At 37.8% G+C, this 121,660-nt stretch overlaps 3 protein-coding genes across 9 annotated transcripts; 2 read left to right on the plus strand and 1 right to left on the minus strand.

Annotated features, from left to right (window-relative positions):
- Positions 1-373: 373 nt before the first annotated feature.
- MIOS (meiosis regulator for oocyte development) lies at positions 374-13,182 on the plus strand. 2 transcript variants are annotated; one of them, XM_058831943.1, is made up of 11 exons: positions 374-512; positions 1,464-2,830; positions 3,027-3,125; positions 4,027-4,284; positions 5,125-5,294; positions 6,891-6,956; positions 7,566-7,724; positions 8,482-8,634; positions 9,812-10,016; positions 11,014-11,143; positions 11,365-13,182. In XM_058831943.1, the coding sequence occupies exons 2-11, from the start codon at positions 1,534-1,536 to the stop codon at positions 11,459-11,461; spliced, it is 2,634 nt and encodes an 877-aa protein (XP_058687926.1). In that variant the 5' UTR covers positions 374-512; positions 1,464-1,533; the 3' UTR covers positions 11,462-13,182. The 2 variants fall into 2 exon arrangements, with proteins under 2 accessions (XP_058687926.1, XP_058687927.1); XM_058831944.1 differs by lacking the exons at positions 374-512; positions 8,482-8,634.
- Positions 13,183-15,536: 2,354 nt separating this feature from the next.
- On the minus strand, positions 15,537-19,080 carry RPA3 (replication protein A3). The gene is made up of 4 exons (XM_058832758.1): positions 18,919-19,080; positions 18,638-18,712; positions 16,619-16,727; positions 15,537-16,147 (listed from the first exon to the last, which is right to left on the minus strand). The coding sequence occupies exons 1-4, from the start codon at positions 19,015-19,017 to the stop codon at positions 16,065-16,067; spliced, it is 366 nt and encodes a 121-aa protein (XP_058688741.1). The 5' UTR covers positions 19,018-19,080; the 3' UTR covers positions 15,537-16,064.
- A 7-nt stretch (positions 19,081-19,087) lies between these two features.
- UMAD1 (UBAP1-MVB12-associated (UMA) domain containing 1) lies at positions 19,088-98,963 on the plus strand. Of its 6 annotated transcripts, none has more exons than XM_058832754.1 (5): positions 19,106-19,127; positions 21,952-22,003; positions 26,500-26,618; positions 80,516-80,601; positions 97,190-98,963. In XM_058832754.1, exons 3-5 carry the CDS (start codon positions 26,537-26,539, stop codon positions 97,445-97,447), a joined length of 426 nt encoding a protein of 141 aa, XP_058688737.1. In that variant the 5' UTR covers positions 19,106-19,127; positions 21,952-22,003; positions 26,500-26,536; the 3' UTR covers positions 97,448-98,963. The 6 variants fall into 6 exon arrangements, with proteins under 6 accessions (XP_058688736.1, XP_058688737.1, XP_058688738.1 ...); XM_058832752.1 differs by lacking the exon at positions 19,106-19,127 and adding an exon at positions 19,145-19,163; XM_058832753.1 differs by lacking the exon at positions 21,952-22,003 and having other exon boundaries at positions 19,088-19,127.
- Positions 98,964-121,660: the final 22,697 nt, after the last annotated feature.

The raw sequence follows: 121,660 nt of genomic DNA on the forward strand, positions 1-121,660 counted from the left end.
AATGTACCTGGAGGACCTTCAATAAATATAACCGCTTTTTATGCTCTTTATTTTGTCTGGCCTCTGTTTTTAGGTAGCGTCGAAAGGCTTCAGAATTAGATGTCCTTTGTGATCACAGAATGTTTCGGGCTGGAAGGGGCCGCAGTGGGTGCTGTGGTCCAGCCCCCCTGCTCCGGCAGGGCCATCCTGGAGCCCATTGCCTGGAGCGCGTCCCGAGGGCTCCCGGCTCTCTCCAGCCCGGCCTCTCCCCGCCCCGGGCCCGGCCCGCTCGGGGACGCTGAGGCGCCGGGGGCGCGCGCCGCCCGGGCCATGTGACCGTCCCGCGCGCCAATGGGAGGGAGGAGCGCGGGTCGGGGCCGGAAGCGCGCGCGCTGCCTCGCCCAGCGGAAGCGCCGCGCGCGGACGGTGCTTCCGCTTCCCCGGCGCGCCGGAAACCCTCGTGCGCTTCCCGTTCCCCTGCCCGGGCGGCGCGGCCGCTGGCGGCGGGCGGGCTGGAGCCTCCCGCGGGCTGGGTGAGCGGCTGCCGCGCCCGGGAACGGAGGGAGGGAGGGAGGGTGGCCGTCTCTCGGCTCCGGTCCGCTCTTGCGGCCGCCTCCGCGCTCCGCGTCTCCTGCCGGGAACGGACTGCGGCCGGGGCCCCTGCGCCCCTTGGGAGGCGGGCGGGGGAGGGGGTGATGTGCAGGCACACAGAGGCGGCCCAAGTGGAGTAAATAATGCTGTTTTTTCGTACCTCCCGATCTTGCATGTCCCTTTTCACAGTAATATCAGAGCGATATAGGATCTGTGGGGTCTCCTTGCCTGTAGGCACGTGTAGCGATTCTGGGCATGCAGGTACCGAAAGTGTGAAGGGAATTTTGAATATGAATTTTGAATTCGAATATGCCTATTCGAATGTTGCTGGAGCAGATACGAACGGAGACAAGGTAGCATTGGGGCAGGTGGTGGGATTAGGAGCTGTACAGTAAGATGACAATTTGAATTTCTGTTGAAGTCTTCCAAGAGAGAAAGCCTTTCTAGCCTATGGAGCGGGCTTTAGACAAAATGGACAGACTCCAGTTTTTGTCGCTTGATGTTTTTTAATTAAGCAGGGAAATGGTCTTCTAGATGTTTGAGGGAGTGGCTTTTTCTCAGCGGCACACCCACGTATCCTGCCACAGCGCATCTCGGGTAATGACTTCTTGCTTAATCCTGGTGTGGAGTTTGTAAACACAGCAAATGCTGTTGTCATCAGTTTGTAGGTGGTCATGTTGGTTCTGTCTCACTACATACATACCAGCAAAAAACACATTCTGTGAGGAGAATGCTTAATTTTAATTAATTTTAATTAATTAATTTGGCTTGAAATGTGTTATGAGTTAAACTCTTGGGCTAAAAGTAATTTGGTTTTGTTTGTGTAATGATGATTTCAGATTGAAAAAGAACATTGGTTTCAATAACGTTCCTACAAATTATTTTCTCAACAGTTTCCGTATGCATGGATATCACCTGAATCTTCTTAGCAGAGCTTAAATTGTGTGTCAATTTACCCTAGCCATGAGTGGCTCCAAACCTGATATCCTGTGGGCACCACACCATGTTGACAGATTTGTTGTGTGTGATTCAGAGCTGAGCCTGTACCACATTGACTCTGCTGTAAGTTCAGAACTCAAGGCAGGGTCCTTGCGGTTGTCAGAGGAAACTACGGCTACACTGCTGTCAATAAATTCGGATACACCGTACATGAAATGTGTGGCTTGGTATCCCAAGTATGATCCTGAATGTCTCCTTGCTGTTGGACAGGCCAATGGCCGAGTGGTGCTTACCAGCCTTGGGCAAGATCACAACTCAAAATCTAAAGATTTGATAGGCAAAGAGTTTGTTCCCAAACACGCTCGGCAATGCAACACCCTGGCATGGAACCCACTGGATAGCAATTGGCTTGCTGCTGGGTTAGATAAACATCGGGCTGACTTTTCAGTACTGATCTGGGATATCAGCAGCAAATATGCCCCAGAGACTGCAGTTGCTACAGAGAAAGTAAGGCTTTCAGCAGGAGATGCGGAAGCAGGCCTGGTAGTAACAAAACCACTATATGAATTAGGACAGAATGATGCTTGTCTCTCTCTCTGTTGGCTTCCACGGGATCAGAAGCTGCTGTTAGCTGGAATGCATCGAAATCTGGCTATCTTTGATCTTAGGAACACAAGCCAAAAAATATTCGTTAACACCAAGGCTGTCCAAGGAGTGACTGTTGATCCCTATTTCCACGATCGTGTCGCTTCCTTCTATGAAGGCCAGGTTGCCATATGGGATTTAAGAAAGTTTGAAAAGCCTGTTTTGACCCTGACAGAGCAACCAAAACCCTTAACAAAAGTTGCATGGTGTCCAACAAGGACTGGACTGTTGGCTACTTTAACAAGGGATAGTAATATTATTAGACTGTATGATATGCAGCATACTCCCACCCCTATTGGAGATGAAACTGAGCCGACAATAATTGAACGAAGTGTCCAACCATGTGAAAATTACATTGCTTCATTTGCCTGGCATCCCACAAGTCAAAATCGAATGGTGGTAGTGACTCCAAACAGGACTATGTCTGACTTCACTGTTTTTGAAAGAATTTCTCTCGCATGGAGCCCGGTGACATCCTTAATGTGGGCTTGTGGACGACATTTGTATGAGTGCACAGAAGAAGGAAAGGCTAGTTCCTTGGAAAAAGACATAGCAACCAAAATGCGCCTCAGAGCTCTGTCAAGGTATGGTCTTGATACTGAACAAGTTTGGAGAAATCACCTCCTAGCTGGAAATGAAGATCCTCAGCTGAAATCGCTTTGGTACACTCTGCATTATATCCTTTATTTTATTTTAGGTTTTGTCCTAAGGAAGTAATATACCTTTATATGTAAATCACTTACATAAAATGCATTAAAGTCTTTAAATACAATGCAGCATCCTGTAAATACTTTGTATATGTAACAAGATGTGACTTTAATTTTTTTAAAACATTTAGTGGGAAAAATTAAGCTTCCTATACATGAAAATACTTATGAAGCAGTATACTGAAGATATGGATCAAAAACTTACAGGAAACAAAGGTCCCTTAGTTTATGCTGGCATTAAATCAATTGTGAAGTCATCTTTGGGTAAGAATGCTCCAACTTTGCTAAGTATTGTAGTACTTTTGCAGAATGATGCGCTCATGGGTATGTCTTTGGCAATTGTTCAAAGAGGCTATTTAAAAATATCAAAACAAAATATTTCTGGTTGTTTTTTAATAATGTAAGTTTACAGTAATTTCCAGAGTTTTCAGTTTTCTTGGAAAGTCAGTAATTGTATAAGCATAGTATCCTCAGAAGTAAACTTTTGAACTGTTTCAAATGTTTGAGTTTTGACTATGGCTCTAAGAATTCTTGCTCCCTGCGTAACTATTATATTTTTCAAAGCTCCACATCAGGGTGTAGTTCTAGAAAGGTGACTTTGCTGTAGTCGCTGCTAATGTATTAAGTACATTTGTACAATTAAATTTAAATAAGCTGACCTGTTCTGAGGTGGTGATCGCCCCTGGTTTGTCACATCCTGCCTCTCATGCTCGCCTAAATTTTTCTTACTATAATTTATTATTTGAATATTTATTTCTCTCTTCAATATATGTCTTATTAATAACTATGCTTCTTGGAGCAAAAAATTAGTCTTCAGTGGTGGGAAAGCTTCTAACACATTGATGCTGGCTGAGAACTGGTAGAGCAGGTGCTTGACCGTGCATTATATATTTTCAATTTGAACATACTTAGAGCTATCAAACGGAACAAGCGGTAGAAGAAAGAAAAAAGACTGAGGAATATGTGACAAGCTTAGGTGCATAATTTTTAGCAGATCAAAATAATTTTGATGCATGCTGCTCCTTACTGTGCAGTTGTAAGCAATGTTAAAATTCTAAAATGCAATACTCAGCTTCTGTGCCCTGTTTTATGATTGAAGTCAAAGCTTTGTTTTGAGATTGCAATTGAAACTGTGATTGAAGCATAATTTATTTCCCATTTCTAGGAACTACAGAGAACCTCAGGCACAGCAGGAGTGGATCTGATAGACAAGCAGATATTATTCAATATCTGAGTGAGGAGAGATCTTTGGCTTTGCAGCTCTGTGGGTGGATAAAGAAGGGAACAGACTTAGATGTGGAACCTTTCCTAAATTCATTGGAACAGGAAGGAGATTGGGAGCGAGCTGCTGCTGTAGCACTTTTCAACTTGGACATAAGGCGAGCAATACAAATTCTGAATAAAGGGGCTTCCTCAGGAAAAGGTGTGTATTGTGTTTAGTCTTTTATTTTGGCACTCTTATCATGTTAGTAGATTTTTTCTGTTAATGGAATTATGGAAGATAGTATGGAAAAGATGCCTGTTGTATTGTAAAATTGTTGCTTGAAACACTTGTATTGGAGGTTGACAAATCCTGATATTTCACTCATCAGACTACCATATGACATACTGTCTGTTTAAAATAGATCGTATATTTCAGAATTTCCTCCTCATAAAGCCACAGAAAGACATATGTTCAGAACTAGTGGGATTCTTTTTACTTTAACAAAATTGCTGGGGGAAAGAGTGTCTGTCTGTGCTTTCCACAAGGAGGGTTGAGTGAAGACATGCTATTTTCAAATTCAAGACTAAAATTGAACTTTCTGACAGAATGAATATTTAAATTAAACAGTTCTTGAGTTTTTAGGAAACTTCTGAGCTTGAAACTTCTGTATAAAATTGTCATCCTCCAGCTAGGTCTGTTGAATAATGTCTGGATATACAATACTGTCTTTGCACTCCTTGTGGATATGGCTAATGATAATGACAATCTTTTATGATAGCTATTTCAAAATACAAATAGCGTGATGTTGTTTAAAGAGGCTGTCATGCATGTAGATGCTAATTTACCTGAACAGATGCATTTAAAGCAAAATCAGTTAAACGTGATAGTGTATGCAAGTTAATTTAGTTAGTGTTAATTCTGCTGCATTTTGCATTGCATTTTGTGTTGCATCCTGACAAATCACTGTGTTTCAAGTGGATGCTTTCATTTACAGTTTTAACTGGATTTTTTTTAAGTCCTTGAATAATACTGTTTCATTGATTGCTTTTCATAAATCAGGTGATCTGAACCTTAATGTAGTAGCAATGGCTCTATCAGGCTACACAGATGAGAAGAACTCACTCTGGAGAGAAATGTGCAGTACTCTAAGACTGCAGTTGAACAATCCCTACTTGTGTGCTATGTTTGCTTTCCTGACGAGTGAGTCTGGTTCATATGATGGTGTTCTGGTGAGTAAATTTCTGTCTGCTAGGTTAAAATTTCTTTATGCAATGGGAGTGTATAGATACATGCACCTATGTAAGGGGAGTCCTGTATATGCCAAGAATTAATCAAATTAAAACCTATTTTTTAATCTTGATGCTGGCAAATAGCCTATCTTCCTGCAGAAGAGACGTATCAATGAATGTTATGTTAGTGACTAAGTCATGCATGAGCGGCCAAAATATTGATTATAGTTAACACATTTTTTAGAGGAATTTTATTTTTGGCATGGAGTTATTGAACCTCTAGAAATACGTTATAAAAATAATGTAAGCAGTGGGAAGGAACAGAGGACATTAATAATGGAATTGCAAAAAGTAGACTAAATGCAAGGGAGCTTGCAGAACTTTCAAGCTACATTTGCATTGAATTATATTTTATTTTCTCTGGCTTACTTGTTAAAATAATTTCACTTTGTTCAAACAGTAAATAGAGTAGTTCCAGGTCTTCAGAAACTGATACAGAAAAGCCGTTTAAAGGGCAAACTAAATCTTTAATCAAGACATACTTTGAGCCTTTGGAGGAGTTAATGGACTTGATTCTTGGTTAGAGAACAGTAGACATACTTGATTCAGTAGGAATTATTTAGCCTGTAATGCAGCAGAATAATTGGCCCAAAGCTGTTGAAAGTGAAGTTGTCATAATTTGATGCTCTTAGGGTAAGGAAAGATAGAAATGGGTGGAATCCCAAAGGAGAGAAACCTGAATATTTTTTTTGTCTGTCTTTGAGAGAGGGTATTGTTGCTCTCTGGATGTTGGGTAGTAATTTTATATTTTTTATTGATGAACTGGCAACTCACACATGACAAGGTGCTGTTTGTTAAGTTTTAATTTAATTTTTCTTCAGTGAGACCTGTTGAAGTCTGCATGAAAAATTTTGCCAAGCACATCGTGTTTTGGCAATGTCAGTCACAATTTCTAATCTGAGAATATCTGAGGGAAAAATACGGGTATAGTTAAGTGTGAGAATTAATGTAGAGAAGTATTTTTTTTATTCAGTGTTGCATCTAGTATAATGGTTAAAAAGCAGAAAGTAAATATTGATACACTGCTGGACCTCAAGTGTTAATATATCTCTGATAAATTAGTTTTGAATGTTTAGTTTTTGTGTGTTTGGGGTGTTTTCATTGCTTTCTTAACTCTTGTTTCCAATTTAAGGAAGGAATGGAGTGGTTAGGCTAGTTATTTTGTAAATATAGTAGATGGAACTTGGTTTGTTTTTCTCCTGCCTATGACTTGGGACTCCTGGCTATACATGCTGGAAGTACAAAGTCCTCTACAGGACTTGCATAGTTTATTTTGGCAGAGTTTCACAAACCATCTAGGATGTGTTGTACCACTAGATTGTTCCCCTATCTGCAGTCTTCCTCTGATACTTGTATCTGACTGCAAACAAGCAAGCTGATGTTTAGAGTCTGCCTTCTTCGCTGTCACATTTTCTTTGTACACAATCAATTTCATTGTATCAGTTAGACAGTAGTGCAAGTGTTCTGATTTTTACAATGTGTTGGAAAAATGGAAACATGTATCTGATGTTAGTATTCCCATTTTTCTCTCTAAAGTATGAAAATAATGTAGCTGTACGAGACAGAGTGGCATTTGCTTGCAAGTTCCTCAATGATGCTCAGGTAGGTTTGTGGTGGCACATTTAAGCAAACTTTTAAACTGTGCTTTATTCAGAGGCAGAAGAAAGTCTGGGGTAGAGGGGTGAACAGTGGAAATAGTGAGTCATTGGTGAGTGATTGGTTTTTCTTATCTCAGTAATATATAAGATATGGAATAATCTGGTTTTTACTTTGTGTTTTCAGCTTGATTTTTGATTTGGTTGGTGGTTGGTTTGGGGGCTTTATTGGTTTTGTTGTGGTTTTGTAGGTTTTTGTGAGTATTCATTAAATGGTAGTTCAAATGCAATTGCATTAACTGTACACCTGTTTTATTGGACACTATTTCTATTTATTCAGTATTTATTTCCAGGTGTTAATGTTCTCTCAAATCATGGTTTGGTTTTGCAGCAGAAATGTTCTATTTTAAATTCACCAAAGTGTTCTAAGAATACATAACCTCTCTCCTTGCATTTTCTATCAGGAAGCTTAAAGTTTGTTTATAAACACTTGATTTCATGCAGTGTCATATGATATAGTAATTTAACTTTTTCTGCATAACATCCAGCAAGCAATGCATTGTGTTAGCAACAGATGCTGTTTTTACATATATTTCTTCATATATATTTTTTATAGCTCAACAGGTTTATTGAAAAGCTGACAAATGAAATGAAAGAGGCTGGGAATTTGGAGGGAATACTATTAACAGGGCTGACAAAAGATGGAGTTGACTTGATGGAAAGTTATGTTGACAGAACTGGAGATGTCCAGACAGCAAGCTATTGCATGCTACAGGTTAGTGTTTCATTCCAAAATAAATTTTATGGAGGAAAACTAAACGTAGTTTCTTTATCAGGGTAGTGTTGAATCTTGTGAACTAAAAAGTATTTTCTATATTAAATTGGAACAATTGGTTGTTTGGGTTTTTTTTGTGGAGTTACCTGAAACTCAGTGTTAACTGGTAAGTATGTGTCTTCACACTCTCTGGTTGAGATAGCTTGAGGAGATGGTAGGGGAAAGAGACTAAAGAAAATCATAGTCCTTTTCATTAGCTGAACTGGGAATATCCATTTATCTGCTTATTGCTGGTGTGTTTCCTGATGTTTTCAGTATTTTTTTTGCTTTCAGAATTTCGGTAAAGAAGAAAAGTGAGGTTTTTTGTTTGTAGGCTTTGGGTTTAGTTTTTTTGTTTTTTTTTTAATAATGGACTTATCTTGGCCCTTACGAAGTAGCAGCTATTGCCAGTGGTGTATTGTTAACTGCATATGCAATCATGACAGTGATACAGATTGTGATACGTGACAGAACTTTCAAATCCTTCATCTCACAGACTTGAGTTCTTAAGAGGACATGGCAGCACAAGTATTTTCAACCAGAGAGAAACTGAAGAAAACATTTATCAAACTCACATTGCAATTTAATGGAAAATTCATCTTCAGGATAAATGACACTATTATTTCTTGTATCTTGTAGTACACTTTGTAAAGCCTTTTTAAAAATAAAAAAGTGTTGTCTTCAATGTATGGCTGACATCTTTTCCTGCCCACTTTAGGGTTCTCCATCAGATGTACTTAAGGATGAAAGGGTTCAGTACTGGATTGAGAACTACAGGAATCTTTTAGATGCTTGGAGGTTTTGGCATAAACGTGCAGAATTTGATATCCATAGGAGTAAGCTGGATCCTAGCTCAAAGCCTTTAGCCCAGGTAAATATAAATCTTGTATGAAATATGACCAGTCCAAAAAGGAACAAGGCATGTACTTGTATAAAAAAAATCTCTTGCTGTCATATCTTGGTTTTCATGAGGATTTATGTACAAAAGAAAGATTTAGCTTACTCTGCCCTAAAAGAAGGAGGTGTCACTTTTTTTTTTTTTCAAATAACAGGTCTTTCAGAAACTGTAACCTATCAACACTTTTCTTCTGGGGAAACTGGAAACTCATTTGATTTTTTTTTTTCTCACATACTGAAAAATGAAATCAGAGATGTATCACTCAGCTGAATTCAGCATCAGGGTGAGACTGATGCTGAAGCCATGGAACTAGTTCAAATTGCTCTTGTTTTAATTGAAAAAACCTCAAAGCTGTTTTGAAGCCCTTGAACCTGAAACTAAAGTGAACAGCAGCAACTGTTCATTATCAGTTCTGAGCATACACTGACCCAAAAACTAACGCCCTGTCCAAATGCTATCTTCTTAACATCTGGTGGCAGTTTCAGCCAACATAGGCTTACTGTGGCACCTTTTACTCTCTCATGTCTGCTAAATATGTTCATTACAAGCTTTAGGGCCTGGGAGTTTCTGAGGAAAATGGTTTTGAATTAATTTATCAGTCACAGCTGTTTAAGTAGAGTTGTTCTAAGTGGGAGGGTGTTTACTGCTCCTTCCTCTTTATGTTGTTAACATAAATAGCCCTACGGAATTTAAAATATGTGCTCCTTGGTATCAAGTCACAACTTGTGCAGTGAGTGGTGTAGATAAATAATACTAGGATAATCCTTATGTTGGGGATTGTAGTGTGAGTCATCTGACTATAAGGAGGGACAGACCGGACTTTATATAGTAAGTAGAATAAACCTAATTTCTTCCATTACTGAAGACACAGCTTTTATTATCTTAAATAATATCTTTCAAAGTTTTATCAGTTCTGCATGTTTTTATGTGCTTTTGAAGTTAGTGAGCATCATTAAGGCCTCCTTCTCAGAGCTGTGTGCCTCACCTATAAGCCAAGATGTTAAGAACTCCTTCACAAGTAGCCTTGGCTTTCCAGGGCACTCTTTAGAATATCTGGTAAATAAATGTTAATTAGCTTGAATGGATTCACTCACAGGTGTAGCAAAAGTGGAACCAAACCGAAAAATTAATGGGCATTTGTTCTCTTTAGGTGTTTGTGAGTTGCAATTTCTGTGGAAAATCAATCTCTTACAGCTGTTCAGCTATTCCTCATCAGGGGCGAGGTTTTAGCCAATACGGGGTCAGTGGTTCACCAACCAAGTCAAAAGTTACAAGCTGTCCTGGTTGCCGTAAGCCCCTTCCCCGCTGTGCACTTTGCTTGATAAACATGGGAACACCAGTTTCCAGCTGTCCAGGTATGACACAGTGGGTTTTAGTTATTCAGCTATAGTACTAATTAGAGGCCAAATAAGCAGTTCCTATTGAGAGATCTTCTGTTGCACTTTTTTTTCCCTATGTGCTTATACTGTAAATATTCATACTTATAATTTTGAAGGGAGAGGGACCATAATTGAGAACTTGTTTACATTCCATCTAATTTTTTGATTAAATCTTTGTTTCAGTTCTTAAGGGTCAGACAGTATGCATGGCTACTTGGTTCTGGCTGTTTTCCATGAGATTGTCAGTGAAATTCCATGGTTAGACTGATTTAAAGATCCAAGTATTGTGGGGATCAGTATTGTGACTGAAAGAAATGGGGAGTGCATTTTCTTGAGATGAATTGTAGGCATGCTACACAAATCTTTGAATATAAATGAATTTTTAGCTGGAAGAGGAAGAGAGGTGTGGTGTACTTTCTGTTACTAAATGCCTTTGGCTTGGCATTATATAATGTCTAAATTAAAAGGATTTTGACCATATTTTTAAGTCAGTCTTATTACAGAGCCATGAACAGCTGTAGAGTTGTCATGTTTATTTACCTCTTCTCATTCTCACTCATCTTTGTTATGACTTTTATATTGTACTTGTTCCAATTCATAACTTAGATTTTTGTTGATTTTTTTCTAAAGCAGAAGATTTCATGTGCATCAGAACAGGCCTATAATTCACTGGAATATAAATCAATTGATAAGCCATAAATCACCATTGAAGGAGATTCTGTTTGCAAAACTTGCTTAATATGCAAGTTTAGCATATCAATAAGATGTGAAGCAACAGATTTGCAGTCTAATTCTTTTTTGGCATTCTTCCAGGTCTTAATATTTTTACTAACTTCTATTTTAAAATCAGGATGTTTTTTAACATACTATTCTTAATTTCAAAATTATTTTAATGGTGTTGCTGGGACTGAAATATAAATGAAGCGTAATGATTTACAGTCATATTTGTGGGGGTGGGTTTGCCTCTGGACAGGAGGATCCAAGTCAGATGAAAAAGTGGATCTTAGCAAAGACAAGAAGTTAGCCCAGTTCAACAACTGGTTTACTTGGTGTCACAACTGTAGGCATGGTGGACATGCTGGTCATATGCTGAGCTGGTTCAGGTAAGTTGATGCTAAAATTTTGTTATGTCACATGTGTGTTCTGCACTGAGTAGAACATGTCTCCTTCCCTGTATCTATCATTATAAAGTGTAAATAATAAAACTGAACTATATACTGAGTTTTTCTGAAATACTACAACTCTGCACGTAGTTAAATGTATAACTGCAAAATAATTTTACCAGGTTTTTGGTTTTTTTTTTTTTTTTGCTGCTGCTATTTAGGGACCATACTGAGTGCCCAGTTTCTGCCTGCTCTTGTAAGTGTATGCAGCTGGATACAACAGGGAATCTCGTTCCAGCAGAGACTGTCCAGGCATAAATACTGTTAGAAAATGTGTGACTCTCTAATGGATGTCCATCATAGTCTAAACACATATTTTAGACAAAGGTAATTTGTGACTTACTGTGAAAAAATAAACTGCTATCGAAGTAGTAAAATGACGTGTGTATGAGTGTGCTTGGTAGAAACAGGTATTCCTGAAGAGAGCCTCTAGGTACAGTGCGTGGCCCTTACTCAAAGGACTGAAGAAAAGGACTCCTGGAATTGTGGATTCTTTGGATTTGCTAAAATCCAGAGAAGACCTTTATTAAAAAAGTTTTCAGGATAATGCTGATTGGTCCCAAAGCTGAGTCTATATGCTGTGAAAGCAGACCTTCAAAATAAATGCTTGAAGGAAAGATGGCAAAGTGATGCTGTGGATTCCTCTGTTCATTGTTTGATCACTCTTTTGTATGGAAATGATCATTTGTTTCCTTGTAAGTTTATACAAATGATCATTTGTTTCCTTGTAAGTTTATGCAAAGTGCCACTGCTAACTGTCTTCTTAAGAATTTATTTTAAAGAAAAATCAATTTCTCTCTGTTTCCAGGTTTTGTTGATAGTAAAGCAATGTCTTTGCAATTCAAGTTCTTACTTAACTAGGCTACATATCTAGCTGCTGCAAATTTTAATGCTAAAGAGTTTGGGGGCTTTCTCTGCTAGGGATGACTGTATCCTAGAGAAGAGTTCCCTGAGAAGTCATGTGACTGTTTCAGTGCAGAGAACAGGTAAACTACAGGAGGTTGTATCTGATAAATTTTAAACTTAGTACTGTGAAGATCTGAAATCTCAAGGACTGGAGATTGTAAATACATAAGTTTTAAACTATGTGCAGAGTTTTGACTAGAAAAATATTTGAAGACTTTGAGATAATCAGCATTTCCCTGTAATTCTGAAATATATTGGGCAGCGTGGAATCAAACTCTATAAATCCTGCTTCTGGTTACTAGTGGACACCCATCTGCTCCCAATTTTAAGTAATTGATCAGAGTACTTCTAGATGTGTTACCAGCTGGAATTAAGATTCTTTATTAACTTGAGAGAGCATCAATGATATTTTGCTAATACTGTGCTAGAAGCTAATTGGTATTGTTGTCCTTGACTTTGTAGGCAACAAAATTCACATAAATTAGGGAAAAAAACCAAACCTGTTTTAAGGTGATGTGATAATAACATCAGTTTACTTGGTGTGTGTTTATTTACCGTATATGAGTTACTCAACACTTATGTGCTATGAAATACTAAATGGAATGCTAGCAATAAACTGGTACTGTTTTTGCCAGGACTGTGAAAATTGGTGTTTTAAAGAGAATATATTGTAATATACCACTAGTTCTTATGTGCTCTAGTGTAGTTTCAAGAAGATAAAATGTGGAAATGTTTTCTGTGGATGTACAAGATTACATTCAGGACTTTGGGTTATATTTTCTGAGTTAGCATTAAAGTTGTAATACATCTGCTGCATTTATTTTGATCTAAAATTGGCAAAGAACTTTTTTTAAGTTAAAAATCTAAGAGGTACTTGATATTTCTAGGCATGGGAAAGTAGTTCCTTTTTTTTTTTCTTTTTAGACTATTTATTTCTCTTTCCAGTATTTTTGCACACTTTACATTGCTGTTGAAGAGCTCTTCAAAATGTTCTCCATTTATAAATGTAAACTGGGGCTTACTGTATGATACCCTATTTATATAAATACAGGCAATAAAGGTTTTGGTTTATGTAAATGAGGATTGGTAAGTGTCAAGTGTTTGTTTTTTATTCTTGTGTAGTAACATTTAGTAAATTTTCCTGATAATTTCCATGTGGAGGTGAATGCAACTATCAACATACAGTGCCTCCTTTTCTCATATAAAGAAAATTAATCTATAATGTTTTCACCTTGACTATAACTGTGTGTGTCAAATTCTATAGCTAAGTTAAATTACATGCTCACTTTAATACTCATATCTTTGCAATGTTTTAGATTATGAATGTGCATATTCTGGCACTGAATTTTGGCTGTTGCAATTATTATTCAGGCTTTCAGGTCAGTACACTATTTGCAAAATTTACAAAGCAAAAGCCGTAAGAGCTTTTTTAATTTCCAGACTTTTTTTACTTGTTTTGTTTTTAAATTAATAAAACTGTCATTTTTGGGGTGATTTCTTGGTTTCTAACAAAAAGTATAGCTACACCCATTTTATTAGATGCAGTTATTTTTATGTTTCCTCAATCTCAGCTCAACTCTGAAGGTGTCCTTGCATGCTAAAATGTTTTGATCCTGTGGCTCATGCTGATTACATTTCATTGTTGTCATTTTGTTAGATGCTCCAGCCTTGCAGCCCTTCCTTGATTAAGCACAAGCACTTTATTGTCACACACACACGGGCTCCTTGCTCACGAACACCACATGAGTTGTGCACATGTCCATGCCCAAGCTGGGACAGCAGAGCAGGCAAGGAGGGTCTGCCAAGAGCCCAGCAAAAAGGTACCAAGTATCAGAAGTCAGTCATGGGTGTAGTGGGAACAGTCTTGTTCCAAATAGTGTGAACTTCTAGAAGTCTGCTCCAATGACAACATTCACTTCACCTCTCCCAGGTTCCACCATTCATCACCCTCCTGTCTTCCCAAAGAAGCCACCAGCTCCTCTTCATGCCTTCCATTACTGGCTTTAGTGACATACTTCTCTGGTGTTTATGATTCAGTTGTCCTGGTGCCTCCCCTTTGGTCAGTGTCCCACAAAGCCCCTGCTTCCCATTTTATTATCTATGAGGTCTGGCAGTTTCTCACCTTTTGTTGTGTGTGGTGCCTGGGGCCCTGCTGACCACCAGGCCCTAGCTGACAGCAGGCCCCAGGGTTGTGTCTTTCCCTTGGAATCTGTGATGGCTGGCAATTTGCCACATGGAGATGTAGGAAATTACGCTGATAATTGCATATATGACCTGAGCACTACTCTTAAAATGAAGAATGTTTTATAGTTCCTTGCATTGCTGTCTGGTTTGTACAGACATGTAGCCAGTGTAGGCCATTTATTCACACAGCCTGGCAGGCTGTAGAGAAGCAGACGAATGAAAAGCGTGTAATGGAAGCTTTTAGTTGTATAAAGCTTGCCCAACCACCCCTCACTGCTGCAGGACTGCATGAACAAGAGTCTTGACTCTCAAAAGGAAACCAGCATTTCCCACTTGGTGTGTTCAAACTTTGCCTCACAAGACCTCATAGCTCAGGCTGGTCTCTGAAGTGCTAAAGCCACCTAGTGGCAGGCTGCTCCACTGGGCATGGGTAAGTAACGTTTTACGGAGTATATGTACACATACAAAACACCGATTTTCTAAAGCAGAATAGAGCAAAATAGTTTTAAATGTTAGGAAAATATGCATGCAATTATTAAGAATGACATTTGATTCTACTGAGCGCTTAAATAGTGGTGATAGACAGGGCATGGTATTGTGCCACATGGATCTTGTGTTCTGTTTGCTGTATGAGACTACTTCCTACTTCAGAAGGCCTCCTTCCCAGTGAGAGTAACTGTGTCACTGTCTTGTAGGTGGGGAGGGAGAAAAAGATAGATCCTCTGTTAACTTGATCATCCCTCCAGTATGTAGTAAGTTCAAAGTCTAAGTTTTTGAACCATATTCCTTGACTGAAAAGAGATGTCTATAAGTAAGCACAAAGCTAGCAGTCTTATTAAGGCACTAAATCTAACTACTAAACCTAAACTCTGTTTGTACAAAAGTTTAATGAACATGGCTATGGTTTACTTAAAATACTTTGAAATACTTTATTAATTCCCAGAGAATATTTCTAAGGTTCAATTTTACTTTAAATGTGTTATCTCAAGTGATGCAAAAATTTTGCTAAATGTTGTAAGTAGCCTGGATAGTAACAAAATTGGGGACTGATGGAAGTTCCTGTGGTTAGTCACCATGAAAAGCTGGCTGAATCCTGCTACTGCTGCTTAGACTCCAACCAAGAATAAAGGCTGTGATGGGACTTCAACTGTGCTTGAAGCCCCCAAGTGTAATTAGACATCTTGCAAGTGTTTAGAATCAGTGCAAAGGCAAGAACCTTGTACACCACTTTGTTAGATTTAACTGTCAGGTAAAATAGAACAGGAGTCACGACATATCACTGAAAATAGCACTCATATAATGCTGACACGAATGGTTAAATGCAGTGAATTTTTTTATTGGTGAAGATATCATTTTCAAGATGCAAAATACTCCCCATTCAATAATTTTATATCAAAGCAAATTAAATACAAAATCATTATATTGAAACCCCACCATTTTTTTTCCATACAAGTTTCCTGTAATATATCCTAGAACCTCTACCAACTAGAAAAGGATACTTACAGAATTTGAGTTTCTGACAAGTCTGATTTTGCAAGAAAGCACTCCTCATAGATGTGAAAGGGTTAAATATATACAGTGAGACACTCTCATTTGTTTTCCTTGCTGAATAAATACATTTTTGAAGAAAATACTCTCCATAGGCAATACTTAGCACATGTAACAGTGTCTTTTCAGAATATTTGTTGAAAATAAATGCAACTGTTACTATGCTGCCAGACAAGAAACCACTGTTGTCTGCTCTGAAGCCCTAAATATATGCTAAAAAAAATCAAGTGTTCCTGCCAGTACCAAACGGGAAGTATTCAGGGAATTCATGAATAATTTTTAGTGCTTCGTTGTAGAGTTCCAGATCTGAAAAAGGGCAAAGAAAATGGTTATAACGCATAAGCTCAAGTCACTGACAACATTCAAGTACTGCTTATTTTAAAGCAGTAGTGCTGAGTGATCCCAGTCTCCCTCCAGCTCTCTCCCGTTTTCCCACAGCAGAACACTCATTGCTTGTTTTCTGGAGGGTTACTTCTAAGCCTGCCAGCTGCACAACTACACAAGGTGCAGGGCAAGGTGAGAGCCATGCAGTCAGGAGTGGGAGAACAATCAGGCCACAGCAATGATCTAGACTCCAACATTGAGTCACTCCCTACAGTTAAACCACTAAATTTGGTACAGAACTTTTCTCATGACACTCTTCTACACCCTGCTCCTTATCTGGCAGTTTGAAGAAAGACCTTCACTGTAAAATGGTAACTAGGCTTTCCCTTCTTATTGACTGAAGACAAGTTCAGAACTCAAAATGAATCTGCCATAATGTATATTCTTACTTACCAAATGAACTTTTATCTTCTCTGAACTGGACATATGATGCACACATGATGGTTGCCTGATTTGTTACTCTTCCTACCACTTCAATAACTCCTGAAATCTCCTCATCCAGCTAGAAAACATACCAAAGATGAAATTAGTAACACTAAATTAGCTGCTGTCTTTACTGCACAGCTAGGAATTCTCCACAACTGATGGTTTGTTCATGACAGATTCTGTTCTATGTCAAACAATACAGTACTACTGAACAGCCCTGTCACCCTCCCCCACAAAAACCTTGATCCACTTAAAGATTTACAGGTTTTGTAATAGCTAATTTAATACCAACAAAAAAAAAAAAGATAACAAAGACACATCCAAGGAAAGATACTGGTTCATAAGTATATAAAACTGTGTCATTTAATCATTGAACAGAGACTAATCTAGGACACAGAGAGAGAAAATTCTGATTTTAATGCATTGCATTCAAACCAATTATAGAACTCTGTAAGAGTTAAGGAGATATCACACATTCCAGAGAGCAGTTCCAGTATTTCACATTCAGGGGTATATCTAGAAATAATTTCTTAAGTAATCTGTCAGTAAGTGTTCAGAATACAAAGATACTGTCACTAATAAGCCTTTGGTTGAACAAAGGAAAAAAAGGCTAAAAATTATATCTTACACCAAAATAATACAGCTTGAACGTTGTTTTTGTTTTTTAAGATACAAATTTTAACAGTGCAGTACTAATTTGGTAATGCTCTTCGATCTAAGTCTTATTTTTTACTTTCTAGTAAGTGTTCTGTAATAATTCCCTCCCCATAATTTTGGGGTCCTCTGTTGAAACAGGGAATTATGCATGCACAAATAGTAAAATATATTGAAAGGGAAAAAAGTTAGAAAGCATTTTGATTAACAAATCTATTAGTTTCCTCACTGACACTGGGTGAACTGGAGAGATGAACCTGGCCTACCTAGCCTCATTTTTTTTGCACACACCAGCTTCTCCCAAAGCAGTGGAACACAGACTGAAGTGCCCAGCACTACAGTTTCGCATTTATGGAATTCAACCACTTATACTGCTAGAGAAAATATTATAGAACCATTGGTCAGATGCTAACATCTGAATTTCTAACAACGCAAGGCAGGAAATGTTTTCACAAACTCAAGAAAGAGGTAAGAGACATTTTGTTGCAGTTTGACATCAGCAATCTTCACATTTATAAGATAAAACTCTGCCAGATTTAACTGCATTTTTCATCAACACGGACAGACTAGTCTTGAAAGACTGAGAGAGTACCATATACAATTATTTCCCAAGGAAATGGCAAGGTTTCTCAGCGTTTAACAACTCATTTGGAGAAAAAGATGTAAATATACACATGCATTGAGTCAAGCTAGAGCATTTGCCATCACAATTAAAATAATTGTTTAATTACAGCACTTCTTGGTGGAAAAAACAGAATCAGAAGAGAATGCTGAAATGTTATTCCTTTAGTGGTAGGTGATAACAAAAGAAGCAGGATTTTTGTTCAGTAGTTCTAACTATATCTTATACCCATTTCATTAATTGCTTGGGTTTTTTTTAAGAAAGAATGCTTCAAGCTAACTTTGGAGTTTACTGAAACACTATGACAAGTGTTCTAAGAAGATGTAGCAATGTTAAAAAAGCTCTTGAAAACACCATGTTCTTTTTGATAATAGAAACGATAAGGAAATGGGAAGAAAGACAGAAATTAAAATAAAGCTAATAAACGTAGTGGAATATATTATACTGTGAACAACTAATAGAGAGCCAAACAGGGATGTGTCTGACAAGGATTAAGTTGTCTCTTAACACTAGCTGAAAATTGATGAAGACCAAGGCAGCTCATGGGTAAGAAGACTGCAGGTTAGCTAAAAGATAAAAGAAAGAAAGGCAATGAAATACAGGTGGAAAAACTCAAAACATGGAAGGCATGTACAGGTTTCAGAAGAGACAAAATCTCGGGAATCCACAAGGGGCGACATCAAGTATTTCCAAAGCATTCCTTAACTTACAGGCTCGCTCAGCTCCACAGTCGTGTGCTTTCCGAGTCCGTCTGTAAGTACGAGAAGCTTCCCGCTAGGATGAATCTACAAAAGAACATTTAAATCTAGAAAAGACATTAGGCCTGTGCGCTCCCAAGGCACCTGGAAGCACCACAGCTTTGGCCGCCTCAGCAGTTCTTTCCCTCAAAGATCCGGCCGCCTCCCGCCCTGCTCCGGCCGCCTGGAGCTGCCGAGCTGCCCCAGGGACGGCGCCAGCCCCGCTCCCAGACCCCGCCGAGCGCCCCGCGGACCTTCTCGACGCGCCCCACGAAGCAGACGGGCTGCCCGATGTGCTGCGCCAGCTGCCCCGTGGCGATGCGCGGCCGCGGAACCTCGTGGATGTCACCCATGGCCGGCGCCGCTTCCCGCCTTCCGCCGGGGGAGGGACGGCGGCCCGGGAGCGGGGAGGCCGGGGCGGGACTTCCCCTCCGCCTGAGGCGACCCGGAAGCGGAGGCGGAGGTTGGTGAGAGCGGCGGCGGCGGCGGCAGCGGGAGGGTGGGTGACGGAGGGGCGGCTGTCGATGCTGCCGCGGCGGGGAGGGCGGCGGGGCCGAGCCCCGGGGAGGCTGGGGGAAGCGGCCGTCAGCTTCCAGCCTTGTCCTATCATTTAATCCTTTTAAATCGCCCCGTATTTCCCCTACCCGGAGTTTCCCTCTCCCTTCAGATACTGGTTCCGCTCAGGTGTAATTTGGCACCGTGACCTGGCAGCCAGGAGGGCGAAAGGCGTCCTGGGGTGCGTCACGCACAGTGCAAACAGAGGCGATTATCCCGCTGTAGTCAGCGCTGGGGTGGCCTCACCTGGAATATTGAGTAGTTCTGGGCTCCACAGCTACATCCAGAGGAGGGAATCAAAGCTGTTGAAGGCAGTGTCCTGTGAGAAACAGCTAAGGACTTCGGGTTTGCCTAGTTCGGAAAAAGGAGGCTGAGGGTTGTCCTCATCATCCTACGGCTTCCTGAGGAGGGGAAGTGGAGAGACGACATGCTGATCTCTTCTCCCTGGTATCCACTGGATATCCCAGGGTACGCGGGAATGATTCAAAGCTGCACCTGAAGAGGTTTAGGTTGAACATCAGGAAGCATTTATTTTCTGAGAGGGTGGTCAAACACTGGAAGAAGCTTTCTAGAGAGGTGGTCGGTGCCCCAAGCCTATCAGCATTTAAGAGGCATTTGGACAATGCCCTAATAACATGCTTTAGCTTCTGATCGTCCCTGAAGTGGTCAGGCAGTTGGACCAGAGAATCATTGTAGATTCTTTCCAACTGAGCTATTCTGTTAATTTAATTTTATTTCATTGTTGAAATTAAGCTGGTACTCAGTCTCCAGGTTTAGAGCAACTGATGGATGTAAGACAAATACAGCATCTGGACGTGGCACTTGCCATGCATCTTGCCTTTTTCCCAGTCGATCCCTGGCATGGAGAGGTTTCTCCCAATTGTTCTTGTGGCAAAGGCGACTCACATATCCCAATCTGCATGTGATGTGGTGTTGCCAGCAGATCGAGGGAGCTGCTGCTTCCTCTCTGCTGTGCACTGGTGGGGCACCCAGAGTGCGGGGTGTGAGGGCACGTGTGGATGTACTGGCGAGAGGCCAAAGAAGGGTCACAACAATGATTAAGAGACTGGACCATCTTATATATGAAAAAAGATTGAGAGAGCTGCAACTGTCTAGCCTAGAGAAGAGAAGGCTCAGAGGGCTCTTATTAATGAGCCCTGATGGAAGAGGGCAGTCAGGCTTTATTTACTCATGCCCAGTGAAAGGAACAGAGGCAAAAGGTACAAACTGAAACACAGGAGATTTATCAGGGAATGCTTGTGTCACTGTGAGAGTGACCAAGCAGTGCTACAGGTTGCCCAGAGAGGTTGCGGGGTCTCCATCTTTGGAGGTACTCAGAAGCCACCTGGATGTGGTCCTGAAGAACCAGCTCTAAGATGGTTCTCCTTAAGCAGGGGGTTGGACGAGGGAGCCTCTAAAGGTACATTCCAACTGCGGTCATTCTGTGGTTGTGATTTAATTTTCTTTTCCAGGACTGGTGTTTCAGGAAATACTTGGGAAAATCTAACTCTGCTCTGGCTTAAAAGGGCAATCGCAAAACCGCCCATGTACCGACTGTCTCTTCTAAGCAGGCACAGGCCAGTTCAGCTTGCTAACCAGTACCAAGTGGTTTTTGTTAGTTGGCTGGGGTGGTGTTGTTATACGGCAGTAGCTTGTGTCAGCTTGCCAAGGAAACAAACTACTGCCAGAAGCTGTGCAGAGCCATCATGTGACCAGAGAGTGCTCTGGAGTTAAATCTTGTATGAGATTTAGCTGCATGTCATCCCCCCAGTGTCACCATGACATTCGCCTGTCCAATATTTTATTTGCAAGAGAATATCCTCATCTCCACAGCGTATCTTCAGAGATTTGAAAGCACAGATCTCATCACTGTAGCTGTTGGAGCAAGGTGCACAGCAGGCCTTCTAGGTCTGAAGGGTTTGAAGGGTCAGCGGCCAGAAAAACATGTGCAAGTTCTTACAAATGCCTGTTTGTATCACACTTAGCAGCTGTTGAAGGTTTGCATTCAAAAGAAAATTGTTTGAAGAGAAAACAGTAGGCTTCAGCCTGTCGAGTATTGTGTTTCATTAACACCTAGCTTTCTTTTTTTGCATTTCCTGTCTTCAGGGTTTTGAATGTTTACATCAGTTTAAGTGCTGTTATTTCACTCCTGGCTTTGTTTTTGTCACCTGTGCTTTTATTGTCTGACTTGGTTGTGGCTGATTTTTAATGATTCGGTCTCTTCAAATGTTTTTATACTATGATAATTTGGGCTATATAGTTCTTGTATTTCTGCTTTCCTTAAATTTTATAAAAACATTAAAAATAAATCCTAACATTTTATGTAATACAGAAAAAAACATTGTTGTTTATGTTTCATTATACATATGTCCCTTTTTTAAAATGTGGGTTTCTTGTGATACTTTCCATTCTTCTGTTTTCAAGAAATACAAATTAAAGAACCATGACTAATGTTAATGCTAGAGAAAAGAAATTATATGCCTTTTTTTTCCTTCTTCACATAGTAACTTAGACTAGGCCAAAAGTTTAAACTGTTCTTTTGGTGTCACAGAGAAATATTTTCAACACGCACGTTCCTGACTCTTAGACTGGTTGTTTTCATGATGAGAGAGATTGTACAGGGCTGTAAGCATCTTGCTCTTTTTCTGATTGTTGCTTTCTTGGTGAATCACAGCAGATGGTAGTGTGGAAGTGAGAATTGCTCTGATGCTCTCTGTTTTCTTTTTCCATAGATTGTACATCTTAAGCTGCTAGATGTGAAATTATTCCAGTTCTTTCTTTAAGGTCAGTTTTGTGTCTTCTTCTGTCCTCATTTCATCATTTATGTAATTACTGGCAGTGCCACTGCAATTTTGCCTTGCTGTATTACTGGGCATTGTCTCTTCATCTTAGTCTGCATCTTTGGTGTTTTTAACATTAAATTATGATTCTCCTCAAGTGTTGTGAACATTCAGAAAAGGCTGAAAAGTAATGGTAAATATACTAAGATCTTCGTTGCATAGAAAAATTTTATTTGATTTAACATATTGGTTTGGCTCAAAGGTCGCCCATAGTTCTTGTCAAAGGAGACTGACAAAGTGCAGGAGGAATAAATTAACCCCTTTGTGCAGCTCTGTAACTCATCTTTGTCCAGTGCCACGTATGTTCTCAGAGCCTCACAGAAAGACAAAATATTTTTTGCAGCCTCACAGAATTGCTGTAGCTCAGAGCTTATTATTTACTAATGACTGAAGCTGTGCCAAAAGCATTATTCTTAACTATCAGCGATTGTGTTCACTTTTTTTTGTGAGAGAGAAACATGAGGAGGAAGGGAATTGCATATTCCTACCAAGGGAGATTTTTATCTTTAGGCAGTGAATTCAATTTCAGGTCTCCTATAGAAATAAAATTAATCCCATCTGGAAGGGAAAAGTGCTGTGCTATATAGGAGAAATGACTGCAAGAATGTGGTACTATCTCTGAATGGTGGGTGTATTTTCTGTGATTTTGTGCTGACAGCTTTTTTTAAAAAAAAACACAACTAACTGCTTTTTTTCCTCAAGTCTGTATGACCATGCATCCAAATCCCAAAACTTCAAATTTAATTTTTACTCTGAAATGAAACTTAGATGAAGCTGGTTGTTCTGAGCTTTCATTACCTGAAACCTCATCTTATCTACAAGTAGTAAAACTGCAGCCTGATTCTGCAAGTGCTTAAACTGCATCCTTATCTTCAAGAGCAAGAGTGTTTCCATTCAGCTGTGTGTTTCTTTGTTGGATAGGGGCTTTGTTCTGTTTTTAACATGTGATTCAAGAAATTTAGTGGTTGCATTTCCCGTTGCTGGGGAGATTTATGTTTACTTTTGAAGTAGCACAGTTGATAAGATTCTTAAAAGAGCATCACAAATGCATTGCCTGTCTACAGTCTTTCCCTTACCCATGCTCTACTGTATGTAGCTCTGTTTTTTGTTTCTGTGCCCCCTCTGGTTTTTTAGTCATTTGTTTTTCAGTTCTTACTTAATAGTGTGTTCAACAAAGCTACTGAAATGCTGAAAGTAGTAGTTGTTGAACTCTTCCTTCCACATACTTACAGAGACCCGAGATCTACAAGCACAACTTTTGTTTCTAAGAGGTTGCTAGAGAAGGAAACACTAAACATGTTAGTCTCTTTAATATGTGGTTTTGTACCACCTCCCCACATTCACAGTCACGAAATAGGGCAGATACTATTTCCTTAGGGCTGGGCTCGTGATTTTAACAGCATAAGGACTTGAAGCCTGAGCTTAGGATGTACTTTTGTAAATTTTGTTTGGTTTTCTGCTTCAAGCAAACCTATATGTGGGTTTTGATTTTGATTTGGTTTTGTTTTGTTTTCTGTTAGAGAAATACTGCTGGCAGTGGAATTAAGCTACATCAGAAACAGAAAATTCAAAAAAAAGATCAACACTTATATATGTAGATCAGATGAATTCTTTGGGTTTTAGAAAAAAATGGAATACTGTTAACAAAAATAAAAAAATCTAGTATATGAAAGTGCTTGTAACATTAATTTGGCTGGATCAAATTGTCCTGATTGCTAATTTACTCTGAATTTAGATGCCTATTGTCTTTAAAGCAGTGAAGTTTAGGTATGTTAAGTATGCAGGATTTAAAAGACTAAAAGTGCATGGTTCCCTATACAAGTCTTTTGTGCCATGTATATACTGATTAAGATGCTTTTCTTTGTGCAAGAAAGAAGGGAAGGGGGACATTATGTGATAGAGCTGAAAACTGTACAATAATGCAGATCTCAAAAGAGAAAAAGTGTGATTGGAGCAACTGCAGCTCTGGCACCTCAAGTGACTGGAATCTGAGCCTTTACCTAAACTATCTGTAAGATTTTGCACATCAAGTCGATTTTGCTTCTTGTTGTTGCACACTTAAGATGAAGGTAAAATTGCATTTTAAACTGTTCCACAACTGCCTCTCCTTCATACATCATTGGAGCAGAAACCTGACTCTTGAGCATTACAGCACAGGTTTTTACCACTTGAGCTATGGGACTGACAACCCTAATTGGTAGCAGGAGAAGACTTATTCCCTGAGGGCTGAAAAAGGAATATGCTGCTGGCGCCATGTGTTGAGCCTGGGTGTGGGGGGAGGTAAGGAATAAATGAGATAATTAGGAGTTTCTACTGTGTAATCTCCATGGAACTGGAAATATCAGTATTTCTCTTGCTAAGGTAGGAGAACAAGCGAAAAGGAATAACGTGCTGTTAACTAACATTTTTTAAAAATTACTGTATTCTGGGATTGGATCACAGAATGGTTTGTTCTGTTCTTGTGCACATTAATGTAGTTTATTTGGTGGCTAGAAGTTGCACTGTTTCAGCATAAGCAAGCAGTAGCTGGCCAGGCTGTGGGGTATTCAGTCTTCAAGTCTCAGGTATCAGGCCACAGTTTGAATAGTTGCTGGTTTTGCCATGATCTATTTATACACTGTTCCTGAAAGCCAGTGCTTGCACTTCCTACAGGACTTTCTGGAGTGTGTGATTGCTTGTAACAGCAGAATTTTAGGCAGTTTATATGAATAGTCAGTACTGAGCTGCTACAGGCTGCCTGGCCAGGGCAAAAAAAGGTCTTGTTTATTGTATCTTGTATGGTATATGAATATTTGGGTAGGGAATGAAGAAATCCAGCAAATAGATTCTGGGATTTTATTTTTTTTTCCTTAATCTGCACATTTCACAGTAGCACTCTTCACTCTTTCCCACATTCTAAAGATTCTTCTTTGTTAAATTTAGTGTGAAATGATGTTACTGAAACTTGACCCTGTATACATCTTTAATTCTTTATCCTGGAGTCCTTTCCTCTGTTGGAGGTGTATATTAGGGTTGCTATTGGGTTGTCAGTCCCTTCTCATTAACATGTTGATATCTGCAAAATAAATCAGGATTCTGCTCCTCAAATTCTGCTTCAAAATTGAAATTACATTATTCCACTTTTCCCACTTTTATATGGGTATTTTGGTAGAGCAGAGATTCATATGCCTTTATTAAGGCTTCCTCTTTGTGTCCAGCACATAATGTGTTTCAGCCAGACCACAGGCTGCTCCGTAGGTTGGTGTTGTCCAGGGGTCCAAGTTCAGCCTTCGAAGGACCCTCATGGGCCCCTTCATGGGTTTTTAGTATGACTTTGTCCTATTTAAGCTACTCAGAATTGCTTCTATGTAGTCTTCCAGTCCTAACAGAGAAGGGATAATGAGCATTTTCTTTTGCAGTCAATGTTTTTATGTCAATTGTTTCCTTGTTTTCTTCTAGCAAGGGAGTTCTTAGCTACCTTGGAAGAGTCTTTTAATGATTTATTGTTGCAAAAAATTTGATACAAATGATTTCGCTGCTTTTTCTTTTAAGGAAATCATTGGTAACTGTTAATCAAATATACTCAACTGTTAGGCAATATTTAACATTGCAGACTGGGAAACTGAAAATAGTTACCACTGTCTTTGAAGAGAAAGCTTGTCTAATAACAATACAAAGTAGCAGAAAAATATGAAAACATTCTGGATAAATGCTGAAAGGAGTTTCCATCTTTAATTTTCATTGAGGGCAGTTGAAATTTTGTTTGTTGTTTGTTTGTTTGTTTGTTTGGGTTTTTTTGATGATTCCACTCCATTCATAACTTTGTATAAAAGCCTGTACTTCACTGTCCTCTTGCCTGTTGAAGTAAATTGCTACCTCAACAAGGTAATCTGTCAAAATGCCTGATATTTCAAATTGAGTAATAAAGATTAGATATGTGGCCTCACTACATACGTGTGGTCTGTTATATGAATTTATTCAATAGTTCAGTTCAGTAGAATGACTAGATTGGAGGAGACCTCCAAGATCATCGAGTCCAGCCTCTGCCCTAACACCACAACTAAACCATGGCATATCCAGTCTTTTTTTAAACACATCCAGGGATGGTGACTCCACCACCTCCCTGGGCAGACCATTCCACTACTTTATTATTCTTTCCATGAAAAGCTTTTTCCTAATACCCAACCTATATTTCCCTTGATGCAGCTTAAGACTGTGTCCTCTCATTCTGTCAGTTGCTGCCTGGAGAAAGAGACCAGCCCCCACTTGACTACAACCACCTCTCAGGGAGTTGTAGAGAGTGATAAGATCACCTCTGAGTCTCCTTTTCTCCAGGCTAAACAACCCCAGCTCCCTCAGCTATTCCTCATAGGGCTTGTGTTCCAAACCCCTCACCATCCTTGTTCCCCTTATTGTAAGTTCTGTTATATATGTTATATAATATGTTTTGTCTTCACTTAGATAACACCTTAGAAGACAAAAAGAACCCAAAGAGACTATGTTCAGCTTCTTCCGGAAAAGTCAAGATTCGAAGAAGGTTACAGTGCCAGAGAGAGAAGCAGATGGATTTGTTATTGTGGGTAAGTGGGGCTTCTGTATAAAGTGATTCTTTCATCTTTGAAATTTTGATCTTGAAGTTTCTTTGAGATGTTTAGACTAAATGATATGTTAAGAGAAGCCCTGATAAAAATTGTTCAGTATCCTTACTTTTCCTGACAAAGTTAATATTCCTAGTCTGCTCATTTGGACTAAATAGCTGAAGTTTTATTTACATAGGTCTGAACTCATTCAGGAGCACTGAAAATGTAGTTTCATGTTTTCCTTTCAATCTGAGTGGGGAGAAGTTACATTCTTACAAAACAGGAAAGGTTAAAGCTCTGGCTTCTAGCTTTATGATTAGAGTTGTGGGAAGGGAGTATGTTACTGCAGTTGTTAAAGGACTGGCTTTTCTTCAGGTTTCTTCCTTTCCATTTTACTCATAGACTTTTTATATTAGAAGCCAAGAAGTGCCTGTGCATTTCTGGTCATGGTGAATGTAGATACATTGTCTCCGAACCTGACTTTTAGTTTGATAAAAATTAAGCAGTATAGGGTTTTCAAATTTTTCTTGTTATTCAAAAACTAATCTGAAGTATACACCTGTGAATTGGCTACATTTGGATCTTTGATCAAGCTCTTTCACAATTTTGCAGGTTGGCTTAAGTATGCAGAAGAGAAAAAAATTATTGCTGTTACACTGAAACTGATCTTTTTTTCTCTTTTGACAATTTGTTTTCCTTCTTGTGAATCTGTCATCAATAGTCAGCTTCTGCTGCTCTGATTTACTGACTGTTTCTTATCAGGAATCTTACAGTGTTTCTCTGTTTAAGTGTTACTTCTTGAGCATTTTCAAGTCACAAAAGCCTCTAGAATATTGAAGTCTAACAGTACAAGAGACTTGGAACCCTTTCTTAGAGAATTTAGATTTTTGGCAAAAGTTCTCCATTAAAACAAATCTGTTTCACATCTGTGACTGTGTTGTCATGCTTAATGGCTATCTTCCACTAGATTCTGTTCACCTGCAGCAGTTTTGATGACTACATCAAGTCACTCCAGCATTTGCATTGTGGAAAGGTCAAAGGAGGCACATCATCATCCCCAAAAAGTCTGGATATCATTTAGCGTTTCTGTAATAGGCAGAATTCTGCACCCAAATGTTGCTATGTCCCACAGTTGCTGGTCCTGATTCTGCATTCAGTTTAGCTTCATTCTTTTTTCCTGAAATGTTGTCAGTGACTATTTAAATTTTGTTCACATAATTCACATAAAATTAATCTGTTAAATATAAACTTAAGAATGATCAATTTTATTTGAGTCTTTTTAAAAATTTATTATTGTTATTATTTCTTTTTTGCTCAGACGGAAGTCAGTTTAGCTGTCTGCAATGAAATGGACTCTGGCACTGGGCAGAAGAACTGCCATCAACCTTATCAGTGAAGCATATCACTGTCTTGCAAGACACATGTAGTTGCAGAATTATGGGTTAGGACTTAAGTAGATATTTATCTGGAAGGGGTGTTTTTGTCTAGGAATAGTATCAGTGGAAAAAAAAAACCCAAACCACAACACTTAGCCATTCTGTTAGTTACTATTTTGTTACTCAGATGCAATATTCTGAAGCTTTTCTAAACTGGTGTAAAATATTCTGGAAATTCAATAGAAATATTTTAACATATCTCAGCAGCAGATTTCTAGGACCATTCGTGTGAATATTACTGTAGGCACAGTGAACACTCTTGGAGAGGGAGAAAATTTAATTTCTTATATTTTATGTTGATTCTTAAACCCAGTCTTTCATTCAGAGCATATAAGAACAAAAAGCTTAGTTGACCAATATCCTGTGGACATGGGAGGAATATTTCTGTATTGGTTGATATTTGAAAAAGCAGGAAGAAAAGTCAGTGCTTTACACAGCTATTGCCCTGTCAAATGGGAGAATGATTTTTTTCTTTTCTTTTCATAACTTCTCCAAATCCTGTTATAAATTGCTATATTTGAAATCTGCCTTTCCTTGTAAAGTAGCAATGCATTTGGGAATTCACTGTCTGACTAGAAAGGTGACTCATAAAAACAGAATCAACAAAACCAACTTTGCAGCCTAACAGCTGAAAGAAATACTCTATTTTAGCTTTTGGGGTAAATACTGCATGTGTGGGAGTCAAGCAAAAATAATTTGTAATTCCCTTTCTACAAAATAAATATAAAATATAGTTTCTTAGAAGAGACTAAAACATTTTCATGTCTAACTACCAGTTCACTTATTTTCTGGATACTGGTCATCTCATCTCTTAATGAAGTGGTAAAAATGGTGCTTGTTCTGTAACAAGCAGAACTATTACTCTGAAAAGGGAAATGATGCTTATGAAATAGGCATAACATGTGCAGTTGGTTTTGATGAGTGAATCAAATGCAGAAATATGGAAAAGTGTTTCAGAGGCTTTCCTGATCATCACTGATTGTTTTTAATGTTAACATTCTGAAAGCCAAAATTAAGAAAACAAGTAATTTTCAGTTAGCTTGGAAATCTTGGATAGTAGTAATTCTTTAGGAATTTCTCATGTTTTGTGACTTTTGTAATACAAAATAAATTCCAACCTACCATTCATTCCTATTGTTGCTAGCCATGGAGAAAAATACAGGTTTAATTCTAACATCTTGGTTTGGCACATAGCTAAAAGTCTCCCATCAGTCTCAAAGATCCAAATGTCTTGTAGTCTTAATCTCAGTCGAGGATCAGGACACTGAGACAGCAATGCTGCTTCCCATGTGTGTTTGGCGAGACAGTCAGAAACTCTGCAAAATCCCTATGGTGCTGATGGTGCAACTGGGTGAGTAGTGGGTGTTTTTGCTTGAAGCAACTGAAAGATCACAGAATCATAGAATGATTTGGGTTGGAAACATTTAGTACAACCTGCCTCCATGGGCATGAACATCTTTCAATAAATCTTGTTCAAAGCTCTGTTCCGACTTGGAACACAACTTTTCTGGGTAGCCTATTCCAGTGTCTCATCACCCTCTTCATTAAAAAAATCTTATAAATAACTAAAATCAGTTAGAATATTGTCCTGAATGTCCTCTTTCAAAAGGACCGAGAGAAGTTAATTTTGTTTTCACGTATAGTTTAAGAGCCCGGTGTGCAGGGTCTTGTTTACTTTTCCAGACAAAATTGCAGTAAGCCAGAGTGAGGGAGCAGCAAATGCTGGTGGTTCCCCCAGGCAGCTGAGCCTGCAGCTGAGCGAGGTGCCAAGAGTGCAGGGGCTCAGGCAGAGACCTCGCTGAGGAGCAGGGCAGTCCCACACTCCCTGAACAAGGACACCACAGCCTGGGGACAGTGACCGGGGGCAGGCGAGACCAGGACTGCCAGACACGTCTGCGGGGATTAGGCACATCTGAGGCCAGGCCAGGAATTTGGGTCAGGGGGTTGTGACCACCCAGATTCCCAAACATCCCTGCAGGGTACTTTTGGCAAGGACAAAGAAATGAGGCTTCTCCCACAGCTCTTGCCTGGCCCTGATGGATGTGCTCAGGCTGTGTCATGTCTGTGCTGGCCACAGGCACAGAGAGCCAAAGCCCTGGTGCTGGGAAGGTGCTGCTGACCCTGGTGGTGTGCTCAGGGCTGGACAACCAGGAGGGTTGTGTTGTCTCTCACTGTGTCTGGAGGCAGCACAGTTCTCTTAGGAACTCTTGGTCTGATCCTTTGACCATGCCTGAGTTCAAGGCTTTGTTTACTTTTGACTTGGATTTAAAGGGAAATCTGTTCCATGGATTTAAGAGTTGTTGGGTTTTGCTTGGTTTTCTCTCGGGGATCTTTTTATGTTGTGTGTTGGAATGGAGTAAATAGTTTGGAGAAGCAGCTCAGTTGCAGGTGCTGACACCTGATTTTTAAACATATTTAACTTCTGTTTCTTCCCTGAACTTAGGACAGCTTTCTCTTTCATTCATAAATTAACATGGGTTTTCAATGCTGGCCAAAGACTGTCATTTCAGAGCTCTGCTCCCAGCCTCAGGAGCAGACCTCTTAACAACTGGTAGGGAGTATTGGTACTTATTCAGAGCACTAAAGTGTCACCTAAAGGTTATTTTCTGAGATTCAGCAATTTTGTTATAAAGTTTTTCAATGAGTAAGTACCTAAAGAAAAGTGAGCAGGCACAGGATTCTCATCAGAGTAGATTGACTGTCACAGAGACAGGGAGGGTGTGGCCATGATAAGAAAGTTTGGCAGGAATTTTGTACTTAATATACACTGCTGCACTGTGAACCTCTATTCTTCCTACTGTGCTTTCCTAGATTCATCTAGGAAGGCCATCTAGAATTTGTGAGCAAATTTTGGATTAATGCTTATTTGATAATATTTATCACTGTTGGAGTAAGCATGATTTTTGCCTACCAAATTTCCTCTCGATAGAAAACAGTCATAAGAAATTAAGTGTTTTGAAATCTCTTCCAAATAAATAGAACAATCTGTGATATTTAAATTAGTCTTGGATTTGTTCAATTAACTAGTGTCCTTTCTGTTTCAATGATAATGTGTGAAGTAAAGAAACTCTACAGAACAAATGTGTTCAGGCTTGCACCAGCATCTAAAATATCACAGAAAAGGAGGTGGGAACTACTGTTTTTCATCCTGTGAGATGAAATACAGTATAAGCCAATTATTTCTTCTTTAGTAAAAGTATAGAAAAGAACTGGTACTAATACCAGTTGGCAGGTAGAAAATCTGTGAACTTTTTGTAAGAAGTGGGATGTTGTTGATTTCATCATTGCAACCTGCTGTCACAAAGTCAGGAACATAATGGGCTGCAAAAAGAATACACAGGGAATTGGATAAATTATGGTGGATGATAGCAGATATTCTTATCTTAAAACTTTGGTGGTCAGGTATGACTTACTCTTTTAAGTTAATCTCAGCAAGGCATTAAAACTTTGGCTTATTTCAAATGAGATACTTGAATGTTCCTCTGATGTATTCAGTATCTATATTGTTGAGTTAAATCAGTATTATAATTCCTTTGTACAGGATCATCCTCATCTGTAGGCAGGAGTATCCTCACTCATCTGTGAAACTGTGAAAAGTATGATTTACATCCAGATGAAAGCTTCCCTTTGTCAACTGCAGTTATATTGCAGAAGAACACCCTAACAAATGGGAAATCTTCTGTACTGAAGATAGAAAAAAGTAAAATAATCAACCCAAGTTAGCCTTTAGTTCTGGAAATCTGGACTGTTTTTCCAAAGAACAATTTTACATATAGTTGTTGAACTCCTTAAATGTTTTCCTCTGAGAGAAATGCATATATGTATACATTTTCTGGAGTGAAACTGTTATGAAAGGGAAATTTAATACACTGATGCTCCTGAAACAAAGGACTACCCCCATACTAATTCATTACTGCAAATCAAATACTTTTCTGCTTTCTTCCCTCTGCACACACACCTCAAAGATTAAATTCATCAAGAGATTTGTAAATCTTAGTGTTATTGCTGCTGTTTGTTTTCTAGGAGTTAGTAGTAATGTGTAGTAAGTCCCCGAAAATATCTACATTGCTTTTTCATTAATATTTAAGGAGCTTTTAGTGGTGCTAGTAAGTAAGGTTGGGCTGCTGCAGTGTTTTAAAATATACTGTTACATTAAAGAAATGTACAAGGCATTGTGCCAGTTAGAAAAAAGCAGTGTCTCAATGTGCTTTCATTTTCTGCATCAATGGACTCACATTACCTATTTTTTTATATAACAGGAAGTGCTTGTGTAGTTATTTCCAACCTTATAGTTTTCGAATAACCAAGCTATACTGTTTTTTATGGGTTTTGAGGTTAAAATATTTAATACTATATAGTAATCTGAGATTTGGGGATATCTGTTAATATTTTTATCTAAAGAATATTTTATACCTATCAGCCTGTGCCACTGTAAGTGAACACTTTTGATGCATACTAAGAATTTACTGAATTTAAAGTGACCTCTTTCCTGAAGTGCTGCTTTATGGTTTTTATGCTTAAAAACCATGGTAGCTCATCTGGGCATTGAATTTTGCAGTCAGAGTTGATTGAAAAGGGAGGAGGAGGAATTCAGAAGAAAGAGTGCTCTCCTGTTACCGATCCTTAGTTGCATAAGGAGGTAATGTCTCCATTCAGTGATGAAGTCAAACTAATCCTCTTTGGGACTAATTTTGCACAAAAACAACCTGCGGTTTTCAGTGGTGCCGCTAGATGGGGATTTCCCTCGGATTCAGGGCTCGGAGGGCTTTGCTCTCCCCCTTTCACACACAAAAGTGCAGTAATAGTAATTATCGGTGCACCATTTGATTAGACTGTAGGTTTTCAAGAGATTTATAAAAAGCTTTTTAAAGCCTAATATCAAATCTATAATGACATTCCAACCTAATAAAAATAATGAAGCTTGAAATGTTGACAGCATGTATCTAGATGTTGGCTTGTAATTCGTTCCAAACAGATCTGTTGAGGCCCATGTGGGACCTAAATAACACAAAGAAGTAAATTTGCATATTTTACAGCAGGGGGAAAAAACAGAATGCAAAAAACATGAATAATTAGGAGCACAAGCTTCATGCTATATTAATACTGTTGAAAAGCATGTGTTGATTGTATTCTGAAAGCCAGTAGTGATTTGGTTGAGTGAACTCAGTCAGCATCTCTTATGCAGATTAAAGGATCTGGGTTACAGAACAACTGAAATTCATTGTTTTGCTGTATGAGGAGGTATATTTCTTAAAGGAAATGCTTTTTTTTCCTGTTGGATTCTGCACAGCAGAAGGAATCTTTCTCTTTAATGCATTATCAGAGAATGTTTTTGTTGACAAATGACTGCATTTCTTCATTTACTTGTACACCTCTAGATTTTAAAAACAGTTCTCTCAGCCACAAATCAGATGTTAGTATATTTAGCACTTTAGTATACGTGACCTACTTACTTTTCATGCCACAAAATTTCTCTTCCTTTTGCTTTCTAGGGTTCAACCCCTAGAACATACTCATGATGCTTTCATGCTATGAATTTATTATTTCTAAATTTGCAGAAAATGCCCTTTTCAAAATATTAGCATACAGACTAGTTTTGAATCTGAATATTTTGAATGGTTGTGTTGGCTTCTGTTAATTGTAACATAAGATGTATAGCATACTTTTTATGAAAGAAAAGGTTATTTACTTAGAAATGGTAAATAGTATCAAAAGTGATTTATTGTTTGCTTTGGCTGAATATTGTCTTGGCCCCTTAACTCACAACTATCTTAAAAAGTTACCTGGGTTTGACCATGGACTCAAGGGAGGAGAAAAGAAAGAAGATGAAGACTTCTTGTTTAACTTGTTTTAATGCTGGCAAGAAGAATTATGTACTGCTGTATCAAACAGCTTTATTTTAGGGCTTTAAGAGACAAAAATGTACAGAACCAAACACTTCCATTCTGTCTATTATGCATAGCTTTTTAATTTACATAACCAAAGGAAGAAAATGGTAAAATGTAGCAGTCTTTTTAGAAGTTGATGTAATTGTAAGAGGTTAAAGAGGCATCTGGCAAAAGGTTGTTTTGAGGTCACACATGCATCTGGCAGTTTGCTGCCAGCCCTCTAAGAAAATATTGGTTGGAGTTGCACTCCTGTTTTTCATATTAACTGCCTTCAGACTTGATGTATAATGGTCACTTTCTACAATCCAGGTCTCCAAAGTGCTCCTCAGAGGTTTGGTCCTACTGATTTTAAATTTGGAAAAACCGATGGAAGTAGAATATGCTTAAGTAAGAAAATCCTCCTTTTGATAGAAAATTTTTCTTAGAAAAGATGAAGACATTTTTTTGGACATGACTGGTCTACAATGATGTGTTTACATAGCTGAGATTGTATTCTTTAACCTTTCTTATAGTAGGGTGATCACTTTTGACACCTGGCTTCTGACAGTTTTGCTCCCATATGTTGAAGTTCACTCTCTAGTAGCAGTGCCATAGTCTATTGGCCTATACAGCATTCTTAAAGCAATTTGAAGTTGAAATATATGATAGGAAAATACCTGCTGCTTATTGTAAAACAGAGTAAAACGAATAAAATATAGTATAAAATTAGGGATTTTCAAATGTTGGTTGTAAACTTTGTTTCCCAGAACATGCTGGTCATTAAACCACTTTAAGAATTAAAAGTTTGTTTGCTTTATGATGAAAAAAAACCAGTTCAGGGTATGAGAACATCTTTTTAGGCCTGATTTGCCTATATACAGTGGACTTACAGCTAGAGCTAACTGAAAAACAGGAGGTGGAAAATGTGTTGCAGGAGCACAAGTTGATATTTTGGCAAGTGATAAATTCAGGTTAAAGTCCCTCTTTCAGCAATGTACAGCATAGTTAGATGATCATTCCTTCAGAGAGCCCTAGTCATTAGCTCATGCAATGGAGTCATTCAGACTTCTACAGATGTTAATCAGTGTTAATTTTCTCAGAAGGAAATGTTATGTTGAACTGATTTTACACACACCCCTTGCTACCTCTGGCAAATAAATGTTTTTGTACTTTTTTTTTTTCAGTGGAAGAAGAAAAATTACTTTTACAAAGATACACTCTCTTGTTTATTTTTAATTAGATATTATAAAGAAACACAAGAAGGTTTTGTTCTGTGTTTTACAAGTGCTTCAAATCAGTCATGTCATAGGCCTCAATGTGAAATAGTAATGTAAGTGTAAGGCTTTTCCTCATAAAATGAAAGGTGGCTTGTCACCTTGTCCACAAAGTTGTTTTTTCCTTTAGCTGCTCCTTCTTGGTATACTAGCTGAGTACATTTCAGTCAGGACAAATAAATTAAAGGATATAGGGGATTTATCCAGTCAGTTGTTTTGAATTTCAGTGCTATTTCATCTGTTTTTGCTGTAACACCTCTGTGGAGGTTGCCAGAAATACAATGTGCTTTCTGCTCACAGAGCTGAGTGATGTTCAGATTTTACATAGTGTTTTTCTCCACAAATGAGGGTTGTGTGGACAATAATGAAATTTACTTTCTTCTTTCAGTCAAAAAGAAGCATTTGCTCACAGCATTGACCATGGCTTGCTGAGGAAATGATGCAGTAATCATTATGTTCTGACATGATCATTTAACTTCGTGCTTTTTATATATTTTAGGACATCTCCACTAATTTTAGTAAATTAGTGCTATTTCCATTGTCATGGGGATATCTTACATGACAGTAAAAAATAAAGAAGAATACGAATACCTCCTAGAACTAGTGGGTTGCTTCATTTGTGCAGTTTGTTTATCAGTTATCAGACACTCTGCTGTTAGTAGTTACCTATCTACACTACAGGATATAATCCCAGCCTTAATTCTGTATACTTTTCCCTCAATTTACACATGGTTATTTGCTATAAAAACTGTATAGGGCAAAAATGATAATGGACAGAAAATAATTTAAAAACTTAGGTTAACTCAGAATATTGGTACAGTGTGTTTCTCTCTCTTTCCTCTTCCCAGCAGTTAATATAAATGTGGGACTTCAAATTCATTCAGCAGATGAGTATAGTCTCTTAATTTCCTTCTAGTTTTTGCCAGGGTATCTAGTTGAAGTTAGGGGAACATGGATTAGGTGGATATGGATTTGGTATTTTGTCTATAAGAATACAAGTAGAAACTGTAGGGAAATCTTGCAGCTGGAAGTATTGAGTTGTCAATGGTGAGCTCGTTGTCAGTGGTGAGGCTCATTTGTTTTGGTGTTTTGGTTTGATGTGGGGTTTTTTGTGGTTTTTGTTTGTTTTTCTCTTTCAGTTAACCCAGATTAAAGATGAGCAGGTAACTGCCATGTGCAATATACATTTTTTTTCATTTAAATTGGGTAAGCTTCCTTAAAATGATCCATAGTCACGGACCTTTCCTGGAACAAAACAAAGCAAACCAAAAAAGATTCTTGCTGTTAGACTGTATCATTTAAAACCTCTTTTTGCTGAGATCTGTCTGGACCAGCAGTGTACCACAGTCTTCAGGATTTAACCTCATAGTTTTCATACTCCCAGATGAATAAGGAAGAGCAACAATTTAAAACCCATGACATTAATTTCTGTCCTTATTTCAGTTAGTATGAAACTTTAAGGTTTTTGAGTGGGACAGAATGGAACTTTATGGTTATTTCTTCATTTTTTTTCAATATGAACTTTCCTACCTGATGTCTTCTGAATTATTTCATCCATAAGTGTTGCAGAAGGACAGGAGTAGAGATCTGATTTACAAAAAACATTAGAAATCTTATTGTAGCAGAGGACAGCCAATATTATCTTTAAAAGATGGATATTACACATACCAATGCACCCTTCATTAGGAGGCAAACTTCTGGAGAGGATTTTTTTGGTTGGAACTGTTTTCTTTTACTAACCCACAAGTTATGTCAACACTCTTATAAAAAGATGTACAAAGAGCTTTCATTATGTCTAAATACTGACTTCAGTTGTATATAAATTTCAGTTGGATATACCAGCTCTTATGAAAATTTACTTCTACTTTACCATTGAGCAACCCAAAGGTGAGACCCAGTAAAGAACAAGTAGTGATTTTCAGCTCATGTATTGTGTTTTAAAAAATAGGAAAGAGTGATCAAGAAGTAGAATTAAGCATCTCTGAAATTTAGTTTGCAAAATCTGTTTAGAGCATATTTGCCTAAAATGACCTGCTGGAAAAAGCAGAGACCAGTAATAAGCTTGAATTCTTAGTATGCTCTGGAGCTGAAGTGTCTGAATCAAAGCACCATACCTTGAGCACATCTGTCCATTTGATTCAAAAACAAAAGCTGAAGTTAGCATGTTCTTCTTGAAATATGATTGGTGTGTATTTGTGCTTATTCAAGCAGTCATCTGAGAACTGGGAGACCTCAACTCAAGTTCTGCATGGGCTTAGTGCTGTCATATGCACATCTTCCAGCATCAAAGTCTAAAAGTCCAGTGAGAGGACTCCCAGTGTTTATATTGGCTGCAGAGTGGTTTTACTTCAATAATGCAAGACATAGGAGCTTCTCTTATACTGCATGAGTCATTGAACTTCAGTGGCCTGTGAGTAAGAAAATGGGAATATTGATCTCTGCTCCCTAGCCCATGTGTGTGGTGGATTTGTGCTTTTTTTATTTCTTAAAATGAAATGAATAAAGCTTTTAAAAAACAAAACAGCACAAAGAGACAGAATGTGTTGCCAGCTTCTAGGCATCAGGCTCAGGCTTGTTCTGATTTGTTTTACTTCTGTCCCAGGCAACCGTGAACAGGGTCCAGCTTCAAAAGGAAGGGGAGAAATGTTCCCAAGCAAATTAAAGTGTAGCTGACAGAGAGAGCTCCCTGTGGGAGCCAGGAGTCTGAATATTGTCAGACTCCAGGGACGAGATTTCAGATCCATTGTTTCTTGAGTGGGCTGGTTTAGAGGGTGAGGGTAAAAGCAGGCTCTGCTCTCCTTTCCCCTGGAAATTATAACAAGGGCAATGTGCCCATTACCCCTGAAACATGCAGTGGGAAATGTGAGGGGAGACATGAGTTAAGCTGCTTCCCAATCAGATCCAGGACACTGGTGCAAAAGTGACAGCTAATGAATTTAGATTCTTAATGCATTTTGTGGTTTCTAAGACAGCTGCTTTCTTAGATTATCCTTTCAAGTATTCCTTTGTAGGCCTCCTAGCAATTCTAAGCTTGTTGATAGCAAAATATGCGCACTGTGTGAAGATAATGAGTCGTGCTTTGTTATAATATGCTTTTCATTTAAAGTAGTATAAACAGCAGTCAAATTCTATACTTGCAAGTCCTTGCTCTTGCACTAAAGTACTTTTTTAGGAGTATTAAGAAACTTTAAAAACAAAGAAGAGAGCAAAATAATTGAGCATCATACTTTTGGGTGATATTCAACTTGTCACAGCCATGAATGCATTCATTAGCTGTCAAAATTTGATTTTAAAAAGCCCTACTTTGTTGCTGGACAGTGTGTTGCAAGCACAGCTGTTTGGCGGAAGAGGGTGCATTCTTCTTTGTGCACATTCCTTCTGCTGGCTTTGTGATCCAATGGGCAGGGGCTCCTGGCCCGCCCAGGGGGGTTGACAGTGCTGACTGGTAAAACAAATGGGATCTTGTTCTATGTGAAACAATAGTATCACAGGATATTCTGAGTTGGAAGAGAGCCACAAAGATCAAGTCAAACTCCTGGTCCTGCACAGGGTTGCACCATGTGGCTGACAGTGTTGTCCAAAAACTTCTTGAACTCTCTAAGCCATAGTGCTGTGGCCACTTACCTGGGGAACCTGTTCTAGAGCCCAGCCACCCTCTGGGTGAAGAACCTTTGTCTAATATCCAACCTAAACCTCCCCTGACACAACTTCAGGCCATTCCCTTGGATCCTGTCACTGGTCAGTACAGAGAAGAGATCAGTATCTGCCCCATCTTTTCCCCTGATGGGGAAGTTGTAACTGCAATGAGGTCTCCCCTCAGTCTCCTCTTCTCCAGGCTGAACAGATCAAGTGACCTCAGCCACTCCTCATACAGCTTCCCCTCAAGGCTCTATCCCATCATCTTTGTTGCCCTCCTTCGGACATCTCTAACAGTTGAATTTCTTATATTGTGGCACCCAAAACTGTCCCCAGCACTCGAGGTGAGGCTGCCCCAGCTCAGAGCAGAGCGGGACAATCCCCTCCTGGCGTGGCTGGTGATGCTGTGCCTGATGCACCCCAGGACAGGGTTGGCCCTCCTGGCTGCCAGGGCACTGCTGGTTCATGTTCATCCTGACATTGCCCAGGACCCCCAGGTCCTGTTCTGTGCCACTGCTCTCCAGCCTCTCTCTCATTCCCCAGTCTGTCTGTACTTCCAGGGTTGCCCCATCTCAGGTGCAGAATATGGCACGTTCCTTATTAAATTTCATACAGTTGGTGATTTCCCTGTCTGTAATTTGTTGAAGTCTTTCTGCAGGGCCTCCCTGCCTTTGAGGGGTCAACAGCTCCTCCCAGTTTCGGATCATCTGCAGACTTGCTTAGTATCCTTTCAAGTCTCATGTCTAAGTCTTGAGTAAAGATGTTGAAGAGCACAGGGCCAAGGATGGAGCCTGCAGAACCCCACTAGTGGCAGATCACCAGTCTCATGTCACCCTGTTCACTGTAACCCTTTGTGCCTGACCTCTGAGCCAGCTGCTCACTTGTTGCATGATGTGTTTATCCAGCTTAATATTGGACATTTTCTCCAGAAGGAACCTGTGAGATACAGTATTGAAAGCTTTTCCGAAATCCAAAAAGATTACATCAACTGGCTTCCCTTGATCAACTCAGTAAAGTAAAACTCTATAGGAAAAAGGTAAAACTTTATAGTACAGTAAAAGCTGTTCATCAGATTCTGATTTCAAGTTTAATTGTAAGAAGTCATAAAGAACTTCAGATTAAATGTTCTTAAAATTTTATTTACCTGCATATTGCTTTTTTTTTAAGCCTATATCACTCAATACTGCTGGGGAAGTTGGTTTAAATTTGTTCAGGGCCATAGTCCAATAGTGTTTGTCTTGTCTTTACTCCTAAGCTTATTTGTCTTCCAATGTTTGGGGATTTTTGCAGTCTTATGCTTTAAAACAAAAAGACAAAGCTTTTGTTTTGGGGTTTTCTTTTTCTTTTTGTTTTTTATTTCTTTTTTAGAGACTCTCCTCCCCCTTAACTTCTCATATCTTTTACTGGTTGAGCAGTACAGGCTCATACCTGCTTAATGTCAGCAGGTATCTTTCAGCTGCACATCTTGCATACTGACCTTTGTAATAGATACTCTTGAGCAAGAAGTGTTTTCTTTCCTATTTGATAAATCAGATGTAAATCAAAGGATGTTTGTGTTATTCTTTTGTGTTCTTATTTCAGAAGGTGTGATATCTGTAAGTGGTCTTGTCTACTACTTCCTTTCTCTCTTTTTTCCTGCCCTTTCCCTTGGGTCCAGTGAAACTTCTGAATCCTCTGGGTTTATATTTCTTTAAGTCTTCAGCACATTCCTGGCAGCATAAGCCATCTGTTTACTTACATTCTGTAGCTAAAGTCAATGAACTTCTTGTGCAGGGAATGAATTATGAAGTTAAGACATTTCTGGTGAGAACATGTCTAGGCACTTTTGATCTTGACTCTGGAGATCTGGCTTAACATGGGGTACAAATGAACAAACTCTCAAGAGGCTCTTGTTTTAAATCTTTTATTTCCATTCTATTCTTGCTATTTCCATTCTACTACTGATGACTCTCCTCAAGTAGACCCACTGTTACCTTTGCTAACTGGTGAATGACCAACACTTAATTTTGTTATCTATCTGTATGACTTTAAGTGGAATAAGTGCTCTGATGTGATACCTGCAGTGTTAAGGACCAGCTGATTGATGTAGTGTTTCAGGAGTCCAGTATATCCTGCCCTTTTGAGAGGACTGAACCGTGTACTACACTGACATGCTGCAAGCAGATGGTGATAGCTGATGTACAGTGAGGATATTCTTTGGCTTTTGCTTTTTATCAAACTTTCTGTTTGATAGACTTTTTATTACCATGAAACTACCCAAAAGAACAGAACCAGTGTTGAAAAAAGCTGACTGTTTCTGAGTTCAAGATTTTAAGTGTACTATTTAAGATAACTAAATAGGTAAATGCTATATAAACTGCCTCCAGAAATCATCTGAAGGTCAGAACGAAATGTTACAGGGTCCTTGTCCTTCTTTCTTCCCTTCAAAACAACAGCTTCCAACCAGAACTCATATTCTGAATTATAAATTGAATGATGTGTATGAAACCTAGTTATGAAGTACAACGTGCAGATAAACAGGATAAGTAATGTGACCTCACTTGCTTTAGAAGCATGCTGAAATGCTAGTCAAGCAGAAGCAGAAATACCCTGAAGTGTATTTACTTTGGCCATTTGTTAAAATCCTGTCTACCTTTAGATATTCCTTCCCTCTGACATATTTATTATCAAGACGGAAGAGTTTCAGCTTGTACACTTGATGGACAAAGAGCAAGAGCTTTCTATATTCTTACACTCCCCATACTCTAGTAAAAAGTTATTTTCGTTCTTAAATGAAAACATATTATTTGTACACATTACTACACACCCTGAAGATAACTATGGTGGAGTCTTTCTAAGAGATGTGGTGAAGCAGCTCAGTAACAGTTTGTAGATTCCCATTAAACCTTTAGGATGGATTTACTTGGGGCTGTGTCTGAGGCCTTCCTACTTTTTCAAGGTGGATTTATGTACAGTATTTTTGTTGGTAAACCTGAGATTCTCTTGATAGTGGGCATAATTCATGCTACAGTGAGGGTGGAAGTGTGTGGATGTTTTAGATGTAAATTTCTTAGATAGATCAAATAAATACAGTATGAAAGAGCAGCATTGCAGATGGGGGGGGCTTTGTTGTATTTTACCTTATTGTAAACTGAATGTCTGATTACCACTTTTTCCCTCGTAAGTTCCATCCGTATTTTAGCATGAGAATCAACTGTTGGCTTTTTCTCCCCTGCTTACACAATGGAGCATAAACACTAGACAGTGAAATTGATTCTTATGGAACACTACTAAAACTTTACTGCATGTACACCGCCTGCTTCTGAACAAAATATTTCTAGCAATCCATATGCATACTCTTGTCTATTGCAAATTAATTGCTTTCTGAACAGTGACCTGAATGAAGAGCATCAATTAAAATAAGCTTGTGCATTAGAAATAAATCCAGTGTAATATTAAAGTGGAAAAGATTCAAAGATAAATGTGGAGTTAATAAATTAAGCAGAGCTCCACAGTTCTTGACTTTCTCCTGTGATTATCTTCTAAGGGGAGGATTCTCAAGCAGTCAAATAACAGGAAAACAGTGAAAAGACTGAATAACTGGTTTGGTCTCATAGCACCATTTAACTCTTTTATCCTGCTATTCTTCTTCAGTGAGAAAATACCGATAGTGTCAGGTGTGTCAGCATCTTCCATGATCATGCCCTCTTGACAAAGGGGAATTTCAGGATGTTAAACATTGCTTATCATGGAACCATTGCAACTAAATCCGCTGTTAATGGCTTAGAACATGAGAGGAAATGGGAGAGGTACCAAATATGTCTTTGATTTACCTTTGAGCTAACTGATTTCAGGTGGCCTGTCTAGTAGGTTTGTTTGTCCATGTAAATTAGAGTGCCCTTTTGGCCCCAGAGGTAACAAATTTTAAAATTAAGAGGTAGACATAGAAAAAGCATGTCTTACCAAGACATGGTAAAAAGTATTAGCTATCCCTGTTCAAAATTCAACTTCTGTTGTTTGTAAGAGTTACATCTCATGGAAACCAATAGCTTTTGGCCAGTTTCCAGACACGTGGGGGAAACTTTAGGTTATAGTTATGCTTTACAGCTTCTTTTAATTAAAAAAAAATTGGAAACAACTTGATGTTGACCACAGTTTACTTGTGTCTAAGTGTATGAAAACAAATATTGTACCAACGTGAAAATTTAGTTCTTAAGAAAAGTGAGCCTAATCTTTAGTTCTTTTAAGTGGATGCATTTCACAGAGATATAAGATTATCTGTTCAGATTATTGGTTTCGAGATTTGACCGCCGTAAAGTTTTATTTTGGTGTGTAAACTGAAAGCAATGATATTCTACTTAGGAGTATGTTTACCTGTTGGTTTTTTTTCATTGAATGAAAGCTGAAAGTTGATGACATGTATTTTATATGCAGCTGTCTGTGCATTTTCAATATAGGAGGAAATACAATCAGTTCAGCATGACTGGGTTACTATAAATAGTTCTAGAGAATACCTTCATTTCCTCTCCACATTTATGTTTGTCATATGCCTTACTGACTGTAACACATGATGTAACCAAAAATGGAGTGTTATATTTTTATTTTAAAAATGCAATATTAAAACACAGAGTGGTGCCTGTATTTGAGAAACAGAACTGTAAAATAGAGCTCACCTTATAAAAACATCTGGGCATGTTTTGCTCTTTTGTTTTAGGGAGGTAAGGAATTTAATAATTGCAGATAATAGTGATGAAAGCAAGACCGCAATATATTTTTGAGCTAAAACCATAAAAAGTTATTTTGGGAATTAAGTGGTGGATTTCTGCATTAATAGGAAAAAATAAAGATTTCAGTCCTCATTTTCATCCTTCTAGTGGAAGCTAATTAGATAAAAATTATTTTACAGTAGTTATAACTGAATACTATTTTTTAGGTGAAAAGTGGAAACTTTAAAGAGGGTGGTTATACTTTCTATATATCATCGTCTGCTAAATTAGTGTGATTTGCTCTCTTCTAACTAGGTATGAAAATTATGCATTTTATTAGTCAGATAAGCTCAGGCTGCAATAACATGCCTTGCATAACATGTCTGAAAGGAAAAGACCTTCCAAAAGTACTCATCCCATTACTAGCAAACCCATAGAGCCTGCTCTCCCATGGCTTTGCTGCTCACTAGCCTTAGCCCTGCTCTCTTACCCTCCTTCAGTCCCATCCTTTCTCCCACAGATCTCTCCTTTCATGGTTTGGCAAGGAATGGCATTTCCTGCTGGTGCAGTGCACAGGACGGTGCCACCCCCAGATAAACCTAATGCAGCACTTGGCTCTGGCTCTGATGGGTAGCAGCTGACTCCAGAGGCTGCTCACAGCCCTCTAACCCTTGAGCTGATCTGACTTAGCAGCTCTGGTTTAGGGACCTGGTTGAAACCTAATTGATGCAGGCCAATGATCACAAAAGTTATTAATGAATAACAAAAGGAAACACATAGGCCATCCAACTAAAAAAAAAAAAACAACAACCCCCCCCCGAAATTTTAGTTGTATATTGCTTGGGTTTATAAACAATAGTGAAGTCTATAATTGCCTCTGTGTTACTAAGAAAGTAACTTTCAGGAGAACTGCAAAAAGGTTACTTTGTGGAAAACATTCACACCGATTTTGTGGAAAACATTAGCACTGATTGTTCCCAGGGACTTGATTCTCAGTGTTCTACATGGCAAGTAAGTTTTCCATCATTTGTGCCTGTGCCAGGGGAAGATGACAAGCCATCTAGCCATATAAAAGCTGGATGTTAAGGGGTGTGCCTTCCTGTTATGAAACTCGCTGCAATCCTGAAATTCAAAGTAGATGAGAATGTGTGCAAGACATTGAGAACAATGGAACAAGAGGGTAGGCACTGAAACAAATATGCTGGAATGTAGATTGAGCAGGTTGACTTTCTGCTGAAATAAAGCTGGGAACTTTGCTGTCCCTAAAATCATGTCATTAGGTGAGTTCAAAGCCTGTCACTAGTGAGCTTACTTATTTGAGTAGAAACAACTATAGTAAACCTGACTGAGGGCAACCATATGCCAGAAGCTGACCTAAGAGTATGATGAACCAATGATATTTCATAGATGCATCTTTCCATAAAAAAAAGACAAAAATAAAAACAGACCAAATAAACAAACAACAAAAAAACCCCACAAAACCCCCAAACAAACAAAAAAAAAACCCACAAAAAATCAAAGATAAAAAAAAAAAAAAAAAACCAATCAAAAAACCCACAAAGAACAACAAAAAACAGAGGGGGGAGAAAAAAGTTGTTTGCTTTTGTAAATATTTATGCTAGCTAGATACCTGAATGTTTTGATAGCTCAAATGGAGTCCTTTAAACAGGAGGAAGGGCAAATATACATGAGAAACATTTAAAAAGAAACAAAAACCAATCCAAAAAGCATGGTTTTTAAACATCCTATAAACTATGAGCAGGGTGCCACTGCATTGTTCCCAAGAACAGAAGTTCCCACCTAGGATTAAAGCGAAGGTGACTGAAAACAGATGGATGAAGTGTGATACAGAGAAGAATGAAGTCGAGTCTGCAGAGGTATTGCTTGATAGCTTTGGAGCCATCTAACTTTAAAGCTAAGTGTCATCTAAAGAAAGTAGATCCCTCAGTCCATGGGCACTGTTGGAGGAAATACTGACATAATGCCTTTAAATATACAGATGCATTTTTCCACAATTAATTTAGTACTGTGTCCCGCAGAGACAGGTGGAAGCTGGAAAACTTACTCCAATGCTAGCATGAAAATGTCTGATTATCAGCAGACTCAGGTGAAGTTAGAGCACTTTGTAAGTCTGCAAAAAAAAACTATTAGTCTCCAAAAAGAGTAGTCATCATCTGTATTTCTACTCCATGTGCAGACTCTTCTTTTTTCTCCTTCCTCCCTGTTGAAGAAGATAGCTTTCACTAAGAATTGCAATCTCAATATGATTAAGTGGTTTTTTAGAATGTGTAACAATTTTGTACACTTGACACATTGAGATAAGGTGGTTAATATTTCCTATAGATAGTACCTTCAAATTTATTTTAGTAAATGTAAGTATTTAAGAATTCTGAAGTGGTGAAGAAAGCAGTTGTCACCCTGAATGTTTACAGCGGAAAGTTTTAGCTTGTATGAACTGACTGGGGAGAAGACCTTCCTTTCAGTTTCTGTTCATAACAAGGACTTGTGAGAATGAAACAGTGCAGTCGGTAGAACTGGATTGATAACACAGTAGTTCATCCATGTACTTTGTCTCTATTGCTGTATTTCTTTTACTGTGTAAACTGTGTTAAATCTGGGGGACCTAGAAAATAACAGAACAGAGTAGTTGAGTAAGGGCAGAGCAGATGCCAAACAATTGCTCATTTCCTGAAATCTTTGTACAGAATTTGGAGGCAAAGCAATTCAAGGAAATGCTCAGTATAAAAATGAGGGAGCTGCAATAATTCATGAGATGGATTGTGTTGAGTAGGTCTAGAAGGTTGAGTGTAGGTCTGGCATTGAGAGCTTCTGTTGGCTTTGCTGACTGAAGCTTAATTTTGGTGTCACCTGAGGAAAGTTTGATTGACTTGTCTTTCCCTTTGGTTTTGCACTTGAGTTGGTACTAACATTTGCACAATGGTGATAGTATGGTGTTTGGTGTCTTTCAAGAATGTGAGAAAGTCTCTTAGGCATTCTGGGTCTGCACTCTCATGTGTTACTGATCTGGATTGCACATGATAGGTCTCTAAAAATGACAGATAGTCTTCATACCATTTCATTTCATGAAATGTTCAATTTCATCCAGTCTGAGTACAAAATGAACTCTCATTATGTTTTCTATTGCATAGCAGGTATAGAAGATGTCTATGTATATAAAATAAAATAATTTGAGTTCTTAAATTTTCAGTTAGTTGCAGAGCAAGGGAGCTATGCTTGCCTATTTGGCCACATACTGGCCACACTGGTGTCCCAGAACTCACTTTGGGCCGTCATGCTGGTTTTGTCTGCTGGTGCATCTCAGGAGAGGATTTCCTAATAACTGGAAGACAAATGGAGTTGTGTTGGTATCCTAGAGGGTGAAGTTCTAGGTGGAGAAGTTTGCCCTCTGTGTACACAGTCCACCAGAGGGAGATGAACACCAGAGTTTGGAGGAAGAGGAGCTGTTTGTGCTGGCAGATGTTTGCCTAGGCCAGCCTTTTGCACCTGAGAGTACAGTACCATGTCAACACCTTTGTGTGTCAGAATCAAGATTGGATTTGTGGGTGGTTTCTTCTACTCCTGAGTGGAGATCAAGGCCATCACTGTATTTTTGACTTTTTTTTGCTATACCATTGCCTTAGTAAAACTTTGTAAGGAAGAGAATGGTAGTGATATTCCTATGGGTTTTCATAAACCTTTCTGCCTGGCTGGCCTTTGGATTTTGCTATTGATTTAACTTTAGGTATATCCTCAGTGCGTCTGGTCTGTTTGTATGAGTCCAGACCTATTCCCCGTTCATTTAGCCTGAATTTGGCAGGCTGTCTGGATATGGGACTTTTGTACTTTTTAATATGCAGCAGTATTGAGCTGTGCCTGAGCTGGCTGGGAGGAAAGGTTTGGTTGCCTTGACGTGAGTGACACGGTAATGGAGCTCCATTGTCTGGGCTGGAGCTGCCGCGACTCCTGCCAGTGCAGAAGGGCTGGCAGAGGAGTTTGTTTGTCAGCATGGAGCTCTATCGGCACATCCTCAGTCTCAAGGGCAAGTGTGTTACTCATTCCTGTCTGGAAACTGATTGATTTAAAAGACTCTTGAGATGAGGTGGTTCTTTAGGTTCAAGAGCCAAATAGAAGTGAAAAAAAAATTATTTTCGACTAGTGTCTGCTACAAATATTGTACTGTAACTTTCTTTACAGTGTCAGTCCAGTAAAATGTAACACAGAGAGGCTGTATTTCAACTAAGATCATATGTCTTAAGTCTTTTGACCATGTTCATGATAAGGAAGTCCTATTAAATGCCTTTTTTGGGCATCAGTCTTGTTCCAAACCTGTTAGCTTAGTACGTTTTCTTAAATCTCTTGTCAACTGCTATAATTTCCTCAGAAATTATGATTTTTAGTCCATCCTTTTAACTGAAATTTGGAGTTTTCCTTAAAGTTTAGGATCTAATTCAAACAATTTTAAGAGTTTGTCTTAAGTGGTACGTGTCATGACAAACTTACTTTCTTCTGTTATGTGTTCCATCTTTAGAATTTGGAAACAGAGTTGTGCTTTTTAAAATTATTTTATTGCATCTTATAACTAGTCTAGTATTAGAACACAGAATTTGATTTTTAATGTTTATGATTTTTTCCTATGCATTAGTCAACAGATTAAATAGGAAAAAGCTACTTAAATGTAGACTTCAGCTCATTACAGATCTCTCCTTTTAATGGCAGATCCTGCACATTATCCAGACACACCACATTGTCTTGAACAGTAGAGTATCTGTGTCTTTTCCTGTTCTTATTTGTTTACCTGGAATCTTCTAGTTTTATATTAACAATGTCAACAGTTCTGGCCCAATCTTCACATCTATAGATGTCCAGAATAGAACAGAAATTAACATCTGATAAGGTACAGACTTGCCAACAAAATAAATTGTTGACTTTTCTTTGAGGATATATTCAGCACTTCCTTAAAAAAGAAATTTAATAAAAAAAAAAAAAAAAAAGAAAAATCACATATTTATAGCTGAATTTACTGGATATGAAAACTACCTTGATTGAGAAAACTGGAAAAGACTGGGCTTCTCCTGCTCTATGATTCTGATACCAGGGTACAACTATGCTCAGTTTAGACAGATGTGACCATGGTATTCAAAATAGTAATATATTGCCATAGATGCTGTCATGTTCTTTAAAATTTATTTTAACAGTGTTAACATTAAGACTAAGTAATTTCCATTTTATCTTGGTCTAAAAGTGTTTCATATTAATAACTAACAGGAAAAAAAAATCATTTTTAGTATGATTGTGTTTAGCATAGCACAGCAAAATTAGCCAGGTTGGCAGGGCTTGATGAAGAAGTCTTATGAGAAGTTTTCCATTAACTGGAAAGTCCTGTAGATATCAACTTTAAAGGTAGAATATTAAAGTGGTATATAACATGTTGTAAATAGTTGTCAGGTGTATTTACATTTGATTTTTGCCATGGCACTTCTGGTCAGCTGCTGACTTTAGGAGAACCACTAAAATTGCAGATGTGGAATATTTTGAAAGACTTATTTGAGGTTTGAATTTTTTTCCTTAGTTTGCCCAAGAGATATGTTCTTCAACAAATAGCACAGATCTGCTCTAGTTTATCTGTAATTATGAAACTTAGGTTTGCTAAATATCTTGATTCTTTACTATTTATTTGATATCAAGGACCACATTTATTAATTTGGAAGCTATGGGGGAATACAGGCTCTCACCATTATTTGTTTCTCTCTTAGACTTATATCCCAATTAGTGAGTTTTATGTTTGGGATTGTTTTTTAAATTATAAATTTATATGGTAAACCACGCTAGCTTTTATATCCTGTGATAAGTATGTTTAGCTAACAAAGATCCTCATCCTTGATCTTTCCCTTTCACTTTTGTGTTCAGCTGCTCCTGAATAACATACTAAAAATAAACTAACTTTACTGAGGTCGTTTGTTGACGTTTATATTCAGTGACTCATTGTAGTCTGTTGCTATATGATTAAGATCTGTTTTGGCTTTTTATCATACATCCATTGGTACACTCTTGAAAACAAGTAATTGAATGTTGAATGTTGAAAATTCTGATTTCTGTCATAGCAATTTAATGAAGTCCAAATCTCTGTAAAATACTACACTCAGTATCTGTTGTCTGAAGATATCAATAGTCAGCTACAGTGCATTTTTATTGCATTAGAAGCTCAACACTTACATTAGCAATAACACAGATAACTGAAGTGACCCAATGCAGACTCTGATAGACTAAACAGGAATTTTCCTTGTTTTGTGACAATAAGGGACATTTTAGCTGAGTGTTTAGTATAATATAGAGAATAGGACATCTAGAATCTAGACTTCAGCTAATTAATTTCAAATGAAGCAAATAAGACACCTATCATAAGATGTGTGAGTTTTTTTAGTAAGGTTTTTGTGCATGCAATATCAAACTTTCTGTAAAAGGCTTGTAGGGCTGATAGGTTATATAAAGAAAATCAATATAGCATTTCCTGAATAGCATATATGAAAATTTATATAAATTTATATATAGCATTTGATATTTTCTATGACATTTGCTGCCTTGCATGCTATTTTGGGATAAGCTGGCAGATAGTTTTTTTCAGTCCATAGTTCCATGGATGTCTATATGTGTATTCTCTGCAAAGTGGCAGCCACATGCATTTTCATGTGCCAACATTTCTGGTGTGGCTGCACACGTGTTGGATCTGGGAACTGATCAACTAATCAGGTACACACTGAGTATCTGGCCTGAGGGTGATGATGCAGCCTGGCTGGGATGGGATGCGAGTGGAGAGAGAGGGGATTTCAGCTGCAGCTTGCACTTAGTATTGGTTAAATTGATTGTGAAACCAGCCCTCAAGGTAAGCCTATAGACCATGTGTGTCCTTACTACATTTTTGTAAACAAGCAATGAAGGAAATCCAGTGCTTCTTATAAAATAATTATTAGAGTTGTATGAATTTTCACAGTACAAATTGCTCTTTTTCACAAGTGTGAATCAGAAAATGTGTGTAGGCAACAATGCAAGGGAGAGTTGTTTTCAGTAGTAGTCCTTTTTCTGTAGACGGATCACTTTTAAAAAACATTTAAAAAACTAATTAGTGACATATCATAGAATTAAGTGGACAATATACTTAAAATAAGTGAAAAATTTATTTAAGTTAGTATATCATGACTGTATTGATTCCACTAACATAGTTATTCAGTAGTTAGGTCTCTTATGTGGCTTGCTGCTCTTATTGAATTGCTTTGTTTTGGTATTACCCAGCTATATGTGTCAGGTTAAATCAGTGAGGAGGTGGAGATTTCAGAATTTCCAGTAGGTGTAAAATTCTGTCAAGGCATGGGTTAAGGCAAATATGAACTCTGGTTTCTTAGTAAGGAACATATTTTAAGCAGCTGCAAAATTCTTGGTAGGAAACCAGAAGTTTTTCTTCTGTAAAAAAAAAGTCATACCAACTGAAATGTCCAGAGTCATTAATTCATGGTTCACTTTGTCAATTTATGGATGCTTAAGTAATGGTGTTTTTCCTGCAGTATCTTTTCTTGGTTTTTGGTTTGGTTTGGTTTTTGGTTTTTTCTGTTTGTTTGGGGGTTTTTGTTTTGTTTTTTAATTCTTATTTTCATGTTGCAGTAGGATATCACCAAACTGGGTAAAGATTAGTACATTCTTATCCTTCAAAACTATTTTTCTTCCTATGTTGTTTAACTGTAAAGATTTCAAGCAGTTGCAGTGAACAGTTTAAAGCTGGGATAATGCTGCTTTTCATAGTAAGTCTTGCAAAATTAGGGAGCTGTATGTAGGAAAACCCTAATTAAAATGCTTCTTTACACCATGCTTCAGTGGTTTACAACATATTTCAAGATAACCAAAAGTAGTGCAGGTATAGGATTTATGTACATTTCCATGCCTGCAGGCAGAAGGGTCATCCCCATCTCAGCTATAAGAGTTGCTGCTCTGTGGTACTAGTGGAGTGATTAAATTGCTTTTTTAATTTTCTGCTTATAAAATTTACTGCATTAAATCAGTTTTGTGCACATTTCTTCAAATCAGATCTTCATCACACATTTGTACTTTGCAGCTTTGTTTAGTATCACAAAAATGGAGCAGATTCTTAAATGTCATTGAAGATGTATGTATTAATACACTTTTTATATGCATGGTAGTATACTTTTGTTTACAGTAGCAGTAGGGATGTTCTGAAGAATGTAAAATAAATATTTTGGGATTTTTTTAAACTGAAAAATACTGTCTCACTTGTCTAGTTAGTAGATTGCAACTTCCTGCTAAATGACAGATTGTTTCCAAATCTGTTTCTACCAAAAAGTTCTTTTAAACACAACAAAAATAATTTAATCCTTAAAACTGAAAAAGCAGGGGTTTTTTCCTAGCTATTTGACTCATATAGAACGTAGAGTTTTCGTTGAACAATATAAAGATCTGGGGATCTAGTCTTACATAGGAAATGCCAGCATTCACAAAGCTCTGATCAGAGAGCAGGGGACTCTGCAGATATCATTTCTCACTTGTCACTGCTCACCAACCCAAAGAAACCATGCAGATACGGACACTGCAGTTTTAATCTTGTGCAGACATGCCTTTAAAAACTGTATCAGTTTGTCAAGAATGAAATCTCACTTTGAGAAAAACATGTACACTGGAAGTCTGTAACCAGTTCCGCTTGCAAGCAGTGTGCAAGTAGCAAATGAAGGAAACTGCAGAATGAAAGAAAAATCACCTCCACTATACTGAATAAACAGTGTTCTCGTTGAGCATTGCTCAAGTAATAAATCTCTGTATTTACCAAACTTTAGTTTAGTAGAAATAGATGTCCAGCTGATAAGAGTTTGTTTTTTATAGCTCCATTTATAGCCCTATCACTATCTACAGGACTCGGAATGTAATAAATGACTCCCAGAAGTAGATCAACTAAATTACAGTTTAATGCAATATTGCTGGGTATAGTGGAGGAGTGATTACACTGTGCCTGAACACTCCTGGCTAGTCATCAGAGGAAGGGACATTGGATTATTTTCTGTGCATCTAGTTCTGAAGTCCCTGCTGAAGCAAAATGCTTTTTTTGGGGGGGTGGGAGGAGGATGAGGATTTGTGCAGGGACTAAAGCTTGAAAAGAAACATTCCACTACAGGGAAATACAAGGTAATAAACTGGCGTAATTCCTCCTTTAGACATGAACATGTTGAAGGCCAAAGCAAGACATTTTTCACTTCAGGAATGAAATAAAAGTAGTTGTACGTGGCCTTCAGAAAATTGCAGCTGCAGTTACTTGTTTTTCATCCCATCCCTTTAGTTTTTCTAATAAAATTTCTCTGAATTAAACAGTATAACTGCATAGTAATAATTCCTATTAAAAATAACTTTGTTTTGTCAGATGGCCAACTTTACGATGCAGTTATTATGGAAAATGTCCCTGTGCCAACATTTGTCGTCTGACAGGTTAAGAATTGCACAAATCAAGAAAAAGATGAAAGATTTTGGAGTTTTTTTCTTTTATAAAAAAAAATAAAATTTGTGTGCTTGTTGCTAAATGGCAACCTGGTGTACATGTTCCAGAGATCAGAATTATGGGAATTGTCTTGAAAACTCTTTAGGGTTTTTTTCGTAATTTTTCCCATATATGACTAATTATTACTAATTTTCCTGCAAGTCATTGTCACAGTATTTTCTAGTGTTAATAGGCCTAACTTTTTGCTTTGAAAAGAGAGGAAGAACATCAGTAGGGTCTCCTCTGCTGGATCTTCCTTAGGGCTGGTGAGCAGCAGCAGTGAGGAAAGGGACTGCTGGTGTCACACACCCTTTCTGCAATAATATGCAAGACTCTACTTGAGGTTTTGACCAGATGGTGTCAGTTATGCAAGCAAGAAGCAACCTCAGGAAATACAGAAGTTAAGGCTTGATTACACTGTGTTAACTGTTTATCCATACACATCATAATAACAGCTGTAATTAATGACAACAGCCTTTTTAAAAATAGGAATGTCTAAGATGTGACTGTACTTTGTTTTCTGTGCTTAAAAATTATCTTTGCCTTATGCTACGGATTCTTTCCTCTAATGTCTTTGAACTTAAAATTGCAGAAATTTAATTGAATTTGCCTTGTGTTTCAAAAGCAGATTAGTCTTTGAATTTTTAGTTCAGATTTCTCTTGCTAAATAGTCTATGAGAATATACTTACATGTTATATTGAAAGCTTCTGTATTCCTTCTCTGCTTCTCAAAGGAAATGTTGAACAGTTGTTACTTTGAGGTAACTTGATCTCAGTAACTGCTATAGAGTTTGTCTTTCAAAATTTTTGGTTTTCTATTCATATATGTTTTGTTTTACGTACTTTGTATGCTTGTTTGGTAAAATGCCTTTAGGCAGAACAGCTTTTATAGGCAGAGGTAATACCTCCTACTAAACATGAGTATCATTAGACAAACTAGACTATTCTGGTAGTTGTCTGACACCATGTGTGGGAATACCAAGAAGGCACCTTGGATATTTTCCCCTTTACTCTTTCTTAACCACCATTTAACATTTAACACAATCTACTATTTGGGTTCTCCAGCAGGTTAGTCTCCTTATTTTTGTGAGATAAATAGACATAATTGTTATTACCAAAGATGGGTCCATTGTACTACTGTCCCCAAAGCAAATCATGCCCTTACACTGGCAAGTTGAGCGTTTTTAAGTGCCAGCCCAGTTTAACTTTTCTTGCACTCACACTAAATGCAGCACTTGTATTTCTGTGTTGCTTACAAGCCAATTATTCGCATACGTTTAAAAAGCAATCAGATCTGGTCTGTTAGGTCAAGATAATATGAACATAAATGCACATTCTAACAAATAAGCTGCCCTAAAATACAAAGTAGAAAAACAAATGTAGTGTGAAATGCTAGGGAAAATGCAGGCAAGGCATAATTAGCAAAGGACAGTAGAAATGCTGTTTTGTTAGGACTTGAATAGTAACAGTCAATTAAGTTCTCACAACAGGAAACAGCAAAGCATTTAACAAAGAAACATCATCTCTCTCTACAGCATAAAGTCTCTACAAAGAATCACAAAACTGAGGCAATTAATAGATGAGAAGTCATGAGTTAAAAAAAACAGAGGGGCTTGACTTCATATTTCTTTGCAAATAAATCCATCTCGGTATATTGCAATAATTAATATAGTTAATTTTTTAATAGTATAAGAATCATGATATTTTATATAAAACAAGCACATATACAAAGCATAGCTGGGGATGTATGTTGTGGTAAATTACAGGTAGGATGTAATTGTAGGCTTGATAACCGAGGCAGAGTCATCATTACTCAAACTAACTGTAAAAAACTCAGATTATGAGTTCAAAGTTAGCAAGTAAGGATATGATTAATGTTTCTTCCGTTCCTTTTCCTTAGTACCAGAATAATGGAAGTGATCTAAGATGGATAAACACAGGTACAGCAGCATTGTGTTAGATGCAAAGAGAAAGCAGTTATGAGCAAATCAAGAGCTCAAACTCTTGTAATAAAGTTGAAACTTACACTGAAAAATTTATCATTTCTACTTAAATACCTTGAATTGTCTCCAGAAATCTTTGGCAACCATGTAAATGCACCAGGCTCCAATTCAGGTACTTTCATTGAATTTCTTCTATTGCATCATGTGGATGTCTGTAAAAAGCTGATTTTCAGTATATAAACAGTAGAAGCTTTCTCCTCCTATAGTATGATCTTGCGTACAAAAGGTAATTACTTTTTTGAGGACCAGAATCAAGCCCCATGAGAGGATACAAGGATATTTCAAGGGTAACACAATTAAGGGAAGAAATAACATTATCTGGAAATGTTCTGTTATCTGGAATTTCTGGCTTACTTCTCTGAAGCTTTTCCAAACATCACGTGTCAGAGCAGTTGAGAAAGGTACAATTTTCCATTTAGTTCCCCAGAGCATGCAGGGATCTGCTTAGCAATTTTTTGAATTGGGGTTATTTTGAGAAAGGCTGATGCCAAATAGATACCCAGTAGATTTTTAATAGCTGTGTTAAATTGGCTAGTGATGCCATGGGTTTTGCTTGTACAGCTTTTACTCTTGTTTACTTAGTATTTTGGATGCGTTATTACAAAGCATATGTAACCTGGTGTTACTCCCCTGGTTATTTGGAAAAAAACCCTCTATTCCTTCCCTCTTCTCTCTCCCCACCTAAAAAGTTAAAAAAAAAAAGGGGAGGGGGGAGGGAAGGAAGGAAAATATTTAGCCTCATTTAAAACAGAGGGAAGAAGGCTAATGTAAATCAATTCCAGAAACATTGGAAAAGGAGGGAACAGGGAGAGGGTGAACACAACTTGACTCTGCTTTGCCTCTTTTACCCGCAGAAGAATGTTGCCAACAGGAATATGGACTTACTGGAAAATAAATAAAGTGATCCTACTCAGAGCACAAAAAAAAAAAAAAGTAAAACAAATCTGTCTGAGTAGGTGGGGTTTTTTTTCAATGTTTTTTTATATTTGCTTCTGGGCCAGTGCAGTGTGCATTAGACACAGCAATGCAGTCCAACAGTCATACACAGAGAGTAATGTCCTTAATGTGCTGCTGCTGCAGCCTGATACGTGCATGCAGATGTTGTTCAGCAGTTAATGTTTAACTTCACTGGTTTGCCTTTGGTTTGCAGGTCTCCAAGTGTGTTTTTTCTTCTGCAGTGTTTTAAGACATTTGTCCGCTCTAGAAGTACTTTAAATTTAATAAATAGAAGCAGTGGCAACATCTTGGAAATTGTGAATGCCCCAAAACACTAGGTAATAAAAGGCTGAAAAAGTACTGGTATCTTGAGACACCATAGTGTCAAAGGCAAATTTAGGGTATACACAATGTGACATTTTGTACTAAATCCCAAACTGCAATTTGAAGAAGTAATTTGGATTCTATTGGACATGAATAAAGTGCTTGGATTTTTCTTTAAATTTCCCTACTCCATTTTCAGCAGAGCTCTAGTAGTTGGGTTTTTTTTCTTCTTACTTTGCCATGGCAGCTTTCAAATGCCAATAGCTTCTGCTGCAGACAATTTTAAAGAAACATTCTACCTGTGGATAATTTCAAAACCAAGGGAAAAATTTAAAAACAAACCCTCATATATGCCCCTGGAGATACCCATCACAAATATTTAATATAAAATAGCTAACTTCAAGTGCCAAAGACATTGTGCTTCTTGATTGGTATGTTTGCATATTAAAACTTTATGCAATAAACAGTGACAAGTTTTCTTCTCTGTGACAAGTGATGAAATTTTAGAGCTCAGTGAACTGCTGACTTTTAGCTGATCTGCAATAAATGTCCATCAGTGTTCACATACCCCGACTCTGAGGCACAGACTAGGATTGGCTTCAAGGGCCATTCTTGTAACATCTTTCTGTTTAAAAAAAGAGGAAGAATAATTTATATTTAATGGGAGAATAATCTCATGGGGCTTTGCCCAAGAGGTTTCCACTTAAGGTGCAGATAGGACTGACAAGTTCATTTAACGTATCACTGGCACTGCAAGGGGCTGGCTGCTTCTCTCCTGCACCTGACTCGGTCTAGCCATTTGTCTGATTTCTTGGTGACTTGATTCATTTTGCTAAGCTGGTGAAAAACAAGTCACCCACCTACACCCACCCACGTGATTTGGGGTTTCCTGCCTGCTTAATAATCTGAATTGTCTCACTGAAGTGTCAGATGAACAACATAGGCAGTTTGAAGGACCAGCTCCCTTAGTGAAATGCTACTGTGGCATAGCTGTCTTAAAACTACAGGCTACGAATGACTGCATGGTACATAATCTATAAGAAACTGAATTATGTCACTTCAAGTAAATACTCTGTAAAACCAGCTGGAGATAGCATTCAGAGGTCACGTGTGTTGTGTTGCAGTAAATACACAAAGATTTTCTGCTGCTGTTGAACAAATATTTGAGCAAAGATGGAAATACTAATGAGAGTGTAAAAAGGAAGTGGTGTAACTGGAAGATAAAAATGCGTAGAAGAGATCAATTAAGAGCAAAAGATGACAGAAGGCATTGAATGAAAGGGTGGCCTTTTTTTGGTCATACTTACAATAGCCATCAAAGACAAATATTCATCAAGAGAAGCCTACTTAAGCTGTGATCATAGACCAAAGGAGCATGGTCTTCCCAAATATTGGTTCCCATTGGCCTTAACTTTTGCATGGGACCAACCAGAAATGTTGTACATTCTTCTGCTGTACCATAAATATAGAATCATTTTAAAAAAGCATTTAGGCCTTTCAAATATGGCAGCCTCATATTTGTATTGCCTCATTAAACTGAGGAGACTTAAAACATAAATTGATCACTGAAAAAATGTTTTAATTCATTAAATAGGAGCTTCCAGGCAGTACTTTGCTGGTTCTATGTACTACTTACTTCACTTCTCTGATCTCTAAAACGTATGTGTGGTAAGACCAGCCCTTTCCAGTTCTGTGAAATGCTGCAGATTTAGTGAGAAATATATATGAAAGTGTGCAGAAGCCACTTGTCCACCAATGTAATGCTGGAGAAGGGAGGTCACTGTGCAAACTAGGTGATGAGTGTCTGTGAAATTTGGAAGTGGAAACCTGTCCAGGATGGTGACTCATGTAACATAGGCAAAGCCTTCACAGGCAAGCTGTCTTCCACAGGCACTGTGCTTTTGCTTTTCTCTGCTTCCCTGGTATGTCAGTGAGTTCAGCCTCTCGGTCTTGTGTTCCAGCTCTTTAGCTTGCCACTTGCAAGGCATATTTCTAGACTTACTCACCTATTCAGAACAAATGTGTGTAAATACTGTGTGGAAAAAACCCACCCAACTCTATCACCATTAAGCAATGTGGAAAATGTTCCAGTGCACTAAGAAGAAACTGGTGATCCTTTGTTATGTATATCCACTTATTGATAATATTAGTGTTGTACTGCTGAAGCTTATCTATTGCCTCTTGAAATTACCTCTTTCTATCAGTTGTCCACACTGAAAAGGACTTTTTTGTAAGAGGTTTGTAATGGAAAACCATGTTAGAGCCTTTGAATCTGATGGTATTATACTCTTTCAAATATCAGTATCAGCACTGCCACTTTCAAATTAATGGAAATGTAGATGATTGAGAACAAAGGGCTCATGTGATTTCAGTGGTTTTAATCCTGGATTATTCAGGCAGAACTCGACTTTAAAATATAGCAATACCAAGTGGGAGGAAAATTCTTGGAATTTTACTGCTTTTCATAGTAAAAGTTAATGTATCTAACTTTTTAAAAATGTTTTTTCTAGATTTACTTCTTCTATCATAACAAAGGTTATGATAGTATCCAGTTATTCCATTATTACCGGAGTATTTTATCAAAGTGGGAATTGGATCCAGACACTTCTGTTTGCCTACTGAAATACTGCTAGGACTGCTTATTTCTGATTCTGATCTTAGTTTTGATTTAGACTTTTCAGGTTGTGACTTGCACTTTGTTACAAAATCCCTGTCAATCTTAAATAGTTATGATTTCAGAGCAGGTATTTTATGTCCTTGTGATGCCCAGTACAACATTTCAGACCTGCTAAATGGCTAACAATGACTGCTGTATATGCTGAATTTTGATGTTTCTGAAAGTATATTGACTGGGATTAGTTTTTATTTTGCACATCTGATTGTCTATGTTTGCTTCCTTGTAAGCAACTATTATGAAGAATATATATTTGAAAATGTTGCTTCAAAGGGTTTTGAGGATTCACTTAGATTTTTGACTTTTGTTTAAGAGCTGCTTACTGGCTTTCTTTTGAGCTCTTAAAGAATGTCACCTGATATCTTACTAACATTGCTGGAGTAGCAAGTCTTCCATCTGAAGACTTTTTCATTAAAAATTTGTAATGGTTTTCTCCCCCACACCTTCTTCCTTGATGAATTAATGTGAGCCTTTTTCATGCCCATACAAGGTCTAGGCCCTTCCATGATTGAAAAAAGGGATTCAAAACAGGGGAACAGCCAGCAAATAAGTAACTTTGTAAAATTACTGGAGGGTTTGGAGGAGGCAAGAATCCTAGAACTTTTTCAAGTAGTCATTATTAAGAGATCTAGTGCAATAAGAAATCATTAAAAAACTTTAAAAAAAAAGTGAATATAGGCTTGATATATTCCCTCCTTACTCCCCTCCTGCTCCTTGTTTGTTAGTTATTCTGAAAAATGAACACCAAAAAAAAGTTACTGAGAGTAAGAACTACACAGCTGTTTCTGAGAGGGCTGGAATTATTGTAGCCCTGATTTCTAGGGATTTTCCTTAGGATTTATTGCAAAAAAAAGTTTTGGCTGAAAGTTTTTCTTTAGTCAGAGCTTTAATTCTTTTCTGCACCACTGCCTTGTTCATGATATCTGTGAAGATGTAATAATATTTGAGACTTCTATCCTTGTGTCGTTTGGTTGAAATACGTTGGTTGTTCTTAGAAGATCAGCCTGAAAGACAGGCTGTTGTGTGTTGAACCTGGTTTGGTTCACATTTCTCATTCTTAATCTGGCCTGAAAACTGCAGGAAACTGGAGGAAGGTTTAAATACTCTCTTAATTGGGCTAGTGTTTAAAGAAGTGTATATAACTCTACAAACACTTGAATCCCAGAAACATTTTGGTCTTGGAGGAAGGGCTGGGGAACCACCAGTGCATCAGATCCATTGACCTGGATTCAATGGGTGCAGTAACAAATTGCAGACTTTTCCTTGTCATTTTGTGGGTCTTCCAGACAGTCTGTGACTTTGCTGTTCTCAAGTAGTAAAATTGAAAGCTGGATGCATGGCAAAAATGTAGAATTAAGCTGTTAACTTTTGCTCCTAGAAGTATGAATTTTCAATACTTACTCTATCTTGTATGCAGTCTTACCAAAGTAAACATGAGCTGGTCAGGTACTAAGGAGTAACCTACAAAATGAAACAAAGAGTTTTGCTTCAAGAAGTTGGAGAGTTGTGCTGAATTCAGCTGCCTCGAAAACTTGAAAAAAAAGAAACAAAACAAACCCAAAAGCCAAACAGCTTGGAAGCAACACAATAACTTTGTGACAGGAACCAGGACTTGTCTAAAGAAAAACAAAACAAAAACAAATAAACAAAACAAACAAAACTACAAACAATCAAAAAAGCCCCAAACAAATTAGTTCTGTACTGTGAAAAATAAGGTATGGAAAGTGAAAGTAGTGTTCCCATTGAAATCAGTAACTATAATTTGTACATAAATATTTACTTGGTCTCATCTTTAAGGGTGCCTTTTTTTTGTTTACAGAACCAACTTTTAAAAGATCCCATAAAAATAATTTATGAATCTGTTAACCACTTCATATAAAGTGTCTTGACTTGTAAAGTCAAATCTATCAAGTTCTTAAAAATACTGACATATTTTCAAAGATATACTCAGAAGTTATTCAGTCTTGTTAGATCATTACTCTGAGTCACTACTTTCAGACTTGATAAAAAAAATCCAACAAATGTGTAAAATTTGCTTGTAATCTTTCCAAAAATGTTGCAGTGATATGTGGAGCCTAAAACACTTGTTAACCTTAAAGCCCTCATTAGTTTGCAACACAAAATCAAATCTTTTCCAGCTTCTAGAAGTAGAATGAATAGGTAGACTAAGTTTTGGGTTTTTACTCTTTTTATACACTAAAAATTGTAATATAGTGAAGCCTTGTGTAATCTCTGTTCTAGCCTTAGCCTGGTGTTTGTAATCTGGCTCAAGTACAATGTGGATAAAGGCAAAATAAATGAAATAGTCATAGGAAAGCAACAGACAATATTTTAAAGAAAAATCCTTAAGATGACTCAGATTTTTTTTTTTTTTTCCATTACTGGGAAACAAATGAATTTAAACAACTTGAAGGAGTTGGTTCTCATTTTTGCATCAGTCAGTCAACATTAGGTTGAGGAAAACTACAGAATATTTTCATTTTAATAAAATGGGAGCTCTTTTTCGCTACATCCAATTTAGTTCTGGTCAGGACACCAGATAACTTTAATGTTGCCAAATAACTAAACCCAAAAATCTGACTAAACATTCACTATCCCTGAAGTATAAAATTTGACTGAGGTACAAAGTATTTCTTGGCCTGACCACCAAGACAGTTTTATTAGGATACTGTAGGAAACCTATGTAATGGTTTTGGTTCTGATGTTTTCATTAGAGTAGTTTCAATACAGAAGAAAAAAATTATATTTCAGCATTTCTGTAAGCATGTTTTGGGTGTTTTATTGTTTGGTTGTTTTTTTTGTTATCAACTTACATTTTGTTGTGGTTACCTAAAAAGTGAAGGGACACATACAGAGGTTGTGCATTGTAAGTTGTACTAAACACAGCTTTTATTCAAAATACATATTACATCTTCATTTGCTGCACCTTCATTGGAATAAGATTGTTTTATTTCATATTTCATGGAGAAATATATATTCTTGGAGAGGAAGGGATCAGGAGTTGATTGATACTTTGTCTTGATGAAAGAAATTGCCATTTTTATAATTGTGTTAATATATATCAAAAATAATGATTTTTGTTGTTGTTATTATCGTTATTATTATTTCCATTCCTTATTTGTCACTAAATATATTTAACAGCGTCAGTAGTGATCAATCAATGAGCAGTAACTTGGGTTGTTGTTTTTTTTTTTTAAGTTAAGCATTGCAATTTCTATTTAATACATCTGCAGACTTGCTGTAGATGGTCATTAAAAGCATCTCCAGGAAGCCGTGTGGTGTGTGCATGCCTGGGGGAGGGGTTGGCTTTAGTTTTGTTTTTTTATTCATAGAGGAACATTGATGTAGAAATCAAAAGCTCTAAGTAAAAAGAAAACACTTGTTTCCAGAATAGTGAAGACTTTTTTTTTTTTTTTCTTCCCCAGTCTTTTAAAATTTGGAAGTAGTGTGGTTTGTTTTTATTGTGAAAACTCTCAGGAAGAACAATTCAGAGTCGGTGCCATTCTTCCCAGCTGAATGGCGCCTGGTTTGTGAAATGGAGCAGCTGCGGTAGTTTTAGCTTGGCTCACAAAACCATTTGCTTTTTAATCAAGAACTTCAGATTCTGTGGTGGTTGTTCATGATGGAGATGGCCAGCTCTGCCCTGAGAGACAGCTGTAGTATAATTGAGACAGACTATGTGAAGCAAATATAAATGCTGGATGGATGTCTTAAAAGCAGCATATTCACTAAACTGTAACTGAATTTTTAAAAGGATGAGAAGCTTTTATATAGGCAAGAATTTACTACATGATGAAACATTTTATGTATAGTGATGTTCTTGCATATATTGCATAAACCAGGGTTTAAATCTTCAGCATTAGCATTCAAGTTATACAGTACAGTAATCCAAGTTTTGGTGAAGTGTGTATATAGCTGCATAATGAGAAATGCCACAATTTTCCAAAAACATCATTGCAAATGTAGTTGAGGTCTCTTTCTTAAATTTGTCTGGGATGTGTTGTTTGTCAGAATGCAGGTATGCATGTCACACATTCATATGGATGCTTATTATAAGAAATAAAGATGCTGGTATTTTGTCAAGTGGAATAGGAGGCCACTGGAGGCACAGAGAGGAGTCATTAATCTTTGGTGGCAGTTACACATTGAGAAAAACTTGTTCAAGCAGGTAAGTATTGTGAAAATAAGCGCTCCATCTTGTATAATGTAAAACCTCAGATTGACAGTTTGTTTTAGAAGGGATTTTTCTAAACAGCAGTTGGACTAAGTCAAAAATATCTTGTTTCACATCACAAATCAAAAAGTGCTGCCCATATGTTAAAAAAAAAAGTTTTAACATTATGTAGTAATTTTATAGTCACAGTTAATAACTATTTTGAACTTGCAGTGGGTAGTTCTATGTTTCATGCTGAACTATACACTTTTCATTTACATGACAAGTTTGTTATGGATTTATTATACATATCTGAATGTTTGACTTTCTTCACAGGCTATTTCATTTCCTTGCTGCTTTTTAAACAAAGCTTAGCTTAACTTTTTAAAAAATCCTATTCCCAAGTAATATGAAAATAAGGGGCCTTGCAGCAGAAAATGATGTTGCTCCTAGATGTCCTCCTTTGTTTTCAAACACTTTGTTCCATTTTATGTTTCCAGTGTGTGCAGTCTCAAACCTCTTTGATGCTGACTAATTGGGGGGGGTGGGAAGACAATGTAAAAGGGTTAATCCGTTACACTGGTATTAATGAGTCAGCTGGATCCCTGCCATTCTCTCATTTCTGGTTCACTTAGCACCGATTAGCACAAATGACACTTAGTTTTGTGGGAAGCAAGCTATGAGGATTGTAGGTAATGCAGACCTCAGAGGAGAACAGCCTGGTCTCAGGTTAATGTAGGTAGATAAATCTGTGCCATGTGGGCTGAGATCAGAAATAATTCTGTTTTCCTACTGGACCCCTGAGAGCACTGAGAGCGGTGGTAGGGATGTTTTAAGCTCACACGTGATAGATCAAAAGGTGGTCAGATTGTTTTCTGAACTCCCTTTTCTGGTGTGCTGCTGGGTATTTGAGCTTTGGATATACTCACCTGACACCAGGCATTAGAAGTGAGATGGTGAAAGAAAGTAATTACATGCATGTCTGTGCAACTGAGAGCCTCTTTCTTAAATGCCAGAACTCTTGTGACAAAGTTTTGAAAATATTTGATTGACTGTTTATACAGTGGTGATGTTTCTGTGGTCTATCCTGAGCTTCTAATTTGGGATTCTGGGACAGTAATAAAGATACATTAATTCAAAGATGTATTTTCATTACTTCTGATTACAACTGCAACTGTAAATTTATTATAGAAGCAGGTAGGGGAAAGGAAATTATCCTAAAGGATACACTTGTAGTCTAGTTATTTTTACAAGGTTTTTTATTAATTTAGAAACAAATTCCAGCAAGACAAACTCAGAATACTTCTCTTAGACCTTCTTTCAACAGGTGCCAGAGCCTTTTCTTCCTTTCCAAATCTCTGCAATTGCTGGGGTGATCTTAGAAGCATGCTCACATCCCATATCTGAAACTTTGTATTGTAGCAGACAGGGCTTTTCTTCTGATGGCAACCTTTCAGAACAGCTGCCTAGGTTTAGTGTACCCTTTGTTTTGAAGGATGCTGTAGAAATCATGGATTAGGTTGTTTATAGGAGTGTTTGACTTCAAATGTGTTCATCTGAGAGCAATTCTTCCAATTTACTCACTGGATGGAAAGATGCTTCCCTGCATGCAGAGCAGGTGTTTAACACAGGTGCCTCCTGGGCACCTTTTGGGAAAACCTGTTAGCAATACCTTTGTGGGGAGCCTGATCTCCTAAATTTGAGATCTATGTTACAGCTATTCCCTTTTCACAATAAGTTAGCCCCAAAACATTCTCCCCATCTGTACACTACACTTGCATTTTGACAAACAACAGGCACAGTCTTTTTTAACCTCCAAGTTGCTTAGAAAGTTTGAGACTGGTTGTTTTTCAGGCCTTTGTTCCTATTCAATGCCTTTGGGGCAGAACAGTAATGCAAAGAAGTTATTTGTAACCACAGAGTTTTAAAGTTTTGTGGTATATCTCAAAGGCAAAAAATACTGTATGTTGTCTTCTCCCATTTCTGATCTTACTAATTGAAGAGTTTTTTGGCCAGTGGTGGTTTTGCAAGTGAGGATAATATAGATTTTATCAGCTCACCACCACCCAAAAGCAAAGGTGCTACTTTCCTCCACTTCAGTGAATCTTACTTTGCTCCAGCTCTGGTGTTTTCTGGACTTTGGCTCAATTCCCAGAAAAAGATGGGTTAATAAGTAGAATGTTCTTTTTTTTGTTAGATTCGGTGCAAGGGAAGAGCCTTTGAGTGAGGGGAACAGAAATTCCCTTTCTTAGCAGTGGTGAGTGATCAGATGAGCTCTTGTGGTCTCACACAACATCACCTTTATTCAGGCAACAATTAAACATGACTGATCATATTGCATGAAAAAAATAGATCCTCTGTTGAGAAAAATCACTCTGTCTTAGGCTAGCTCTGTATGTAGCTGGGCTGATCTTTTGTCACCCTGAAGGAGGGTCAGCCCCCTTGTTCTGCTTCAGCCTCTACTCTTTTGCTATTTAATTCTTCTACAATTCTGTGAACTTTCTTCAGGGTTATGTTACGCTTTTCTAGTAAGGTGAACTTGTTCAAAGGCCTTGAGTGATGGAGCAGGTATGGCAAGAAGGGAGACATAAGTGGGAGGTGTGAATGGAAATGCATCCTTGGTCATTGGTGCTGCTCAATTGGCTCCGAGTGTCTCATCGCTCAGATACCTGATAGGGAGCCAGGTCTGCAACCAGGACTAAGGCGAGAGCAAGTTCAGCCAGCAACAACGGTTCTTGTGGTTTAGGGAGAGGAGTGGACACCCTAAGGGAACAGACTACCCTTAGAATTGATGAGGGGAATGGCAGGAGCAAACAGCCCAGAGTGGAGAGGAAAAACAGGTCACAAATTTTGACAGCATTTGGAAACCACATACATTTTCTGCCCTGTTGCAGTGTTTGTGTGTGTAAAACTCCAGGCACTAAATATTGTCCTCACCTTAAAGGACGTATGAAGGAGATACAAAAGAAGGTATGAAATGAGTTGTCTTCCAGACAGAAGCTGTGCCTCTGGGGGAAGAAAAGGGTGCCATGTTGTTTATGGCTCTGTATTTTTCTTCCTTCTAGTTTTTTTCTACATATCAGGCTGCATGATGATTGTGGGCAAATTGCAGTGTGATCTGAATATAGGACATGTTCCTGAGTAGAGTACACATAAAGCAGTAACTGCATCATGGAAACTTAATTATCTCTTGTTTTGTGAAAAATCATTAATGTACCGTGGCAGCTGCCTATCAGATATAGGAGTACAGGTCTTTGTGACCTAGAATTTCATCTGCCAATTTGCAGCCAGTTGTATCAGTATGTGGTAATGCAGCCCTTTGTGCATAGGATGGGTTGGTTCACTGGCTTGTTTTGTAGGGAGACGTCAGGGCGATGTTGTTGGTCTGTGCTTTTCTCTGAGTACTGAGTTCAAGCAGGAGGTGATAAGGAGCATGGCTAGGAATGGGAAAGAATATCAGTATGACTGTTTCAGGTCTCATCTTCACAAAATTCCTTGTGTTCAGGGTTCAGGTCAGTGCATCTTAAACAGAATTTACAAAAATTGTATGACCTCACCTACTTTTTTAATACCTGCAAGAAATTAAACTATTTGGATGGATTCTTTGCATTGACCAAGCCAGATTTTAGATTTTTCATTAAATTACTTTATTGATGGTATTTTTTCAAGCCGGTCTATGGAAGTCCCAAAAGAGCTGTCATCCAGACGAATATTGTTTGCATCCACAGAGCAGTGCAGCATTGTCTCACTTGTCTGATTCCCTGGGGCTGATGGAGTGAAAATAAATGCAATATAATGCAAAATAAATGCTTTCTCATGAGGAGAAAGCAAAAGACAGAAAGTTGCACTGTTGAACCCTTAGGAGGAAAGGAGGAAAACTAGGAATATGTATTAATCTTCAGTTTCCTACAGCCTACAGGTAATATCAAAAATGAACATTTCCTAATATAATAACTTGTTTGGGTTTTTTTTGTTGTTGTGGGATTTTGGTCTCTTCAGGGCTGAGCCCCTTTGGGACACCCCCTCAAAGGGGAGTTTCCCTTATCTCAGTTCTGTTCAGAAAGGATACTCTAAAAGGCTCGTTAGCTTCTTGTTTCTCATATTTATTAATATATATAAAAAAAGACTTGGCAAGTCTTCTCCAGACTTTCTGCACAAGTTTACCCACCACAGCTTTGGCTCAAGTTGGCTTGAATAGCACAAAATGGCCCCGAACTACGCAGTATCTTTATACTTATTTTCCCCCAATTAACAATAGACACGTATATTATTTTTCTTAGTGACTCAATGACTCATCACCCGTGTGCTGCACTGCGGCATTTCCTATCCAATCACCTACTATTACTTTAAAACCTCTAGAAGAAGAAGATGAAGAAGAAAGATGAAGGAAAAGAGACAACACCTTAAATCCTCCATCTTGTCTTCTGCTCTCTAAACTAGTTTAAACTCTAAACTAACTTTTTCACCCAGTGACTTAAGAAAGCTCTCTAAGCTACACACACTTTTAGCTTTTCTATTTAACTTTAACACTTATTTTCACAGTGTTTTCTTGGATGTCAGAGCTTGGTATCAGAGATAAGGGCAGACTCTGTGCCTCAGACTCTAACAATTTTCCTATGTTTAAGAACTTCTTCATGTTTTCGATATGTGATGTCTGGCACACCTTTCCATGTTGATTTGTCTGGAGTGAAGACTACATTTAGATCTGAAATACTGCCTCCTGCTTTTTCATGGTGGAAAGCAAGACTGATCCTATGATAGGGTATGATTCTGCAGAGCAGCTTAACTGTCTGAAGAAAGGGTCACCCTGCTTCTTGCTCCTGGAAGCAGGATTACTTTTCATCGCCTGTGTGCCGGCTCTGCCAGATCATTTGATGTTTCTGATTTAGCTCATGAAACTAGCAGAAAACTAACCCAGCAAAACAGGGAGTATGTATTTATCTTTCTGTTAGCCGGTTCAGTGAGCTCAGGTGGCTCACCAAGCACTTGGGAGAATTTGGAGGCCACCACAAAGGAAAGGGCAGGAGCAGCCATGCTGAGAGGAGAGGCAGGACTGTTCCTTTTGGCAGCACTGAGCTGTTAGCCTGACTCAGCCATGTTGTGAAAGCTCACCCTTAGGTAATAATGTTCGCACTACAGGTTGACTGACAGTTCTTCAAATAGTAGCCAGAAGGGAGTTACCAGCTGTATATGCAGTTTGTTTTTGTAGGGTGGCCTTGTCTGTTCTCGGTGTGCTGTGTTTTGAAACAGATACTTATTCTATTCTGATCATGTTATTGCATGAAAATTTTTCTGCAGAAAAATTACATGTGCAGGGCGGACCTGTCTGGGAACTTATGTTGAGCAAGTGGATAAGGAGCCACAGAACCTGGAAAACTGTACTTTAGTTTCTGGGACAATTTGCCTGTTGCATTTGGAGGGACTCAGAGCCCCTTGTACTGCTAGTCTGCTGAGTGTTGCAAGATTGAAAGCTGGAGCCAAAGTGTGGACCTTCCTCTTTGAACATTGTGAAGTTTTAATCAGAAGATCTGTTAATGTACTTTACATATCACTATGGATCCTAAGTGCCCAAAGGCCTGGAGTTCCATTGAAACCTTGGCTGCAGAGTTTGAAATCCACTGTGGCTCACTCCTTCAGCTCTCCAGGGCCTCTGCAGAAGTGGGTGGGTGGTTGCTATCTCAGGAAAAAATAAATGCTCTTTTTTGAAAACTGCCCATCTGCCTTTGTGCTCCTGAAGCTAACATGCTTCTATGTGGGTTTTGGCTTTGCTTTTTTTACAAATTGAAATGTATACTATTCAGCTGGAAAATTCCATTTCAATGCAGCTTTTAGGGAAGGCACTGATTTACAGTGTAGGCATAACTTAAGCATTCATAGCCCTCAGTTTCACACCATGAACAGCTGATGATAAAACTTACAGCTGCTCTGACCTTTTTTTCATTTTCTCCACATGTAAAAAGAATATGGTACAAAGTCCTGGCAGATTTTTCTTTAAAATTAATTATTCAAGTACTGTATAATTATGATTTTTTTCCTCTTTGCTTTATGGGCAGTGTTAATGTCACTTTCTGGTGTACATGCAAACATTTGGGTATTTCACTGAATGATACAGCCAAAAACTTATCAACTGGACTTTTACACATGTTGCTCTTTTTTCTTTTTAAATGGATATTTTAATGTGATGCGGCCTTTTTAGACTTTGTAAAGCAAATTCCTCTGTTTGGGAATTTTTATTCATATCTGTTTCTCCTCCCCAAAATGACTTCTACCCTGCTCTTTAGATACTTCTGAAGAATTATTCTAGTTCTTTTTTGTGCTGATTCATTTATTTTCCTATACTACTGTATGTAATGCAAAAATGCAATTGAATAGTTAGAAAGGTTTTAAAGTATTGAAGCCAGACATACTAAAAATCTGTGGATATTTAATACTATTTATGTTGTTACCTTTAAAAACAAGGAATCTAGAAGTAATATGTTGAAATGAACATTTCCATTTTGTTTACACACAAGTCAAGAGTAATCCAGAAGGTCCGTGGTGTAGTTTCTTCTACAAAGCTGGCTTTAGAATAAAGTTCCTAGAAATACTAAACCAGCTTAAAGCACAAAAATAATCAGAAAATAACACTTTAATCCTAGTTAATCCACATTATTGACCTATGTGCTCTAAATAAATATATAAATAAATAAAATTAGGTAGTCCTTTAATCATCAGTGTGGAGTTGGTTATTCATGGCAGAGGTATGATCCAAAATTCAGCTACTGTGCAGGTTTTTGTCCTTTCTGAGGACATGTTAAATGGATTTATGTTTTAGTTTGTGAGGAGGCTTGGTTGATTAGTTTTAGATCCCTTTGTAAGTCTGAGATCAGAAGATGGTACTAATATAACAGAATTAACAGTGTAAGTCAAAAGTAGTTTTTCAAGGAGTTATAGAAGCAGAGATACTTTGTTATTGAATTATCTGTTGACATTGCTTTTGGATGTGGGTTTTCCTCTTAAAAAATACTCCAAGCCTCTTTGTACCAGTTTTAGGTATGTTTATAAAGTTGTGCTTGTCACTACTAAAAATGCAGAGAATTTATACTTTTTAGAGAAAAAAACCCCATGCTGTTCAGAAATAGTCTGCAAGCATGTTTCAGAAATGCAAAAGCAGCAGTGGATGTGCCATAAGGTGTTCTGCTCAGAATTGACATTATATAGTCTCAGTGGCATAAGATTTCCAGGCTGCTGTCTAGAAAATAACTTCCAAAAGAAAAGTGGTGAGGAAATATTTTTTGAACCAAATATTTTATTTGTAAGCCTTCTAATATAATCCTAGGTATTGTGATTTAATTTTCTGCATCAGTTGTACTGTGCCTGTATGGCATGCAGACATAAGTGTATTTCAGGCTATCTATATAACTTTGTGTGTGGTCTTTATGTTTTAAATTAATTCTGCTTGACTTTGTTTCAGAATTAGTGGGGTTTCCATTCTGCTGAAAGGACAGTAGCACTTGGGTATGAAATTATTATTACTTCAGAGATTTCTCATAACCATGCTACATAAAAATTACCTAAAATGAGTGTTCTGTCGTAATATCAATTCTTCTTCCATAAAGTATTGACTCAGCTTTCTGGTACTTTCAGAGTTTCTAGAAGACATGACAAAATGTTCATAATAACTAACATGAATGTTGTAGGCAGCTGCTCATTTGAAGGCTGGTTATTGGGATGAGGTCGTATGTGATCATGAGGTCAACTCAGTGCATTCTGGGGCAAAGATAAAAGTGGCCCTAATATGAATTGACTGAATGATTGATTTACAAATTTTTAGGTGAGATTTTTCCCCTCTTCCTCTTTACAAAAAAAGTATTCTCGTTTCAAATAGATGAAATGCTATCAAGAGAATAAAATACAGTGTTCCCTGGAATAGTTTATTTAGTCTAGTATTTATTAGTTTAGTATTAATATTTATTAGTTTAGTATAGTTATTTTATATAAAGGGTATTTATGTTTATAATCCTCAAGAACCTCCTTGAGTCCATTATTACTGTGACCTCCCTTGTCTTCCCTTCATTCGCAGTGACCAGCCGCAGCAGTATTTGCCAATTGACCAAGCGGGCCAAGAATAACAGAGCAATGGATTTTTCCTTCAGCTGGGGCATTACTCCTAGTCCCTTTTTACTACCCAGCTGCAGATGGTTATAGTCTGTAAATTCTAAATATCTCCAAATCTTCTATCTCTGTGCCAGTTTCAATCACATTTGATGGTTTCCTATGTTATCAAGGACAGGAGATTGGTCATATAAATCAAATTCCTATAGGAAAGTAGCTTAAATTTGCATTGTTTGTTTTCTAACATATTTTACATTTATGTAGCAAGCTTTCTATGCAAATATCAGGCTATCAGAACCTCGGTTTTTGATAGGCAAATAATTTTAATGCATGTTGGACCTACTGAAATGCAAGCTGCACAGTGTCACCAAGACACTGAACAGGCAGACCACGCAGCAGGTTTTTAAGTGCTAGGAAAATCTCTGTCCTCATCAAAGTGGACTCCAGTGTGTGCTCCTTGCTTTCTGGAGAGGATTGCCTTCACAACCACATCATGAATAAAACAAGAGGATGGGAGTCCTAATGTCATAGTTAAGTGAGGATACTGAAATAATGTTAATTTTATAGTGGAAAGTGGAATATTACAATATATATTTACTGTTGAAAAACAACTGAGCCTGTAATCTGAGATAGGTTTTGTAGGCTGGATTAACTAGCGACAAGGAAATGATGCTGCTAAAACATGTTGAAGGGGAGGTTGCTTGCCAGCACTACTCTGTGTGAGCTATACTATTGTCTTCCTCTGAGTTTGTTGTTATTACTGATGTTTCCCCAAAGCCTTTTACCATTCATCAGGAGCTGAAGAGCTAAAGACTTCTATTGTTTTGAGATTAAACTATTTATCATCCTCACAAGCAAAATAAGAAAATGCAGGAAGGATTGTAAAGATCATGACTGTCATATTCTCTCAAAGGTAAACAAGAGAAAGTTAGGCAAGAGAAACAGAACAAATAAAGGGAAACAATGTTGTCTTTATCTCCATCCTTTGGAAAAGCAAATAGGATCTGGTGGGAGATTGTAATCCTGGATGAAAATTAAGCTTGTAAACTGAGGCTTCTTTTGCACTTATTGCATACCAGCCTATTGATACAGCGAAGTTGGATTATGTGAAGACATCTTCCACTACCAGGAGGCAGATTTGAGATTGAAGTAGAGATTATGTGAACTAACATTAAACTGTTCTAAAAATCTAAAAAATTAAGGGGCTTTTTGATTTATTCCTAGCTTTAGAACAATGTACTTGTCCTATGGGATGATTGAGCTGCTCTACATGACTATGACAATGAGGAATCACTGAGTGATTGTGTCTAAAATAAAAAGAAAACCAATCAGTTAATAAAACTTTTCAAGAAAGTAGATTAAATGGTTTGCTTCCCCAGAAAAGTGATTCACTTGACCTTGGAAGGTTATATTTGTTTTGATGTGAAGAGGAGTGGCTTAACTGACAGATGAAGTATTTGAATAACTGGAAGATTTAGAGGTTCTCTAGGAATGTCAAGAACTGTGACTTAGGGCACAAAGAAACTGGCCTATGGCATCTGATCTATGCCTTCTAGGCAGATTTGCAGATTGTTTTTTAGGGCTAATGTTCATGATAAATACCAACATACAATAGATATGATGGGAGCTTATCCACACAGTATCATTTGAACATTTGGGGCTTCGCTGAGGCACTGGCACGCACACACAGATAAGCATAAATCTTGGGTCAGAAGACTCAGAGGATGTACATTTCTCTTGTCTAGCTTTTTCTTTTAACTTTTTCCTTATAAAATGACTGAACATGTCATAAGCCTTTTATACAGCTTTTGGATCTGTATTGTTGGACGTTTCAGTCCTAAGGTTGTATTGAGTAGCTGGTGAGTCACATCACTTGCTCACTCTAATAGCACAACTCGATAAGAAAAGTGTGGCAGGCAGCATCTAAGGTAAGGAGCTCTAGAACAGAATTTCCAAATAGCAAAATGAAAAAACGAGTTTTCTGGAAAGATACGCTGCTGTAGGGGGATTCAGTGTTGTGACGGACTACAGAAAGGCTGGCATGCACATAAAAGGGATGAAAAGTACTTGCATGGATGCATCACACCAGAAAATCAGAGTGAGATTAATTCCTGGCATTTCTTTATGCTTGACATGAAAGTCTCATAACCTAAAACCAAAGTAAAATAACATTTCTTCATGGGGATTGTGGCTCATGGACAAATTAATTCTACAGCTTGCTGTGAATGTGACTGTGAACCTGGAGGAAACAAAGAGTAGAAGGACAGATGACTGAGAGATGCTGAGGAAGCTCCTTCTTTGAAGCCTCAAAATTCAGCCAGACAACCTGAGGTACATAGTTTCTTTCCCTTTGAAATTAGCTCTGCACTGAATTGGAGATTGGACTGGTATTATCTTCCAACCAAAATTTTGCTATGAAGCTTTGTCTTTGGATTCATCATCTTTCTTGAAGAGTTGGGCACCTCTTAAAAGAGAGCCTTTTCAGTGGGGGTCACAGGAGTTGGAACAATTTAGCCTCAGTGAAATGGTTGGAGATGGAGTTAGATCTAAACTCTAATAGTCCTTTGTTTTAGGATTCAAGAAAACTTTGAAAGAAGTGAAACTTTTAAGAAGTTGGAAATATAGAAAAGCACAGAAATAAGACACTTTTTGCAAACTTAAAAGTATGTAGATCTGGGAAATGGAAACTCTACAGTGGCCTATAATCTTCTCATACTGTTTTTCTATTGCTATCTTCTGAAAAGTTTTTGTTTGGGGTAAAAAAAAATTTCATAGGGAAGTTTTTAATCTATGGTTTCACTGTGATCTTGGTAGTGGGATGCAGGTTGAGAAGACCCTGACAGAATTGTTTAGGAAAATGGAGACTCTACATTAAGATTGCCTGCAGAAGGATGGGATACCAAAATCAGACTGGGTGGCAATGTGGAGTACCACTCCCATAATCTTCAATGGCATGTGCTGTAGCTGGATTTACTATTTTTCTTAACTGGGAAAGGACTGAACATTGTTGCTTCATGTCTTCAAATGCAAAACCATTCAGGGTAATGTTTACTGTGTTACAGTTTCCCCCTACCTTTTACAAGTTTGAAAAAAGAGGTTTCAGGATTCTCATTGTGGGGTTTATATAGATTTTTCTTGTGTTTCATCAGGAAGATGAAGAGAAGATACTGGTTAAGTTCTACTCCCAATCAAAGATTTATTTGTAGGACCTCTTAAAACACTATTGAAATGCAGTGTAAGGCTGCCAAGCACCTACCAGACCTCTGCCTTAGCATGGACTTACACGGATTTCCTTCTCACTAACCCTTATGCAGCATAAACTCTTAAACTCTTGTTTTGCTGGAAGTTGCAGCTGTGGAAAGTCTTTCTGCTGATATATTGGGTTTTTTTAGGGGATATTATTAGCTTGTTGAAATGAAACTGCTGTTGATATGAAAAGCTTTAATATGAAACCAGGATGAGGTGACCTGAAGCTAGGATGACTTCATTGCTTTGCCAATTATATATATTCTTACAAGGCTATTATGTCTTGGCCATGTGTATGTGGAAGATAATGAAAATTAATATGTAGTTTTGTAGCACTAATACTAGACAGAGTTATAGTCCCACTTTTAAGAAAATATAGGAACTAACTATTCATCAATGTCCCATCTGTGCCACTGAAGATCATTCACTGAATGATCTGTTGATAACCAAAGGAAACTGTTAAATTACTTACAGCTTATTGGGTATAATCCATTCAGGGCAGGTGAAGTAGATGATCTTTAAAGTTCCTTTCCAACCCAAATCATTCAGTGCTTCTATGCTCATTAGCAAAGATTTCTAAGGGTCTTCCCTCTGTCTTCCCTGTCTTCTGTTAGTTGTCTTGATCCCATAAAATTGTCACAATTCTGTGTTTGGGATACTGCCATCAAGGTTCCCTGGAACTACCCCAGTGCAGTCCCCTGCTCACTCACTGGGTAGAAACTGGCTGGTAAGTGGAAGCTGTGAGACCCTGGAAGTGAGTGCTGGAGAGCCATGCAGGGCTGGAAGAGACTGACCAGAAACACGTTTCATCCCTGCTGAATGACCTGGAGGCTGAGAGAAGAGCAGAACTTGAGGAAGTGGTGCTATCAAAACCCTTTGCATGGAAGTGCAATCACAGGGACTCCACAAAACACATCTTCAGAGGGAATTGGAATACTTCTTAAATAGCTTCTGAGATTGAAAGCACTATCAATATTGATGGACTGAAGCCTGAAGTTCTGCTAGTTTATCCTGGAGCAGGGTAACTTAAAATTGCTGTGTCTGACCTTTCTTCCTTGTCTCAGGGAGAAAGGTGAAGATATATGAGTAAGAAAGAGGGAAAGGAAACTGTAGTAAAACATTGATGCTTCCACAGATCTCTCCTGGTTTTAGATCTCACTAATCCTCTCTTAAAACTTTTTGTCTTCTTGCTGCCAAGTAGAAGCCAGAATATTCTTTGTTCTTTCTATCTCTGTGCATGATATAGAAGATAATCACAGGCAACAAAGAGTTAAGCAACTAACTAAAGTATAATGGAAAATAGCTGTCTTCCTTTTGAAGCTGAAGGTGACATTTGAAAATCAATGTATTTGGTAGCTAGTTACTGCTTGCTGTGTTGTACGTGCTTCAGCGTCTCACAGGAGTTTTGCACAGACCAGGACAAATGGCATTCTACATTATAGAAGACTCTAAAATACATTTACAATTGGTTTTAATTTATTAAACTGAGGGTGGGCTAGGCTTTTAAATGCTGTCAGTTGATCAAGAGACTACACAGCTTGAGGTTAACAAAATGCTGGGAGAGGAAAGAGTATAAATAGAAACACCACTTCCTTGTTGAGTATAAGCCAAACTTGTGGGTGAACTTTTCTATATGAGAATTCGCTGAGGTCCAGATAGGCAGCTGAATGCAGATTTCTGAAGACACCGAAAACTCTGACTTCTGAGGGAGGATATACATAGTAAATACTGAGGACTGGACTAGGTATTTCTTTCCTGTGAAACACCTGGCTGAAGTTCTTGGAAAAAGATACCAGTGGAACTTGGAGAATGTTGGTGTAAATCCAGCATCAGCTTAGTGAAAGGAGAAACGTATGTCTGACCTTTCAGTGCAACACTGATTATTTGGGCTTAAAAAAGGCTTAATGTAACTTAAAAACAGTCTCCCAAGACTGAGGATTTGAAAAACAAGCTTATCTGGACAGTAGGATAAATATGCTACTACTTTCTTTTCAAACTTTAAATATTTTCCCATTAGTTAGGAAAGGAATATTTTACAACAATGAGCATGATTTTTCCTGATATATTTTCCCAGTAATGTACTTCATATTACAGATTATACTACTGATATTTAAACCATATTACATTGCATGAAGTGTCCTTCATTTCTAATTCGTACAGACTTTAAGCAGTATATGTAATTTTTTTGATATATGACTTGGATTTATTTTCTAGAGGAGTTTTATGACTGAAATTTGCACAATGCTTAAACCAAGGGGTATATGAGCCAGAATCTAAGTATTTTTTAAAATAAATAATTTTGTCTTTTATCTCCTGATTGAAATACAGCTTTAAAGTTGCTCTAGTTTAAACAAATTAATTCAAGAAATCTTACGGCCTATATTTTTACAGGAGTGCAAGCTAGGTGATTACCACGGTCCTTCTGCTCTTATCTATGAATATATTTGCAGTTCTGATGACTTTCAGTTCTGATGAAAGACTTTCTGGGGGCTTTTTCCACAAAGGTTGTGTATTTTGATCTTTTTTCAGAGCCTGATTTCAGTTGCTTAGCTTGGCAAAAATTGTATCCCTATTTACATCAGAATTATGTAAGAGAACTTGTTTGGGTTTGTTTGGGGGGGTTTTCTCCCAGTGTTTGGAGGGGAGGCGTGGTTTGGTTGTTTGGGTTTTTTCCCCAGTCAGAAGCTACCAGCCAGAATGTTTGAAGTGCTCAAGAGAACCCGCACAGTTCCTGCACCCAAAGGCCTGTGCTCTCACAGATGTCTGTCTGTTTGGCATCATCCCCTGTCCTCACACTGGTAGGTGGGTAGGAAGAGGAGATCACAGGGTTGCAGAGGAAAAGAGGGAAGCATATTTTAAAGGCTGAGCCTGAAGAGGAAAGACAAACTATGACTTCCAGTTAAGGAAAGAGATTAGACTGTAGGTCAATGGGAAACCAAGGCAATCTGAACAAAAAAATATTTGTGGGTGGCTAAACCTGATGAGTCAACTATAGCAAGCTAGATAGGGTTGGGAATTGATGGAGCTGGGGAGGTATGTCACAATTAATTATTTGGGCTAGTAGAAATCAGGATGGCTAATCTGTTTGAATATTTGAGATACAAACCAGTGAAAGAAGTACACTGAAAATTCCAATTTATCTGGTAAACTATTCCAGCCTACTGGATGTTTTAGACAGCTTGGTGTTTTTGGCAGCTGCCTATCACTGTTTTAGCTCCATTAATTCAAATAATAAAAGTCTATACAAAGAGTCATGGCTTATCCTTGCAGGACCCTATGCATGAAAATTTGGCAAGATGTTTGGGTTTCACCTTTTTTTTTTTTTTTTTTTTTTTTTTTTGACAAAGAAAATCTCTGCATTGAAGTGCAGTTTCAAGGCAATTTGAATTGTGAAACACTACTGGTATTCCTGCATTTGGCTTCCTTAAGAGCTTGTGAATTTTGGGAGCTAGATGATAAAGTTCTAAGTAAAAAATTTAATTTCCCTCTAAATGAGTTATTCTTCCTTTCTTGTGATAATTTTTGACATTTTGGTCCTGATTACAAACAAAGACTTTTCATCTTAAGGAAAACTAATCACAGGGAAAAGGTATATTCTGGATAGCATTAACACACATGCATTGCGTTTTCTTAATGTGTTTTTTCATATAAAAACTTTGAAATGCTTTCTCAGGAACGGTTTCTAAAGACAAGGAATAGAACATTGGTTCCCGTGTTTATTGAATCCCTGCTGTAACTTTTTTCAGTATGTTTATGCAAACACCCAACTTCACCCAGTACATCGTGTTGGTGCAGGATGCCCATACAACTCTGCCCTTACACACTTGGTGAGTTGATGTCCAGCTCATTGCAGTCTCCTAGCACCTCCACAAGTCTTCATCAGACAGCTAAGCTCCCTGATCTTGGGAAATGGTATCCTGTGGAGTCTTCCCTCCTGCATTGATCATGGAATGTAGGACTGTAGGATCTTCCTTGTCTTGGCATGATTGAAACCATTCACAATAGATGTTTCTTCAACCTATCTCTGAAGACCTTTGGAGATTACCACTGTTTAGAGAAACCATTTCCTTATGTTGTTCAAATGCTTAAGTAGCCTTTCTCCTTGAGAAACTGATCTAGCCTAAATTTGGTACAATTTAAATCTGTTTGCAGTCTCATCCACAGCAAGCATACCAAAAATATGCATTACTGCCCTCTTTGTGTATCTGTTAACCATTTTTAAACCTCCCTGAGGCAGGGTGTGTTTACAAGACTTGTAATAATTTTTGTTTGCAAGCCTCTACTTCACTGAAAATGTAAACTAATTGTTTAACATTGGTGATTTTCATGACTGTTATTTACCTCATTATCTTATAGGTGCTTACAAACTGTGTTTTTCAAGATACTGGGAGTGGAATGGAAGATTAACTGAATCCCCATCTCCTTTGTTCTCCCACACCCCTCATTTTTTTAGTAGCTCTTGTGAATGCAAATGCTTTGGAGTATTTTATGTAGAGAATTACTAGTTTACTCAGAAGCATCTTTCAGCTACAAAGAAGGTCTTGAAAAGTGTATACATTAATGAAATTAATAGGCATCAAAGACTTGTGACAAAGATGATGATTCTCTGCACACACTGCTAAGAATAATACTTGGGTATTAAAAGCAGACTAAAAAAAAAAATATACATTTATGCTTTTTTATTAAAAAAATATACTAAATATTTCACTGTACTTGAGGGATCTGACTAGTCAGATCTGGGGGCCATGACAGTCTAGAGCAAACACTCATGCACCTGGATGTCATTGACTTTTCAGCCTAACTGGTCACAGGCAGAAGTTGGCTGCTGTTTCCAAAGGCTCCTGCCTGGTGCATTGGCTCCAAGTAAACCTCTGGAGAAAATGGAACAGGGAAGCCAGAACCACTGGTTTACCAAAGAAGTTAAACTACAGTAACTTGAACCTTTTCATTTTGAATTGTTGCTACAGGACTCTTTAAAGATACAGACTTCCAAAATATGCCATTACAGAAAGCAGTATGAATTCAAGTAAAAATAAGACCAAAATTATGTAACCAAATCTTCAATCTTTCTCAGTTGTCTTACTAACTATTTACTGATTAGTACTAAGAGCAGAAGGAGATAATCTGCAAAATCTTTACAATTTCTGGTACAGTTTTCCATGGATAAAGAAAATTGGAGAAGATAGGATAGGTGGATGTCTGTTTTGCAACATCTGGGAAACAAATTCTGATTTTGGGGGGGTTTTAGTACCTCTGCCTTTTCAGTAAAATTGATAATGTACCTTCTGTCTTAAAAATAAATTTGAAAATAATCTTGTCTCTAGTTTATTGCTGTGATCTGCCCATCTTTAGATCAGTACCAGCTGCAGCTTTTGGGATAAACTGAATTGTGTCTTCTCAGTAAAATCCTGGGCAGAGAAAAAACCCCCTGTATGCAACAGGAGGAAATTAGTGCCCAGCCTGCCAAGCAGCCTTTGTCCCCATACAGTCAAAACCAAGCCATTTCTCAGAATGCTTTGTCTCTCCTTCTGTGCTCATGCTCAGATATCCACTGTGTGGAAATGAGGCTACAAATGAGGATAGAGTAACAGTGCTCCTAGCACTGCTCCTAGCTCCTAGCCTGGATTGGATTGGGATGTGATGGATGTGCACATGGTATCTCCTTTGCATTACATAGTCACACTGCTATGTATGCTTTGCTAATTATTAGAACTTAATGGTCCCAAAAGATGCAAAAATAAGGGCTCTGCTTTTTTCTTTTCTCCATTTTTTCCCCCAATATTTTTTTCTGTTAAATTATTGATACAGATTTGGTCCTGGGTTTTGCAGATCACTTCTCAACGTTTTTCTCTTTATGTTCAAAATTTCTCAGTTCTCTCATTTTATGTCATGTTCAAAATTGTAAACATCAACATGGCAACAGAGTCCCCCTTTCTCATGGTATAATTTGATTTTAGGAAGACTGGAGAGGTTTTCTTACTCTGTGTAAAATATAAAGAATTTCAGTGATTTAAAAGTTGTTTGTTTTTTTTTACTTTGGTAGGGGACACAGCTGATGATCAAAGTAGAAACTCAAAGGATAAAACTTCATTTCCAGAGGCCAGACCAATGTACAGCCAATCTCCACAGGTAGGAGACTTTTTTCCTTATGTGCATATGATGAAACTTCCATAGCAGCTCATTTAAGAAGGATTAATGTGCAGAAAATGGTTCCACCACATTCACGTCTTCCATTGGCTGAGTGACTGTCAGCCTTCATTGTCGTTTATCATAAAAACAGCACTACTATTAATTAGATGGCAAAAATATCAAGCCCTCTGCTATGCATTTGAAAAGGAAATAGTAGAAGGCTGGTCTGTATGGTATTGCTGAATATCTTATTTTTATAGGTGAGTTGTGCAAGCATGAAACTGTAGCTAGAATGTTAATGAATTGCATAGAAGCATTAGTGTGGTGAGTAGTGATGGCAAATGTCACACATTTACATAAGTCATCTATTTCCACAACTATCGTTATGAGTAACATGTAAACATGTGAGTATAATAGACTGTCTTTATTGTGTGTTTCCTTTCTGTTTCTCCACTGTGTGGCTGTAAATCTGAACTTCTTTCTCTTTGGTTTATTTCATATTTGATACATGTTTACAGGCAAGGGCTTCTCAGAATATTTCTGCATATGATGTACATATATCTTCTTCTCCATGTACTCTGAAAATGTTTTTGTACTGAGTCTGTTTTCAATTGCCATATAGTTATAGACATTTGCAAAGTGACTGAAGATGTTTGGCTTGGACTTTTTGTGCTTTTGTGGTGGTTCATTTTTTTTACTAAACCTATCCTTGTCTCTGTTTCCCATATCTCACCTTGGTACTAACAGTCTGTGTCTCTTTTCAATATTTATTATTGCTAAGTCCCTTGGTATAGTGGAGGGGTGTGTGACAATTTTTCCATCTCTAAGAGTGGTCTGTATGTGTGCCAGTAGTCTTCTTTTTTAATTTAAAATCTGAAACTGTCCCATACAGAAGTCTTTAATTCATCGTAAGTAATGGGTAGTTTGCCTTCTGATAATGTGAAAGTATGAAATAGTTCCAACCAATTGCAAAGTTTTAGTCTGATTTTTAGATCCATGCACATCTGAGCAGAGTGTTTTGCAGCTGAAGTCCTGCAGATCTGGGCAGTATAATTAATGGATGTTGTAGGTACCTACTGGACAAAAGTAGTTTCCCGTAATGTGATGTTCTTGCTGGTGATGTGAACTGCAGTAACTACTGCAGTCTCAGTGGCTTGTTCCATTCTCTGGAATTTCAGGAAAGGAGGCACTTGTATAGATTTTATGAGCTAGAAGAAGTAGAGTTTTCAAAATAAAATAGCAGATATTATAGTGAAAATGAAACGTAGACTTATTTTCACTTTTCTGTTAAAACACTTAGATGACACAAAAATACTCATATGAACTGGCGTGTGACAGAATCAGTTAAATTAAGATCCAGCATTTAGTAGTATTTAGGCAATTCATTCCAGCCTAGATTTCAGTGTTTGGACTTCACATTTACTCAAAGGAATTCTCAAGTTCTCAAGTTAAGTAAATGAATTGTGAATCATGGAAATTAAATGGATAATTCTGGCTATTAGGAAAGTAATATTACTCCTTGCAGTGGTGAGTATAGTTTTGTAATTTTATGGGAGAACTTAACAATTTAGGGAAACTGGAAAAACATTGTATTACATATTCAATATGCCACAGAAACATAGATCATCAATTGAAATAATAACCTTGTTAGTATTTAAACACAAATTCTTGATAAACATAGGACAGTCTGCTAAAATATAGTTGTTACTGCAAAGTGGCATCTGATACTTGTATGCAAACTGAACAAAAGAGCATTTAGTTCATCAACCAGTTCATCATTTCAGCTGCTGAAACCTGCTTTTATTTTTAAATATAAGCCTTTTCACTAATTATTAGATATAAACTTTGTGGAACATGAGAAATGCTTTTGGAAATGTGATTGAAAGAAGAATGAAGTCATCCTTTGTTTATGGATGTCCAAGGGGAAAATGAGGTTGAGTTTGATTTTTTGATGAAATTATTTTCTGGGGTATTTTTTGGTAATGGCTATCATTGTTGGAATTTCCCATTTTCTTAGGTACCATTAGATTTGTTTACTGTAAAACCACTGAATTGTCAAGTACATATATTTGTATAATCTTGTATAAGTTAATTTAACTAATGCACAAATAAAAGTTTACATCCAGGTCGTCTTGCTGCAACTAGGAACGTGTAACAGAAGCTCTTACAACCCCTGCCATACCTCAGTTGGTGTTATTTTCAGCTGTTTGGATACTGCATGCATCTTAGGGGAATTGCAGGTAGTTAAAACTCCCTGGAGGAAGGGTGTCCTCAAAGGCCAGCTTAAACCCAAACATTTTGTCTTCTGCTTCAGACAGAAGCTCTTGCTTTGAACAATCCCATATGGAGTGTCCTCTCCATCTCCACGAGTATGGGCAGTGGTTTGGGAGGCTCATCTCCTCACTCTGGTCTGTCCTAGGGGAACGTGTTGTCTGGCAGGGTAATGAGTGCTCTGGGCCTAATCAAGCATGTCTGATCCCTCTGAAGTTGCTTCAGGCTCATGAACTAAAAGTCACACACACATTTAAGTGCTTTTCTGGATTGGGTCCAAAATGGTTACTGCTCTGCAGGGCCGAGAACTTAGATTAGTCTTATTAGTGACTAAATTAGTAAATTAGTGACCATGAAATACAAAGCTAATTTTAACTGCTACACAATCATAATAGAAAGCGACACTATGATTTTATTTTCTTGTGCTTGTGATTTTCCCATTATTACCATACAATTTCCAGATAATTCAATCTTTATTTGCTTTCATTGGGAATTTGATGTTGTAGAAAATAGCAGAATGGAAAGGTTACTCTTGATATATGAAGCATGCTAGAAACCCCAGTAATGTGGTGGGGTTATTTTTGATAATGAGCTATTCCATTGGTAAAGCAAATTAGTACAACCGTGTATTTTTGCCCTACTGTGAGAGCAATTATGTAGCATATCTATTAGGAGACATAAAAAATATTTTTGACAGATGGTATGGCTTTGAATTAGGATTTATGAAGATTATTGTATGTCTGGTGTCCAGGACACCTGGGATTATTACATTGATGTAAGAAACAACAACAAAAAAAAATACATTTCTGATAATCGCTGCAGTGTTTTGTATCTCCCTATTGTCACCTTAAGAAGCAGTTCATGTTTATTTGATCTTGCACTTATGGATAATCTGGCATGTGCTCTTTAGCCAACAGATGTCAGCAGATTTAATGGGGGAAAACTGGACCAGTAAGTGTATTAAAATAAATACCAAAAATGAAAGCCATCTTTAGATTTAAATTAGGATTTTTATCTTGCGGTGTCTTCTTTTTTTGTTGTTTTTCCTTACAGTCCTACTTCTCCCTCAAACACTTAATAGTTATTGCCTTCTATCTAAGGAGCTTGTTATACGTTTTCTAGGGCAAGAGAGAATCCCCCAAGGGATTGCTTAATCCATAATTATCTAATTTATATGTTGTTGTTATAGCCACTCTAATTATATACCTAGCTGTGATTCTTATAATCTTAGGACTTAGTTTTCTTTATGAATTCTAATAGTTCTGCTATGATTGTTTGTGCCCTTTCTTTTCATAATTTGCTGTTAAAGGCTGAGTACACAGCAGATAGAAAGACCACACTTCCTGAAGTAAATTTTAAATTATCTATGATTTTATACATATAGAAATAGGTATGCACCATTTTAGGCAAGAATCTAAATAAATTAAGACATTTATTATGTCTGAATTGGCATTGACTCATTAAAGTCATCCTTTATACAGCTGCTGTGTAAGGATTCTGCATGGATGTAAATAACAGTTTTGTAGACATCTGGTTAGGGGACATATGAGTCAACTGAAAAGACAGAAATACTATGAGGTATAAAATATCAAGGAAGAGATAATGAGAGTTGAGAGTCCACAGTGTAGGGGAAAAATAATTTTTTTTCTTTTTTTTTTCTTTTTTTTACCCTTCTAGTGAAATTAACAAGTATTGCTGAAGTTGATAGACTTTTAGGATATTCTTTGGAGCAGATCAGCTGGTAATATTACTGTTACCTTATTTTCCTTTTTTTTTTTTTTTTTTTTTTTTTGATTAAAATTAATTGCTTCTATCAGAACTATTATTGGCTGTTTTCTCCTTAAGTTTGACTGTCTGGATTATTTTTACAAGTTACTGGAAAAGGAGTTATTACTGATCATGTCTCTGTTCACTTACTGACTCTTGGTTTATGGTTCAGGGAGTCTGGGCTAGTAAGGTTGTTTTGGGCTAGATTTGTTGCATCAGTTTAAATTCCCTACATTTACTTTAGAGAAAGTGGTTTATATTTCAAAATTATTGCAATTACATTATTTATGATTAGTTTTCTCTCTTTTGACAAAATCCAGTATCTATTGAAAATGTTGGTGCTTAGCTTGGCTTTTTTTTTTTTAACTCTCATAAAGTAGAATTCTAGTCATGGCCTGGTTAGACTAATTGCTTGTCATATGTCATATTAACTCTAAGATCCTCTTTTTCATATATAAAACCCTTAAAGCATGTTGGTCCATATTTTCTCTCTTAATTGCGCATGTAAGCAATAATCACTTAATGAAATTATCCACTCTTAGAAGGGACTGGAATAAGACTGTCTGCAGCAAGTCATCAAGCGTGTACTTTTCTCTGAAGAGAGAAGCTGGTACCATCAGAAGAAGGATCTTCTGTTTTACTGAGCTATCATGCATGATTACAAGCTGTAAGAAGTGAAGTTTTAACATTATCTTTAAACAAGAATGACTCGTGTTCAGCCTTGGCAGCTGCAATGGATATTGCCTTTCTTAGCTTCCTTCATCCTTTGTGTGTATAGTAAATAGCTGTGACTTCATTGGGGAATCCATGTGCAGCCATAGATGGAAAGTTCATATGAAGTAGAGTTGTCATATGATAAGAAAGGCACAGTATATGCTTGTGATCTTACTGAGAACAAAGGTAAATACCTCATTCAGCTAAAAAAAAATCAAATATTGCGTATTACATCTACTGCATTTTACAACTATCAGTATGCCATAACATGTTTACTTTGTAAAGCTTCATTATATCATAATGTTCATACTGCTATCTGTTAGATAATTTACCAAAATATTTAGGAAGTCTTTTCATTCTAGGAAGATCTCCAGAACATGTAGATCAGTGGGCTTCTGTCTGCCCTTACTGGACAACAATTGGACAACTCAGGGGGAAGGGAAGGGTTTATATACACATTATGTATAAATATAGTAGGTATATATACATATATGAGAAAGGCTGCTCCTCTTGTCATAAAAGATTAGTTGCAGTGGCCTCACAAACAACATTATATAAACTGAAATTTGTGCATGCTATTGACCCAAGGTCAACCAGTAAGACCCAGGGTGTCCTGCAAGACTATCACCTTGTAGGGTTTTTCTCAATTCTAAAATGAATAGCTGGACTTGTTTGTGTAACATTATACACAGCTGGGGTTATTCAGATACTTAGTAATCACAGTAGCATCATTAATACTCTGTCCATTGTGTTTGAAGGAAAGCATTATATTTTTAGATACAGGGAACTTGAGTGGGAATTGAGAGATGTGAATTGACGTGGTTGTCACCAACTTCCTCTCTCAACTTAGAAAACAGTTCATTTATTAAAATGTAATGCAGTGCTGTCTTACACATTTCTATAGCACTTTGCAAGTGTGAAATGCTGTTAAACCCTTTGTGTAACTTCAGCTGAGATTTCAGTACAAGAATTGAGGAAGCCTTACAGTCTTCCAAGGTGGGACATGAATGTTCTGTCTGGCCAGCACATACATGTAAACACAACAAATTAGTTGGAGCAGCCCCCTCTCCCACAGCCTGTGGTGTCCAGAGTCAGTGCTGCAGTCAGATTGCACAATTTGTGAGGTTTGAGCAACAGAAGACAAAACGACATCCTGTAGGGAAAGAATGACACATAGGCATGGTATATTTTCATAATTCAGTGCCTGTAGATAGCAAAGTCTGTACCCACATGTAAAAAGGTCATAAAATAGCATAATGGGCCTGATTTGCAGCCTCTTCACTTTAAGAATGAGGCTTTACTAAAAGGGATGTGTACACCAAATGGGGATCAAAGCACGTGTATGCAGAAGCACACTTTGTATGCCTCCCTGTTTCGTTCAGGCAGAGACTCGCTGTATGTTTGATTTAATTGCTTATTCAGTTACATTGATTGGTTATTTGTAGCAAGAGATGCTCAAACTAGGTGCCCAGTTGTTCCCATCACATTTTTTAGCCTTTCTCTAATTTTGGGATCTTCTGACTAGCTTAATCTCAGATAAAACTACTGATTATCCTGTATCTCTTGCCCAAATACATGTGGTTAGACTAAAATCCAGTAATGCTGGTTTACTTTGCTGCTGTCAACAAATTGATCAGTCAGTCATCCTGCCTCTCAGAGAAAACCTTCTGGGCTTTCCCAATATTAAAATTGATCTAAAATGCAATGTAGATCATACATCAATTCATGAGACTGTGTGCGAATATGGTACAGTGTTATTTACGTGATGCATTAGCATAAAATGGTTGGTGAAAGACCGTAGCATAAGGCAGCTCATTAACAATTACTCTAATCAGCAAGTAAGGAAAAAACCAATGTCTTTAGCTTAGTTGCACTGCCACTCTCAGAGGGAAAAAAATAACCAGACATGAAACTCACCACAAATGACAATGGGCAGTCCATTTTAATGGAAAGAAAACATGACGTGAAAATTGCCCCATTTCAGCCCAGAATGCTAACATTGGTAAGACTGTCTGGTATGTTTCTCTGTACTTTCCATCAGTGTTGTTTGATCCTTTTGCTACAATGTACTTCTGCTGTAATTTTCTCCTTAAAGAGCAAACCGAACTTCACAGTTCTTGTCCTTCTTGTGACAGACTGTGCACTGGGAAGCACATACTCAAATTCTGTTCTAAAGCACTTTGTAAAAATGCAAAATAAAATGTAAGTTATTTGTTTACAATTTTCTTTTGTTTGCTCCAACAGTACTACAGATTTTAAGAATGTGTTTCTACTGTTTTAATGTGATTAGCATACTGCTAGATAAAAACAGGTCTATGTTAAAAAAAAAAAATGTACCCTTCTTCCTTTTCACTGTGATCCAATTATTTTCCAACCATAGAGAACAAGGGGGTTCAAAGAGGCCTTATTTAAAAGAGGTGGACCTGTCTTAGTTCCTTTTTATTTATTTAATTAATTAATTATTTTGCCTTTTGCTGCTTCTTAAGAGTCATGACACTTCTATTCCTGACTCTGAAAAGCCTGATCAGTAGGTGCTGAGGACAACTCAGTCTTGTTGCTGTTTGTAGACTGAAGCTTTTATAAACTCTGGCTCTTGGTAACCTGTTTACTGAAGGTAGTGTTGACAAATGCTCCAGTTACAGAATGTTTATGGAGGAAATTAAAGTCAAATACCCATTCTTCCTTTCTCTTACTGACCCAAATCTCTATGGAGAGAGCAGGTGAAAAGTTGTGTGAGGAGACACTTGCTTAATTCTTTTTTTTTGGCATTAAGATACTTCAAGTTTGTAAACAGGACGTATTGCTAGTCTTGCCACATGCTTGGAATTTAAGCAGCATGATAAAAACCTCAGAATATAGCAGTTAGTACAGCAATTTTTATTCATGCATCTGTGTGAGAATCCTCTTAAGATCTAGGGGTCTATTTACTTAACAAAACTCTTGAAAGCATGGCTGAGGATGGTGTTCCCAGGTATTGCTGGAGGAAGACTGACCTGAGTTCAGACTAGTAATTCTTTTCTGTTCTCTCTACTTACCTTCTTTTCTGAAAACCAAATCCAAGGTAATTTTCTTTTCCTTTCCACTGATAGAAATTGTTATCCCTCTGTCTTTTTTCTCTCATTGATATTGACATTTTAGGGAGATATCTCATTGATGTTGCTGACTCCCTCAGTCACTCAAGGAGATATTTCCTTTTCTTCTTAAAAAAACCTTTTTTTGAACAACAAAACAACCTTCTGATCTACACTTCTCTGAGTTGCTCTAATTTGCTGGAAAATGTATTTGCTTTGTTTTTGTGTACAGCTATGTTTGCTAAATATTTTCTTACTTTTTTTTTAATGTTTGTCAAAGTTCCTTATTTTTTGGTAGACATTGAATTACATATTAGCCTCCCAAAACCTCCCAAAAGTCTTTAGGATATTTTTTTGCTTGAAGCAGTAGAGAAAATACCACATTTTGTTGTCACTAAGTACATCGACCAAATGTAGCTGCTAAATTAAAATAGATAATTTAAATACTGTTTTGTAATTAAAAAAAATAGTTTTAATTATGCCGTTAAAGTGTTATATTAAATTAATGTCTTAGTATATCTCTGTCTATGTTTAAAGTCACTTATCTGAGTTTTGCATTACATCATGAATGAAGGTAGCAGCAAAATAAATGTAAATGCTTTATGCTTCTGGATGTTACTGAAGTTACAAAACAAATCCATTATCAGCATTTATCAGACTTGCCTGTTCATTTTGCAATATATTGACTTGTCCTTCACTTCTGATTTGTGGTTGTGGAATGCAGTGCTGAGTGTCTAGAGCTGTGTGCATTTTCAATTACAGTTCTTCTGGCTTGCAGTTCACTTACTAGAGTAATTTTCATTAACTTATTAATCTTCCAGCATACATACTACAGGAAAAAAGGGGAAAAAAAATGAATCTGGCCTAATTAGTACCATTTCCTGGCAGTGGCAGAAGCACAACATGCTAAATATTGTTCATGCTGCTTATTATGTTGAGATTTTTGCTATGAATAGCTTGCACAGTACTTCGAAGGAACAGAGGATCTAGATAAACTGTTTCTTGTTGAACCCACACCCCTGTCTTTCTTCTAAGACCTTTTCTTTTTTATTACAATAATCCTGTTGCAGAGGGGACTGCACTAAAACTTAGGGTCTTCCAGAAAGGAATGGGGAGGCAGCAAGGAAAGGAACCCTGCTATTGAGGGGGCATAAGTGTTGATACAGGTCTTCAATTTTCACACCTAACAGTGGTGAAATTGGTTGGGATAGAAGGAAAGATAAAACCATAATTACTTTACTTAATGGTGGGAAATGAAGCCTTATAATTTTTAATAAAGCTTCAGAACATTTTCTGCTTCCTTCTTATTTCTGCTTTTGTTTAGGTTTGCAGTCTTCTTTTCATGTTGCATCTTATCCCTGTTTGTTCACAGTTTTATAGTGTCTCATTATAGATGTCCACATTTCAGATGTTTTTGTTCTCTTTCTTCAAACAGCTATATTAATAGGAGTTAGGAGAAAAGGAATAAAAGTAGGAATTAGAAATAAAAATATCATTATACAATTTTGGTTATATTAAATTCAGTATATTTGCTAAATTTATCACTAACCTCTCTCAAAATATTTCCATGATGTATTGTTATAGGGGATTGAGTAAAAACAGAACCTTCATCTTGTAGTGGTTTGAGTTTGCAAAACTGGTAACAAAGAAAATAGATTTTTTTCTTCCAGGATGTTGTTGTCTAAACCAACAACAAGGTAGCTGGTTTAGACACCAGATTTGAAGTCTTTTGTGGTACTTTAGAATACTTTTCAGGGTAGAATTGCATTCTCTAAGTGTCACATAAATACAACTCACAGGCATCTCTAGTATTGATTAGATAATTTAGAAAAGCAGGTCTGTTTCTGTAAAAAAAGAAAGCTTTTTTACAGAAATTGTAAATTTTTTAAAATTTAGGGGTTTTAGCACACTTTAACTGTGGAACATTCAGAGTATCCAGAGTTCAAATGACAACCTTGCATTTCTCCCTCTCTGCAGAGATTAACAGTTTTATGGCTGGTTGAGAGGGCAGGAATGACATCTAATTACAGTTTATTCTGCATTTACACTATAGAATAGTTCTAATAATTACTTTTCAAATTGCTTTAATGCCAATAAGGGTTTAGAAATGTACATCAGTATTGATACTGAAAGTGTGGTTTAGCAAAGATTTACCTGCTGTTCTTTGCAGGACAAGATACTCTGTGATAAAGAAAAACTAGAGAATGTCAGAACCTCTTTTCATTGTTTCTTTAGAAATATTTTAAGATTTCAGTGACATTAACCTGACCTTGATTCGATTCTAGTTAAGAGACAGCTTAAAAGCATGCTTTAGAAGAGAAAAATACCTAAAGTGTATGTAAAAAAATTAGTAAAAATATTCTTAAAGTCTTATTTTAAAAATTTGTTCTATTTTAGTCTGAATAGCAATATTGATAGACTTGTACAGGTAGCAAGAGCTCTTTAAGAAAGACAAATTACTGCTGTATTACAAAATAAGAGTCATAAGAAGCTTGGAAACAAGAGCCCAAAGCAAATGGGAAAGCTGATTTCCACTGAGAACCATTTTTGCTTTTAAAAGCTTCTCCAAGGACTCAGTGTAAACCCAAACCTTTCAGCCTGTAGGTCTTCCCTACTGCAACCCCTGAGAACACAAATCCTTAGCCACTGTTACAATCCCAGGCACTGTATTTCTGCTAAGAAAGCAAGCAAGCAAGCAAAGAGAAGAAATTTGGATATAGCTACGAGCTACTTCAGTACTTCTTACATCTAATTTTGCTCTCCCAGCTAGGAATAACTTTTCTCTTGATTCTCTGGAGGGGATGGCTGCTCAAACTTTTGAGTGAACCTTGAAATAATAGCAGCTCTCATTATTCACATGTGGTTTTCTGAAACCACAGGGCATCTGTATTATGCTTGTCTAGGTGGGTTTGTTCCTTTCTTATAGTTCTGTAAGAATGCAGGTGGTGAGGTGGGTTTTATTAATGTTTTGGGTTGGGGGTTCTGTGGTGCTTGAAAATTATCATATTATGCACTTTCCCCACCACCAGCAAGGTTTTACTTGATCCTGTTTGGACATCAGGAGGAATTTTGGACATCAGAAGGAATTTCTTCACAGAAAGGGGTTGTTAAATTTGGAGTGGACTGCCAGGGAGGTGATGGAGTCGCGATACCTGGAGGTGTTTAAGGAAAGCCTGGACGTGGCACTCCATGACATGTTGGTGTCTGGTGATAGGCTGGACTCAGTGATCCCAGAGGTGTTTTCCAGCTTAATTGGTTCCATAATTCTTGGAAATTCTTAAAATTTTGAATGTAAATGTTGTAAGTAATTTTTCTTTCCTCCTCTGTTCATCCTTGCAATTACAATTTTTATTTGAAAAGTGAATTGTTGTCATCAATGAAGATACTAATTCTGGAATTCCTACAGATTTTATAAGGAAGTCCAGTGAGTACCCTAAAGCATCAACCAAAACCCATTGGAGGAATAATCCCATATGACAATTTCCATTCCTAGATACATAATAGTAATTACTGCATAGTGCTAAATAAATTATGATTCACTATTTCCTGTAACACCATGAAGTTGCCTGAAATAAAGATAATTCTTTACCACCAGTCACATAGCAGATGTCTGTCATAAGTATTATATTACTCGATATTTACTAAATATTCTGGAAGACTGAAAGTACTGTTTGTTTCTCAAGGCTGTTTTTAAAAGAAAGAAAGGTCTGTTTCTGGAAAAAAACTTTTTTTAAAACAAAAACTTTGGTTTTAACTTTTTTTTAAAAAAGTTACACTTTATGGACAGTGTAACTTTTTAAAAATTAATCACTTTTGATTAGAAAACCTTCAAGGGTTTGGATTATAATAATGCTGGCACTAATCTTTGATTCTCCTTCAGAGCACTGTAAATCCAGTTTCTCAGTACATTGTAAAATTTGCATTTTTTCTTCCTTATGAGACTCTTGGCAAACTTTATGGTTAATACAAAGACATGCAGCAAATTAGATGTTTTTAAAAACAGCAGAGAAACATCTTTTAACAAAGAGAAGAAAAGGAATAATTTACTTCAGAGGGTAGTTTTATATTTTGTTAGTTTCAAAATAACATATTGTTTTCAGAGCACAATTAGTATCTGGTGGCCAGCTACTATATATATACTATATATATTTACATAGTGTTTCTTTTCTCCCTGTTCTTTTGGATTGCAAACCAAGAATACAGAGGACACCTTTCTTATTTGAATTAAATTTTATTGCCATACCTTTTGTAATTTTTACTAATTTTTTGACTCCTTGGTGTATGGTGAAATGTAAATCAGTGATCTTCTCGGTCCATTCAATTAATATTTCTCATAACTGGATTGTGTGTCATAGCATTTGGCAGCGCTTAATTTAGCTAATGTCCAGATAATATGCTCTGCATGGATTGTATTCTGGCTAAGTAAGTTAGGCATTTAAGTAGAAACCAGTGTGACTAATGTGCAATATCAAATTCTCTCGGACTTGCAGTTCTATACATGCTTGAAGAATGCATGCATAAAGCACAAACCATTTCATAACCTTGACCTCAGTTGCATCACATCATTTTGTGCTGGTGTTTGCACTGGAAGCAGTGCGGGTGACCTCGGCACCGATGGGTGACTGATGTTCTCTACCAGAATGTCCAGTTCTTCATCATGTTACCTGAAAGCCTGCTGGGGAGGTTGGCTTCAGCAGGGCCTTTTCACTCGTGTAGGTTCTCCAGAATATGAATGAAATACATCTTAGCCCATTTAAAGGATATCTTCATGTTTTGGAAGGACAGAAACATGTCTAGTTTGATAGGGTCTTGCACAGGAAGCCAACATCTAATTATCACTACAGGAATGCCCAGAAACAGCTCTGCATAGCAAAGGGAACAACTGCCAGTGATGACTGCTCTAGGCAGAACTGAAAAATTACTTCTTGTTACCTGAATTCTTCAGGACAGGAACTTTTCTTCTTCATATAGATAAATAATATAAAATGTGACTTGTAAATGAAAATGTGAATGCGAATTTTTTAAGATAATGAAAAATAACTTTTCATGGGAGAGACAGTAGTGGATTAAAAGTGAAACTGAAATAGAAAATCTAGACTCCTTTTCCATTTATGTTTTGAGCTGATCTTGTCATATTAGGCCCAAGACTTTCTCATGAGGAGTTGAGTAAACTGAGACCCAAAGATCACTGGAATTAAGATCAGATCATGGTATTTGTTAAACTGACCTGACACTTCCCTTTGTTTCTGACTTACCAGTACTATGTTCATGTAAACCATTTGGGGCTTTCTTTATGATACTGTTTTGACTATTCAAATAGTATCATAACCTATTAAGACTATTAATATCATCACTGACAGTATGCAGAGATTGAGTTTGGTAAAATGATGCTTTCACTGTAAAATAATTCTGACGTAATTCATCCTTCCTTACTGCAGTCTTGCTTTCAGCTGTGGAGTGGGATTTGGGAGTTAGCAAAGCTGGTCCTTGCTCCATCACTGTCAGTACATGGTGTCTGCTGTTTACAGAAAGAGTTTTAATTTCTGAATCTGCACATTTAGCACCATTCTAAGAAATGTAGGGTTTGTGGAGGAAAAAAGATCCAAGATGCTCGGCTCTCGCTCTGACTTTTTTTCCCTCTTTGAAGTTAGTTTTGCCACGTGATGTTCTAATTTGCGTTGTAAATTGCGTTCACCCAGCTTGGGGGACAATTAAGATATAAACAGGTGTTCATAAAAGTATAATTTGCCAATCAAAATAAACATTAGATTCTAGGGATTTCTGATTATCATCTGAATGAAGGGAATAGGACACTGAGTGAGGGATCATTTTTCCCTGAAATTAGGGAGGGGAGGGAGGCAGAATGGTCTTTGAAGATCTAGTTTAATTGATTCCTGGATGTAACACAGTTTTTCAGCTGGGGCTTTCTGGCTTCCCCTCAGAACATGGGAATGATGAAAGACAGGCAAATACCAGCACCTCAATAAATGATCCACAAGTTCTTTCTTTCAAGAGGGAATGTAATAAGTTCATGCAGAGTGGAAATTAAGAGAAGTTTTTAAGTTTACAGCAGCAACAAATTTAAGGACTCACCTGAAGGGTTGTAGGGCATTCTTTCAGATAAATACTAACATAAATAAATGTTCTGTTTGGCAGTGTTCTTAGAAAGAGAGTATGTCTGTACCAGGAGATGTTTATGAGTTTTGTTCTGATGCATACCTTGGGCCCTGGCAAGAAGGAAAACTTCTATCAAAGTGTTAGCAATGAGCAGCCATAGAAGCTAATATCTCTTAAAGTGAGAGCTGATGATCTTCGTCTTGGAGATAACTATGCTGATTAGAAAAGTACAAGAGGTTTTAGTGTTTTTCCTGAACTTACAGATTTACAGTACTATTGCCCATGTGGTTTTGCTCACAGATTGAAAAGCTGGAATAGGAGAACCATGCAGGCTATCTTCCTGACTTCTCTGCTAGCTTTCCTATTTTCCCTGTGCTCTAAAGGTGCCAGAATTAGTAAGGAAAGGCAAAAGAAATCTTCTCTATCAGCTCTTGCCTCTCCTGTTGCATCTGAAAATGGAGAACTGAGAAAAAGAAAGCCAGGGAAAATAAAGAAATTCCTGTAAACTGTAGCTGTAGGAATTCTGTAGTACCAGACGTACCAGTATTATAGTAGCATGGAGAATATTGCTCCTCTTGTGTATTGGATCATAACCAGTAAGCTTAGTAGCTATGTGTATCAGTTATTCTTTTTAATAAACTTCTTAACCTTCAGAAACTCTGCATTATTATCCTGTGACATGATAGTAACAGATCTTGGGAAGTTTATCTTAAACCTTAGGTTTCCAGTCATTGTGAAAAGCTTCCAAGTGAGGGTCCCTTTCAGAGCATGCAGCACCAGCAGCCCTTGTGTCCCAGCAGGCTGTGGAGGAGTGCACGTCCTCCGCCACTCGGGACAAGTGCTGGCTGTGACACAGACTGGCGAGATTATTTGTGTCATTGCTGACTCATTGCTGGCAGGTTAATAGAAGGTTTAGCATTGGTTTATCTGTCCTTCCAGGTGAAATGTTGGGTTGTGTATGGAATGACTAGTGCTCAGGCTGCATTCAAGGCAAAGCCAGTCCTTTCTTTGCGAAGAAGATGGAGTATCTTTTTGCTGGCTAAATGCTCTGGGCAAGAAAACAAAGCACCCTCCACCACCCCACCACCCAGACTGGTCTTCTGTCAGACAGCAGTGCCCTCAGGTTCTCTGGAGCCACCACAATCTGTGATATTTAACTTCATCACAGGTCCGATCTTGAGAAGCACATCACCCCTAAAAATCATGGATGCAGGCAACCTCCATATGACGGGACCCATTTCACTCTTAGGGTCAGGTGAATACCAAATTAGTGTTTAAAGCTTTCAGTACTCTTCCCTCCCTCATAGCTGTGTAAGCTTTGGAATTTTCTGGCTGCATGTTGAATATGGGAGGTTGAAAGGAAGAAGTCAGCACTTCATCAAAGTCAGAAATTCCTGTCTGTGTTCTTGGCTCTGACATGACTTGTTAAGCACTTTTGAACACGTTACTGAATATTTCTGTATGTGTACTGATACAAAGTAGAAATCCTTATAACTAACATCTTGCTCCTAGAGATCACAGAATCTTTGCGTGGTTTGGGTTGGAAGGAATCTTAAAGTTCATCTCGTTCCAACTCCTTTGCCATTGCCAGGGACATCTTCCACTAGACCAGGTTGCTCAGAGCCTGTTCTCAGGAACATCATTATGGGAGCCTAATGAGAGGTATCAGTTTGTATAGGAATTTATTGTGATAAATAGTAAAATAAATTGCATTTGATTTCTAGAGCCAGAGTAAATAGTATTTTCTTTGTTCTTAAAATGGCAAAAGTGTGAGGATAAACACTTAGTAAGGTCATATAGGTAGGTCAGGATCAAAGCTTGCAAGTCTGTTGGGTCCAACATTATTCTCTAAATTGTGTTGACTACTTCTGTATGGAAAGCTTTTTATTTTGTTATTGGTTTTAGTTCTTGGATTGTTGGTGGGTTTTTTTAACTGTGTTTTTCTATAAAGGACATATTTGATGTTGCATATATTTCCCTATATAATAGAACTTACCAACCAGATATGCAATTCTATTTCACACTGGAAAGCAACATCATTAATCCTTTGAAATAACTGGGATAGGACAGTTCTTAATCACAAAACTCACGCTTTTCTTGGGCAACTTCTGGAAAGGCACAGGGGGAATAAAAGATGGAGCTTCATCAGTTTTTGAAAAGAATTGTGTGAAGTAATTTCCCCTAAACAAGACTGGACATAATGACAAAAAGTCCCATGAGCCTTATGGGTTTCATAAATGCAGAGTAATGTTGGGTAGCATGTCTGAGTTCGAGAAGTGTTTGGACAACACTCTCAGGCACATGGTGTGAGTCTTGGGGTGTTCTGTACAGGGCCAGGAGCTGGACTCAGTGATCCTTATTTCCCTTCCAACTCAGCATATTCTGTGTTTCTGTGATCTCAGTAATCATTACAAAGAGTCTTAGTTTTGTTTTAGCCTTAATTCTGGTTGAGCTGAGCCAAAGAATTACATCAACATGTGTTAAGAACTGCTATTTTAGATCTACCTAAGCTGAACTCTGAAACTGATTTTATTTATTTGTTTAGGTCTTTTTGTTTCCCTTTATTAATAGGCCCTTGTGGTTCTAAGTACAAAGCTGTAGCTGCCTGATTTGTAGTGTGTAAATTTCTGCTCTTCTGTTCTCTTTAGATAAATACAGGGCACCGGTCACAGTTGACTGTATCAAGCACAGAGATGGGAAATCAAAGGAGTCAGACTTTGGAGAGCAGCCCTTTCATGTCAGACCTCCTGAGCGACGTCCCCTTTGCCCTCGCACCACATGTGTTAGCAGTGCAGGGCACCCACAGTGACGTTCCTGACCGACTGCTCACCTACGACATCCATGATAATTTATCAAGATTTTGGTATGACTTTACACTTGAAAATTCAGTGCTTTGTGATCCGTAATGTTCTCTTTATTTTTTCTGCCTCTGTCAAGGAACAAGTCTTAAAGTGAAGATAAAGACTTACTTTAAATGACTTAATATTGTGGGGTCCTGCCACATATAATATGGTATATAATATGGATTATTATTCACAACTGTGATATATTTCTTAGCTTTAAGTGAACTATAACTTAGTTTGTTAAATATTCCATTTATTTCCGAAGAAATCAAGCAAAAGCGTTTCAGCCTCAGTAGGAGACAGGCTGCTGGTAGCTACTTCCAGTAGGTAGGCTGCAGACACAAACATTTCATGGCTTTAAGAGGAAGTCTGTGTCTCAACTGTTTTGTTATTTCAATTAGTTACAAAACACATAGATCCTGTTACACATATTAAGATCACCTCTTGATTTTGTACAGATAGAAACCAATATTAATGCTAAAGCAATGCTGGTCTGCACTACTGCACAGAGAGCTTTTGAGTGAACCAAATTTTAAAACTCAGAGTTAATTGCAAGCCCTTAAGTAATCATTTAGACTTAATGGAATTGGTTAAACTTACCAATTTCAAAGTGAAAATCAGTTGCTTCCTTCCCTTTTCCAGTAGATGGTATTTTGTATGTCTCATTTTGTGCCTGCCTGGAGAAGTTGTCCCCGCCTGCCTGTTGGCTGCTGTTTGTTCTCATTACCACATGTGTTCCTGATTTATATACAGATCAGCTTTTCCATTTTAACCTCTTTGCCCCCTGAAGAAGGAAATCTCAGGACACGTACTTTTAATGGTCACACCCTTCTTTTTTTAATTTGTGTGCCAGAGGTACAGATGGCAATGTTTAACAACAGGAAAACGTTACATTGTTTCTTATCCAACTAAATTAAACTGCTAAATACCTAAACATGCGTTCTCACAGACCACTGTGTCCCCACTCACAAGCTTTGAGCATGTTATTACCAACTAAGACCAGAGCTGCTGTTCCACCAGCAACAGCTCTCTGATGTCACATCACCATTTGTGATGAATAATGATCTGTGGCATACACTTGTTTTCTTTCTTGGGGTACAATATATATGTTGTGCTAAATGTTGGTGGATATTTTCCTGTATTTTTTATGCTCTTACACTCTTATGGTAGCTTAAAGTACATATATTTTCAGATTTGGATCCTCTTACAGTATTTGAGATAAATACTGTAAAACGATGAAGAAATTACATTGTGAATATGTCTTAGGTTGTTAAATATTAATGTTTTAGATTTTTTAAATGTGCATATTTAATATTTTTGACAGCTGTGTTTTTAAATATTTTGAAGTTATTGTTTCAATGGGAGTATCTGTGCTGCGCTCCAATAAAAAGAAGCCAAGTAATAATGAGTTATTTTTTATATGTGAGCGTTATTATGTGGTTTCACCTATACTGTTTACTACAGCTCTGATCATTCAACTTTCATGGGAACTTGAACTTGGAAATTCAGTTTGAAAATCTTTTCAGTGTCATTTAAAAATTAGTGTCATTCTAATAAAATACATCACACTCTCATATGATGGATTCTGTGTGCTGTGTTGGTGACTTGCTGTGGTTTAGGTGAAATCCATGACACTGCTTGGAGAATAGTGTGGCTGGGACCTGGGAAGTATTCAGGCCTCCTAGAAGGAAAATTAATTTTGTGAAGTTTTTCAGAACTGTTTTGTTTTCCAAGATTTTTAGTTAACACATACCCAAAGCACTAAAATAATTTTAATATCCATTTTATATCAAGCAGTTAAAAAATTGACCATTCTACAAATAGCATGTTTCCATTCAAGCTGTCCATATTGAATCTGAAATGTTACTGCAATTCAGCTGGTCTAGAAGCAGAGCTGTAAAGCACTGTTGAAGACCAAACAAACTCACAATACTGGTTCTTTCTTTGCTAGCTGACTTGGCATGTAATTTTTTGCAATAATTTTTTGTCTAAAGTTAGACAATTTATCTAAAATAATTATATCTTGTCAGATTTGAGCTTGGTTGCCCTCACAGGTGTTGTTTCAAAAGGAAAGGAGCAGCAAAGGAGAGCAGGAAGGAGGTTGTATTCACCATTATGAGAAATGTGGACAGTAGGTTTAAACATTTGGTCTTCATCCTTAATTGTCTCCTGTAAAGGGTAACATTTACACCCAGCAAAGTATCAGTAATGAGCAAGGGTGCTGGGAATGTGTCTCCTGACTGCCCTCCCTTTAGCAAAACCTGGGGCTCAAACTTCTCCCTTGCTGGAGATCGTCCCTAAAGTTGGATTGATGCCTTATGGCACGTGTTCAAAGGTAAATCAAAGAACAGCTGCATCCAAAGCAGCCTGACAGAAGATTGACTGGGAGATGGTCTCTACAGACAACTCCCTGGTGACAGAGTCAGAAATGGAACCAGACAATCTTGTGTCCGGCAGGTCAGTCAAGGTAGTGGTTACAGATCCAGTTTCTGCTGTTTCTGTAAAGTGTGATCCAAACCCTGATATGAGAGTCAGCAAATACACACTTGTGTGGTCACAGAGGAGAGAGTTTCACCCTAGAGCACCTAAAGGAGAAATGCAAAGAGCATATTCACCATGGCAATTACAGCATCTCAAAATAACACACAAAATATTGCATTTTTAGCTGGAGAACCTGTTATGTTCACAACAGCACTAAAGCAGCCTCCTGGGCAAGATGATCGGGTTGTTCTGAACAATAGCATAAAACTGGAGCTTGAGAAACTGCTCTCCTCCCCACAACCACCCTTTTGTTATGACATGATAATTCATCTTGCTTTGGGTTTTCTCAGCTCAGCCTAGTGACTAGGAAGAGGAACCAGAAATGCAACTCCTAGGGGTAACTCCTTCCCTTCCTGAGTAACTGCAACTCTTCTACTGATGACAGGGCAATTCCAGATTAACCAGATTTCTTTTTGAAGCCAGAGACTGTACAACAACAAAGAGGCAGAATATCCTCCTTAAATTCCAAAGGTAGACTCCTATTTGGTCCTGTAGGAAGACAAAGGTTTAGTAATCCAAGCTGAGTTCATTCAGCCTACCCTGCTGTGCTGCAACTTTTCATCAATATTAATCCTGGCTTTCTGTAACGAGCTCACAAAATTAGAAAGCATGTGTGTTAGGCCTGACTTCTTCCCATCAATATGTCAAATTCCTTAAACTAAGAAAAAGATTTTAACTCCTTGTATTCTCCATTGAAACCATGTTCTTTATTACCGGTGGGTATTTTTGTACTTTGAGTCTCCTAGAGAACTACTACCTCTTTTTAATGCCCTTCTGAGAGATGAGTTCTTACAGACCCTTTCTTAGCTGTCCTGCCTGAATCACAGCCATGGAAACTGAATGAAGTGCAGATGGTAAGAATATGATGACACTATCATACTGCTGATCTGAACAAGGACATAAATCAGTATCATGTCCCATAGTCCTTTTTGTGAACATGTAGTAGACAGCACAATAGTGCCTAATGCCTCTGTACATTAGCATAAGTAATGGAAGATTAACAGTGGATCACATACTCATTTGAACATTTTGGAACATTCTTTTCTGCAGCCTTCCGTGCAGTATTCTTTCTAAATTGTATTTTACTCCAAAAAACGGTTAGTGAATATTCAATTGAAGTTTACTTTCTGATGCAGTATCAGAGTAGCTCAAAAGAGCTTTGTTGTATCATAGCGCAATGTTTTCTCCCTACTACAGAAGCAAAAGTCTGGCTGTATGGTTCATAAAATAAACCAGAAGCTGTAAAACTTTCAGCAGGTTATGATGAGATGTTGAAGAAGCCTTTTTTTTAATTCTGTAGCAAAAGAGAGTATCTAGTGATGGAAGTGGAAGTTATGGTGACCCCAGAAGATGCAGCAGCTGTAGACCAGAGAGGGCTTAGTTCTGCTGGCCAATTCAATTCACTTTTCCTTGCTGCAAAGATAAAATAAACTCTTGAGATCAAAGATCTAATTTACAAGGCTGTCCTCTCAAGTCAGTTGACACATGTACTTCAATAACAGAACATGAAAGAAACTGCTCACAAGCAAACAAAAAAAAGATGAGCCTTGATTATAAACATCCTTCATCCAACTCTTTGTGGCTATCAGCATTATGGTTAGAGTAGCCTCTCACGTCCAAATGTTCATGTAAGTGTTCTGGGAGGTCAGCTTTGAGCATCCATCTAAATCTCACTGGAAAAGAAGCAGATGGGCTCAGAAAACAAAGCCCCAGGTGGAATAGCCCATGACAGAGATGGGAATTACTTAAAGCAACTGATACTAGTAGAACTTCAGTCTGACCTTGTGTCAGACTTTTTTTATTAAGAGTTCTGCTATTTGTTTTCCTTAAGAAAATGAAGCAATGTGTGACATAATGTGAGCTGTAGGGTCATTTCATTTTTCAGCTGTTTTAAAAAACTACTGGTGAATCTGCATGGCTTATTCTGCTCTTAAAGATGCTTTTAGATTCCTGCATTTTGTTCCTTTAGATTCCTCTGAGTTTGTCTATGGTATGTTTAGATAGGGCTTATGTAGAAGACTTAATATTTGTCTTATCAATTTACTCAAAGGATCTTTTTGTTATTATTTGACTTTTATGTCTTCTGTAGTTTGGCTAATTCTCCTTCAGTTGTCTCTCAAATAAAAGAACATTTACACTTGTCCCTCTGTTTGTTAGGGTGAAATAGAAGATACGCATTAAATTTGTCCCAGAAATGACTGCCATATTTTATATCAATTAATAGTACAGTACTTGCAGATATTCCATATGAATATGGAATATTCATATATATATGATTATGTAATATATATAATTATGGCTAAAAGTGGATACATGGATTAATGGTCACTATCTTTTAATGTAGTTCAATTAATTTTGTAATTTAACTTCTGTTTTGGGGACAAAATAGGAAGGTGTTGTAATGGCAATTGATACTGGTTTAATAGAGGAATTTAAAACTTCATTTTTACCATGTGTAGTTTGCAGTATATGCACCTACCCAATGATCAAGTTAAAATAACTGCTTCAAAACTACAAGTTGCCATCTTTTTATTAAATGGCATCAATTAAGAGGCCATTGATTGAGAAATGGAAATATAGTGTTTTCCTGTAGATCTGTCAAATGCTTTACAGTACAAGACAGTATTAAGATTCATCTTGAATCTTAATATCATACATTGAAGACAAATTTTTATCCTAGGACAGCTGTAAAAAATTGAGTGAGTGAATGAATGAAGATGGCTGACATATTTTTGTTTACTTAGAGGCTAGCTAGTGAAATTATTTCATGTTGCAGTTATTCCCATAAGAAATTTTATATAACACTGTTGTTACAGCTATTGGTTTGTACAAGTCTGAGAGAAACTATAAGAATAAAGCCATTTTCCAGGTTTTGTCTAAAACTGTTCACATTCATATTTAAGACTTCTGAGTCTTCTCAAACTCAGAGACTTCACCACCACCTCTGATGACTGTCTCTTCTTCCCAAGAAAGCTGCACCCTATTTTAGAAACAGTATCTGGGAGATGCTCTGCTGCATCCAGCTGGGACTGACAGATGATTTCTAGCATGGGTCATACCCTGGTAGACAGACATCTCCAGGGTGGTAGTCCTTAAAGAAAAGGACGTTGTACATAGATACCCTGAGGGTAAAAGCAATGCAGACCTGACCAGCCTCCACTCCTGTCTCCTACATGACCAGCCACATGATCACAGATACCTGACACAGCTCCTCTAAGCATGAGAGGTGCTGCTGAAGCCAAACTGTCTTCTTGGAAAACAATTTGCCTTTTTTTAAACCGAGAAAATTCATCTTCTGGTGATCTGCCAATCTTAGTAGTTTGCCTGTGCCATTTCACCCTGCCTAAATCAGAAGGGGAGATTTCAGACATGATGGTAAAGGCTATCTGCTAGAATAGGAAGTCATCTCAGGACCGGTCTGTCCACCACAGATATCAAAAAGAAGTCAGATAAGCCTTGCTCTGCAAGGCTCTCCTGTAGCAATGGAAGTCTTTGGCTGTTTGTAAGACTACATGCACAGTGTCTTAAAATATTACTTTTTGATACTAGATTGGGTTTTATAGTGTTCATGGCACAGAGGAAGAAAATTGTTTCCAGTGTGTCCTTGGCAACAGCAATTTACCTGTATGGAGATAATTTTCTCCTATATAGTTAGGAAGAATAAAAATCACCTACTACACACTTCTTAAACAGATGAGGTAATTCAGCTGAAGGATAAAATCTTACTTGGAAATTTGCAAATAGGTTATTCTGTTTTTAGATAAATTTCAAGTAACTGAACAAGGCCTTTCTGGCATCTGCTCATCTTGCTTCAAAGAGTTATTCTGGCTTGTGCACAAACTAATATTCTTCTCCCCCAAAGAAACGATGAAGATAACGCTGAAAAACTTCTCCTTTGAAACATCATCCATTTCTGATATATCACTGTGGCCTGGAGATCACTTCTGATAATATCACTGTAGTCTGGAGATCATGACCCAATAATTTGTCTCTTTTGGGATTTACACTGAAATTGGTATCCCAACAGGTAATGTGTGCAGAACAATCTCAGCAAACTGCATCAGTGTAGGCATTGCCAGAGCAATACAAGAGGAGAGAAGGCATCCCCACAGTGAGATTTAGTGTAGAGCACTGGTGACATAGGAAATTAGAATATCCTAAGCTTTTTGAGCAGGGAGAGAAAAAAAAAAAAAAGAAAAAATAAAGAAAAAAAAAGGTGACAGTTTGCCAGTCTGCTCTTATATTTAAAAGTATAGAGGGTCTATTTTGCAATAGCTGACAGAAATGCTTTTGAGAACACAGTGACAAAGCAATGCTTGGCTTGCTCTATTTACCTTTTCCCCTTGAATGTATCTACTGATCATAAAACTCCTCTGGCCTAGGGAAAGCCTCTTCCACAGTGTTTATTACATTATTAAGATGATGAAATTTGAGGTAAACAAAGAAGAGGAATGATTCTTGTCTGAGGATTTCCTCCCTTGAGCCTTTTGTCCCAGATACATCCAACCTGGCCTGATAGGTGTCTTTCCTAAGAGCCTGACTGTGCTGGCTCAGGCCAGGCCAGAAAATCTGAGCAGGGAATTTCTCAGACACAAATGTCTCTTCTCTGCTTTCTCCATGTTGATGTGCTTAATTACAATCCCAGTCATCCTAGTTTCCATCTGCTGGGAGGAGGGACGGGAAAGAGGAGCTCTTTGTCCACAATTAAGATGAGAATAACCCTCTGGCTTGTCTTCTCTTCCTTTGGCTGTCTATGCAGGGAGCCAGCTGCTGCCAGAGACAGCTCCAGCATCCTGCCTGGAACAAGACAAAGTTATCTATCTCAGCTTTTTTGTCCTTCTTCTGTCCCTGTGAATTATGTCTGCAGAGGTCAGAACTGTCACTTGCAGGGGAAGGCTATATTATAAATGGGAATTAATTTACTTTTAAATAAGTATTTTGATTTGTTCAAAGCATTTAAGACCTGATGATGTGGTCTAGGGAAGATTCAGTGGGCTGTTTCTTTGCTCCAAATATAATGAAAGAGCTGGTCTGTTGCCAGCCAGGGAGGAGGGAGGAGGAGGAAATTAGAATATGCAGCATTTAAGGAAAAAGTCAGATAAAAATAAATCTTAATTCTGTAGATACAGTTTTACTCATGAATTGAACTGCAGTTCAGAGAAGGGAGATGTAGAGGAAGTTAATTTATAATGACCACATCCTAAAATGGATTGAGGTGGATTTCAGAACATACTGCTTAGTTGTAGGCCAGCAATCAGAGTTTTTCAATCTGCTGCTTCCTCCAAATGTGTGAAAAAACAGCCTTGTGGGTTCACATAGCTGCTCAGTTGCCAGTTGGTGCCTACATCTTGCCCTCAGCACAGTGATATTTTATGCACAGACAAAAAAAGCAGTTCTAAAAGGGAAAAGAGATTTTTATATGAACTTATATTTCAGCAAAGTTATATTTTACACCATCATAACTAAGAACAGGATTTGTCCTAAAGATCATAGCAAAATCAATGTAAAGGGTACATATATATAGAGAGAGAATGTAGATATGTGTTACATATGTGTCTATATATGTAGGTATGGATAGATATACAAGGTGATTGTTCACGAAGAGTGAATTCCACATTGAGTGGGACTGGTCCTCAGTTTCTTCAGAAAAATTTTTGTATATGATTCAGATGTCAGAGGCCTCATATGACTCTACTGGCTGAAAATCTGTGTTGTTTTTCCATATCTTCTGTTAATAACAGTTACCAGAAAGTCCACATGAAAAAAATACAAGACTCTTTTTTTTAATGCCATGTAAAAAATATTACTTGAAATCTTCCCAGTTGTAATTTGTGTCAAGGGGCAAAGGGACTATTTACACAGACAAAGCTGCAGTTTCCAGACCTGAATCTTAGCTCATTCCATGTGAACCATGTGCCTTTAAGGACTGCTCTCTATCCTCATAATTCCTTATTATAGGAAATTACAGTTGGCAGCAATCGGGTTAAGTATTTAAATATTTTATATTTAATTGAGGGGATCAAACTCACATTTCCAATTTGAAATATTTTCCCATCTTAACTACAAAACCTGGTTGTATGTTTTATAGCTTTTTTAAAATGTCAATACTCAATCTGAAAACACATTCCTATCTTTTTCTTGTCATTTAAAGACAGACTCATTCTCTAGCAGGCACCAAATAATGTATTATTTTGATTTCTGTCTTCTCTTCATTCCACTTCTCTATCCCTTTCCCCACGGTTGACTTGAAGTGTCATGTGTGGAGAAAGTCTTCATAATGAAATTACTGGCATAATCTGGTCAAGAACAGTGATTCCTCTTGGTAGAGGATCACGTCCAACTCTTTTTTTGTAGTCTACATTTTCCTTTTTATTTTTTTTAGTCTAAATGACTTAGATATTTCCAAGTACAAGGCTTGGGGAAAAGGAATTGTGCTGACCTCTTCTTTGAAGTAAGATTGGAAAAAGGACAGGGAGAAAGTCTATTAAAACGTGGCTGCCTTCCATGCTTTTTAAAAATGTGCTGTTTGTGTGTGCAATGCCTGCCAAGGAGTCTGTCTGCATCTTGTGTGTTCCAGTCAACAGTGCACACCCTTCAATTGCATCTCATCTCCATTTTCGGGCAACTGCATCTCACCTTTTCTCTGCTCTTAGAAAATATCTGAGAATTTCATCAGTACAGTCATCTGTGCCTTTTTCATAGTGGTTTCAACTCTCAGGCTGCTGGGGCTGTTGATAGCCCAGGTGGGGTGGCACTTGGGGCCAATGGGATGGATTTTGGGGCAAGAGCTGGATTCATGTCCTGAGGTTGACTTTCTTTTTTAAATCTCGACCATTAAAGCCATTTCATTCTAATCTAAAAGAGCATGAATTTTGCAATGCTAAGCATAGCATGGGAGTTCTGCTGCTTTGTGGGGGAATATCCTCCAAGTGGATTATTTCCAGAAGCTCAGCAAAGTGCCTGGGTTACCTGGGGTTCCTGAAAGGCAGCCAGTGCAGGAGCTGTGCTTTGTAGGCCAGCACATTCTGCTAATTGCCGGCTTCACTGCCACAGATTGGAGCCTGCAGCCCCTCGCTGGGCTCACCTGCTGATCCTGCAGACAGAGTGATCATTGATCTCAGTGGAAGCAAGGAGATCAATTGGGAACCAGGAAGTTTTTTTGATTACTAAGGCAAAATTTTGCTCCCATGACTGTGTCCCATTTCCAAGCTCCTGCTGGATCTGAGCTCTGCTTCTCATAGACACAGACTCCTACCTCAGAGTTGCTAGTAATTATGCATCTAAATCAGGGGTCAGAAAGACTTCTTTCCTGAGACACACACTCAAATTGTATCCTGGGTGCACATCAAGATGAGGCCATGGCATCTGCTGTTTTTTCCCCTACTTTGCCTTCATTTGGAAGGAGTGTGTGCAGCTAGAGTTGTTGTTCTGCATTTCATCAAATCCCCATCTGAACCATCAGAGTTCCAGGCCTTAGGACACAGCTTCCTGCATCCCTTCCCAAAGTTCACACTCAGTGGCAGTCTGGTGGCTTTCAATGAGGGGCTCTTCATCCTCGGGGTTAAATCCTCACTTTCCTCCTCTGTTTAAACAGAAGGATATGTATTCAATTTTTATATAACTGGTTATAAAAAAATGAAGGTTTTGAGAAAAATAACCCCAAGAAAGATCATTTGAGTACAGTCTGTTCGTAGCCAAATACCATTAGAAAACAAATGTTTCCAGGTGTTGCTCGGAGTGAAGGATGAAGTAAGCCTGATGGCATGGGCAAACACATTCTACATTCTACACGCTTGGGTTCACCACAGCAACCCTGCGGCTCCCTCCGTGCCTCAGGCACACCAGAGCGATGTCCACATGTGTGGAGAACACGTTCCCCTCCTGGGCCGGAGCTGCTTGGCAAACATTCCCATGCCACCAGGACCAATGCCCTTTGGGCACTTGGATAGCCAGCAGAGCAAAGTTCAGATCCATCTGCTGCTCACTAGGGGAACTTGTAAGCTGTCTCTGGGTGGACATGGTGTAATGGCAGTTTCTTAAGCTGTGGAGCAAGGATGCAGTGGGAGCAGAAAGTAACGGAACACCAGGCTTTGAAATTCATACAGGAGGGTTGCATCCTTGGAGGACAGGAGGTTTTCAGAAAATTCAGAGCCCTATCCACCCTCTTAAACAGAGGTCAGTTTAAGATGACACACTTTGCTATTATTTAGAGGAGTAATGCTTCTCACTGCCACGTCCATATTAGAGCAAGTGATGCTGCCCAAGGGAAGTGGATCTTTAGAGTAAAAAACCCAAGGCTGAAGGCTTAACACCCACTCTTACACATATTTCTAGTTTAGACTGCTGTTGCTCTTGCCCTGTGGGCTGAATGTCCTCTGGATTCCACATCACATATTGTGGTTTAGTTTCACCCAAAGGGAAACCAGCTTTCCTGCTCTGAGATGCCTTTGTGATTGAAATGGAAACATGGTAAATTGGAATTTTCTGGAGGCTGAGTCCCGAGCTGAAATGCTGACATGTACATCCCCTGTGTCTAAACAGGACTTCACTGCAAGAGCTCAGCAAGCTCAGACTCGAGCTCAGGAGATGCTGAAGTTGTTCTTGTGAAATCATAAACCAGGGATTTATTATGGCAATTTTGTAATAATTATGTAATTGCTACAAAAGTGGGATTTGTCCTAAAATCATTTATCCTCTTAGCTTCTCCATGCAGATCAGATAACAATAATTTTATTCAAGAATATTATCCAGTTTCCTACATTAGTTCATTCTCTGGATACAATGAAACACTCTTACAAATTATTCTGAAATTGCTCTTATTTTTCCATACATTGCCTTTTATACATGTAGACACTGTGGAGACAGATGTTGCATTTTGGACAATTTTTTAAAATTACTGTTCCAAGTAGAAAGGAAACAATCTCAACATGGAGTGAAACATCAAACAGGTCACTTTTGGGTTTACATTATTTAAAACTGTAAGACAATGTAACATGTCTTTTCCACTTTTAATATTATATTTTGGCACAGTAATTTTGAAAACAAACCAAAACATTTGGTTATTTTTAATGACAAAATACTCTTTTCCTTACAAGATAGTAAAGCAAGTGAAGAGTTTAAATTTTGATGATTATTGACTTTCCAGTGGAAAATATTCTCAGTAAAACTGATTAGTTGCTTCTTTAAAAGCAAGGAGGAAGATAAACAATATTTAGCTGGAAAATGCCTTAGCTGTTCAAAAGGAAAATCAACTATAATATTTCAAACTCCTCCAGGTTCTTCACCATCACTATCTGAGATAACCTTCTAATTATGACTGCCATCATTTGGGAGCTTTGTGTTGGGGATTTTTAAAGAATTAGGAAAAAAGAATCAGGAATGTGAACTACATTTTGTGTATGATACACATGTTTTTATAACTTTTTCCTAATCACACCATGGTAACACAGCCTGGTAGTGCCTGCTGAGGGTTTTGGACCAAGGAGGAAGCAATTTTCACTATATGGCCTTCAGATGTAACTTTTTTGACTCCTATATTGATATATGCAGCTTTATATGACTCCCATATTTATATGGCTTCTATATTGAGGAACTTTATATTTCTCCTTTAGTCATCTTCCCTAATCCATACTGTATGGAACAATTTGAAAATAACATTGTTAACAGGAAGGTAGTCACCCACAGAAAGTCATAATCACATTTGATTTTAGAAAATAACAATAAAGTGGGCATGCTGGCTGGATCTCACTTGCCTATTTCCCTTTTACAAAAGGATATTTGGGTTATGGATAATTTATAAACAAATAGTATTATATTATTGATCCCTAATCTCCATGGTTACTGGAATCCTCCAGCTACATGTGCAAAGCAGCATGAGCCAGAGTAGGATGGATATGTGGGAATCATTACAAAAGACAAAGAGGGTTATTTCCTTAATTTTACACATTGGCCTAAGTGGCAATGCTGTTTTGTCTTTACATGAGGAATTGGTGAGAAAAAAGCAACATTGTACTCAAACACCATAAACCAGGTGAAGAAAGGCAAGAAAGAGTGCACTGAAGATAATGGTGTGCTGGTCAGATTTTTGTCCATGATCCACCTGATCTTTGTCCATGGTGTTGTTATAGACCTTTCTGGAACTTTCCACTTGTTGTCATACTGGGATCTGTGAGAATACCACCAGCTCGAGAGTCACTCTCTTATAATCTCACTTTAAAGTAGTGGTAAGTACTGAGCCTTGTACAGTAAAGTTTTTCAACTTTTTTTTTCTTGTTGTCTGAAAGACCCAGACAACCAACAGAAGTGTTTTTGGTATTATAATTATTTTTAAAATAAAGCATAAAAATACCTACACATGTAATACTAAGTATCCTAAAACTCAGCTTTCCCACACCACAACCTCTATTTTTCAGTTACAGTAATCTCAGTTCTTGGAGCAATAGTGTGGGAAACTGTAAAGCAAACTTTGGTGAAGTTTACTTTTTTAACAAACATGTTTTTAATACCCTGCTATTTGAACCAACCAGAAGCAGGTTAGTCCTCTTCTGGATACCTTGAGTCCAAGCTGTCTAACTACTTTAAAATGCAAATAGAATATACTGGAGGAAGTTTTTGCCTCTTGATTGAAATAACTTGGAAGGAAAAACCTCTATTAGTCTCCACACACTGATTATTCTTTGACTTTTCCTTATCACATTCTTTTCCGTTTACTTTTAGTTTTCCTATTTCTGAATTCAATTTCCTCTAGCCTCATCTTTGTGGAATATTTATCCTGCCACAAGCTATTCCCCAAGGCTGTGGATATCTGCTTTCCAATCTAGCTGCAGAGGTAACTGCTCTGAAGGACATGGTCACCTTTGCCATGGCAGCTACCAGAGGGCTCACCCACTGCTCCTTCTCCTTGCATTCCTGCATATTTTTTTAAACAGTAAGGTACTGCCTGTTAGCTGATGTTGTGGTATTCCCTTGGTCTCGGGTCAAGCCTAGCCAATATTTTAATACTCTCTGGCCACTCTCCCCTCTGTCTATTTATTAAAAGGCACTTTTAAGATTCTTTCCCAAATAAAGCATGTTCATGATTTTTTTATTATTTTTCCACTCTTAAGTTTACTCCCAAATATGGTATTTTTGGCATGTGTCATATCTCTCAAGGCTCCTAGTGGAGTGGATACTTACAACTAGGAGTAGATATTAAAAAACAAAAATGGGATTTACAAAGAATGTTCTTTCACACAATGTATTTCAGAAAAAGTAGCAGAAATGAAAGCATTTAAATACACAAGAGCCATAAAGTTGTTAAAGCAAGATGCTTAGGTACTACCGTAGCCACAGAAGGACCATAAGCAATAAAAAAGATAAAAAGATTAAAAGATAAAAAGAACGTGATTTTGGAACACAAAGTATATACAAGACTGTAGAAAAATAATCATTCAATGTATGGAAAGAGGATTTGTGGATGTTTCTGGCTACAGGAAATCTCAAAAGCTGACAACAGGAGTCATTCCAGAACTTCCATTAAATGACACTTCCATAAAAAACAGTGAAGCAACAATATACTTCTATCTATGTTTCTCATAATTGTATCATTCCCTGCCCCAGATGTCTAATTTCCTGAAAAATTCCATTTCAAAAGAAAAATAGTGGCCAAGAATCAAGCTGAAATCAACCCACTAGTGAAAACTGAAAATTGGGGTTTGCAAAGTCAGGTCTTTGGAAAATTACCACAACATGTATATATTAAAAATGATAAAAAATGGCTCCAGAAATCAGAAAGACTAGTTTTGTCTTCAGTCCTTCCTAAATAAGAATAATAAATTGAAAAATATGCAAGGCTAGATGGCATTAGAGAATTTTCATAAATTACATATTCCATACTTGGACATTAAACTGTTAATCCAGGAAAGCTTCAGAGTATGGGTTTCCAATTTCCACTTTATGAATTTTTGTCAGCACAGCTTCCTGTGGTCAGATGACGTATCCTGTCAGTGCCAGGCTTTTTTTTTTCCCAAAATACTTAATTGAATTTTAATGACATGCAGAATCTCACACACCGGTGCTTTGTTGAAAGGCAGTGCTAGAGACCATTCCAATTTTTTTGTTCCTGATTGTACCTTTGTGATTTCTTACTATATTAATTCTTGTAAGCATGTCTAATTTTCTCACTGAAGACTTAACCACGTGAGCCTTAATTAAACACATTAGTAGTCATTGAACAATTAACATAAGTCTTCCACAGAAAGAACTGGTCTGCAGGGAAGAGAGTGTACTGCGTGCTAGCACTTTATTTACAGAGGCCATGTTGAGAAACCCCAAAATCAAATCAATAGCAGTTTGCCTAAAGAAGAAACTATCATGCTCCATGGACTGAGACACTAAAGTCTTCTTCTTGCCTGTTATTCTTAATACACGGCTGCTGTCCTGGAGCTTAATCAGAATTCATGAAGCTGCTGAAGCTGAGAAAGATTATTGATCTTATTAAAGATGTAACAGCACCAGACTGAGAAGATGGAGCCTCCAGAGGAAGGAGAGGATGGGAGCCTCTGTGAGAAGCTGAAGCAGCTACACTTCACTCTGTGTTTAGCTCACACTGCCATGAGAAACCAGAGGCATTTTCTTTCACAGATCAAGAGCTTTAAAGCCAGGGCACAACTGCCCCATGTTGAGCATTTATACCTCTCCAGCTACAGCTTCAAAGTATGCCTTCCTGGTCATCATCAACAATGTTTTAATTAACGTTGGAGGCTTAATTCCTTCTTCAGTAAATCCCATCTAATGCTAGTGGAAACAAAGGAGTGGCATAGGCGTAGCTAGGTGGGAATTTAGAAATTGTAGGTTACAAGGATGTTACAGGTGGCCTAACTTGACTGACACAGCTGGTAGAAACACAGAGAGAAATCATCTAGGTACGCTTTTGTATCCTAGAGTTTTTTCTGTACTAGCTCTAGGGTGCAAATTAATTGCTATTAATTAGGGGCATTTTGTTTACACTGACCCAAAGTATTTTTTTCATGAGGAGCAGGAAAACTGCAGAAGTTCCAATTCAAGTAAGTTGCTGCTTCTTAGAGGAGATTGCTTGTATTCAGAAGTAACTAGGACAAGAGGAATCAAAGCACTCAGCTCACAGAAATTTGGAGTTGAGGGTACCCCCTGCTGAACACCTGCATGGTTATGCTGCTTCACTCGCTGAGATGTGAGAAACCTCAAGGATCAGGGTATTTGGAGCTGCCTCCCCCTCAGCCTCTCCTGCTGTAACTCTTCCATTCTCCCTCTACATAAAATACATATTAGGTTAGTCAGAGCCCATCCCGTAAGACACAAACTCCTTACTTCTGGTCCTCATATTTTTTCCCCACTGCTAAAGGATCAAAGGGATGGAAGGAATGATGGCAGAGAAGGAGAGGCACTTGCTCTTGCCTCCGTTGCCAGTCTGAGGGCAGAGGAGTGTGCAGCTGGAAACTTTCAGGGTGATGACCTTAAGCTCTTCCTCCTCCTTCCTGTGCCCTGCCCTTAGAGGTGCTGCTCCACCCTGATGTTTACTCACACACACAGAATACATCAGGAGCAGGGACTAAGGGCCTCCTCCCAGAAATAATATAACATGGTAATTAAAGGACTAATTTATAACTAATTTGAAATGAAAAAGTTCAATTCAAATTATCTCATGAAGAAGAAGGTCTTGGCCATACAGCTCCCAAGTTCTCCATTACTCAAGTACCAGGTATTGCATCAAAGGAGGCACAAGTCCTTCTGTTTCCTCCTCCAGATTTATTTATCTAGGTAAAAAAAACCAAACAGCTAAGACTATTTGGCAAATCTGATGCAGATTAGAGTGGGGGGAAACTAAACCCAGTACTTTTGATAATTACTGTAGTCATCTAAAACATTCACCCAGCTGAACACCACAGTGGTATTCTTACAGCACACCTGTGCAGGCAGGATTGTCAAGCTAAACTGGAATTCATTTTATCTCTCCACTGCAGGTGAAAATTAAAACTTAAAACCAGAAAGAAGTAACACATGTCTTCTGGCTAGCAACCGCTCTCTTGATAACAGGTGACATGCAGCTGCTCTTATCAGGGTAAACGCTGCTGCCAGAGAGGTAGGAAAGAATTTTTAGATTAATTTCCATTGCAAAAAAGGTGGTGCTGCATCAGCTGGGTGAGCTGTGCTGCTTTGGAGGAATACTTTCTGACTCCCTACCCTTTCCAGAAATGGTAATTTCTATTGTGGTGTATCCTTACGTGCCACCCCAGACCGTTCTTTGGTTGGTGAGGGGGAATCCCATCCACCAGCAGGGAGAGAGAAGCCCCAGGACTTGCCCCCTGTGCTTGTCCTCCAGGAGTGCATCGCGGTGATGGAGCCGTGAGCTGGACCACAGCTGTGCTGTGCTTATGTGCTGTACTTGAAGCTCATGCCAGCGATATATTTCCCAAAAATCATGGAGCAGGTTACTCCTTCAGTTCCATTGTGTTATTCAAATAGTGTCATAGATAATTTTTTCACTTACAATGTGTAGATTCTGTATTTATGATCTTTCTGACTTATTTGAGAGTTAATTGTGAAAAGGAAACAAGATTTTCTTTTTCATCAAGAAAATCATTAGAAAAAGGCCATCTCAATATTAACTAGTATTTATGGAGTATGCCCCATTGCAAAGATGAATTTTATTCTGATTTTCCTACATTAGAAAAACAAACTTTTGCCTCTTGCAGTACTCCTCTGAAATCAACCTGCGGAGAGAGGTCTAACCTTATCTTGCAGCTGTGGATTTACACGTGTCAACCCACATATGTCATGTATGTTTTAAGCAAATAATTTAATGCAAAATGTTTTATTTCAAGACTGAAACATTGTTCCAGGAGAGGTAGTATAGGAGTTAGGCCAGGTGAGTGGACCTTTGAAGGATTTTTTCCAAGGCAAGGAAGGGACCGTGATAAAGCTCTCTCTGATCCTCTAGATGTGGCTGTAAAAAGACCAATAACAGAGAAATTACTTACTTTAAGATACAGCAAACACTGTGTTCCCATTGATAATCCATGCTAGCCCACTGTGTGTAGAGCAGTATTTGTCTTTCAAAAAAGTGCAAAACAATCTCAACATATTGTCTGAAAGACAGGAAATATCTGTTCAGAAAAAAAAAGGCAGTGGGACTGCCTACAACTATAGATTATGTACTATCAGCAGTAAATAAAATAAATGAATAAATAAGCACTTCAAAAGGCCTTAGGTGGGACTTCCTTGTCTTTCCAGGGTAAACATACTAGTACCATTATAACCAGACATCTTCTAAGAAATCATACATAGTTTGAACCATTTAGGATTGATTTGGGGAAACATGAAAAAGCATCTCATAGAAAATCCACTGACACGTTTTATTGGTGTGAGTAGCTACACATTTTCTCCATGTATGTCACACACTCAGTAACTCAGGAAGAAAAAAAATAAATGTGGATACAAAAATTAACTCATAATTCTGACTCTCATTATCCAATTAATTTCTTGTAGAAGTTTGTTTCTCAAATAATCCATGGACTACACCAGACCTTTTATGTACCATTATTATTTAGAGGATAGCAGTAGATTGAAATCAAGGTTTCTCTTTCCAAAGATATATATGCTGATGCTGATATATAACAGAATTTGGCACTTCAACTAACTTCTTTGTTTTTCTTAAAAGCCTGTCGTGTAAATACAATAAGCAAATCCTTTTCTCTCTGAATCTGTATGAATTCATTATAGTGTCCTTATATAATCAATGTTTTTCTCCTAAAGATTCAGGTTTCCTTTTTTGGCAGAATACTTTTAATTAAGGCACACCCATAAACACTGGAATGTTGGAGGATGATGTTTTTTGGAGCTGCTGCTGTGTGCTTGTGAGTATGCTACACATCTTGAAAGAAAATGGTGGTTTCAAGATAAATCTAAATGTTTTATAACAGCTTTTTCTGTACTTTTAATTTGTGCTACTTTTGAACATGTGAAATTTTAGTTTATATGTAGTCTCAGCCCAGTGCTTTTCTACCAAGCGTGTAGGGGAGTGATGCACTACAGGCTGTAATTTAGGGGCAGGTTGGAGCTGCCTGAAATATGTGTATCTTCATAATTTATTCCTAAAATGCTATTATTACCTGAACTCTCTGTAGTTTCAGCACTAAATATCCTTTCCTTCCCTCTGCACTGGGGTGGAAAGGCGGTGGGAGGGAAGCAAAGTTATTTTTACTTCTGTGGCTGCCAAGCTGCGTGCCAGAGGCTCCAAGAGCCCACGCAAGCTGGGGGATAGAGCTGGGCTGCCAAGGGCTCTGCTAGCTCTGGGCAAAGCAGGGATTTTCCAAACACTGAGACATCCTCAGAGGGATGGAGTTGGACTGAGGGCACACTCAAGGCCAATACACAAATACTAAAAGTCTACCTGCACCATGTAAACATTTAGAAGTGAGAGGTGTGTATTAATGCGGTGCTCAGATGTCACAGCAATGTCCATTCCATGCATCGAATCCATTGCCTGTATCAAAGGACTACAGTGATCCCACCCATGGATGTATTAGTGTTTCTAAATACATTTCTATTGCAAAAGCTCAGCCAATGGGATCTTTGTTCTCATAAACTTTAGGGTTATTTTTACACAGTAGCTCCTGTACAGCTATTTAAGTTCTTGAGAGTTTCTATGAGACTAATGCCAGTTAAAATTCTTCATTTGCACATAACAAAGTGGGATACTTTTAGTGTTGTTTAGCATACATAGCTTGTTTATATGGCAAATAGCAACAAAATAAAGAAATTTAAATGTAATGAACTGTTTGAGGGGAATTTGTTAACAAGAATTCTTCCTTGGAAAGCTTGTTGCTTGAAAAAAGGAAAGCTGTTTTATCTGGGAACTTAAACTTCTACTTGACAATATTTTCCAGATTTTTGGACTATTGAATAGACAAGGTAAGCTTCTAAAACTTCCTTTCTCCATGTGTTTGGTCATGCCATTGCTAAAATTAGGCAGCAAGAAGCTTAATTTATAGAAATAAAAGAATGATAAGCAGATAATGATATTTACACAGCAGGACTGTGTTTACTTTTATCCACAGGGCTATTGAGGGGATGGGGACATGCCGGAGCTGGCAAAACACTAACAGCAAAAGTGGACTTGCATAAAGCACAATAGGACTTCTGATTTTATTTTCAAAATCTCTTTGTGTAAACTCAATTATTACTATTGACAGGGAGCAACGATTTTGAAAATGTCATCTTGTTTTCATCTACACACACACACACATATTTCCTGAGTGGCAGAAGACAAAACTGGCTCTCTGAAAGTTGATTGAAAAATAATCAGTTCTTACACAAATTCAAGATAATGTTTAAATTTTTTGTCACTGTCCAAGGATCTATTATTTACACTTTGGACATGAGACTGGAAACAGTTTTAAGATTTTTACATACCTGTCACATTGACTCAAATTATGTATTTTTTTATATATCTGTCATATTTATTCAAATTATGTAATAGCTTCTCCATGTTTAAAACCTAAAAGTATGTTTCATTTATAAATACAAACATTTAATTTAACTAATGCTAACCTGAAATCAGCTTCACACCTCTGCCTCTTCTTATCCATGTCATCAGTTCTTTCTTTTTCAAGAGAAGGGCTAATTAACAAATCCATGTTCTTTCTCCTTTCATTCATTCTCCCACTTTCTTCTCTCACTCTCAATCCCTTTTCCTGGCAATTCTTACCAGATTTTCATTTTACCCCTCCACCTTTACTGGTAATATTCTACTCTTCTATTTTTCAAGGGTTTATTATTCAAGGGGTTTTTTTTCCTTGTTCTTTGTTTGTCATAACTCTTCACAAACATCCCAGTATACATGAAGTTATATCTGTCTCATCCGTATTTTTTTAATCCTACATTTACCTAATTTTCCTCTCATACTTCTGCTGAGTTTTCCTCTTGTCTATACGTTTTAATATAAAATCATGCATTGCCTGAAACTATGACCTCAGATGGTTTTCTGCCAACTTCACCTTTTCCCAAGTTGTCTTTAATTTCAGCTGTGTGCACCCCACTCAGCTCTTCTGAGATCATAATCAGTGATGTGACCAAATCTCAGGACTGCTTCCACCTCCACAGCCTGTGATGTTATTGATCATACTGTGACTCAGAAATATTGTTCTCTCTTGACTCACCGTTGAAAAGATAGGAAAAAAAACCCAAAACCAAAACACTTTTCTCTTTTTTTTTGGTTTTCCTTTTCAAATTATTGCCAATTCCTTAACCTTTCTTTCAGCTGTGGGAGATCTCCATTTTGAATTTCAACAGATACCTCACCAGGCCTTTTTTTACCTCTCATTATTCTATTTGTGTGTTTTTCTAGGTGATTCCTTCCAATTTTGTCATGCAACTGTCATATCTAGAATGCAACTTCTCCACTTTTCATTGCCCATACCTGATTTCCCCTTGAGCCTAAAACACTGAAGTCAAGGCAACTTTCCTGAATTTTCATTCTGACTTTATCTGCCTCTCTCTGTATCCTTTCCTGGCATTCATTCCCCTTCAGTGCCATTTTGAATAGAAATTAAGAGCATCCATTGGGCACTCATCTATGATCTTATATCTTATTGTGCCGTTTGATGTTCCAAGCTGACAATGCCATTTTTAGTTGCCCTTACATACTTTTCTCTCTGAAGTTCTTTCATATATATTTTTCAGGCTTTCTTCAGGAGAACTATGACCAAAATAGACTTTGAAAAAGATTATGAAGACTTCCTTCAAAGTTATCTCAAATCCCACTACTTTCATGATGCATTCAGGAAATAGAATTGATATCAGGTTGTGGCATTTTCAGTGAAGGGTGGTTGTTTTAATTTATTTGCAGATTTTTAAAAATACCGTGTGCTACATTTTACAGTATAAATACCTAGACTATACTAAATGCATACTCTTCCTCTCTTGCTCCCATTTTGTGGGGTTTTTTCTTCAGTTTCTCTTATAAGTATTGCAAGTTTCTTTAAGAAGTGCTTTCTGGGCATGCACAGTAACCAGTACAATATCCCATGACATGAAAAATAACACTAACTTAATTTTTTTTAGCTCTACTCACATGACACTGATGAGATTTCAAAAAGCACTTACTCTGTGCAGACACCTGTAGTAGCACATGCACAACAATAAGACTCAGTGCTAAATTATGTGATGGCAAAAAAATAAGTTTGAAGATGTTGGATGGTTGATGCATTAATACTGTCAATGTATTTCGTAGCATTTAAATACCATAAAAATGTAGCTTGGAAACAAATCTTTGCAGAATTGCACACTTCTATCAATATCTTTTCACAACCAGGATTTCACCCCTGTTTTTAGGATAGTGATGTAGATAGGGATTTGCATTGCTCCAAGTCAGAGCTGTCTATATCAGGACAGAAAAAAGGGGATGGAGAAGTATTTATTTTCATACAATGAAAATGCATACAATGTATGTGTACATAGAATGCCAGATCCATAATAGGATCACAAATAACTAATAGGTAAGAAAACAGGTGAAATAAAATTGGTTAGCAAATTTTGAATTTAATTTCTTAAAGGTGTGAGAATCTCAGACCATTTCTGATCAACAAATTCTCATTTTATATAGACCAAAAAATTACCAAATACATAAAGCTCGAGCCCACTGGATTGCATAACTTATAAATCACTTCAAAAGAGTTAAGTGTGAAAGGTGATATGAAAGTGCGAGTTGTTAACCACCGTCACAGCTGACTGAGCATTTTGTTTATTCTCTTACCAGATTCTGCTTTGGGAGTCTGTACCACAACTAATTAACCATAGTGTTTATAATTGTATAAACAGAATATATAACAGATCTTTATGATATACAATTAATTCTGCCCGTAAGGAAAGCTTTATAAGTCAAACCATGTGCTGTTGGAGAACTGCCTCTTTATGTTCTCCCTTACAAGGCAGGTATATTTCCCTGCCAGCAGAGCTCTGGGAACATTCTAGAAAATAATGTTCGTTAAGGCCAGCCAGGTGTTTTCCTGCAGACTGACTACTGGGAGCCCAATCTCTGAAGCTGAGGTGGTTGCAGCTGTCTCTGCTCCTTCCTTTATGCAGACTGCAGTGAGAAAAGGCACTTTGGTACAGAAAATTTTCTGGTTTTAAAGATCAAACTCACTTGCTGTTGTCATGCATTAGCTATTTGTTTAATCTTGAGTTTTGTCAGCCTTACTTTTCAGTATTTTTTTTTGTATTAAGTTCCAAGCTAAACTCAATCATTGCTGCAAGACCAGAACAAGAACCCAGACAAACACAAATAATTTGTTTTTGGATTATGATCCATGAATAACCACCACTCAATATGGTTAGAGGATGGCCATTCTTCCATCTGCTGTTTGATGTGCTTGTCCTTCCTGTGTGAAAAAAAACCTCAAAAACAAATGGACACACACGAGCTCAGACTCCTGATTTCACTATATGAAGACCTTTCTTGAAGTGACAGAAAAGACAACATCCATCTCTAAGACCTGTTTGATCAAAGGGGTGAGTCATCCTTACATCAGGCCTGGAGCTTTGTGTGTCCCAGGCCAGAGCTGGCTGCAAAATCTTGAAACACCAGGCTTAGGAGAGCTGAAAGTAGTGTGAAAGCCTCCCCTAGACTGTGTGCAGAGAAATCCTATCTTTGTAAAATGCTAATCAGAGACAGCAAATTTCCAAGCATCCCAAGATGAGAAGCTCATCCACCCAGTACTCTGCTGATGGTCTAGCAGGAGATCTATTTCTAAAGACCACTGTGCCTTGGGACATCAGCTCACTCTTTAGACATCTTAAATGTATATAATAAAAGAAGTTAATATGAAGATGAGGTGTTTGCTGGAAAGAAAAAAAAAGAAAGGAAAGAGAAGAAATGAAAGAGTAAGCAAAGAGCAGAAGCCTCCTTGATCTAGCCTTGATCTGGCTGAATGGGAGGCACAGGTTCACATTACACTCCTTTGGAATGATAATCACACCCTTCTTTGAGGCTGACACACCACTGGGAGGATTATCTTTGCAGGGCAGCCCAGATCCTTCTCACTGATAAAGCTGCTGTAACTGAAAAGTATTTGGCAGAACTGTCACCATACACACAAACAGAGGAGCTGACTCTCCTAACCTCAGAGGCTTGGTATGGGGAGTAGTCTGCATCAGCTCCTGCGCCCTCCAGATCAACTCTACAGATCACCTATGTAACTTGGAGAAGAAAACACTGTTTCCTTGGGGAGCTTTGAGGTGGTTTCCAAACCTTTTCAGGTAACATTTTCAAGGTAACAAGCTTTTCTTCACCCATTGCTTTCCCACCCACTTCTTCTTCTGTCTCCTTGTGAGATAAGAAGTCACCAAAAAAATTCTTCTTTTTTGCTTTTCTTACCAAAAGAAGACATATTGCTTCTTCTACCCTGCATGATCAACTGCACCTATTACTCCCTTTTTCTAGACTTCTTATGAGTTATGTCACATATCATCATTTTTCCAGATACATTTTCTGTTTAGCATTCCTGTCTACTGGTAGAGCCAAAGCCATAACTCAGTACTATAGGGGAAGGTCTTCCCTTTGAGACCTTTCATCATGGACAGAAGTGAGCAATTACATGAAAGAGTTCAGTTTCCGCAGGATGGCACTGATTCCCACTGTTTATTGGAATGTTCTATCTCCACCAGTAGTGGTTACATTGTATCTCAAGCATCAGGGAAATAATGCACGTCTACATCTAC

This window comes from Poecile atricapillus, chromosome 2 (assembly GCF_030490865.1).
Source record: "Poecile atricapillus isolate bPoeAtr1 chromosome 2, bPoeAtr1.hap1, whole genome shotgun sequence".
NCBI lineage: Eukaryota > Metazoa > Chordata > Aves > Passeriformes > Paridae > Poecile > Poecile atricapillus.

What these genes read in the sequence shown, in the direction of transcription:
- MIOS (XM_058831943.1), top strand. Translation starts at nt 1,534, where the DNA reads ATGAGTGGCTCCAAACCTGATATCCTGTGGGCACCACACCATGTTGAC. An exon ending in AGTTCCTCAATGATGCTCAG is followed by an intron (nt 6,957 to 7,565) that starts GTAGGTTTGTGG and finishes TATTTTTTATAG; the next exon opens with CTCAACAGGTTTATTGAAAA. An exon ending in GCTCAAAGCCTTTAGCCCAG is followed by an intron (nt 8,635 to 9,811) that starts GTAAATATAAAT and finishes TGTTCTCTTTAG; the next exon opens with GTGTTTGTGAGTTGCAATTT.
- RPA3 (XM_058832758.1), bottom strand. Translation starts at nt 19,017, where the DNA reads ATGGGTGACATCCACGAGGTTCCGCGGCCGCGCATCGCCACGGGGCAG. An exon ending in TCGTGGGGCGCGTCGAGAAG is followed by an intron (nt 18,713 to 18,918) that starts GTCCGCGGGGCG and finishes GTTCTTTTGTAG; the next exon opens with ATTCATCCTAGCGGGAAGCT. An exon ending in CTGTGGAGCTGAGCGAGCCT is followed by an intron (nt 16,728 to 18,637) that starts GTAAGTTAAGGA and finishes TATGTTTTCTAG; the next exon opens with CTGGATGAGGAGATTTCAGG.
- UMAD1 (XM_058832753.1), top strand. Translation starts at nt 26,537, where the DNA reads ATGTTCAGCTTCTTCCGGAAAAGTCAAGATTCGAAGAAGGTTACAGTG. An exon ending in AGATGGATTTGTTATTGTGG is followed by an intron (nt 26,619 to 80,515) that starts GTAAGTGGGGCT and finishes TTACTTTGGTAG; the next exon opens with GGGACACAGCTGATGATCAA. An exon ending in TGTACAGCCAATCTCCACAG is followed by an intron (nt 80,602 to 97,189) that starts GTAGGAGACTTT and finishes TGTTCTCTTTAG; the next exon opens with ATAAATACAGGGCACCGGTC.